Raw genomic sequence first — 144,179 nt, 5'->3', positions numbered from 1 at the left:
AAAGAATATAATCAATCTGATTTTGGTGTTGACCATCTGGTGATGTCCATGTGTAGAGTCTTCTCTTGTGTTGTTGGAAGAAGGTTTTTGCTGTTATCATTGTGGTCTCTTGGCAAAACTCTGTTAGCCTTTGTCCTGCTTCATTTTGTATTTCAAGGCCAAACTTTCCTGTTACTTCAGGTATCTCTTGACTTCCTACTTATACCTGATGAAATATGGGCGGAGGTTCACGACATTATATGGAGACAGAGATCAAGACCATCCCTATGGAAAAGAAATGCAAAAAAGCAAAATGGCTGTCTGGGAAGGCCTTACAAATAGCTGTGAAAAGAAGAGAAGTTAAAAGCAAAGGAGAAAAGGAAAGATATACCCATTTGAAGGCAGAGTTCCAAAGAAGAGTAAGGAGAGATAAGAAAGCCTTCCTCAGTGATCAGTGCAAAGAAATAGAGGACAAAATAGAATGGGAAAGACTAGAGATCTCTTCAAGAAAATTAGAGATACCAAGGGAATACTTCATGCAAAGATGGGCTCGATAAAAGACAAAAATGGTATGGACCTAACAGAAACAGAAGATATTAAGATGAGGTGGCAAGAATACACAGAAGAACTGTACAAAAAAGATCTGCATGACAAAAATAATCACGATGGTGTGATCACTCACCTAGAGCCAGACATCCTGGAATGTGAAGTCAAGTGGGCCTTAGAAAGCATCACTACGAACAAAGCTAGTGGAGGTGATGGAATTCCAGTTGAGCTATTTCAAATCCTGAAAGATGATGCTGTGAAAGTGCTGCACTCAATATGCCAGCAAATTTGGAAAACTCAGCAGTGGCCACAAGACTGGAAAAGGTCAGTTTTCATTCCTATCCCAAAGAAAGACAATGTCAAAAAATGCTCAGACTACCACACAATTGTACTCATCTCACACGCTAGTAAAGTAATACTCAAAATTCTCCAAGCCAGGCTTCAGCAATACATGAACTGTGAACTTCCAGATGTTTCAGCTCGCCTTAGAAAAGGCAGAGGAACCAAAGATCAAATTGCTAACATCCACTGGATCATTGAAAAAGGAAGAAAATTCCAGAAAAACATCTATTTCTGCTTTATTGACTATGCCAAAGTCTTTAATTGTGTAGGTCACAATAAACTGTGGAAAATTTTGAAAGACATGGGCATACCAGATCACCTGACCTTCCTCTTGAGAAACTTGTTTGCAGGTCAGGAAGCAACAGTTAGAACTGGTCACAGAAAAACAGACTGGTTCCAAATAGGAAAAGGTGTATGTCAAAGCTGTATATTGTCACCCTGTTTATTTAACTTATATGCAGAGTACATTATGAGAAACGCTGGGCTGGAAGAAGCACAAGCTGGAATCAAGATGACCGGGAGAAATATCAATAACCTCAGATATGCAGATGATACCACCCTTATGGAAGAAAGTGAAGAAGAAAAGAGTCTCTTGATGAAAGTGAAAGTGGAGAGTGAAAAAGTTGGCTTAAAGCTCAACATTCAGAAAATGAAGATCATGGCATCTGGTCCCATCACTTCATGGGAAATAGATGGAGAAACAGTAGAAACCTTGTCAGACTTTATTTTTTTTTGGGGGGGGGAGGCTCCAAAATCACTGCAGATTGTGACTGCAGCCATGAAATTAAAAAAGACACTTACTCCTTGGAAGAAAAGTTTGACCAGCCTAGATAACGTATTAAAAAGCAGGAATATTATTTTGTCCACAAAGGTCCGTCTAGTCAATGCTATGATTTTTTAAGTGGCCATGTATGGATGTAAGAGTTGGACTGTGAACAAAGCTGAGTGCTGAAGAATTGAAGCTTTTGAAATGTGGTGTTGTAGAAGACTCTTGAGAGTCCCTTGGACTGCAAGGAGATCCAACCAGTCCATTCTAAAGGAGATCACCCCTGGGATTTCTTTGGAAGGAATGATGCTAAAGCTGAAACTCCAGTACTTTGGCCACCTCATGAGAAGAGTTGACTCATTGGAAAAGACTCTGATGCTGGGAGGGATTGGGGCATGAGGAGAAGGGGATGACAGAGGATGAGATGGCTGGATGGCATCACCAACTCAATGGACATGACTTTGAGTGAACTTCGGGAGTTGGTGATGGATAGCTGGCATGCTACAATTCATGGGGTTGCAAAGAGTCGGACAGGACTGAGCAACTGAACTGAACTCTACTGAACTGATGATATAGGATGGTTTGCCTTCAAAACGAACATAGACCATTCTATCGTTTTTGATACGTACCCAAGTACTGCATTTCAGACTCTTGAGTATGAGGACTACTCCATTTCTACTAAGTGAATCTTGCCCACAATAATAGCTGTAATGGTCATCTGAATTAAATTCACCTGCTGCTGCTGCTGCTAAGTTGCTTCATTCATGTCCGAATTTACCTACAAAGAGTTAAAAATGATTCTATTTTTTCCATATCCTCACCAACATTAATCACTTGTTTTTATGATGATAGTTGTTCTATCAAGCATAATGTGATATCTCATTGTGTTTGATTTGCAAGCGCAGGCAGCTGCTACGGCTCATAAGCATGGCATACAGGAGCTACCCCGCATCCGAGGTCATGGGCGGTGGCTGAGAGTGCCAGGCTGTGACAGTGCAGGAGCAGTCGAGAGGAGTTACCCCATGTCCAAGGTCAGGGATGGTAGTCAGGAGGAGCTATCCTACGCCTAAAGTCAGGGGCAGGGGCCGCGAAGAGCAACCCCAAGTCCAAGGAGTGGTGGCTGTGCGGGTGCAGGAGGGCCTAGAGGAGCTACGCCAAGTTCAAGGTCAGGAGGGGCGGTGGTGAAGAGATACCCCTTCGTCCAAGGTAAGGAGCAGCAGCTATGTTTTGCTGGAGCAGCCATGAAGAGACACCTCACATCCAAGGTAAGAGAAACCCAAGTAAGACAGTAGTTGTTGCAGGAGGGCATCAAAGGGCAGACACACTAAAACCATAATCAGAGTAAACTAGTCAGTCTAATCACACTAGGACCACAGCCTTGTCTAACTCAGTGAAGCTAAGCTATGCCCTGTGGAGCCACCCAAGATGGGCGGGTCATGGTGGAGCGGTCTGACAGAATATGGTCCACTGGAGAAGGGAATGGCAAACCACTTCAGTATTCTTACCTTGAGAGCCCCATGAACAGTATGAAAAGGCAAAATGATAGGATACTGAAAGAGGAACTCCCCAGGGCAGTAGGTGCCCAATATGCTACTGGAGATCAGTGGAGAAATAACTCTAGAAAGAATGAAGGGATGGAGCCAAAGCAAAAACAATACCCAGCTGTGGATGTGACTGGTGATAGAAGCAAGGTCCAATGCTGTAAAGAACAATATTGCTTAGGAACCTAGAATGTCAGGTCCATGAATTGGAAGTGGTCAAACAGGAGATGGCAAGAGTGAAGGTCGACATTCTAGGAATCAGTGAACTAAGATGGACTGGAATGGGTGAATTTAACTCAGATGACCATTGTATCACTACTGTGGGCAGGAATCCCTTAGGAGACATGGAATAGCCATCATGATCAACAAAAGAATCCAAAATGCAGTACTTGGATGCAATCTCAAAAATGACAGAATGATCTCTGTTCATTTCCAAGGCAAAACATTCAATATCACAGTAATCCAAGCCTATGCCCTAACCAGTAACTCTGAAGAAGCTGAAGTTGAACAGTTCTATGAAGACCTACAAGACCTTTTAGAACTAACACCCAGAAAAAATGTCCTTTTCTTTATAGGGGACTGGAATACAAAAGTAGGAAGTCAAGAAACACCTGGAGTAACAGGCAAATTTGGCCTTGGAATATGGAATGAAGCAGGACAAAGGCTAAGAGAATTTTGCCAAGAGAAAGCACTGGTCATAGCAAACACCCTCTTCCAACAACACAAGAGAAGACTCTACACATGGACATCACCAGATTGTCAACACCGAAATCAGATTGATTATATTCTTTGCAGCCAAAGATGGAGAAGCTCTATACAGTCAACAAAATCAAGACCAGGAGCTGACTGTGGCTCAGATCATGAGCTCCTTATTGCCAAATTCAGACTTAAATTGAAGAAAGTAGGGAAAACAACTAGACTATTCAGGTATGACCAAAATCAAATCCCTTATGATTATACAATGGAAGTGAAGAATAGATTTAAGGGCCTAGATCTGATAGATAGAGTGCCTGATGAACTCTGGATGGAGGTTCGAGACACTGTACAGGAGGCAGGGATCAAGACCATCCCCATGGAAAATAAATGAAAAAAAGCAAAATGGCTGTCTGGGGAGGCCTTACAAATAGCTGTGAAAAGAAGAGAAGTTAAAAGCAAAGGAGAAAAGGAAAGATATACCCATTTGAAGGCAGAGTTCCAAAGAAGAGTAAGGAGAGATAAGAAAGCCTTCCTCGTTGATCAGTGCAAAGAAATGGAAAACAACAGAATGGGAAAGACTAGAGATCTCTTCAAGAAAATTAGAGATACCAAGGAAACATTTCATGCAAAGATGGGCTTGATAAAGGACAGAAATGATATGGACCTAACAGAAGCAGAAGGTATTAAGACGAGGTGGCAAGAATATACAGAAGAACTGTACAGAAAAGATCTTCATGACAAAAATAATCACAATGGTGTGATCACTCACCTAGAGCCAGACATCCTGGATGTGAAGTCAAGTGGGCCTTAGGAAGCATCACTACAAACAAAGCTAGTGGAGGTCATGGAATTCCAGTTGAGCTATTTCAAATCCTGAAAGATGATGCTGTGAAAGTGCTGCACTCAATATGCCAGCAAATTTGGACAACTCAGCAGTGGCCACAGGACTGGAAAAGGTCAGTTTCATTTCTATACCAAGGAAACGCAATGTCAAAAAATGCTCAAACTACCGCACAATTGCACTCATCTCATATGCTAGTAAAGTAATGCTCAAAATTCTGCAAGCCAGGCTTTGGCAATATGTGAACTGTGAACTTCCAGATGTTTAAGCTGGTTTTAGAAAAGGCAAGGAACCAGAGATAAAATTGCCAACATCCACTGGATCATTGAAAAAGCAAGAGAGTTCCAGAAAAACATCTATTTCTGCTTTATTGACTATGCCAAAGCCTTTGACTGTGTGGATCACATAAACTATGGAAAATTCTGAAAGACATGGGCATACCAGACCACCTGACCTGTCTCTTGAAAAACCTATATGCAGGTCAGGAAGCAACAGTTAGAATTGGACATGGAACAACAGACTGGTTCCAAATAGGAAAAGGAGTACTTCAAGGCTGTATGTTGTCACCCTGCTTATTTAACTTATATGCAGAGTACATCATGAGACACACTAGGCTGGAAGAAGCACAAGCTGGAATCAAGATTGCCAGGAGAAATATCAATAACCTCAGATATGCAGATGACACCACCCTTTTGGCAGAAAGTGAAGAGGAACTAAAAAGCCTCTTGATGAAAATGAAAGAGGAGAGTAAAAAAGTTTGCTTCAAGTTCAACATTCAGAAAATGAAGATCATGGCATCTGGTCCCATCATTTCGTGGGAAATAGATGAGGAAACATTGGAAACAGTGTCAGACTTTATTTTTTGGGGCTCTAAAATCACTGCAGATGGTGACTGTAGCCATGAAATTAAAAGATGCCTACCCCTTGGAAGAAAAGTTATGACCAACCTAGATAGCATATTCAAAAGCAGAGACATTACTTGGCCAACAAAGATCCGTCTAATCAAGGCGATGGTTTTTCCTGAGGTCATGTATGGATGTGAGAATTGGAATGTGAAGAATGCTGAGCACCGAAAAATTTATGCTTTTGAACTGTGGTGTTGGAGAAGACTCTTGAGAGTCCCTTGGAGTGCACTTAGATCCAACCAGTCCATTCTAAAGGAGATCATTACTGGGTGTTCTTTGGAAGGAATGATGCTAAAGCTGAAACTCCAGTAGTTTGGCCACCTCATGTGAAGAGTTGACTCATTGGAAAAGACTCTGTTGCTGGGAGGGATTGGGGGCAGAAGGAAAAGGGGACTACAGAGGATGAGATGGCTGGATGGCATCACTGACTCAATGGACATGAGTTTGAGTGAACTCCAAGAGATGGTGATGAACAGCGAGGCCTGGCATGCTGTGATTCATGGGGTCACAAATAGTTGGACACAACTGAGCGACTGAACTGCAAATGATTAGCCAGCAATATTGAGCATCTTTTCATGTACCTGTTGGCCATTTGGGATAACATTTATTCTTTTTTTTTTCATATTTTGATTGTATTTTTTTTTACTCTTCAGTTTTATGACTCTATATATTTTTAATATGAACCCCTTATCAGTATATGACTCCCAGCCCTAAGGTAGGCTTCTTATTTGGTTTATTATTTCCATTGCTCTGTGAGGCTCTTTAGCTTGAGGTAGTCCTGCTGATTAATTTTTACTTTTATTGTGTTTTAGCACAATACCCAAAAAAACATTGCCAAGATCTGTGGCATAAAACTTTTCCCCTACATGTGTTTTATTTAGATTATAGTTGCTTTATAGTGCTATACTAGTCTTTTGTTCTACAGCAAAGGAAATCAGCCATACATATAAATATATACCCTCATTTCGGCTTTCCTTCCTGTCTTCATCACCACACAGCACAAAGTGAAGTTTCCTATGCTATACAGTAGGTTCTCATTAGTTATCTATTTTATACATAGTAGTGTGTGTGTGTGTGAATGTGTGTGTGTGTGTGTGTGTGTGTGTAGTTCCCTGGAAGCTAAGCTGTTAAAGAATCTGCTTGCAATTCAGGAGACCCTGGTTCAATTCCTGGGTTGAGAATATTCCCTGAAGGATGGCATGGCAACCCACTCCAGTATTCTTGCCTGGAGAATCCCTATGGACAGAGGAGTCTGACAGGCTGCAGTTCATGGGGTCATAAAGAGTCAGACACGACTGAGACTAAGCACAGCATATAAATATATATATATATATATATATATATATATATATATATACACACAGATATATGTCAATCAATCTCCAATTTCATCCCATCTCTGTTGGTATCTATAGGTCCATATGTTTGTTCTCTATGTCTGTGTGTCTATCTCTCCTTTGCAAATAAGATCCTTTATATAATTTTTTTGATTCTACATATATGTCTTAATATATGGTTTTTTTATGACTTCATTCTGTATGACAGTCTCTAGGTCCATCAATGTCTCTGCAACTTGCACAACTTTGTTCCTTTTAATGGCTGAGTAATACTCCATTATATTTGTGTGTATAACCACATCTTCTTTATCTATTCCTGTGTTTACGGACTGTAAGATTGCTGTCATGTCCTGTCTATTGTAATTAGTGCTGTGATGAACTTGAGGTACATGTATCTTTTTGAATTATCTTTTCTCCTAGATTTGAGGTTTAAATTCTTACATTTAAGTCTTTAATGCATTTTTAGCTAATTTCTGAGACTGGCATATGACATGAGTACAGTGCCTATCCAGTTTTCCCAGAACTCTTTAGTAGACTATCCTTTCCCCTTCAAGTAATCTTGGCTCCCTTGTCAGGAGAGAGTTTACTGTGGGTTTTCAGTCCTGCTCCGTTAGTCAAAGTCTCTTTTTTATATCAGTTATCACACTGATTTTGTAATCAGGAAATGTGTTGCCTTCAGTTTCATACTTCTGTCTCATTATTGCCTTGGCAGTTCAGGGTCTTTTTTGACGCCATACAAATTGTAGGATTGTTTTCTCTGTTTATACAAAAAAATACTATTGGAGTTTTGATAGGGGTTGCATTAAATCTATAGATATCTTTAGGGAGTATGGGCATTTTAACACAATTCTTATTCATGAACATTTTCCATTGTTTGTATTTTCTTCAATTTCTTTCACCAATTCTTGTTTTCAGTGTACAGATATTTCACTTCCTTGGTCAAATTTATTCTTAAATATGTGTTATTTTGTGTGCTAATATGAATCTGTTCAGTTCAGTACAGTTGCTCAGTCATATCCGGCTCTTTGTGACCCCATGAACTGCAGCATGCCAGGTCTCCCTGTCCATCACCAACTGCAGGAGTTTACTCAAACCCATGTCCATTGGCATGGTGATGCCATCCAACCATCTCATCCTCTGCTGTCCCCTTCTCCTCCTGCCCTCAATCTTTTCCAGCATCAGGGTCTTTTCAAATGAGTTAGTTCTTTGTATCAGGTGGCCAAAGTATTGGAGTTTCAGCTTAACATCAGTCTTTCCAAAGAACACCCAGGACTTTAGGATGGACTGGTTGTATCTCCTTGCAGTTCAAGGGACTCTCAAGAGTCTTCTCCAACACCAAAATTCAGAAGCATCAATACTTCGGCACTCAGCTTTCTTTATAGTCCAACTCTCACATCCATACATGACTACCAGAAAAACCATAGCCTTGAATAGATGGACCTTTGTTGACAAACTAATGTCTCTGCTTTTTAATATGCTGTCTAGGTTGGTCATAATTTTCCTTCCAAGGAGTAAGAGTCTTTTAATTTCATGGCTGCAATCAATTCAAGGCCTTAAAAACAGTTTCAGAGTCCCATATTTGAAAAATCTATGTCCACAAATCTCATTCTAAGAGTTTTATCCATTTTTTGATACTAGGGATAAGAAGAAATTTTGCTTTCAGACCAGTTTGTCTTTCTAATTTCTAATTATTTCTAGTTCTGATAATAAACTCAGCATTATTTTAGCTGGTATCTCCTTTTTCATATCTTATCAAAGAAAAGAAAAGAAACTGAATCATATTTTGAACATTCTGTCTGGAAATTGTCTTGGCAGGGTTTGCTGGATAATTCTGCTAGGTGTTTTGATGTCATAGTATCCCGAAGTAATTTTTTCCTCTGCTGTATCAATCTTCATTAATAAACTTCATCTATCATTTTTCAGACCTCAACCAACAGCTAGCCAATCATGAGAGGCAAAGCTATCTAGCAAATAATGTCATCTATCTAGAGATATGAATGAGCCCAGCTAAGAACAGCAGAGGAACTTCATAGCAAAGTCCAGTCAAAATTGCAGATACACAATTTTATGAGCTAAACAGTTTTTTTAATTAATAATTTTTTACTGAAGGATTGTTGCTTTACAGAATTTTGCTTTTTTCTGTCAAACTTCAACATGAATCAGCCATAGGTATACATATTCCCCCTCCCTTTTAAACATTAAGTTTTGTAGTGAGTTTTTACTTAGATAGTGAAAATATTTTTCTAATTACACTATTTTCACTTCAACATTCTAGCTCTAATGCATTGTCTATTAATTTTGCTTATACTTTCTTTTCTATGGCATGACATAAGTCTCTGAAATCATGTAGATTTGTTTTTGAAGGTTGGTTCTATCAGTTATTAGCTATGGGCAATAGGACATGTTAATTAACTTTTTGGATTTTCAATATTCTTAACCATAAAATAGGGATGCTCCTTCCCACATAGAGTTTATATTATGATTAGTAAATGAAGATATGTAAAATACCTGAAATATAGTAACCACTTAATAAATATTAGTCTCTCTTATTCTTTCAGCCTTAAATAAGTGTTATAGTAGATGAAAAAGTAGCCACAGTTTTTTAAGGGTGTATGCACACCCTTTTACAATATGACTTTGCTGTTCCTCTCAGAAAATGATAGGGTATGATTCTTCACTTTCTTGAATTTAGTCAAACTTTTTGACTTATGGTGCTTCCCTGATAGCTCAGTTGGTAAAGAATCTGCCTGCAATGCAGGAGACCCTAGTTCAATTCTGGGGTCGGGAAGATCTCCTGGAGAAGAGATAGGCTAATATATTGTAGAAGTGATGTTGTAGAGTTTCAATGACAAGCTTTAGGAAACCTAGCATTCTCACACTGTTAGAAACCAGTCATCAGTCCAAGTTGGCCTTGAAAGAAAACTGCACTGGCCTTGTTGATAGCTTGAGCCAACTTCCAGACATATAAGTGAGGCCATCCGGGACCAACCAGCCCCCAACCAGCCTGCTCCCTGACCACAAATGCATGAGTGATCCCAGATGACACCACATGAAGCAAATATGAGATGGCCCAGCTGAGCCTTACCCTAATTACGTACTTACAGAATCATCAGCACATACATTTTTTTGTTGTTTGTTTTACCACTGACTTTAAGAGTATTTTTCCATACACCAAAAGCTAATTGAAATATATTTACAGTATGCATTGTTAATATATCTGGTATCATATTTTTAACAATTAGACAAGTGTGATAACCTTATGTTTAAAAAGGGAATGTCACACATTCAACTCTTTGAACTGTTAAAAAGATGCAAAATGATAATATATGGAAAAGTACTTTATAGACTACAAATGTATTCAACTATTTATCAATTTCCAACCACTTTTTAATGCACATTTCATGCAATTGTTCTATGCTTATTTATATCATTGCTTGTTGGTAGTTTATATTATTTATATCATTGCTGAACGTTACAATATTCAGTAAGAAACTTGGTACCAAGAAAAAGCTTCAGCAGTAGTAGTAGACACAGACAAGTAACGAGTAAATGAAAATGTTATAGGACAAATTCTCAAGTATAGTACTGTTGCCTGCAAGCAGGAGAGGTGTCTAAACTAGTGTTATAGGGATAGCAAAAAAAATTCATCATGGTGGTAAAAATTATCAAAAACCTATAAAGCAGAATCGTTCTTATTTGTGAGGAAAAGATTACACAGTGGAGGTACGGACATTATGAACACACTGCTGCTGCTGCTGCTGCTGCTGCTGCTAAGTCGCTTCAGTCTGTGCAACCCCATAGACGGCAGCCCACCAGGCTCCCCCATCCCCGGGATTCTCCAGGCGAGAACACTGGAGTGGGCTGCCATTTCCTTCTCCAAAGCATGAAAGTGAAAAGTGAAAGTGAAGTCGCTCAGTCGTGTCCGACTCCTAGCAACCCCATGGACTGCAGCCTACCAGGCTCCTCCGTCCATGGGATTTGCCAGGCAAGAGTACTGGAGTGGGGTGCCATTGCCTTCTCCGATGCACACACTACAATGGAACATATCCGATCTATAAGATATTAAGTAGAATAAGTGGTCATAATTGTGCAGTATTCAATGGGGATAAGTTAATACTATGTTTTTCTTCTCCTTTCCAAATCAGGGTCCATAAATTGATAGCTATAAGATGATGCAGCCTGAAACAACAGTTTATTATGAAAGAAGCTGGATTGAAGATACGATTTAAAAACTTGATCAAATGTTTAAAATCTCCACTATCTTACGCAGTGTCTACTGCAATCACAGGCAAAACTAAGGCAATTATGGTTTCTCTCACAGATATAGACCTTTCCTCACTAAGATTAATGCAAGACAAGAGAGCAAAAACAAATTTGTGTCACACGAGAAGAGGAGTAGGGAAGGGGTTGGTAGAGGTATGCTCAATTTCTTCCCCCCAAGCTTACCCTTCAGTTAAGTCATTTTTGCCATGGAGAGAAGTGAATGACAATTATGGAGAAAAGTCAGAAATGTTATTCAAGATGAAAACTCTTCCATCTATAAACATGAAACTCAAGAAATCAAGATAAGTTGTTAATAATAAATACATGGATATCTCAAGTGAGATTAGGCAAAATAATTCACAAAATTAAAGAAGGAAATGTTAGCAATAAAAATAAAATTTAGCTTAATGGAAATGTTCAATTGAAGATAACTATCACAAGTGTAAGTTTCAGTGAATAGCTGTGCTTGGAATTTTCAAGATCCCCTCTCATTTGTTCTGATCTGCCTAGCTTAGATTCAATTCAGTTCAGTCACTCAGTCGTGTCCGATTCTTTGTGATCTCGTTGACTGCAGCCTGCCAGGCCTCCCTGTCCCTCACCAACTCCCGGACTTTAGTCAGACTCATGTTCATTGAGTCTGTGATGCCATCCAACCAGCTCATCCTATGTTGTCCCCTTCTACTCCCGCCTTCAATCTTTCCCAGCATCAGGGTCTTTTCAAATGAGTCAGTTCTTCAAATCAGGTGGCCAAAGTATTGGCGTTTCAGTTTCAACATCAGTCCTTCCAATGAATATTCAGGACTGATTTCCTTTAGGATGGACTGGTTGGATCTCCTTGCAGTCCACGGGACAGTCAAGAGTCTTCTCCAACACCACAGTTCAAAAGCATCAATTCTTCGGTGCTCAGCTTTCTTTGTAGTCCAACTCTAACATCCATACATGACTACTGGAAAAACCATAGCCTTGATTAGATAGACCTTTGTTGGCAAAGTAATGTCTCTGCTTTTTAATATACTGTCTAGGTTGGTTATAACTTTTCTTCCAAGGAGTTAAGTATCTTTTAATTTCATGGCTACAGTCACCATCTGCAGTGATTTTGGAACCCAAGAAAATAAAGCTTAGGTAGTCATAGTCATAGTGTTAGTCACTCAGTCAATGTTTGACTCTTTGCAAACCCATGGAATGTAGCCCACCAGCCTCCTCTGTCCATGGGATTCTCCAGGCAAGAATACTGGAGTGGATTGCCATTCCCTTATCCAGAGGATCTTCCCAACCCAGAGACTGAACCTAGGTCTCCTGCACCACAGGCAGATTCTTTACTGTCTGAGCTACAGAGAAATCCCTGGCTTAGAAAAGGGTGATGCAGTCCTCTGTTAGGATTAAGTAATTAGCTTACTCGAGAACCTGGGTAGCAATCAGCTCTGCCCAATCACAAGCTCCAAGAAGTAGATCCAAGTGTTACTACCTGAAGGGAAAAATGGATGCTAAATGGTTTGAAGAAAATGTGTCTTGTTCTTGTTGAATTCTTAAGTTGGGTCTGACTCTTGTGACTGCATGGACTATAGCCCAGCAGGCTACTCTGTTCATGGGATTTCCCAAGCAAGAATACTGGAGTGGATTGCCATTTTCTCTCCAGGGGAACTTTCTGACCCAGGGATTGAACCCACATCTTCTGCATAGGCAGGTGGGTTTTTTGTCACCAAGCCAACAGAGAATACCATGAATTCATGTCTACTATAACATTTTTCATGAGAAGCCAACTAATAGAAAACATAATAAAAGTGGAATTGCAAATATAGTAAAGAGTGGAAAATATAGTCTTTGTAATAATCTATATCACAAAACTATGATATTTTATGTTTTAATATTAAGATGCATGCTGCTGCTGCTGCTGCTGCTAAGTTGCTTCAGTCGTGACAGACTCTGGGTGACCCCATAGACGGCAGCCCACCAGGTTCCCCCATCCCTGGGATTCTCCAGGCAAGAACACTGGAGTGGGTTGCCATCTCCTTCTCCAATGCACGAAAGCGAGAAGCAAAAGTGAAGTCGCTCAGTTGTGTCCGACTCATAGTGACCCCATGGACTGCAGCCCACCAGGCTCCTCTGTCCATGGGATTTTCCAGGCAAGAGTACTGGAGTGGGGTGCCATTGCCTTCTCTGATTAAGATGCATAGTTCTAGAATATATTCTTTCAAGAAAACAAATTATTTTTACCTTAAATATATTTACATATAGGTATATATGTACATATATAGAGAAATATAATCTCATATATGTTCAGAAACAATTTGGTGTTAAAGGTTTAAGAGCCTCAAACTTAAGTGCATTTACATAATTTAAATGAATACTATGATTTTTTAAATTGACCCACATTTAGATATCAATGTGTATGTGTGTAGAGCATTTAAGTTATTGTTTGAAAAATAGGCTGACTATAAAGGATAAGTATTGAAGTCAAAATGAATCCTAAAGAATTGACTTCATTGAAAATATTACTTTCTCAAAGTTTCCATTCTGCCTTGCTATAAAGGTATATCATTAAAGATGTGTCACAGACTTAGTTTCACTGATGAGTGACTCACAATTATATACTTAAAAGAGGAGAGGCACACTCATCACATGCTAACTCCACCTCTACATTTTACATGAAATAGTAATGTATAAAACCCCTTGTAACGAATAGTTCTTTGATATAGATGACTCATAACCAACACTGTTAACTAAAATACCACTTACAAGTTGAGCAGTGTGAATCAGGAGGTGAAAGTTTCATATGTGAAATTTCCTCTATAAATTAAGAATAGCATATTCTCAGGTAGAGAACAGGTCATATTTCCCTAACGGATGTTGTAAAATTTTAATATCAGAAAATACTGTGTGATTCATGTCAGAAATATTTAGTTTCATTTCATTAAAAATACGTGTGTTGTAAGGTCTTAAGGTGTTTCTAGAAATGCATATTATTTACACTAAATTAGATATAGCTTATCAACTGGATTTTTAAAATCTTCTCAATCATTTAAGTGCTCCAAACAGTCATTTTGATTAAGCAATTAAAAGTCTTAATTAAAAGAAAAAATATATGGAATACATAGAAACCTAATTCTACAATGATACACAAATGGTTTATTTAATTAACATTAATTAGCATATAGTTCCATTAGTACATATTTTTTTAAAGAAATATAGCTCCTCAAAGTGAAAAAAAAAAGAAATATATGTCTTGCAAATAATGATAGCAAGAGAAAATTATCATTTTAAGACACCACTTTTTGAACACTATATCAAACTTTTACTACTTTACATCTCAGCTCTATTTCATAAATTTTATGTCTTAGGAAATAGCTACACTTTATACTCCAAGGTGAAAATAGGTGTGATAAGCTACAATGTCCTTTCATTTTTGTTTTTCCTATTTCTGTGGTTACCTCAGTAGCTCCTATACCTAGTAGGACTCTTTCATATACATACCTAGATCCATTCACCTTTCTCTTCTTTACATAATTTTGCTCTTCATCCAACTCATATCTTTAATTTTTAATCTTTTTCTTCCTTATAACTTATTTCAAATAGTTAACATGCTCAAAACTCTTCCTACTGAAAAATCAAAATCTAATAAATTTTTATTAACCTAACCTTTTTTTTAATTACAGTCTCTCCTGTGTCCCTTACTTTCTTTGTAATCAAAGTTATTGAAGGCATCCAGAATCAGTCTTGAGGCTAGCTTGAGACCCAGTTAGTCTCAAGCAATAGCAGCTTAGATTAAAGGTCTCAACCTACAGCAACCACCTATATACCACATTGCTCATCCCATGGCCTTGAGCAACTGTTACTTGCGCTATCCTTGGACAGGCTGGCTCTCAAAACAGAAAGAAAATGGAAAAACAGAGCAAAGCTTGCTAATCCTGATCACAAACTTGTCAAATAACCCAATCTCAGGAAACATTCCTGAGAAATTGTGAAAAGCCAGAGATGTTCCACTACTGGAGCAACTTTCATGAGGAGGGTATGAACAGGGAAGCTAAACATCCCCTCCCACTCAAAACAGTGCTCTAATTTGTTCTCCTAAACCACTGGGCTTCTCTGCATAAACTATGGTCAACTTGAGTTTGTGGCTCTTAGGAAAAGGTTTTTATGTCCATATTAGAATGCCCAACCCCTCCAACTCCACCACTATTTCCACCTCCATCTCCATCTCCATTTCCATCTCTAACTCAACCTCCACCTCCATCTCCTGGTTGCCTTCACAGAATGCTTTATATTGTTTTGTGATTCCAGGTCTTTGAATACTTTATTCTGCTGTTTCAGCATCCTTCTTTCCCCTTTTTCACTTGCCACCTTCTTCAAGCACACTGCAAAGATATTGATGGCTTGGTTCTAGACCATGGCACTAAAATGAATATCGCAATAAAGTGAGTCACACAAAATTTTTGGTTTGCCAGTGCGTGTGATAATTATGTACACATGATACTAGTTTACTAAGTATGCAATAGCTTAATGTCTTAAAAAACAATGTCATATTCCTTATTAAAACTTATTACAAAAATTGGTAACCATCATCATATTCTTCAGCAAGTCATAACTATTTATGAGTGGAGGATCTTGCCTCAGTGTTGATGGCTGCTGACTGATCAGGGTCATGGCTGCTGAAGATTGGGGTGGCTGTGACGACTTCTTAAAATAAGACAATAATAAAATTTCCTACATCAATTGACACTTTTAACATGAGTGGTTTCTCTGTGACATGTAATGTTGTTTGATAGCACTTTACCCACCATAGAACTTATTTGAAAATTGTAGTCAATCCTCTCAAACTCTGCTGGCTACTTTACTGGCTAAATTCATTTAATGTTGTGTGTGTGCACTAAGTTGCATCAGTTTTCTCTGACTTTTTGCGACTCTATGGACTATAGTCCACCAAGCTTCCCTGTCCATGGATTTCTCCAGGCAAGAATCCTGGAGTGGGTGGTCATGCCCTCCTCAGTGTAGTAATAGGGAAGAAGAAATCCAACTCCATGTTAGATCTGTTCCATTTACTTTAACCTTTATGTTTTGTTGCCTGTGCTTACTCATGCTGTACCTTTTTAAAAAGAATGTTGCCTATAACTTGGATTACATAGGAACATTGTGACCTGACAGTAACCTAACCTAAACAGAAAACAGCATTTGTCTTGTTGGAGGTTTACAGGAACAGCTTGACCTGATCGACATGGACAGCAGCAAGAACAAAACATCTGACACCAAGAAGTTTGCAACAACTAATCACAGTCCACTGTCACTTTGCTTTTTGAAGGGCTTTGCTGAAAGCTTTCAAACAGTTCAGGATTTTTAAGTCATGAGCCACTTGTCTCCTGGCACGGCACTGCAAAAAGAGTTTGGCATGGCCCCAAACTCTGATGTTTCAGTATTGTTTGGCCTCACTGAGCATCAGGCACAAAGACTTGCATTCAGTAGCAATATCCTAAATCTTTTGTTGTTACTTCAACAGTTTTCACAGCATTTCAACCAGCATTTTATGCTCATCAATGAGAAGTGGCTCTTAATCTCTTAAAGATTTATCATGAAATTGTAGTAATTCAGTCAGATCTTCAAGTTTCACTTTCAATTCTAATTATGTTGCTATTTTCACTACATTGGGGTTTTTCATTTCAGTGAAGTCTTAAGCTCCACATGTCCATCCATAGGGTTGTAATTACAAACTCCCATTAATTTTGATATTTTGACCTTTTCCCATGAATCATAAATGTTCTCAATGGCATCTAGAAGAGAGAATTTTTCTCCAGAAGGTTTTCAAATTACTTTACACACCTCCAACAGAGATCACTATCTATAGCAGCTTTAGTTTTACTAAGTGTATTATTACACAATAAGGGGCTTCCCTGATAGCTTCCAATACTTTGGCCACCTGATGGGAAGAACTGACTCATTGGAAAAGACCCTGATGCTGGGAAAGATTGAAGGCAGGAAGAGAAGGGGACACAGGAGATGAGATGGCAGGATGGCATCACCAACTCAATGAACACGATTTTGAGCAAGCTCTGGGAGGGGTGATGGACAAGGAAGCCTGGAATGCTGCAGTCCATGGGATCACAAAGAGTTGGACATGACTGAGTGACTGAACTGGACTGAATTGGTAGTTTAGCTGGTAAAGAATCCGGCTGCAATGCAGGAGACCCCGGTTTAATTCCTGGGTTGGGATGCACTGGAGAAGGGATGGACTACCCACTCTAGTATTCTTGGGCTTCCTTGGTGGCTCAGCTGGTAAAGAATCCACCTGAGATATGGGACTCGAAAGTCATAATTAATCCTTGAACCAGAATGGGCTGCAGAATGGATGTTGTGTTAACAGTCATGACAAGAACACTAATCTCATTGTAAATCTTCATTAGATTTCTTGGGAAATAAAGCACATTGTCAATGAGCAATAATATTTTGAAAGGAATATTTCTTTCTTTCTTTCTTTCTTTCTGTTTCTGAACACTAAGTCTCAACAGAGGGCTTAAAATATTTAGTAAACCATGTTGTAAAAAGTTATGCTATCATTCAGCCTTTGTTGTTTCATTTATAGAACACAGAGTAGATTTAGTATAATTCTCTTCTCCTAACTGTTTCAACTACATTGAAAATCTGTTGTTTAGTATAGGTGCCTTCATTAACGGTCTTACTGAGATCTTCGGGATAACTTACTGTCACTTTTATGTCAGCACTTGTTGTTTCACCTTGTACTTTGACGTTATGGAGATGGCTTCTTTTCGTTAAACTTCTAGGGCTAAACTTTTTAACTTCAAACTTCCTTTTTGCAGTTTCCTCACCTCTCAGCCTACATAGAATTGAAGAGTTAAGACTTTGCTCTGAATTAAGCTGTGGTTTAAGGTAATATTGTGGCGGGTTTGATCTTCTATCCAGACCACTAAAACATTCTCTAAATCAGCAGTAAGACAGCTTTCTTATCTTCCATGTGTTCACTGGAGTAGCATTTTATTTTCCTTCTAAAACTTTTATTTTGCATTCACAATCTAGATAATCTTCAGCACAAGAGGCCTAGCTCTTGGCCTATCTCAGCTTTCAACATGCTTTCTCACTAAGTTTAATCACTTCTAGCTTTTTATTTAAAGTGAGAGACAATTGCCACTTTCACTTAAACACTCAAGGGATGTTTTAGGGCTATTAATTAGACTAATTTCAGTATTGTTGTGTTTCAAGGAATAGGGAGGACTGAGGAGAGGGAGAGAGACAGAATGACTGGTGGTTTGAGCAGCTAAAACACACAACATTCATCCTTAAGCTCACTTGTCTCACATGAGTGGGATTCATGGCTTTCCCCAAACAATGACAACAAACATCAAAGATCACTGATCATCATAACAAATATAATAATAATTTTATTTATTTTTTTTATAATAATAATTTTAAAGACTTGAAACATTGTGAGAATTACCAAGCGTGATATAGAGGCATAAAACAAGCAAAGGCTGTTAAAAACAAAGTGTATAGACGGACTTAGTAAATGCAAGGTTGGTACAAACTTTTAATTTGGAAAAAATTGCAATATCTGTAAAGTTCAGTAAAGCAGAGCACAATAAAACAGGAAAACTAGGTATGCCTGTATTTAATCTTTAGTTTGCATCTGTGCAGGAAAGCTTTTCTTTAACCCAATCCTTCAATGCGTCACACTTATTTTAACTCTCCTGTGTCTCTCCTATGTCATGAGCTGTTTGTAGTAGAGAACTGAGGATTATATTTGTTGATTAGGTGGTTTTATATTCAGTACAATCCCTGGGCTGGGAAGATCCTCTGGAGAAGGGAGTGACCGCTCCAGCATTCTCGCCGGGAGAATCCCATGGACAGAGCAGTCTGGAGGACTACAGTCCATGGGGTCACAAAAAGTCAAGACGGAAGCAACTAATGCTACACAACTTTACTACAATTTAAATGTATATTGTGACTTTCAAAATGTTCAGTGCGATTAGATCCAAGTAAAAGTTATTTTCCTAAGATAATAAGTGCTAATGCCTGTTTTTATATTTATCTTTCCAATATTCACAAAAGTTTATATATTTACATTTGCTTATTAGATGTAAAATGAAGTTGTATAAGTTTGGCATTAATTTTTAGAGAAAAAATAAAGAACTCTGATTTAAAAGACATTTATAGATGCCAATTGTTTAATATTCATGTTCATTTAAATATGATCAATATATAAATTCTGGCTAAACTCATTTAAATAACATTTATATTCTACATCTAAATCTTCTTTTATTAAAATGCATTTTATATTAATTATGTTCTCTTTTCTTCAAGTTAATCTTATTTTAGTCAAAAATCACATTCTTTTTGACAATAAGTAGTTTCTCATTGATGCTTTCAATGTGGAAATCATGAAACATAAAATTTTAAATGCTTAGTCTGTGTTAATGATTCAACAGAATATTCATTGGGGCAAAATGGCTTTAAAAGTCATTTCTGGAGAATTATCTCATTTACAAAATATGGATCCATGACTGAAGACAATCCATGATTCTCAAAGGGAAGTGGAAAGAAAATGTGATAGCAGTGGCTTGGAAAGAAAGAAATTCCTCAAGGAAAAAAGAAATAGTCATAGTACTAAAGAATTGTTTTGTTGGTTGTTTCTCTTGTGTCCATTGTCATTTCTATAAGAACACTGTGTGTTTCTATTCAATCTTCAGAAAACACACATATGCATTTTTAGTTTTTAAAAAATAAACCATATATAGACACTAATTCCTTTTTTGTATGTGTAGCCTAATTGCAAAAAGAAACAAAAAAAAACCAATGAGATACAAAATAATCACAGTTTTATCCAGTGGTGAGAAAATTTTGTCCAAGCAAGGTAAATCTATTTTGCAAAGGTTAGTATCTGCCACTAAAGCCAGGTAAAAACTCTAAAATCTATCTATTTGATCAGCCAACTCCCACAAAGTGTATCAGCATTTCATTTGGTTTGGAATGGGCCTGAACAATCCCTTTGATTTTGTGGGAATGGCTATTTGCAAAAAAGTTTTTCTACACAAAAATAAATAGAACACAAAATTCTTATAGTTACCCATTTCAAAATGACACACTGTCAAGAAATGTTTCTCAGGCAGTATCAAAGAATGTATAATGATAGCTACAAACATCATAGACTTGTGTTTAAAAAAAAAAAAAGGTCTGTACATTTTAATCAGCTGCCTACCTCATCTTCTTTATGACTGGGATGGACAGTAAAATTAATTAGAAAAAAAAACACTTTTAATGTCATACAATGTAAGTGTCAGATGGTAAATCATATTGCTCAAGCTAGAATAGGTAAGTAAAGGTTAAACTGACACAACTAGACAAAAAACCACAACAGCTGTGAATGAAACATTATTCACACATCTGAGGCTCTGTCATTCATTCTTCAACAATGTGAAGTTTTCCACTTGTGTAAGCTTGTTTTGTTGGTGTTTTTATCCAGGAGACAATTTGATTCACTGATGAAATATTCTAGCTATGCAAAACCCTCCTCATAGGCCGGCTGTTAGAAACGTTAGCATATCCAACTAAAAGAAACTGAGGTCCATTGGTAGATTGATGATGAACTTTAGGGGAAATATGAATAACTGTCCACAGCTGGGAAAAATTAAACTGCATGAGGTGTTATCCTACAGAGCAAATCAGTAATAGAGTGCAAAATTTCCAATAGATGTGTTCTATAATTACAGTTTTTCTTACACTGGAGATTGCAGGACTGTATAAAATAAGCTATAAAAAGTCATAAAGAGAAGGAAAATCACTTAAAAAAATATTTTAGAGTTAGACCATTGCTTAAAGTGTTCTGGTTTTAGGCTTACATACTGGTTTTAAACTTCTTCTATTAATACCTATGATCCTTAAAATATAAAATTTGATTTACCAATAGATCTATTATTAGTATTGCTGTCCTTAAATTCTCAAATTATGATAAACCTTTGACTCATCACATAAGAAAAAATTTAAAACTATGATTTACTCAGTGATATCAAGTAATCAAAAGGAGTCATCAAAAAACCTTATGATTCCTCTAGAATCTTAGTATATTTATTTCAGCCAATTGATTAGCAATACACTGACTTCCAGTAGATTGTTAGAAAGATTATTTAAAATCTTAGTTTCAAAACTGATACCTGTGACCATGGATGGATATATTGCCTCCCTTCTGTTACACACTTTGATATATTCAGCAGCAAAAAAATGCTCTACTCTTAATGTGTGTTCCACAAACCCATTTGGGAAGACTATTAGCTTCTAGTCAGTCATTTAAAGCTGTGGAGTGAGATATGACTTGGCACCAAGCTTCTTGCCATTTGTGCTCATTCCTTACCTCCATTCCTACACCTTACTTCCCTTCACCAATCAACTCTTTCTGTTGCTTTGTGCTTTCCCATTATATTCTGTGGCTTCTCCAATGACTCAGATGGTAAAGAATCTTCCTGCAATGCAGGAGACCCAGGTTCAATCCCTGGGTTGAAAAGGTCTCCTGAAGAAGGAAATGGCAACCCACTCCAGTATCCTAGACTGGAGAATTTATGGACAGAGGAACCTAGCAGGCTACAGTCCATAGAGTCGCAAAGAATTGGACATGACTGAGTGACTAATACACATTTTTCATTCTTTATCAGTGTCTTAAGTCTGCCATAAAGACATACCATAATATGAGTGGCTTAAAAGAACAGGAATTTATTTTCTCATGGTTCTGGAGGCCAGAAGCCTGAAATCAAGATATTGGCAAGGTCATATTCATTCCAAAAGCTGCAAGGATGAACCCTTCCTTGACTCTTCCAGGTTCATGTGGGTCCTAACATTCCTTGGCTTGTAGTAACATAACTTTAATCTCTGCCTCTATCTCTGTACAGTCTTAATCCTGAATGTTTCTGTGTCTTGTCTTCATCTTATAAGATCACCTGTCTTTGGATTTGGGGCTCAAGCTCAGTCTAGATTAATTTCATATCAAGATCCGTAATTCAATTTGAAAAGATTTTGTTTTCCTAATAAGACCATATGGGGTTCTGGTAGACTTGAATTTGGGAGGGTGGGTATTCAACTCTTCAGCATGTTATTAATCCCTTCCTTCTCAGTTATTTAGAATTAATTCAGTAGAATTCTCAGACACCACTGAGTAGTTCTTTGTGAAAAAAATCAACAATCCATCTTTGGCAAAGGACTGTACAGAAGTACCAATTTCACTTTTCCACTTATCAGGAGAAATAAAATGAACACTTTTATTTATGCCACCCACACCACTGTTGGGATATTAAGCTATCCCTGTGGCTAGTATTTGGATTTCACATCCTGAGAATTCTTATTGCATGATGGAATGTGCCAGTTGGCAGGCCTGCAGGATTGTAGCTCCTAGTGCAACAGCTGCATTTTGAAGTGTTCCCCTAATTGGAAGAAGTGCTCAAGAGCAATTCTTAACTGCTTCCAAGGGAGGAACATAGTTGGACACAAACATCTGCTGCTGCTGACATCAGAGAAATGAGCATATGACTTGGAAGGGCCTTTGTGCCTGTGCAGTGGTAGAAGGGTTATGAGTTAAAGCACCCTTAACAAATAAAGCCTGAAGCAGTTTATGTTGAAACACTTTAGGAAGGGGTGCAATTTTATGTCACAAAAGTAGAAGGGGGAAAAAAATATGTTACTGAACTGGCCACATGACACACAGCTGTTTGCTAAGTGCTGTTCAGTTGGTGGAGAAGGTATTGGAGATATTTCCCCAAAGATGACTCTTTGAGGGTTAGGGAGAATGTGAGTAAATGTGAAGAAATAGTATGTTGGTGCCTCCATTTCTCCTGACTCTCAGCGATCATATTTTATCCCCAAAGCCTGAAACCCCAACACTGTTGCACTGTGCACCTAGTCCCCCTGACAGTAACTGGGGAGGCTGCAGAGAACTCAGGAAGCTTTGCACAGAGTATTGGAGTTCTTACAGCTTCCACCACAATAGGTAAGAATGATGCAGTGCTTCTGTCTAGCCCATTTCACAAGGAGGTTGAGATAGGCTCATCTATGAGATGAGGCACAGACACTCACGAGACTATGCGGAACAAGTAGAAGAGATCTGGCACAAGCTGGGTTGACCAGATACCTTAGGAAATAACACATGGAGATGTGTACCACACAGGGAGGGGACATGTGTATGCCTATGACTGATTCATGTTGATCTGTAACTGAAGCGAGCACAATATTGTAGTTATCCTCCAAATAAAAATACTTAAACTAAAAGAAAAATAATAAATAAAATCAGCTCACCTGTGACAGCCCATATACCACTATTCCCTGATTTTCAGAGGCACTTACCTTGAAATCATTTAACAACTTTTAAATTCATTTTTATTTTGAGTAATTTACATAAATTACTTCTTGATCTTTGAATTTTATACACCATTGACTTCGTACTGTGCAGAAGAGACTCCCACCACACACATTCCTTATCTATCTTCCATTCACTCAAGATAATCAAAACATAATTTTTATTAGATTAAGGTTCATTTTTCAGATGTATACCAGGTATACCATGATTGCCTTTTCTATATATTTTACAGTCTCTATTGTTAATATACATCTTACTTTATATGTTTTGTTTCCTTACAAGGTTAATTATTAATCAATTTCTATTTTCCCACACATCATTTAAATCTTCTCTAAATTAATTCAAAAATTTTTAGGTACTCAAATTTATTTTCTAGAAAAAGTTTTTTATGATAGCCTGTTGATAAGTTTCAATAAAGACCAATTATTCTTTCATATTTGTCCTGTAAATTCCTCTTGCCTCTGTCTTACTGAATGTCACTCCTGGATCCTGTGTTTTCTGACTCCTTGTTTATCCCTTTATTTTAGACACATACTTAACCAATATCTGAAGAGAAATACAAGTGCTAAAATGTGGAGGGCCTCTTGTGTGTCTTAATTCTACTTTGAGATTGATCCCAAACTAATCACTGGAGTGGGTTGAAATTTCCTTCTCCAGACGCTCTTCCCCACCCAGGGATCGAACCTGGGTCTCCTGCATTGCAGGCAGATGACTGACTCCAACTGAGCCACCAGGGAAGTTGATCAAACTACTACAGTTAGCTTTTCTACAGGCGCATCACTGTATGGGACAGATTTAAAAACAAGCTTCCAAGAAAGTATTCACAAACTTCTTGACTCAAGTATCTCTGCCATTAAATTTAACTGATAACAGAGAAGTCCCAATAAATTTTTATACTATTAAAGAATGCCTGCATGAGTTTCATTCCAATAGTTCAGATAAACAAGCCTACTTACAGAGAGAGAAAAAAAAATATTCAAAAAACTTAAATTATTCATTAGTTTAGCAGAGCATTAGATGATTAGATAGATAGCATCACTCTTCCAGTGGACATGAATTTGAGCAAATTCTGGGGGATAATGAAAGACAGGGTAGTCTGGCATGCTGCAGTCCATGGGGCTCACAACCTCTGATCTCAGAGAGCTTACGGCCCAGCAGGGGAAGGTGGCTCCGGTGGTGGGAGGAGGTCAACATTCAACAAATCAGTTTTTCAATATATATGATAAGAATTAGAAGGAGAAACACAGGAAGTTGTTAGATTGAGGAGAGTGAAGTGATCAGAAAAAGAATTCACTGAGGAAATGATATTTAAATTAGGAACCTATGGGTGAGAAGGAGCAGAGAGGATGCAGGAGGGAGAAGAGAATCCAGGCAGAAAACAACAGATGTTTAGATTTGAAAGTGAGAATGAGTTTGGTGGTTAAAAGAATTATATATGTTTTAAAAGTGAAACAAAAGTAATGTGGCTAGAATAAACACAGAGGAGGCTGATGAAAGATGTCGCTGGGGAACCAATCCAAGTGTGGAACATATGGAGCCCTCATTGTTGTTGTTTTCCAGTTGCTAAGTTGTGTCTGACTCTTGCAACCCCATGGACTGCAGCACATCAGGCTTCCCTGTCCTTTACTGTCTCCCAAGTTTGCTCAAACTCATGTCCATTGAGTAGGTGATGCCATCCAACCATCTCATCCTCTGCTGCCTCCTTTTCCTTTTGCACTCAATCTTTCCAAGCACTGGGTATTTTCCAATGAGTCAGCTCTTCTCATTAGGTGGCCAAAGTATTGGACCTTCAGCATCAGTATCAGTCCTTCCAATGAATATTTAGTGTTAATTTAATTTACGATTGACTGGTTTGACCTCCATATTGTCCAAGGTGTTCTCAAGAGTTTTCATCAGCACCACAGTTGGAAAGCATCAACTCTTTAGTGCTCAGCCTTCGTTAAGGCCCAATACTCAAATCCATACATGACTACTGGAAGCCACAGCTCTGACAATACAGACTTTTGTTGGCAAGGTGATGTCTCTACTTTTTATACTCTGTCTAGGTTTGTCATAGTTTTTCTTCCAAGGAGCAAATGTCTCTGAATTTTGTGACTGCAGTTACCATCCGCAGTGATTTCAGAGCTCAGGAAAATAAAATCCGTCACTGTTTCCATTTTTTTTCACATTTATTTATCATGAAGTGATAGGAGAGGATGCCATGATCTTAGTTTTCTTAATGTTGAGTTTTAAGCCAACTTTTTCACTCTTCTCTTTTACCCTCATCAAGAGGCTCTTTAGTACCTCTTTACTTTCTGCCATTTGAAGGGTATCATCTGCGTATCTAAGGTTGTTGATATTTCTCCTGGCAATCTTGATTCCAGCTTGCAAGTCACGCAGCCTGAAATTATACATGGTGTATTCTGCATATAAATTAAATAAGCTGATTAAATAAGCCTTTTTGTACACCTTTCCCAATTTTGAACCAGTTCATTTTAACTGTTGCTTCTTGACCTGCATTCAGGTTTCCCAAGACACATGTAAGGTGGTCTGGAATTCCCATCTCTTTCAGAATTTTCCAGTTTGTTGTCATCCACAGCACCAAAGGCTTATTCAGCATAGTCAATGAAGCAGAAATATCTGTTTTTCTGTTTTTAATTTCTTTGCTTTTTTGTAATCAAATGGGTGTCAGCAATTTGATCTCTGGTTCCTCTGCCTTTTCTAAATCCAGCTTCTACATCTGGAAGCTCTTGATTCATGTCCTGTCAAAGTCCAGCTTTAATTACCTTGCTAACATGTGAAATGAGCACATTTGTGTGGTGGTTTAACCATCTTTGCACTCCCTTTCTTTGAGATTGGAATGAAAACTGACCTTTACCAGTCTTGTGGGCACTGCTGAGTTTTCCAAATTTGCTGACATAATGAGTGCAGCACTTTAACTGCATCATCTTTTAGGATTTGAAATATCTAAGATTGAACTTTGTCACTTCCACAAGTTGTTTTTTTTTTGTGTGTGTGTGTGTGTAGTAATGCTTTCTAAGGCCCACTTGACTTCACACTCCAGAATATTTGGCCCTAGAATAATTGCACTCATCTCACATGCTAATAAAGTAATGCTGAAAATTCTCCAAGCCAGGCTTCAGCAATATGTGAACCGTGAACTTCCTGATGTTCAAACTGGTTTTACAAAAGGCAGAGGAACCAGAGATCAAATTGCCAACATCTGCTGGATCATCGAAAAAGCAAGAGAGTTCCAGAAAAACATCTATTTCTGCTTTATTGACTGTGCCAAAGCCTTTGACTGTGTGGATCACAATAAACTGTGGAACATTCTGAAAGAGATGGGAATACCAGACCACCGGACCTGTCTCAAGAGAAATCTGTATGCAGGTCAGGAAGCAACAGTTAGAACTGTACATGGAACAACAGACTGGTTCCAAATAGGAAAAGGAGAATGTCAAGGCTGTATATTGTCACCCTGTTTATTTAACTTCTATGCAGAGTACATCATGAGAAATGCTGGGCTGGAAGAAACACAAGCTGGAATCAAGATTGCTGGGAGAAATATCAATAACCTCAGATATGCAGATGACACCACCCTTATGGCAGAAAGTGAAGAGGAATTAAAAAGCCTCTTGATGAAAGTGAAATAGGAGAGTGAAAAAGTTGGCTTAAAGTTTAACATTCAGAAAATGAAGATCATGGCATCCGGTCCCATCACTTCATGGGAAATAGATGGGGAAACAGTGAAAACAGTGTCAGACTTTATTTTTTGGGGCTCCAAAATCACTGCAGAGGGTGACTGCAGCCATGAAATTAGAAGACGCTTACTCCTGGGAAGAAAAGTGATGTCCAACCTAGATAGCATATTCAATAGCAGAGACATTACTTTGCTGACTAAGGTCCATCTAGTCAAGACTATGGTTTTTCCTGTGATCATGTATGGATGTGAAAGTTGAACTGTGAAGAAGGCTGAGCACTGAAGAATTGATGCTTTTGAACTGTGGTGTTGGAGAAGACTCTTGAGAGTCCCTTGGACTGCAAGGAGATCCAACCAATCCATTCTGAAGATCAGCCCTGGGATTTCTTTGGAAGGAATGATGCTAAAGCTGAAACTCCAGTACTTTGGCCACCTAATGCGAAGAGTTGACTCATCAGAAAAGACTTTGATGCTGGGAGGGATTGGGGGCAGGAGGAGAAGGCGATGACAGAGGATGAGATGGCTGGATGGCATCACTGACTCGATGGAGGTGAATCTGAGTGAACTCCGGGAGTTGGTGATGGACAGGGAGGCCTGGCATGCTGCGATTCATGGCATCGCAGAGAGTTGGACACGACTGAGCGATGAATTGAACTGAACTGAGTGACCATACCACTGGGGTTATCTGAGTCATTAAGGACTTTTTGTCCAGTTCTTCTGTGCATTCTTGCCAACTCTTTTAAAATCTTCCATTCCTGTTGGGTCTTTGCCATTTCTCTCCATTATTGTGCTCATCTTTGAATGAAATATTCCCTTGGTATCTGCAATTTTCTTCAAGAGCTCTCTGCTGCTGCTGGTGCTAAGTCACTTCAGTCGTGTCTGACTCCGTGTGACCCCATAGACAGTAGCCCACCAGGCTCCCCAGTCTCTGGGATACTCCAGGCAAGAACACTGGAGTGGGTTGCCATTTCCTTCTCCAGTGCATGAAAGTGAAAAGTGAATTTGAAGTCGCTCAGTCGTGTCCGACCCTCAGCGACCCCATGAGCTCTCTAGTTCTCCCCATTCTATTATTTTCCTCTATTTCTTTGCATTGATCACTTAGGAAGGCTCTCTTGTCTCTCTTTGCTATTCTCTGGAACTCTGCATTCAGTTGGGTATATCTTTCCCTTTCTCCTTTGCCTTCAGCTTCTCTTCTTTTCTCAGCTATTTGTAAGACCTCCTCAGACAAGCACTTTGCCTTCTTGCATTTCCTTTTTTGGGGCATGGTTTTGGTAACCATCTCCTGCACAATCTTAAAAACCTGTGTCCATAGTTCTTCAGGTAATCTATCTATCAGACTTAATTGGCTTAATCAATGAATCATACCCACTGTATAATGAAAAGATATTTGATTTTGGTCATACCTGAATTACCTCATGATTTTCCCTACTTTCTTCAGTTTAGGCCTCAATTGTGCAGTAAGAAGCTCATGATCTGAGCCACAGTCAGCTCCCGGTCTTGTCTTTGTTGACTGTATAGAACTTCTCTATCTTCAGCTGCAAAGAATATAATCAGTCTGGTTTTGGTATTGACCATCTGGTGATGCTCATGTTTAAAATCATTTCTTGTGGTGTTAGAAAAGGATTTTTATTCTGACCAGTGCATTCTCTCTGCAAAATTCTGTTGTCCTTTGCCCTGTTTCACTTTGTATTCCAAGGCCAAACTTGCCTGTTATTCCAGGTTATCTCTTGAGTTCCTACTTTTGCATTCTATCCCCTATGATGAAAAGGACATCTTTCTTGGTGTTAGTTCTAGAAGGTCTTGTGGGTCTTCATAGAACCATTTGACTTAAGCTTCTTCAGTGTTAGTGGTTGGCACATAGTCTTGTATCACTGTGATATTGAATAGATTGCCTTGGAAATGAACTGAGATCATTCTGTCCTTTTTGAGATTGAACACAATTATTGCATTTCAGACTCTTGCTGACTATGAGGGCTACTCCATTTCTCTAATGATTCTTACCCATAGTAGTAGATATAATGATCATGTGAATAAATTCACCCATTCTCAGTTTTCCCAATAGCCAGTCCCTCCCACTATGAAGCTTACAAAAGCCTCTCATTCCCATCCATCAGAGGGCAGACAGAAGGTGTAAGAACTTTAATCTCACAGAATGAAACCACAATCAGAAAGCCAACCAAAATGATCATATGGATCATTGCATTGTGTAACTCTGACACTCTGTGACATGCTGTGCAGGGCCACCCAAAATGGATGGGTCATGGTGGAAAGTTGTGACAAAACGTGGTCCACTGAAGAAGGTAATGGTAAACCACTTCAGTATTCTTGCCTCGAGAACCCCATGAACAGTATGAAAAGATTAAAAAAACATGACAGCAGAAGATGAGCCCCCCCATGTTGGTAGTTGTCTCATATACTACTGGGAAAGAGTGGAGAAGTAGCTCCAGATAGAATGAAGAGACTAGGCCAAAGCAGAAATGACCCTTAGTTGTGGATGTGCCTGGTGGTGAAGTAAAGTTCAATGCTGTAAAGAACAATATTGCATAGAAACCTGGAATGCTAGGTCCATGAATCAAGGTAAATTGGATGTGGTCAAGCAAGAGATGAAATAGTGAACATCGACATTTTAGAAATTAGTGAACAGAGCCTAGAGGGCTCATTAAAAGCTATCCATTTTAGTTAGAGATAATTAGAATTAGCTGCAGGTTTTGTTTGTTTGTTTGTTTATGAAAGCCATTCATTCAGATTTTGCTCCAATCCTCAAATCTCACTGCAAAGAGGCCTGTACTGCCTCCTCTATTTAATACAGTAATCTATCCTTACCCTTACTCCAATTCTCTCAAATGACCTAAATCCATTGCATTTTTTTTTCTACCTCCCACCAATCAAATTACTTATCCTGTTTGTGGTCAGTGGTGAGCCCCTGGTCACTAATACAGGACCCACAGAGCAGAGAGCTGTTTTGGTGTTTGCTGCTGTATTAAAAATAGCTTCATAGGAGCACTTAGTATATGGGAGAAAATCTACTTGATAATTATTTACTCAGGACATGAATTTCCCTCTTGGCTGAATCGCTTACTAAACTTTTAACCTTTCTCACAAATTCACACTAGACAGCTTAAACTTAATTGAATAGTGCATAAAATAAGCTGTTTCTTTTTTCCTTCCTTTAGATTTTTTTGCAGTGAAAAATCTTAGTATTTTTTTTAAGCTTTGTAGCAGACTTGGTCACATTCTCAGCAGAGAGGTCATGGACCAAATATTTTCATCCAAGAAGATATTTTCTTTAGATCAGACTCAAGAGGTACAATATTGGCAAGTCAGCATATGCAATATTTTTCTGGGCCTGTTCTCACATATATCCATTTCTGTTCACAGTCCACAGCATTAACTTCACATTAATGGGAGGTACTTTTTAAGTTCACATTGAGACCCTTCATATATGTACTCAAACTCAACTTGCTTAAAGATTCTGCAGCAGAAACTCAACTATTTTTTAACTCCTAAAATATCAGAGCTGCCATTGACCAGAAAATGACAGACTTGCATTTTTAAAAGGACACTGGCCTTTTTTCCATAGGGTCTGAAGTCTTGACCAGTAGAGGGCAGCTGCAACTCTTGAAAACTGGCTACATGTCCTGACCATCAGGAAACACATACTTCACTCATCATTTATACAGAAGTTATGATTGCTTTCAGTATATGTAAATCTTGCAATATTATTGATTTTTATACATGAGTAATACAAGTAAACAGATTAGTAAAAAGAGAAAAAGAAAATCACTGATATCACCCTGAGATAACATAACAGCTATTAATATTGATTGATGTACTCATATATTCATATATATTTCATTGATTTTCCAAAAATAGAATCCTAGAGTGAACACTAATATCTTTTAAAAATAGAATAAATATGCACATTGATGGGGTGATGTCAAAGAGATAGAGGAACCAACTGAGAGAGCTCTCAGTGTTCAAAGCTGAACCATTTTGGGCAGTAAAATGAAGTAGTATTGGACTACAATCCAAGGTATGAAATAAACATCAGAGTCTACATATTGATATCAACATTGATTAACTAATGAATGTAGAAAAGAGACAAATCTTTGTAGAAGAATCCTAAAAGTTGGGAATAATTTCTCACTTAATTGTAGGCTATGCATGACTTTCTTTTAATGAGTACAGTGTAAGAAGAAAGGAAAAATCTGACATACTATGTTAGATAGGTATCAAGGTAAAAAATAAAAAAGAATGTTGATAGTATGTAACCTTGATATGTTTGATGCACTTTACCTCTGTGGTGGTCCTTCTAGAACTTAATAACCTAGAAGAAATGGAGATTTGGAAAGACCAAAGACAAATTTTAAATTGCCTGTATTTATTTACCAATTAAGTATTGGAGAGAAGGCTAAGGCAGTTGAAATATCTCAAAAGAAAGTTGACAATGGACATCTGGATAAAAGTAGATCTACTCTATCAACTTGTGAACAAAATGCATAATCAATTGCACACAAATGTTGGCTGTAATATATACAAATACCAGATGCCTTTGGAAATGATACTGACCCCACCTTATGGACAGAGTATTGGAGTGTTCTAAGAGATCACCTGAGGGATACAAGAACAATAATCTTGCTGTAAAAGATACATGCTGCTGCTGCTAAGTCACCTTTTAAAGGAGAAGGCAATGGCATCCCACTCCAGTACTCTTGCCTGGAGAATGCCATGTACGGAGGAGCCTGGTGGGCTGCAGCCCATGGGGTCACTAAGAGTCAGACACGACTGAGTGACTTCACTTTCACTTTTCACTTTCACGCATTGGAGAAGGAAGTGGCAACCCACTCCAGTATTCTTGCCTGGAGAATCCCAGGGACAGAGGAGCCTGTTTGGGCTGCTGTCTATGGGGTCGCACACAGTCAGACACGACTGACGCATCTTAGCAGCAGCAGCACCTTTTAAAACTTTTTAAAATATAAAATATAAATGGAATATCATGGAGAAAATCTTGGGGTCAAAATCCAACTCTGCTGTTGTAACTTTGGGGCAAGAAAGGGATTACACAAAGTGGAATAATACCTAAATTTCACAGTTGTTATGAGACTTGATGAAATTATATAAAGAGCTATAAGAAATCAGATTCCCCTTTAAAAATTGGAGCCAGAGAAGAAATCATAATTATTATTAGCTGTCAAGAATGACAGAGGAGTATATTTCTGGTTACTTTTAAAATGGGATGATGACAGATAATCTGCATCTCCACACCACCCTTCTGCTATAGGTGATATTTTTATGTTGATCTTAAATTTAATAACCCTACTTTTAACTCTCTGGTTACTAAAATAACCATTCTATCATAAAAAATAATTAAGAATTCAGAGAGTATAAACATTAGTCTTCTGACCCTTATGCCAAAGAACAGAAAATATATATATATATATCCTTCTAAGTTTTGAAGGATTAAAAAAAAAAGAAGAAAAAGACCATCTTTTATTTAGCTAATACAAGAAACCCAAGTCAAGTAAGCAAACAGTTTCTATAACCATATCAGATAATTTAAAATCACATGGAACTTTTGGTCATTATGCCAAAGTATACATTCACAGGTAGAAGATAAAGTCTCATCTTAACTAAATTGGCAGCAGGAATATGAACCTATATGAATAGGTTAGCTTGCACAACCAAAGGTTGTAAGAGGAAGAAACCTTGAGAAAAAATCTTGATGGGAAATACCCAATCATGTTACTTCTTGAGTAGGGAGATATCCTTAAACTAATGCAAACTTTCTAGTTGCTGTAGTAGAATTCAATCTGTGTAGCTTATATTCTAGTTATTCTATTTCTATAAGTCTGAGGACAGTTGATGTGATACTATATATGATGGGGAATGGCATCTATATCCTCAGTTAATCTGGGAATTTATTGGAGTCAATAATGATTCCCAAATCATATTGGAAGAAACATGTCCATAAGAGACATTAGAATACTCTGGGGAAAATATAATACAGAGACAAAAAGCAGGTCAATGGTGGCAGAGTTTGGAGAAATGTGGGAGGGCTTAATTATACAAAGGCATTCCAAAAAGATTTTAAGGATGATGGAATTCTTCTGAATGTAATTATAGAGGCAAATACATTACTGTATGCATTTGTTAAAACAAACAAGACTATAAACCACAAAGATAGTTATTATTGTACATAAATATTAAAAATACCAGTCAGCATATGGAGGAAAGGTGAAATGACAAATAAATCTAACTGTATCACAAATGAATCATATAACTACATTAAAATGGATGGGGAAGAAAGGGTAACTTTGGAAAATAATATTTTGATTGAATGTCACATTACTGAAGACAAAATAAACTACAGAAGCACTGTATTCTAGTTTATAATGGATTAGCAATTAAGTTATATTACATGTATAAAATTGTTGAAAAATAAGTAAATATACTATTAATATAAATACGATGTTGACAGCCAGGTTTATCAAGAAGTTATCAATTAAATAGCAGGAAGTTTAGAATTAATTTTGTGGTGTGGAAATGAATTATGTGTGTGCATATGTGTGTGGAAATGTATGTATTTTACATGCATGCATATATTTCCTGTCTGTATCCACTAAGAGCTATTAAAAACAGTGACACCCAACTAGCAATGAGCACACTTAATTGCTCAGTTTGCCATTTCTAATAGCATTTCTTAACAAAAGGGATTAGAACTTCCTGGAGACATGGATGAATTTAGGGCTTGTGTAGGGAAATTATAAAATGATCCTGGAGTATCTTGTGGTGCTATATATCTAAGAAGGGCCTAAAACAAGCAAACAAGAAAACAAAAAAAAAGGTGGAATAATGTCAAAATGACATGTGAGCCACACTGAAAGACCAACTGCATAGAAGTTCTGTTGCTCAAGTTGAACAACATTAATGACAACAACAAAATGAAAAATAGTCCAAAGAATAAAGCAATCATACATGATTCTGTGCTGATAAACAGAAAATTGAATAAATACATAAATAATAAAAGAGAAGGAACATCTCTTTCTTACAAAATAATTTCAACAGTACATGTAGGAGAAATTGGATAAAACAGAAAGCCACTATTAAAACACCGTTCTTGCAGACAACATTCACCGATAGATAAGGAAATTAGTGGACAAAAGTTTAAGTGAGAAGAAAATACCTGCATAGATTCAAATAATTTTTCCCTAAATATTTAGTAAGTACAAAGGGATGCATAATGATTTTAATTATAGAACCTTAGCAAATATCATTTTAACCAAGTAACTGAAGTTAACATCTCTATAATACATGTTGGCATCATGTACCCACTGATGTGATGCAGAAAGATGGGCATATTACCTCCATAGTATCTTTGTCAATAATACATGACCTCAGTATAATGATGAGGATATATAAGGGAGGTGCAAACCGATAGATGTAAAATAACTGAGCAGTAATAATCAAGTGTGTCAAAGAAAAATAAAAGTGTGTCAAGATCAGGAAAGAAAAGGAAGCACCAAGAGAGTGACACACGCTGAAAACACTTAGGAGACATAAATGAATACAATACTAACAGGAGTCAAGAACAAAAATGAGTTATTAGTGGGAGATAATCTGTAGTCTGCCTTGACTCATGGACCTAACATTCCAGGTTCCTATGCAATATTGTTATTTACAGCATCGAACCTTGCTTCTGTCACCAGTCCCGTTCACAACTGGGTGTTGTTTTTCCTTTGGCTCCATCCTTTCATTCTTTCTGGAGTTATTTCTCCACTGATCTCCAGTAGCATATTGGGCACCTACTGACACAGGGAGTTCATCTCTCAGGGTCCTATCTTTTTGCTTTTTAATACTGTTCATGGGGTTCTCAAGGCAAGAATACTGAAGTGGTGTGCCATTCCCTTCTCCAGTGAACCACATTCTGTCAAACCTTCCACCATTACCCATCCATCTTAGATGGCCCAATGTGGCAAGGCTTAGTTTCATTGAGTTAGACAAGTCTGTGGTCCATGTGATTAGACTGGCTAGTTGTCTGTGATTGTAGTTTCAGTCTCTCTGCCTTCTGATCCCCTCTCTCAGTGCCTACCATCTTACTTGGTAAATAAAAAAAGCAAAATGGCTGTCTGAGGAGGCCTTACAAATAACTGTGAAAAGAAAGGAAGGAAAAAGCAAAGGAGAAAAGGAAAGATAAACCCATTTGAATGCAGGGTTCCAAAGAATAGCAAGGAGACATAAGAAAGCCTTCCTCAGTGATCAGTGCAAAGAAATAGAGGAAAATAATAGAATGGAAAAGACTAGAGATATCTTCAAGAAAATTAGAGATATCAAGGGAACATTTCATGCAAAGATAGGCTCAACAAAGGACAGAAATAGTAGGGACCTAAGAGAAGCAGAAGATATTGAGAAAAGGTGGCAAGAATACACAGAAGAACTGTGCAAAAAAGATCTTCATGACCAAGATAATCACGATGGTGTGATCCCTCACCTAGAGCCAGACATCCTGGAATGTGAAGTCAAGTGGGCCTTAGGAAGCATCAATACGAACAAAGCTAGTGGAGGTGATGGCATTCCAGTTGAGCTATTTCAAATCCTGAAAGATGATGCTGTGAAAGTGCCACACTAAATACACCAGCAAACTTGGAAAACTCAGCAGTGGCCACAGGACTGGAAAAGTTTTCATTTCAATCTCAAAGAAAGGCAATGCCAAAGAATGCTCAAACTACTGTACAATTACACTCATTTCACACGCTAGTAAAGTAGTGCTCAAAATTCTCCAAGCCAGGCTTCAGCAATACGTGAAACAGATGTTCATGTTCAACCAGATGTTCCAGATGTTCAAGGTGGTTTTAGAAAAGGCAGAGGAACAAGAGATCAAATTGCCAATATCTGCTGGATCATGGAAAAAGCAAGAGAGTTCCAGAAAAACATCTATTTCTGCTTTATTGACTGTGCCAAAGCCTTTGACTGTGGATCACAATAAACTGTGGAAAATTCTGAAAGAGATGGGAATACCAGACCACCTGACCTGCCTCATGAGAAACCTATATGCAGGTCAGGAAGCAACAGTTAGAACTGGACATGGACCAACAGACTAGTTCCCAATAGGAGAAGGAGTATGTCAAAGCTGTATATTGTCACCCTACTTATTTAACTTATATGCAGAGTACATCATGAGAAATGCTGGGCTGGAAGAAGCACAAGCTGAAATCAAGATTGCCGGGAGAAATATCAATAACCTCAGATATGCAGATGACACCACCCTTATGGCAGAAAGTGAAGAGGAACTAAAAAGCCTCTTGATGAAAGTGAAATAGGAGAGTGAAAAAGTTGGCTTAAAGCTCAACATTCAGAAAACAAAGATCATGGCATCCAGTCCCATCACTTCATGGCAAATAGATGCAGAAACAGTGGAAACCACAGCTGACTTTATTTTAGGGGTTTCCAAAATCACCACAGATGGTGATTGCAGCCATGAAATTAAAAGACAGTTACTTTTTGGAAGGAAAATTATGACCAACTTAGTCAGTATATTTCATGCCAGTCAGAACGGCTGCTATCCAAAAGTCTACAAACAATAAATGCTGGAGAGGGCGTGGAGAAAAGGGAAACCTCTTACACTGTTGGTGGGAATACAAACTAGTACAGCCACTATGGAGAACAGTGTGGAGAGTCCTTAAAAAACTGGAAATAGAACTGCCTTATGACCCAGCAATCCCACTGCTGGGTGTACACACCAAGGAAACCAGAATTGAAAGAGACACGTGTACCCTAATGTCCATCACAGCACTGTTTATAATAGCCAGGACATGGAAGCAACCTAGATGTCCATCAGCAGATGAATGGATAAGAAAGCTGTGGTACATATACTCAATGGAGTATTACTCAGCCATTAAAAAGAATACATTTGAGTCAGTTCTAATGAGGTGGATGAAACTGGAGCTGATTATACAGAGTGAAGTAAGCCAGAAAGAAAAACACCAACACAGTATACTAATACATATATATGGAATTTAGAAAGATGGTAATGAAAACCCTGTATGCGAGACAGCAAAAAAGACACAGATGTATAGAAAAGTCTGTTGGACTCTGTGGAAGAGGGAGAGGGTGGGATGATTAGGGAGAATGGCATTGAAACATGTATAATATCATATATGAAATGAATCACCAGTCCAGGTTCGATGCAGGATACATGATGCTTGAGACTGGTGCACTGGGATGACCCAGAGAGATGGTAAGGGGAGGGAGGTGGGAGGGGGTTCAGGATAGGGAACACATGTACACCTGTGGCAGATTCATGTTGATGTATGGCAAAACCAATACAATAATATAAAGTAATTAACCTCCAATTAAAATAAATAAATTTATATTAAAAATAAATAAAAACAGATACATTACCAACAAAGGTCTGTCTAGTCAAGGCTATGGTTTATCCAGGGGTCATGTATGGATGTGAGAGTTGGACTATAAAGAAAACTGAATGCCGAAGATTTGATGCTTTTGAACTGTGGTGTTGGAGACTCTTGAGAGTCTCTTGGACTGCAAGGAGATCCAACCAGTCCATCCTAAAGGAGATCAGTCCTGGGTGTTCATTGGAAGGACTGATGTTGAAGCTGAAACACCAATACTTTGGCCACCTGATGAGAAGAGCTGACTCATTTGAAAAGACCCTGATGCTGCAAAAGATTGAGGGCAGGAGGAGAAGGGGAGGACAGAGGATGAAATGGTTGGATGGCATCACCGACTCAATAGACATGACTTTGTGTGGACTCCAGGAGTTGGTTTTGGACAGGGAGGCCTGGCGTGCTGCGGTTCATGGGGTCGGAAACAACTGGACACGACTGAGTGACTGAACTGAACTGAACTGATTCTGCAGTTTAGTCACTGTAAATGTATCAACGTTATGTTCTTTGTTTTAGCAATCGTTTCGGTCATGTAAGAAGTTAACATAAGGGGAAAAAATATTACAAGAATATCAGATTTTTTTGTACTGGGTTTTGTAACTCTTTTGCAAATCTAAAATTATCTTTAAAAAAATTTAAAAATGTTTAAGTCAAAATTATTGGCATTTTAGTTATTATTTTAAGAAGATAATATAAAAATCTCTGTAATAATTATGGGAGGCTTAGTAGAATATTTTGGCCACTCCTCTGAGCATGAACTAGGTTTAAAATAAATTCCTTAAAAATATATTTTTTAAATTTATTTTCCCAATATCTTGTTTAAAGAGGACAAAAATAAGAATAAAGCTATAAAAGGGTAACGGCAATTAATAATAAAGCAATATTGGTAACATTCAAGTGAGTTTGAAAATTATATTCAATAAAGTTTTTTATGGATTTTGTACTTATAAACAATAGGAATATTTGAAATCACAGCACCTTGAACCTTTGGGTAATGTTGAATAGCGGGGAGGGGGAGAAACAGTTCATTTTTAAAGTGTTTAATAAAAAAAGCTTACCTGTGAATTATGTCTGATTTTGTTCTGAGATAAGACAGTTATGAGCTCATTGAAATGATTGGAATTATAATTTTCTTATAAATATGTACTGTAAAATAGAAAGTTATTTTAGAAAGAAATAGTATACTATTGCAGACATATTTAACAAAGCTCCATGAAAGTATATTTTCTTAGAGTGCTGCCCTATTAAAGAACTGTTTTAGGATGTATCTAGATTACTATTCTATTAGTCTTTGCCCTGCTTCATTCTGCATCCCAAGGCCAAATTTGCCTGTTATTCCAGGTATTTCTTGACTTCCTACTTTTGCATTCCAGTCCCCTATGATGAAAAGGATATCTTTTTTGGGTGTTAGTTCTAAAAGGTCTTGTAGGTCTTCATAGAACCATTCAACTTCAGCTTCTTCAGCATTATTGGTTGGGGCATAGACTTGGATTACTGTGATATTGAATGGTTTGCCTTGGAAACAAACAGAGATCATTCTGTCATTTTTGAGGCTGCATCCAAGTACTGCATTTCAGACTCTTGTTGACCATGATGGCTACTCCATTTCTTCTAAGGGATTCCTGCCCACAGTAGTAGATATAATGGTCATCTGAGTTAAATTCACCCATTCCAGTCCATTTTAGTTCACTGATTCTTAGAATGTCAATGTTCACTCTTGCCATCTCTTGTTTGACCACTTCCAATTTGTCTTGATTCATGGACCTGACATTCTAGGTTCCTATGCAATATTGCTCTTTACAGCATCGGACCTTGCTTCTATCACCAGTCACATCCACAGCTGGGTACTGTTTTTGCTTTGGCTCCATCCCTTCATTCTTTCTGGAGCTATTTCTCCACTGATCTCCAGTAACATATTGGGAACCTACTGACCTGGGGAGTTCCTCTTTCAGTATCCTATCATTTTGCCTTTTCATACTGTTCATGGGGTTCTCAAGGCAAGAATACTGAAGTGGCTTGCCATTCCCTTCTCCAGTGGACCACGTTCTGTCAGATCTCTCCACCATGACCCGCCCGTCTTGGGTTGCCCCGCAGGCATGGCTTGGTTTCACTGAGTTAAAAAAGGCTGTGGTCCTAGTGTGATTAGATTGAATAGTTTTCTGTGAGTATGGTTTCAGTGTGTCTGCCCTCTGATGCCCTTTTGCAACACCTACCATCTTACATGGGTTTCTCTTACCCTGGGCATGGGGTATCTCTTTATGGTTGTTCCAGCAAAGCACAGCCACTGCTCCTTACCTAAATGCAAAAAAGCAAAATGGCTGCCTGGGGAGGCCTTACAAATAGCTGTGAAAAGAAGAGAAGTGAAAAGCAAAGGAGAAAAGGAAAGATATAAGCATCTGAATGCAGAGTTCTAAAGAATAGCAAGAAGAAATAAGAAAGACTTCTTCAGTGATCAATGCAAAGAAATAGAGGAAACCAACAGAATGGGAACGACTAGAGATCTCTTCAAGAAAATTAGAGATACCGAGGGAACATTTCATGCAAAGATGGGCTCAATAAAGGACAGAAATGGTATGGACCTAACAGAAGCAGAAGATATTAAGAAGAGGTGGTAAGAATACGCAGACAAACTGTACAAAAAAGATCTTCACGACCCAGATAATCACGATGGTATGATCACTCATCTAGAGCCAGACATTCTGGAATGTGAAGTCAAGTGGGCCTTAGAAAGCATCACTACAAACAAAGCTAGAGGAGGTGATGGAATTCCAGTTGAGCTGTTTCAAACCCTAAAAGATGATGTTGTGAAAGTGCTGCACTCAATATGCCAGCAAATTTGGAAAACTCAGCAGTGGCCACAGGACTGGAAAAGGTCAGTTTTCATTCCAATTCCAAAGAAAGGCAATGCCAAAGAATGCTCAAACTACCACACAATTGCACTCATCTCACATGCTAGTAAAGTAACGCTCAAAATTCTCCAAGCCAGGCTTCAGCAATACATGAACCATGAACTTCCTGATGTTCAAGCTGATTTTAGAAAAGGCAGAGGAACCAGAGATCAAATTGCCAACATCCACTGGATCATGGAAAGAGCAAGAGAGTTTCAGAAAAACATCTATTTCTGCTTTATTGACTGTGCCAAAGCCTTTGACTGTGTGGATCACAATAAACTGGAAAATTCTGAAAGTGTTGGGAATACCAGACCACCTGATCTGCCTCTTGAGAAATCTGTATGCAGGTCAGGAAACAACAGTTAGAACTGGACATGGAACAACAGACTGGTTCCAAATAGGAAAAGGAGTATGTCAAAGCTGTATATTGTCACCCTGCTTATTTAACTTCTATGCAGAGTACATCATGAGAAATGCTGGGCTGGAAGAAGCACAAGCTGGAATCAAGATTGCTGGGAGAAATATCAATAACCTCAGATATGCAGATGACACCACCCTTATGGCAGAAAGTGAAGAGGAACTAAAAAACCTCTTGATGAAAGTGAAAGTGGAGATTGAAAAAGTTGGCTTAAAGCTCAACATTCAGAAAACGAAGATCATGGCATCTGGTCCCATGACTTCATGGGAAATAGATGGGGAAGCAGTGGAAACAGTGTCAGACTTTATTTTGGGGGGCTCCAAAATCACTGCAGATGGTGACTGCTGCAATGAAATTAAAAGATGCTTACTCCTTGGAAGAAAAGTTATGACCAACCTAGGTAGCATATTCAAAAGCAGAGACATTACTTTGCCGACTTAGGTCCGTCTAGTCAAGGCTATGGTTTTTCTAGTGGTCATGTATGGATGTGAGAGTTGGACTGTGAAGAAGACTGAGCACTGAAGAATGATGCTTTTGAACTGTGGTGTTGGAGAAGACTCTTGAGAGTCCCTTGGACTGCAAGGAGATCCAACCAGTCCATTCTGAAGGAGATCAGCCTTGGGATTTCTTTGGAAGGAATGACTCTGAAGCTGAAACTCCAGTACTTTGGCCACCTAATGTGAAGAGTTGACTCATCAGAAAAGACTTTGATGCTGGGAGGGATTTGGGGCAGGAGGAGAAGGGGACAAAAGAGGATGAGATGGCTGGATGGCATCACTGACTCGATGGAGATGAATCTGAGTGAACTCTGGGAGCTGGTGATGGACAGGGAGGCCTGGTGTGCTGTTATTCTTGGGGTCACAAAGAGTCGGACATGACTGAGTGATTGAACTGAACTGAGATGACAATTAAAACAATTAAAACTGGACTTTTCATTTCAAACATTCAGAATATATGCCTAATGCACAAGAAACTGCACTAGGAAGGTAGGGGGGAAAGTACAAGAATAGAAAGCAGCCAACTAACAGAATAGGATAAAACACAGCAGTAATTTTTTGCTTTGGATTGGTCAAAATCCATTTAAGATTCTGGTCGAGAATACAGATCAAACCAATTTCTCTACCTCCACTTACAAAATATACACAAGTTCATCCCATCAAAATTTTTCCAGCTTTAAAGAGTTCAGAAACACCTTGAGTCCCATCCATGGAATTAGGTTGAAAAATTCTTGGTATAAGGAAAGTTAGTATCTCATTCAGTTCAGTCACTCAGTCTTGTCTGACTCTTTGCGACCCCATGGACTGCAGCATGCCAAGGCTTCACTGTCCATCATCACTCCTGGAGCTTGCTCAAACTCATGTCCATCATGTCGACAATGCCATCCAACCATCTCGTCCTCTGTCTCCCCCCTTCTTCTCCCGCCTTCCATCTTTCCGAGGATCAGGGTCTTTTCCAATGAGTCAGTCCTTCGCATCTGGTGGCCAAAGTATTGGAGTTTCAGTTTCAGTTTCAGTCCTTCCAATGAACATTCAGGACTGATTTCCTTTATTGACTGGATGGATCTCCTTGCAGTCCAAGGGACTCTCAAATTTTTTTCCAACACCACAGTTCAAAAGCATCAGTTCCTCAGCACTCAACTTTCTTTATAGTCCAACTCGCACATCCATATGTAAACGGAAGAATGAAGTAGCTCAGTAGTGTCTGAGTCTTTGCAACCACAGGGACTGTAGCCTACCACGCTTCTCCACCCATGGGATTTTCCAGGCAAGAGTTCTGGAATGGGTTGCCATTTCCTTCTCCAGAGGATCTAGATCCATGTATGGACCTTAGTTGACAAAGTGATGGCTCTGCTTTTAAATATGCTGTCTAGGCCGGTTATAGCTTTTCTTCCAAGGAGTAAGCATCTTTTAATTTCATGGCTTCAGTCATCATTTGCTGTAATTTTGGAACTCAAGATAATAAAGTCTGTCACTGTTTCCATTGTTTCCCTATCTATTTGCCATGAAGTGATGGGACCAGATGCTGTGATCTTAGTTTTCTGAATGTTGAATTTTAAGCCAGCTTTTTCACTCTCCTCTTTCACTGTAAAACTCTTAAGTTCCTCTTTGCTTTCTGCCATAAGGGTGGTGTCATCTGCATATCTGAGGTTATTGACATTTGCCCCAGCATCTTGATTCTAGCTTGTGCTTCATGCAGCCTGGCATTTTGCATGATGTACTCTGCATATTATTTAAGCAAGTAGGGTGACAATATACAGCCTTGACGTACTCCTTTCCCAATTTGGAACCAGTCCATTGTTCCATGTCCAGTTCTAACTGTAGCTTCTTGACCTGAATACAGATTTCTCAGGAGGCAGGTAAGAATTTTTCACAGTATGTCATTGATACTTTGTAATCTCACTGTTTTGTGAACATAGAAGGGATGGCAATGTTGTCCATTGAATTTAGAGTTGTGAATGCTATAATATTTAAATGTGTTACTTTAATTCATCTAAAAGGTTGATTCAGTTTGTTTGGCTGGCAAGATGGCTGCTTCACCTTCATAATTCTTCTCATTGTCAAATTGATGGTTGACATAGAGAACAGCCATCCATAAAAGAATAGAATTGGTCTTGGACAAAGACATATGTGTTCTTTTGTTCTCTATCTCCCACAGAAATCTTGAAGTTTTTGATGTTTCTAAAATTTTTCCCATGACATGTGAACACAGTGGACATTTTAACTTCAAGACTGAGATCACAGATAATATGCATATTATGGACTTTTCGGATGTTTCCTCATCATTAAAAGGAGGACACTTTTCTCACTGACCTCCAGTATTACTAAGTATTAAACAGGGCTTAAGTGTTAATGTCTGCTTTGTGATTGGTGATATTATTTTTATTATAGTTAGCAAGCTCAATGACACTTGATTACATTTTTTTTTTTGTATAATAAATACGTGCCCTATAGCTAGACAAGGCTTAAAGCCAGGATTTTTGATATTATGAAGCTTTACTTGTTGAGATTTGACTTAACATACACAGTTAAAACAATCAAACATTTGGTAAATGTTCTAATATCCAAATATAGCAGATATTTCGGTGTAATTTGATTTATGATCAAATTTTCTTTACACAAGGGACACAGCAAGAATTTTCTGTTTTACTTTATGACCTAAAGAAGACAGCTGTTAAATATGGGCTGTTTCCCCATAGAAGCCAAGGAGATTTTTTAGTATGAATATTGCAAACAAAGTAGGCTAGAAAAAAAACAAATATTTCTCTTTCCTCTTATGTAATGTTAAATCACTGTAGTGTATCACCATTCTAAAATGTTACATTTTTATTGGAGCCTGACTTAAAACTTAAGCAAGTTTAAAACTCAACATTCAAAACACAAAGGTCATGGCATCTAGTCCCATCACTTCACAGTGAACAGATAGGGAAAAAATGGCAACAGTGACAGACTTTATTTTGGGGGTCTCCAGAATCACTCCAAATGGTGACTAATGCCATGGAATTAAAAGATGCTTACTCCTTGGAAGAAAAGCTATCACCAACCTAGACAGCATATTAAAAAGCAGAGACATCACTTTGCTAACAAAGGTCCATCTAATCGAAACTACAGTTTTTCCAGTAGCCATGTATTGATGTGAGAGTTGGACCATAAAGAAGGTTGATTACTGAAGAACTGATGCTTTGACATTGTGGTGCTAGAGAAGACTTGTGAGAGTCCCTTGGGCAACAAGGAGATCAAATCAGCTAATTCTAAAGGAAATCAACCTTGAATATCCATTGAAAGGACTCATGCTGAAGCTGAAGCTCCAATGCTTTGGCCACCTGATGCGAAGTGCGGACTCCCTGGGAAAGACCCTGATGCTGGGAAAGATTGAAGGTGGGAGGAGAAGGGGACAACAGAGGATGAGATGGATGAATGGTGTCCAATTCAATGGACATGAGTTTGTTCAAACTCTGGGCAATAGTGAAGGACAGGGAAGCCTGGTGTGCTGCAGTCCATGGGGTCACAAAGAGCTGAACACAACTGAGTGACAGAGTAACAATATTGAAACAACAGCAATGGATGATGAAGGTAAAGTGCTCTTTAATATGAGTAAATCACACTAATTATTAAATCTTTATCAGAAACAAGATGAATGACATTATCATCCAACAGTCTAATGAACAACTTCTAAATATAAAGTGGCATGAAGATTAATAAAATAAGATTATTCAAAGAGGCAAAATATATGATGTTCATTTCAACCATGAGTTTGTCATTTTAAACAATTTAAAATGGCATAATCTCTTTTTTTCCAAAGTGCAACAACATTTGTATTGAGTGAATTTTTTGTTGTTATCAGAGGACTTTCATATATTCAAGATACGTTAGAGAGCATAGTTAATTACCATGAATACATTCATTTATCTTTTGAAATTAATGCTAAATATTAAATATAATAAAATATTATTCCTTTAATTGGTTATTTATCTGTTTTTAATAATACAATTTTTGGTGTGCAGTAGAAGGGTTTTTATTGTGTTGTACATTATTTTTCATAATGGAGGAACACCACAAAGAGATGGCCATAATTGCTTCAAGGCATTCCTGAACTGAACAAGTTAAAAAGAAAAACAAACTGGCAATCAAAGACTAAGTAAAGTGATACTTAAAAGACAATGCCAGATGTCCTGATGGGGGTTGTTTTATCTAAATGTACTAGAAAATGGGAACCCTGCAAATATCCAGGAATAAAAACCAACCAGGGCAGAGCTGATATCACATGTAAACATTTTAGCTCATAAATCAGGACAGCCACTGTATATGAGTGGGACTAAGTTGTTATACAGTCTTAATCTAAACATCATAAGCTTTGTTCTTGGCACTTTGCTAATACACATTTCTCCCACTTACAGGGGTCTTTGCAGTTTTCACCACAGCACTACAGGATTTTCTCAGAGGTAATCTGATATAGAAAGACCTAAATGAGATAAAAACTCAGAAAGCATCCAAAATAAACCTCATAAATAACAGTAATTCCCTTATTCTGATTTCATATTTGACCAGATGGGTGAAATTTAGAAGTAAGATAAAGAAAGTAAAAAATATTTTATAAATCTGGATGGATTCTGGATTAATATTTCATTATGCCTTTAAACCTTTTCAGTTGAATATGTTATGTTCAGAATCTGGAAAGAAACATGATTTTACAGTACAAACTCTGTCATGTCATTCATAAACATTTGGCTAAAATGACAAAAATGTCAGTCTGTGGTCTCCTTCACCTACACTCACTTCTTTCCTCCTCTTTTGTCTCCTTCTTCCTTCTCTTTACTGTCTTCCTTACTCTGAAAATAGCAGACATTGCTTTCAACTTTGGGATCTCACCCTCAATGGTGGGCTTCCCAAAGCTCTGCCTAACTTGCTTATTTAATCATAATGCTCCTAAAATCTACATTGCTATAAAGGTCAGAAATTTTTTGTTCTTCTGGAACACATAAGTACATATGAGAGAGAGAAAATTCCTTTAATGTCTGCTCTGTCCATCCAGCCCAGGTCTGAACTTCAAACTTCTAATCTTACAGGATTAAAGAGGTGGGATATGAAAGAAAATTTCAATCACCTGACATATGCTTATTACTAGTATCCAGTGTCTCCCATGCTCACTCATGATACCAATAAACTTTAGGGTGAATATAGGTGGTTTAATTCACCAAGTCCTGACCCAAAGTAAAGATTTAATCATTTAACACAAGTGGAGGACATAAGATAAGAGACCAGACAGAATAGAAGGCTGGTCAAAGATATTTAGAAGACTGAAAGACAGAAAAATGAACAAGGACTACACAAACATGTACTGTTTTATCTCTCATCCTGATTATGACTGTAATGAAATTATATCATAGTTTCTTTCTGACAGTACTTAAAAATTGAATCTAACATTATTTATTCACATCAAAACAGATGAGCATGTTAAAATGCTTAGACTCTCTAAAAATATTTGGAGTTTCTTAAAATTTGACCAGATTTTGAAATTTCTAAACTCAATGCAATGCAAACAAATCTTGCTTCACTTTTTTCTCCCTTAATTAATCCCCATGCATTCTCATTCTCGTGTCCAACTCTATGAGACCCCATGGACTGTAGCTTGCCAGGCTCCTCTGTCCATGGGATTTCCTAGGCAACAATACTGGAGAGTGTTACCATTTCCTTCTTCAGGGGATCCTCCTGACCCAGAAATCAAATCGATTCTTGCTGCATTGCAGGTGGATTCTTTACCACTGAACCACCAAGGAAGCCCCCAATTTTTGTGGTTTTATATTAAATCTCTTTTCTTGGTAACTAGATGAGAAGAACACAGGAGAGTTTCCGTGTTTAAGGTAACATTCAGTTGCAAATATAATTTTTTTTATAATTGCAATTTTCTTCAGGGATTTAAATTTCAAATCTAAACCAAAACATCAAGCATAGCTAACTCAAGGCGTCCTCTCTCCTGTAGTTGAAGTCTAATCCTTAGCTAGTGAACTCACACTGGAGGAAGTGTTAAAACCCTGGGTTTTGTTTGTCAGTTTTGTTGTCTTCTCCTCCTTTGATATTCTGGATCCTTGCAAACTGAAAGAAAAAGAGAATGTCAGAGGAAAAGGGCAAAATTCTTTACATCTAAGTTGGATTATTTGCAAATTTTCTTTCATTGTCAGTGCCGACAAATGCAGCAAGCACCCAAATGCTCTGTCTTCCAAGAGCAGTGTTAATAGATTCTACAAAATTTTCCCTGTGAATATGCATATACTGTAACTGCCTAATATTCACTCTCTGGTGACCTCTGGTAACTCACCTTTAGTTTTGACCTTTGGAAATCTCCCTCTAGACAGGCAGCTCAGGCAGCCAGCCCTCACTGGTGAGATCACATCGAATGATGCCAGTTAAATGTCGTGGCATTTGCTTGACCCAGAAGAAAGGCATGGGTTCTTGCCTGAGTGCATTTACTTTATAGTTTATGCGATTAGCTGTGCACTGAACAAGTTAAGTGAATGACCATATTGTAACAGGGTACTGCTGCTTGGCACAACTATCCCTGGGAACGTCGGCAACTTCCTGTCACTTCCAGGAAGTTCCAGAAAATCTTCCACCTTGAGCCGTCAGAGAACTAAGAATAAATACTGCTGTTCATATTTAATCTAGAACTCTCTTCTATGGGATGAGGGAAGGTGTTAGGTTGCTTTTTAGTCAACTTAAGTCAAGGTGTTTAAGTTCTGCATATTAGAGGCTAGCTGTACATTTCTTTAGAATATCGGAGAGCTTTTCAAAACTATGGTTTTTCCAGTAATCATGTATGGATGTGAGAGTTGGATTATAAAGAAAGCTGAGCACTGAAGAATTGATGTTTCTGAACTATGATGTTGGTGAAAACTCTTGAGAGTCCCTTGAACTGCAAGGAGATCCAACCAGTCCATCCTAAAGGAAAATAGTCCTGAATATTCATTGGAAGGACTGATGCTGAAGCTGAAACGCCAATACTTTGGCCACCTGAGGTGAAGAACAGACTCATCTGAAAAGACCCTGATGCTGGGAAAGATTGAGGGCAAGAGGAGAAGGGGACGACAGAGAATGAGATGGTTGGATGACATCACTGACTTGATGGACGTGAGTTTGAGCAAGCTTCAGGCATTGGTGATGGTCAGCCAAGCCTGGCATGCTGCAGTCCATGGGGTCGCAGAGAATTGGACACAACTGAGTGACTGAACTGACTGAACTTCTCTAATATTCTTGTTCTTTTGGGACTTTCAGAGCCAAAACGTTGAGGAAAATGGTAAATACCCCACTCAGCACCCATTAAAGTTTATAAATTAATATTATAAATTTGGCATAGTCCAGTGTTGTTGTATATATTATGTTTTGCTTAAATCTATTTTAAACAAATGACTTAAAAGCTAATGCCTCAAATAGTCTGCCACTAATTATGCTTGCTTCAAGATTTAAAAAGTTTCATTTGAATTCTACTTTGTATTTATTTTATTATAAAAATGTGTTTTTAAAAAAACTTCTTTGCTGCATCTATTGAAATGACCACTTGTGTTTCAACGATTAGGTCTATTAATGTGGTGAATAACATTTATTTATGTTAAAGATATATCAGTTAGGAGTGCTGTCATTTGCAAATAATCACAAAACTAAACTAACAACAAGATAAGCAAATTTTTGCCCACATAAGTCAAGAGATGGCTAGTAGACAAAATTAATAATTCATTACTTAAACATGGAGTCTTGGATCCAGGCTTTTATCATCTTTTCACTGTGCCATTCTTAGCTTATTATATTTAATTCTCATAATTTTACCTAATAGTTCCAGGGTAGCTACTAGAGCCTCGGACATCATGTCATCATTCAATAAATAAAGAGATGGAAAAAGGTGACTTTAAATCACTGTCACTTTTGTTGAGAGAGAAAAGAAAAGTATTCTACTCAAATGTTCTGGTAGATTTAATAGTATTTCATTGGATACAACTGTGTCAAATGGCATCTTTGCAAAGTATGAAAGTGAAATTTAAAGGAGAAATTACTTACAGGGTAAATACAGTTTTTATTAGCAAGCAAGAAGAAAAGAATAGATATTCGGTAGGTGTATAATTTGTCTGGGCTTCCCTGTTGGGTCGGACTGTAAAGAATCTGTCTGCAATGCAGGAGACACAAGTTCAATCCCTGGATTGAGAAAATCCCCTGGAGAAAGGAATGGCTACCTACTCCAGTATTCTTGCCTGGAGAATTCCATGGACAGAGGAGCCTGGTGGGCTACACTTCATGGGGTTGCAAAGAGTCAAACACAACTAGGCGACTAACATAAAGACACACAAGTTTTGTCTACAAAGCTGTCCTTGCATTTCTAGGTTAGAGTGAAATTGACTAGGATGAGGATTTTTATGTTAATATTGTTAATTTTTTTCATGTATGGAATATTTAATTATTTTTCAGAAGTGAGATTAACCTACATTTTTTTCTTTCTGACTTGGGTATCAAGATTACACTAAATTTATAAAACAATTTTAGGAGTATTCCTTTATTTCTATAGTCTCAAAGGCTTTATGTAGTCCTGAAATTTTACCTTAAATTAAGTTAGCCTGAAATACACTATATCTCAGGGATAAACATAATGCATCCAACCTTTTATGGGCTTTTCCCCTTTTTTAAAACTGTTTAGTTGGTTCCCTAAAAATAAAAATGCATTTGTCTAACCTTCCATTTTTATAATATGTTCCTAGGTATTTGTTCATTTGCCTTTCAGAAAATTGGCTTTCTTGAATGGTTAGATAGAAAGCTCCTCAATGAAGCAAAATGTTTGGTTTGGTTTGGTTTTCTTAAAAAAAAGAAAAGAAAACTCCACATATCTCTTCTTCACAAGGCTAGAATCATACAGTGACAAACAGTTCAAGACCATTTACTCATGCTCTTTGTACTTTTCCACCTCTTTATGTCAACTAGTCAGGTAAATACACCTTCAGTAGACCAGTCAAGAATTACACTAAACAAAAAAAAAAAAAAAAAAAGAATTACACTAAACATAGTACAGAAGCTAAGGACAGCTGATTGTAGAAGGAGAAACAAAAAAGGATACCTGAGAATTTGTTTGTCATATGATCATAGATGTGTTTCATGTGTCATTAATTAACAGACAAAGATATCTAAAGTATATACAAGACCAAAACACCAGAGGCAAATTGCTGTCCCAATGTCATCAGATTCTTTAATCTAAAAGCATACATTTTCACCTCAAGCTAACAAGGAACATGTCTCTCCACTTAATTCAAACACCAGTGTTTTTAAATTGTTCCCATTTTATCTCTTTAGGAAGAAGTATATTTCTCCTATGGGGTGTAAGAACTGAGCACCTATATCACTTTTTTATTGAATATTGATTGGAGGGAAAATATAAACAGAGCTACTGCTATTCTTGGTCATATTTGGCATTATATTCATGATTGCAAAATAACTGCAAAGGCTCCTATTTTTATGCTTTGTGCCTTAGCATCTTGTAGGTCAGAGTATTCTCTGAAGTTTTAAAAATTTTTGTTACATTATTATTTGTATTTTGGTCATACCACAGGGCACTCATGATCCTAGTTTCCTGACCAGGGATTAAACTGTGCCTTCTGCAGAGAAACCATAGACTCTTAACCATTGGACTGCCAAGTAAGTTTCCCTGACTGCATTTTTAGCTTTCTCACCTGCTATGCAACGTTTGTCAAAATAGATGCTTCAACCTTTCCTTAGATGTGTGTTGACTTTTCACCTTTGCTTATTCATTTCCTTGAGGCCTAATTATTTTTAATTTTTATATTTGTAGACAATTTAAATTGTATGCAATTTTAAAGAGCAAATTCAATGTTGTATCTATTCAAAAGAGTCTTTTCCTGTTGCCCTCTCTATGCTTATACTCCTATGTGTGTTTGTATTAGTCACTCAGTCACGTCCCCATCTTAGTGATCCCATAGACTGTAGCCCACCAGACTTCTCCATCCATGGGATTCTCCAGGCAGGAATATTTTAGTGAGTAGCCATTCCCTTCACCATGGGATCTTCCCAGTTCAGGGATGGAACCTGGGTCTCCTACATTGCAGGCAGATTCTTTCCCATTTAAGCCACCAGATAAGCCTGTATGATTCTATGGGGCCTATTATAACCTAAGGTTTTTTCCAACCTGGGCTCTAGACTTAAAGCAGAAAAGATCAGTCTTGCCTAGGCATTCAATATTCCCTGGAATTCTACAACACTATGACTCTTTGTAAAACCTCAGTGATGCTCTCTGGATCTCACATTTTGTCATTAAGGATTCAACTGTCCTCAGTTCTTCATTATTCTTCTGCAAGATATTAAGGCAACTTGTTCCTTCCACACCTTCAAAATAACTAGATCACTATATCAGACAGGGAGTTCTCTGTCCCTGGGAATATTCTCCAAAGGTATATTTCAGCATATTTTATAGAACTGGAAAAAATTTTCCAAGTTTTCAAGCTGGAAGATGAGCCATTCATTTGCCCAAAAATTCCTTATAGTCTGTCTGATCACTTTTGCTTCCAACAGTGTTAATGCACATCTTCTAGGAAGCAGACCCCAAGATGAAATAAGAAGTGGAAGAGATTTATCAGAGAGGTGTTTATAAAAAAAAAAGTCTAAGGGAGAAGGAGCAAGAATGAACAGAAGGTTCCCTGTTTTATTTATTATATGTCAATCCCAATCTCCCAATTTATTCCACTCTTATCCTCTAGAAAAATAATCTTTAAAAGAGTGCATATATGACTGTGTATAACTGATCCACTTTGCAGTACACCTGAAATTAACACAACATTTCAAATCAATCATACCCTAATTAAAAAAAAAAATTGGTTTACAATATTCTGGTGGCTCAGATGGTAAGGGATCTGCCTGCAATGCTCAAGACCCATGTTTGATCCCTGGTTTGGGAAGACCTCCTGAAATGGTTACCCATTCCAGTATTCTTGCCTGGAGAATTCCACAGACAGAGGATCCTGAAGGGGTACAGTCCATGAGGTCACAAAGAGTTAGACATGACTGGGTGACTAAGACTTTCACTTCACTTTCCAAAATAATTTTTTTTTTAAAAGTAAGATTAAATAATAAATGAAAGAGAGAGAAAAAAAGAATAAGCAGAGATATGCCTTAAGTCATGATGTAGGCCTGAGACTTGAGACAGAAGAAAGAAAGAAAAAAATCAAAGATTAGGTATTGAGAGTCTCAGATGGCCAGGTAGTTCTGGGGAAATCTTGGGTGGGCTGCTGGGAAGCCCCAGAGCAAGTAAAGTCCACTTCAGGAATCCTTAGTTGGATATAAATGGACAGGTTCTTGTATCCCACTGTGGATACATTGGCTAGTGGCAACTTGGGCACTGTGTGGTCTCAGTTGAATGCTGCAGGAAATCCAAAGGCAATCAATTAATTACATTCTTAAGAGTGTGGTTTTCTGTTGAAAATCTGAGAAGCACACTTTCATAGCTTCTTCGATTCCTTACACAAGAGTGAATGCAACCAAAGGAACAGATCTGTGAATAATAATTAAAATAATAATAATAATAATAATAATGCCTACAAAACAACCAGTTGAAGAACTGAACTTTGTCAGCATCTTAGAAATCTCTTGTGTCCCCAAACAAGCATGACCCTTTTATTCCTCCTCATTAATTTCACTTCCAATACCATGCATTTTTATCAGCTATTATGGGACATCATACATAAAGTACTTTCTCCTGTGTTGGCTGATTTCATTTAACATTACTTTTTTAGATTCGTATACATTGCTATATGCAGTTATCAAGGATAAAATTGTTATGAAAAATCATGCCAGTGACTTGAGTTCCTCATCCCAAATTTTCCCTTGGAGCTCTTCATTAGAACTGTTGTGTCTTAAGGATTATCTATCTTCAACTTCAGTGGCTAATGTTAAAATATTTTCCAAAGGGGCTGTGTCAATTATCCTTTCTTGGCAGGATGTAAGAGAACAGTTGCTCAGTATCTTTAACCACTTCAAGAATGTGTAGTGGTGTCTCTTTGTGGTTTTAAATAATATCTTTAAGCTGGTTATCTTTATACATTCAAATCTTTTAGTCATTTCCTTATGAATAATTCAACATATTTAGACTTTTGTTTAATGGCCCTCTATATGAAAATCAAATATAAATATGTTCTTTTAATTCAAACAGTTATTGCTATTTTATTTTGATTTCTTTATTTTTCCTACAGTTTGCTTACTACAGAGAAATATTCTGAAATTTTCTCTAGAGTAACTAGCCAATTTTACCATATTGCTTATGAAAATATAATTTAATCTCCTTCAAATTGTGTTGTCTCAATTATTTTGTTAAAATTTATGTAGGCTTCATAAAGTTTCAGGACTATTTCTTCTATTTCAGTGATACATCCATGATTGAGGCCATATAAGTTTATTTATCGTGATTTTAATATATTCTTTATTATTTAATTATTCAAGCAATATGTTTATATAGTTATATCAGCTGTTCTTATTTTATTCCCACTTAAAAATAATTATCAGCTCTTTCTCTTTTTCATTATTTTATACAAATTTTGTGTTTAAAAAGTGTGGATGTCATTTTGAATTACATTAAATATATTTGGGAAAATGTGTTTAATATAATATCCTCCAATCCAAGAAAATAGCAGTTTTACCAATATTCTCAAGTTTTTCTCTCAATTCAAGACTATAATTATTGCTTTTTGTTTTGCTTTTAATGCATATATCAAATTATTGTTGGATGATTTCTTATTTGTATATAATAGTGGATTTCTACTGCCTGCTGCTGCTGCTGCTGCTAAGTCACTTCAGTTGTGTCCGACTCTGTGTGACCCCATAGATGGCAGCCCACCAGGCTCCCCTGTCCCTGGGATTCTCCAGGCAAGAACACTGGAGTGGGTTGCCATTTCCTTCTCCGATGCATGAAAGTGAAAAGTGAAAGTGAAGTTGCTCAGTTGTGTCCGACTCTTAGTGACCCCATGGACTACAGCCTACCAGGCTCCTCCATCCATGGGATTTTCCAGGCAAGAGTACTGCAGTGGGGTGCCATTGCCTTCTCCATTCTACTGCCTGCTGTCCTTTAATTTCTTTTATTGAGATCCCAGCTGATCTCCAGATGTTTTCTTGGCAAATGTTTAACATGGACAAACTAAGTAGGTCATCACAACTCAGTCTTTTATTGCTGCAGAATTACTTTATGTGATTCTCTCAAGGGAAAAAAAATATCACTGCAATAAATTCTAATCATAGGTAAAACCCAAGTGATTACTGTGTACTAGACACTACACTAACTGATCTACATCTAATAACTCATTAATTGATTTATTATTGTGAAATTTACTGTTACCAGCTCCATTTTACAGATGAGAGAAATGAAGCACAGAAAAATTAACCTTTCCTTTTTCATACAGCTTATAAGTTATGACAGATTTTAAAGCTATATTGACATGTGCTGCTTGTGCACTTCTGATCAGCACACTGTATGTTATTTTTGGGTTTAAAAACATATACAGCACACAAATTTTGTAACCTTAAAATTAGACAGAGAAGGATAAATTTAAACACAAGAGAAAGCATGTCTGAAATGGTATAGATTTCACTGAAAGAGGAAATAATGGTAACAAAATAAGGAATAATAAGAAATTAGTCATTCTGTAATTTGGAAAACTCAGGATGGTAATAAAAAAAAAGTAAATAGTGATGAAATATCATAGTCAGAAGATAATGTTCAGTCTGACCATGTCAGCTTTGAAATAAGGTAGATGAAACCATGGATAGATCTTGATTAATTATTTAGGAAAAAACATAAACATATGCATAATTTCTGTAATAGATATAAATAAAATTATTCTTTAAAAAAATACAGTTTTATAGATGAAAATAAAATCAGAAAAATCAGAAAATTTAATAGGGTAAGATTTAGAAAGTACTGGGTTTCACACCTAGACCAGAATCCACTATATAAAAAAAATCCATTTTACATTCTGATACGTGTCAACAACAGCAAAATAATGCAGGAGAAAATAATGCAAATAAAAAAGACGTGTATCTGGGTTATTAATAATAGGAATTCAGGAGGCACAGATGTGGATAACCCCAGTGTTTTCAGGATGAGAAAGAGTCAGGGGCTTATAAAGACAAAACACCATGAGATTATTAAAACTTGCCCAGCAACAATTGTGATTGATCCTGATGTGAGTTGAAAAATACTTGTCCTTAAGGAAACATGAGTTATTTCAGAGTAGGGGTTCAATAAGGAGATGAGCTGTCACTAGTTTCTGGCAGATGTTCTAAATGACTTCATTAGGTCAAAAGGTCAGATTCCATCCAGGCTGAAACGTGCAAAATTACACTCCCTTAATGGCTCTCTTGGCTTAATTTTAGAAAACTCTCTCAACAATACTGACTTCTTTTTTATTTTTCTTTTATATTTTTCCCTTTTGATTAAGATCTTTCTTTAGAAAACACTGATGATCAACCATTGTGTTATTTGGCACCAGTATCAACTCCCTTGGCACTGGGAAGTCTCATTCTTAGAGTCATGTCTCAAGGAAGAGAAAAAGAAGTGGTTGGGAGAGAAATACACTTTTAGAGAGTTTATGTTAACATTGGAACAACAAGGAATCATTTGGAAATGAGTCTTAGACAGTATCTAAAATGGCAGAAATGTATTGATCTACATTAGGAGGGATTATTTAAGGGTAGTCAATCATCTCCAGACATCAAACTATGATTCTTCTTGTGGAGGATGTCAGCCTATAGCAGCAGTATAGTAACAGGTGATACAAAGTTTGACCAGTTTAAAAACAACAGAGAGTAGAAATTAAAACAATAATTAGCTTAAATAATTGCAACCTGGATCACAATAAAGTCACCAAATCCAGAGGAGAGTCCAGCTAAAGATATTTAGATGTCAGGGCTGAACCCTATTTTGACATTTGAAATGTTTCTCATGACGTCATCAAGCATTTAGTTAAAGGATAGTTTTAATTCTCAATGATTCCAAATTAAAAGGTTGAAATGAAAACTGGAAACGTTAGTTTGGAGATTAATAGCCATATATCGAAGAAAACTAGAAAAATTCAGGATCAGTTTCATTTGCAGAAGAAATAACAAAATTTCAAAAAAAAAAAAAAAAAACCATTTAAACCTAATATCCAGAAAGGCATTTAATACTAAAATGCAGACCAAGAAGCAACAGTTAGAACCAGACATGCAGCAAAGGACTGGTTCCAAACCAGGAAAGGAGTACATCAAAGATGTATATGCTCACCTAATTTATTTAACTTTATGCAGAGTACATCATGCAAAATGCTGGGCTGGATGAATCACAAGCTGAAATCAAGATTGTCTGGAGAAATATCAAAACCTCAGATATGCAGATGACATCACATTAATGGCAGAAAGTAAGAGGAACCAAAGAGTCTCTTGAAGAGGGTGAAAAAACAAAGTGAAAAAACTGGCTTAAAACACAACATTCAACAAAAGAAGATTATGGCATCTAGTTCCATCACTTCATGGCAGATAGATGGGGAAAAGGAGAAACAGTGTTAGATTTTATTTTCTTGGGCTCCAAAATCATTGCAGATAGTGACTGCAACCATGAAATTAAAAGACACTTGCTCCTTGGAAGGAAAACTATGATGAACCTAGACAGCATATTAAAAAGCAAAGATATCACTTTTTAATGAAGGTCTGTCTAGTCAAAGCTATGGTTTTTCCAATAGTCATGTACAGATGTGAGAGTTGGACCATAAAGAAGGCTAAGTGTCAAAGAAATGTTGCCTTTGAAATGTGGTATTGGAAAAGACTCTTGAGAATTTTTTGGACAGCAAGGAGATCAAATCAGTCAAATGGAAACTCAGCATAAATCTCACCCTATATGAAGCTTACACAAACAACTGGACCAACCAAAAGGAAGAAATAATTCAGTCTTGAAGCCTGGGAAAAGGAAACCTCAAACACAATAAGTTAAAAAAAAAAATTGAAAAGGCAGAGAAATACTACACAAATGAAGGAACAAACAAGAAACACAGAAGTGCAAATAAATGATGAGGAAATAGGCAAACTCCCTGAAAAAGAATTCAGAATAATGATAGTAAAGATGATCAAAAACCTTGAAAACAAAATGAAGAAAATTCAAGATCAACTAACAGATATCTAGAAGAAATAAAGAATAAACACACAGAGACAACACAATTACTGAAACTAAAAACACTCTAGAAGAAATCTAGAACTGTTGTGCTGGAGAAGACTCTTGAAAGTCCCTTGGACTTCAAAGAGATCAAACCAGTATATCCTGAAGGAAATCAATCCTGAATATTCATTAGAAGGACTCCAATACTTTGGCCACCTGATGCCTGATGACCACCTGAAGGCTCCTTGGAAAAGACCCTGATGCTGGGAAAGATTGAAGGAAGGAGGAGAAAGGGATGACAGAGGAAGAGATGACTGGATGGCATCACCAACTGGATGGACACGAGTTTGATCAAGCTGAAGGAGTTGGAGAAGGACAGGGAAGCCTGGCATGCTGCAATCCATGGGGTTGCAAAGAGTCAGACACGACTGAGTGACTGAACTGAACTGAGATTCTTATTGAACTTATATAGATAACTATATTGTCACGAAAATAATACTAAGAATTTCCAAATTCTGGATGGTAAAGTAGAGATGAATATAAACATTTAATCTGTGTTTGCAAAAGTTTACTTATCAAATCACTGTTTTATAGAATGTGTTTCCATAAATCAGGAAAAGCAAAATGTAAAAGAACAATATTTCAATTAAAATGTCATTAAAATTATAATCATTCTTACCAGTTCATTCATTCCCATGTAATTAATTCTTGATCTTAATCATTTATTAGCTGGTTATAAAGCTATCAGTTTCTTCATTAGATTTCTGTAATTTTTACCTAGTTCAATGATATGATATAAAAATTATTAGTAACCTGCATTTAATGGTGTCAGAGTCCTTTGCATGAATTTTTCTAAAAATGAAATGTAGTTATAATTGTTTCAAACTAAAACAATTCATTTTGTCTATAAATGGCAAAGACTTAAAACAACAAGGTTAAAGACTGTATTACAATGTAATTGACACGAAAATTAAGTTCTTTATGTGTCATGTTTTTGTAGTTTAGTCGATATGTGAATACCAACTCTTTGCAACCGCATAGAGAGGCCAGCACAACAAGCTTCTCTATTGTTCACTATCTCCCAGAATTTGCTCAAATTTTTTTTCCAATTGAGTCAGTGACGCTATATAACCATTGGCTCCTCAGCCAACCTCTTCTTCTTTTGCCTCAATCTTTCCCAGCATCATGGTTTTGCATATGAATCAGCTCTTTGCATCAACTGGGCAAAGTATTGGAGCTTCTTCTTGAGCATCAGTCCTTCCAGTGAATATTCGTGGTCAATTTTCTTTAGGATTAACTGGTTTGATCTCCTGTCAGTCCAAGTGACTCTCAGGAGTCTTCTCTAGCACCATAGTTCAAAAGCATCAATTTCTTTGAACACAGCCTTCTTTATAGTCCAACTCTCATATCTGTACATAACTACTGGAAAACCATAGATTTGACTATATGGACCATTGCCATAAAAGTGGTATCTCTGCTTTTTAATATACTGTCTAGCTTTGTCATAACTTTTCATCCAAGGAGCAAGCATATTTTAGTTTCACAGCTGCAGTCATCATCTGCAGTGATTTTGGAACTCAAGAAAATAAAATCCACCACTGTTTCTGCTTTTCCCCCATCTATATGCCATGAAGTGATGAAACAATATGCTGTGATCTAATTTTTGAATGTTGAATTTTAAGCCATCTTTTTCACTCTCTTCCACCCTCATCAACAGGCTCTTTAGTTCCTGTTCACTTTCTGCCATTAAAGTGGTATCATCTATATATCTAAAGTTATGATATTTCTTCCAGAAAGCTTGATTCCAGCTTTTTATTAATCCAGCCTGGCATTTTGCATGATGTACTCTGCATGTAAGTTAAATAAGCAGGTTGACAATATACAGCTTTTCCCAATTTTGAACCAGTCCATTGTTCCATGTATGGTTCTAACTATTGCCCCACATACAGGTTTCTCAGGAGACAGGTAAATTTGAGAATATTCCACAGTTCTGATCCACACAGCAAAGGTTTTTATATAGTCAATGAAGCAGAAGTAGTTGATTTTCTAGAATGTCCTTGATTTCTCTATGATCCATGGAATGCAGACAATTTGATCTCTGGTTCCTCTGCCTTTTCTGAACTCAGATTGTACATCTGGAAGCTCTTGGTTCATGTACTGCTGAAGCCTAGCTTGAAGGATTTTGACAATACCCTTACTTGTATATTAAATGAGATCATTTGTACTGTAGTTTGAACATTCTTTGGCATTGCCTTTCTTTGGGATTGGATCGAAACTGACTTTTTCTGGTCCTGTGGCCACTGTTGAGTTTTCCAAATTTGCTGACATATTGAGTGTAAGTTTCACAGCATCATCTTTTTAGATTTGAAATAGCTCCGCTAACATTTTATCACCTCTACTAGCTTGGTTCATAGTAATGCTTCCTAAGCTTCACACTTCAGAATGTCTGACTCTAGGTGAGTGACCACACCACCTTGTTTTTCCCAATCATTAGTTTTTTTTTTTTTTTTTGTATAGTTCTTCTGTGTATTCTTGCAACTTCTAATCTCTCCTGCCTCTGTTTTGTTTTTACCATTTTTGTCTTTATTGTACCCATTCTTGAATTAAATGTTTTTTTGGTATCTCTAATTTTATTGAGGAGACCTCTATTCTTTCTTATGCTATTGTTTTCTTCTTATCTCTCATTGCTGTTCCCTGGAACTCTGCATTCAGTTGGGTGTATCTTTCCTTTTCTCTATTGCTTCTCACATCTCTTCTTTCTTCAGCTATTTATAAAGCCTCCTGAGACAATCACTTTGCCTTCTTGCATTTCTTTTTCTTAGTGATGGTTTAGGCACTGCCTCTTGCACAATGTTACAAACTTCTGGTCATAGTTCTTTAGGGACTCTATCTACAAGATCTGATCCCTTGAATCTATTCATCACCTCCACTATATAATCATAAGGGATTTGCTTTAGGTCATACCTCAATGATCTAAGGTTTTCCTTTCTGTCTTCAACATAAGCCTGAATTTTGCAATAAGGAGCCCATGATCTGAGCCACAGTCAATTTCAGGTCTTGTTTTGCTGACTGGATAGAGATTCTCTATTGTCATCTGAAAAGACTATAATCAAACTGATTTTAGAATTGACCATTTTGTGATGTCCACGTGTAAAGTCATCTCTTGCACTATTGGAAAAGGGTATTTACTATGACCAGTTTGCTAAACCAGAGTTTTTCTTGACAAAACACTGTTAGCTTTTGCCCTGCTTCACTTTGTCCTCCAAAGCCAAACTTGCCTTCACTCTAGGTGTCTCTTGACTTCCTACTTTTGTATTCATATCTCCTATGATGAAAAAGACATTTTGATGTTGTTGTTAGTTCTAGAAGGTCTTGTAGATCTTCATAGAATGGGTAAACCATCTTCTTTGGCATCAGAGGTTGCGGCATAGACTTGGATAACTGTGATGTTGAATGGCTTGCCTTGGAAACAAACTAAGATCATTCTGTCACTTTTGAGGTTGTGCCCAAATACAGCATTTCAAACTCTTTTGTTGACTATGTAAGCTACTACATTTCTGCTAAAGAATCTTGCCCACAGTAGTAGATATAATGTGTATGTTAGTCGCTCAGTCATGTCCAACTCTTTGAGACCCATGAATTATAGCCTGCCAGGCTCCTCTGTCCATGGGATTTTCCAGGCAAGAATACTAGAGTGGGTTGCCATTCCCTTCTCCAGGGGACCTTCCCCACCCAGGGATCGAACCCAGGTCTACCACATTCCTGGCAGATTCTTTACCATTGAACCACCACGGAAGCCCCTGTAGATATAATGGTCATCTGAATTATATTCGCCCATTCCCTTCTATTTTAGTTCACTAATTCTTAAGATATTGATGTTCACTCTTTCCATCTCCTGTCTGACCATGTTCAATTTACCTTAATTGGTAACATCCCAGGTTCCTGTGTAATATTGTTCTTTACAGCATCAGACTTTACTTTCACCACCAGACACATCCACAACTAAGCATCATTTCCACTTTTAGCACAGCCACTTCATTCTTTCTGGAACTCTTAGTAATCATCCTCCACTCTTCCCTAGTAGCATATTGGACACCTTCAGACATGGAGGAGCTCATCTTCTGCTGTCATATCTTTTTGTTTTTTCATACTGTATCATAGAACATTTAAAATAGCTAGACTTATGACTGATAACGTTATACTAGGACATATCAGATTTCCAGAAATTTCACATCATTTTTGAAATACTTCTGACGTATGGTGGTGGTTTAGTCGTTAAGTTGTGCCTGACTCTTGAGACTCCATGGACTGTAGGCCATTAGGCTCCTCTGTTCATGGAATTTACCAAGAATAATACTGGAGTGGGGTACCATTTCCTTCTCCAGAAGATATTCTCAACCAAGGGATCGAACCAGTTGTCTCCTGCATTGCAGGCAGATTTTCTACTAACTCAGCTACTTATAGCATATACCTATACAGATATAATAACAACCAAAAAAAGGCAATTATTACCTCTTATTTGACAATGCTTCTTATGTAATTTAACATATCAAGTAACCCTGATTAATTTGTTAATAAAGACAGAGAGTAAATCCTTGAGATATTTCAGGGGTCCTCTGAAACATCCTCTATTTCATAATTAGCTCTAAGTCAAAAAGACCGTTTAGAATTTGATTTTGGAAAGTTTTTCTAAATATAATAAGATTTTCTTCTTTTTAATGCTTAGTTAAATAAGATCACAATTCATTATAAATCAATGCTTAATTTCCCATTTTACCATAGTAACATTTGAAGGCTTCATAGGGCAAATATGAAAGGTTTTGTAGTTGTAAAAACCCTGGGTGCACAATATAAAATCTTTGTCTTTCTAGACAAATTTCATTAAAAATAAACAAAAACAAAAGAAAATACTTTCTTTATAATTTCTCATTAAGACCAGAAGAATAATTAAGGAAACTGTCTTTTTAACAGAGAGAAAAATAAAAGCCAATGTTTAATTTTTCAATAGCTTACTTTTCATGTTAAAACCCATCTACTTAGCTAAATTTATTCCAGTCTTTGCCAACCTGACAACATATAAGTTCCTTTCTAAAGACTTCTTTTTCTCACAAACCTTTTACAACTTTCTATCCCATGTTAGTGCATCCTTTGGTTTCCTTCCCATTTAAGAAAGCCAGTTTTAGGATAACATCACTTTTTTTTCCATTAACAAAATGTGTTTCCTTTTTTGTACTTAAAAAATTTCTTTCAGTATGAAGATGCTTTTCTTTTAGTAGTTTCAATGATGTATATTAATCTACCCTTTAGAAACTTCAATATCTAGTGAAAACTAGGAAGGAAGCAATTTTGAACATTTACTTTAGCAATCTATAGACTGGCAAACTTATGAATACATTCTATAATTTCATGCTTTCTTGTAGACAGGTTTTTAGTAAGGCACTGAACACATTTACCAATATTCCCAACTTTCTTTAGTTTTCTGTAAAAGAAAGCCTGGAAGTTGAAGGGATTAGCTGCTCAGTCGTATCCCACTCTTTGGGACCCCATGGACTAGAGCCTGCCAGGCTCCTTTGTCCATGGAATTCTCAAAGCAAGAATACTTGAATGGGTTGACATTCCCTTCTCCAGGGAATCTTCCTGGCATAGCGATCAAACCTGGGTTTCCTGCTTTGCAGGTGGGTTCTTTACTGTTTGAGCCACCAGGGAAGCCCATGTCTCTTGGGTCTCCTGCTTTCACAGGTAGGGGCTTTACCACTAGCACCATCTAGAAAGCCCAAAAGAAGCTTAAGTTTTAGTAGTTAATCTCTCAGTATTTAATTTCACTTGAGAATGATCTCTGGCTTTCCTAGTGGTTCAGATGATAAGGAATCTGCCTGCAATGCTGGAGACTTGGGTTCGATCCCTGGGTCAGGAAGATCCCCTGGAGAAGGGCATGACAGTCCACTCAAATATTCTTGCCTGGAGAATCCCATGGACAGAGGAGCCTGGAAGGCTATGGTCCATAGGGTCACAAAGAGTTCGACGTGACTGAAGCGACTTAGCATGCAGCATGAGAATGATCTAGACATGTTGCAGGAAGGGGGAACTTTTCCAGGGCCTGAGAATGGGTTCTTGTCTAACACTCAGAAATAAATTGTCCAAGGAGATGTGTGTGTTGCAAAACAAAAGGCTTTATTGATAAGGGGTGCCTGGGCAGAGAGCAGCAGGGTAAGGAAACCCAACAAAACTGCTTTGCTATGTGGCTCACAGTCTAGGAGTTTATGAGAAAGGTGTTAGTTTCCAGGTTGTCTCTGGTCAATCATTCTGACTCAAAGTCCTTTCTGGCGGCGTACTCGTCACTTAGCCAGGACAGGGTCCGGTGAGAAGGATTCTGGGAGGTTGGTAGGACATATGGGTTGACATTGTCTTTCTCTTTTTCATCTTTCCCAAAGTCTTCTAGCTAGTGGTAGATTGTTCTGCATTCCTTACAAAGATCTCTTATTGTAAAATGACTCAGGCAAGTGGTTACTATTGAGCCTGGCCAGCAATATTGGTTTTGGTTAGCAGTGCTTATTCACTATTTAATATATTTTTATCATTTAAGTTATAGCAAAACTATAAATTTTTAATTTACAAAAATATTAGGGGCAATTATTTTTAAGTAGAAATACTATAAATGATGACTTTTAAAGAGTTCACTTAAAAACTTGTTACATTTATATTTACTTAATCAATTTACATTTATTTATTTATGAAATATCTTACCAAGTTATTTTTCATGCTGATAAATTTTATAACAGACATAACACAAACTTGATATTTAGTAAATCTAAGTACAATAAAACTATTCTACTTAATATTACTGCTTCTAAAGACATGCTTGTATTATTTAAAATATTTCCTAATACAGGTGAACATGAAAGTCATTTTAATTAGGTTGCCTTGTATTTCTGGCAGAGGAACCAGAGATCAAATTGCCAACATCTGCTGGATCATCGAAAAAGGAAGAGAGTTCCAGAAAAACATCTATTTCTGCTTTCTTGACTATGAGAAAGCCTTTGACTGTGTGGATCACAATAAACTGTGGAAAATTCTGAAAGAGATGGGAATACCAGACCATTGACCTGCCTCTTGAGAAACCTATATACAGGTCAGATAGCAACGGTTAGAACTGGACATGGAACAACAGACTGGTTCCAAATAGGAAAAGGAGAACGTCAAGGCTGTATATTGTCACCCTGCTTATTTAACTTCTATGCAGAGTACATCATGAGAAACGCTGGGCTGGAAGAAACACAAGCTGGAATCAAGATTGCGGGAGAAATATCAACAACCTCAGATATGCAGATGACACCACCATTATGGCAGAAAGTGAAGAGGAACTAAAGAGCCTCTTGATGAAAGTGAAAGTGGAGAGTGAAAAAGTTGGCTTAAAGCTCAACATTCAGAAAATGAAGATCATGCCATCTGGTCCCATCATTTCATGGGAAATAGATGGGGAAACAGTGGAAACTGTGTCAGACTGTATTTTGGGGATCCCAAAATCCCTGCATATGGTGACTGTAGCCATGAAATTAAAAGACACTTACTCCTTGGAAGAAAAGTTATGACCAACCTAGATAGCATATTCAAAAGCAGAGACATTACTTTGCCAACAAAGGTTTGTCTAGCCAAGGCTATGGTTTTTCCTGTGGTCATGTATGGATGTGAGAGTTGGACTGTGAAGAAAGCTGAGCGCCAAAGAATTGTTGCTGTTGAACTGTGGTGTTGGAGAAGACTCTTGAGAGTCCCTTGGACTGCAAGAAGATTCAACCAGTCCACTCGGAAGGAGATCAACCCTGGGATTTCTTTGGAAGGAATGATGCTGAAGCTGAAACTCCAGTACTTTGGCCAACTCATGCAAAGAGTTGACTCATTGGAAAAGACTCTGATGCTGGGAGGGATTGGGGGCAGGAGGAGAAGGGGAGGACAGAGGATGAGATGGCTGGATGGCATCACTGACTGGATGGATGTGAATCTGAGTTAATTCTGGGGCTTGGTGATGGACAGGGAGGCCTGGGGTGCTGCAATTCATGGGGTCGCAAAGAATTGGACACAACTGAGTGACTAAACTGAACTGAACTGTATTTCTGAGAATTTATATAAGAATTTAGTTTTTAAGCCAGTTACATAGAGCTCTTTACACATTAACTTTGCTAATACAATATGAAAGTAGAAACATATCATATACAATGCACATACACACATATAGATAGATACAGACAGAAATTTCATATTTTGATTTATTTTGAAGCTTTAGTTATATATCAGATACAACATAAAATTCACTACTTTATAAATAGCATCTGGAATAAATTAAATCTACTTCTCAGGTGGCTGTACTCTTTTCTTATTTATGGAAAAGATTTTAAGATTTGTATTTGCCTTTAACAAGCAATTTTAAGGAGGCAGTTTGGGCAAGAGTGTTCATTGAGAAAGTTTAGTTTAAACGTCTTCTTTCCCCTTTTATTTTATTTTTAAAATAAGTTTTATTTTTAATTGAAAGACAATTGCTTCACCACACGGTGATGGTCTCTGCCATACTCTCAATCATGACTATCAACATGAGTCAGCCATAGGTATACACATGTCCCCTCCATCTTGAATCTCTCTCTCAACTCCCACCTCTTCCCACTCCTCTAGGTTGTTACAGGGCCTCATTTGAGTTCCCTGGGCCATACAGCAAATTCCCATTGATTATCTATTTTACATATGGTAGTATATATGCTTCCATGTTACTGTCTTCATTCCTCTTTCATTTTTTACAGTGTTAGGAATTGGAGATGATATAGGCAAGAATTCTCAGAGAAGACTGAGCAGAACATATATGTCTCAAAGGCACAGAGAGAAAAGCAAAGTCCTTCTCAAAGGACCTTTGTATCCTTAGGGTCAGAAATTTGGAAAAAAAAAAAAAAAATATATATATATATATATATAGTGTCTTCAGAATGTTTATCATAATCACAATGGATATCAAATCATATCATATCAGACTTTCCATCATCATTAAATATATTGTTATCTTCTGTGGGAGATCAATTTTACTGTTGTACAAAGGTGATTGATAGCAAAGAAGAGAGCCTTCAGAAAAACAGGAAACAGAAAAAGAGAGAGAGTTCTCAGAAATCTCAGATTTTTTTTTTTTTAATTTGGAAATCCTTTGAGAAAATTATGACTTTCTCTGGTGGAAACACAAGTCAATTCATAGTTATGCGTGGATACCAATTAAAATATGCTTCCATTGTCTATTTTTTTTTTCTAATTGAATGCTCAGATAAACTAATTTAGAAATGTCAAAGGAGCTCCAAGTCAGAGAGTTCAGTTCAGTTCAGTCGCTCAGTTGTATCTGATTCTTTGCGACCCTGTGGATTGCAGCATGCCAGGCCTCCCTGTCTATCACCAACTCCCAGAGTTTACTCAAACTCACATCCATAGAGTTGGTGATGCCATCCAACCATCTCATCCTCCCCTTCTCCTCCCACCTTCAATCTTTACTAGCATCAGGATCTTTTCAAATGAGTCAGTTCTTTGCATCAGGTAGCCAAAGTTTTGGAGTTTCAGCTTCAATCAGTACTTCCAATGAATATTCAGGACTCATTTCCTTGTCAATTAATTATAAATCATCCAGTAATCATTGTCTGGCAAGACAAATACTTACAAGACTCGGGCCTATAGTTCTTACACATAAAACCAGTGCAAGTTCCAGAATAAGGCAGCTCTGCAGCCTTGTCCCTAGGGAATGAACTCCCATATTTAAAGAGAATTATTCACCAGGAAAAAAAAAAAAAAAAAAAGCAGTACAAAACTAACAAAACAGGAAATGAAATCCTGAAAACAGAAGCTGGCAACAAAAACTAAACAGGAAGCAATGTCTCAAAGGCTACTCATAAAAACTTGAAAGCTAAATCCCAAAAGCTGCTTGAGCAAAATACAAAAACTGGAAAGCAAAATCCAGAAAATCATTCAAACAAAAACAGGAAGTGAACTCCTGAAGGATACTTAAACAAGACAAACAAAACAGGAAGTGAAATCTCAAAGACTATACAAACAAAATGGGAAGTGTAATCCCAGAAGACACCTAAAGAAAACAGACTAACCAAAGGACATTTAAATAAAACAGAAAGCAAGATTCCAGAGCACAACAGCAAGCAACAGAGGATACTCAACCAAACTAGAACCTCTTCCAAGACAGGAGGTTTGAGTACAGGAGGATGCTGATGACACAGTCTGGGACCCTGAGGAGACAATAGAGCACAGTGTATTCTTGCAGGTATCTTACACTCATCTAAGGGGGCAGGTGAGGGCCGGTGCACAGAATGCTCTATATCCCACTTCCAACACTATGTAATGTCAACAACAAAAAAATAAGGCAGGAGGATGCAAATTAAAAAAAAAAAAAAGTGTTTGTAATCTTAAGAAATTCAGTAAAGACTTGAGTCACCCCAAAAGTGTTTCAAAGAGAAAAGGTTAGGGGTTTATCAAGAAAAAAAAAAAAAAACATGAATTGTTAAAAGCTGCCTGGTGAAAATTGTTATTGAATTTGACACAAGTTGGAAACATTTGTCCATAAGGAATCAGAATTGTTTTAAGGTAGGAGCTTGATAAGCACCCAAACTGTCATGAGATTTTGGCAGATGTTTTGAATAACTTCATCACGTTAAAAAGTCAGCTTCCATTCAGGCTGATAAGTGTGTAAGTCACTCTTTCTTAACAACATCTTGGCTCTGTTTTAGAGGGTGATCTTTGCAGTGCTCACTAAATTTTGATTTTCCTTTCATACCCAGTATACCTACAAATACTACACAATAGAACACACATACACACACACACATTTCACAAAGCAATAATAATCTTACCATATGCTGACTACTCTGATTGTTTTGATTCCATTTTATTTTTATGCTAACCACACTCCATTTTGCTGAAATAATGACTTTCTAATAGCTTTAAATGGCAGCATAAAGATATCTAAAGGAAAATGACAGAAATGCAAATAAAAGTGAAAAGGGAGAAAATTAAGTGACATTAAACTAAATAGAATCAAAGGTATACAGAAATTTATACACTTGTTAAAAATCTTATGAGAAGTTTGCAATTAGAGCTGGATTATAGGTCAGACGATATCAAAAGTAGATGATAGGAAGTAGACACATAAATTGCTATATCTTGTACAAAATAATCTGATCAAAGTGATAAAGACAGAATGGTAGATGATGACCTTTGAACTCTGATTTTTACATTTTTATACTTTAAATGTTTGAGGGACAAAACATGCTATTTTTTAATCAATTCAAGAGATTTATTAACTAAGCCAATAATTCTTAAGAATAAAATACATGAAAACTTGGGAAATATGGAGTTGGATAATCTGAATAGAATTTTAGAAAAAAAAATTCCTTTAAGTGATCTTTTAGGCTTTTTAAAGGATGTGTATTTTTTCTCTGATGTCTCTGCCATGAAAGCACCTGAGCAGAAGCTGAAGTTCATTGAGCACAAGGAAGTCAGCCTAGAAGGCAGAGTTTTAATAAGCAAAATGGAACTTCAGCAACTGTTATCTAGAATTTTTGGATATTTTCAGTAATGACAAGATCATTATTCAATAAATGATCCTTGTTTTCTTTTTTAAGAAATCTATATGCCACAAAAATAATCACCAAATTTTTATACCAAGTGAGTTTGACCTGCTATACTTAACTTTCATTTATGTTAACTCTATTTCAGTTAACTTCCTTAATAAGTAGGTTTACATCATTCAAAAGAAATGTAAATACTATGTGGATTTAACTTTATTTTAGCCTCAGTAACCTTTTTAGGTAGTGATTAAATTTTGATTAAATAGTAATCTGTCAATAACAACATCACTTTGAGAAATCAGCCACACTAGATGAGCTCCATCTACTAGCTTACAAACCGAGGGAAAAGGCCAGATCTTATCAAGTAGGAAAATTCTCTGTGATTGTTCTGTGTGTTTATAAAATATATTAATATTTCCTCCGGACCATTCTGAAATTACCCTTCTATGGGTAAAATACATGATTTAATTAGGATACTAACAATAAGAAGTGCTGATTTTGATCAAGTTCTGAAATTCTTCAGACTACAAAATAGATAAATAAATACATAGTCAATGAAATCAAACTTACAATATGGAAGGCAGAGGGAAATTGAGTCTCTAGTGTTATTTTATCACTTAGAAACATATAGTCTTTTAAGTGGGGCTTCCCTTGTGGTTCAGCTGGTAAAGAATCCACCTGCAGTGTGGGAGACCTGGGTTCAATCCCTGGGTTGGGAAGATGCCCTGGAGAAGGGAAAGGCTACCCACTTCAGTATTCTGGCCTGGAGAATTCCATGGACTGTACAGTCCAGGTTCGCAAAGAGTTGGACATGACTGAGTGACTTTTACTTTCACTTTCTCTTAAAAACATGTATTAAATTGCTTAAAGCATTATAAATTAATATCTAAGGAAACTGATGGCTCCTTACTTCCTAGATTACCGATGTCTCAGTTAACTCAAGATAGCAAATCATTGCGCTCAGTTTTATTTTTATAAAAATTGATTCTGAGAGGCAATTGAATTTCTTGGAGCTAGATATTTTATATGGAATGGTACAACCAAATATGTTCACACATCACCGTTACCATTCTCGTGTTTAGAAAAGTCATTGAACCAATGGCTTTCTAACAGTTTGATCTAGAAAATATCTTTGTGAAGTTTTGAAAAAGCCTGAAAATGTTCAGCCAGCAAACAATTTTAGGAAGAGATGAGCATAGCTGCTACATTAACTGTCACTAATTGAGACACTAGATAAGAGTTATCCCAGAGTGAAAAGCATTGCTTTAAATGCTATTGAACATTTACAACAAATGATATACTTGTTTTCATATTTAAATTTTGAATGATAATTTGATTTTATCTTAAATATGATTATAGATGTGGTACACTGAGAAATATAAACTGTTTATAAACACAATGAAGTATAGCTATTATAATAATTCCCCTTATAAGCTTCTGACATTTGAGGTATTAGATCATAAGTGCAGGATTACTTACTTTGGCTGTAAAAGGAAAACCTCTTCCTTTCTTCCCACACCTCTTTCTTATGCAGAATTATCTATGTGCTAAGCAAAAGAGACCACCTTGCAGTCCACGGGGTCACGAAGAGTCTGACACGACTAAGTGACTTCAATTTCACTTTTCACTTTCATGCATTGGGGAGAAGGAAATGGCAACCCACTCCAGTGTTCTTGCTTGGAGAATCCCAGGGACAGGGGAGCCTGGTGGGCTGCCATCTATGGGGTTACACAGAGTTGGACACAACTGAAGCGACTTAGCAGCAGCAGCAGCAGCGGCGGCAGCAGCAGCAGCAGTGATTTCAAAGAATATCCATGTTGAACAATATGTTTTTAATACTTCGTTACTTAGCTCTCCTTGAAAGGAAGGAAGAGAAGTTTCATAGCTCTAATTCTACACTGTTTTATATAATGTCTCTCCATTAAAAAAAAAAATACAATGACTTCTATTTGCCTAGCAAATTAAATGCCTGTCTCACTTCCTCCACTATCATCTTAACATTTAAGGTTCTAAACTACAAATAACCACCAGAGGATGAAATGTGGTGGCAAGTGCTTTACGGTCATCACCACATTTGATCTTCTCACCAATGTTCTGAGGCAGCTACTGTTATTATCCCCATTATTCAGGAATCTGAGGCCCAAATAGGTTAAAAAACTTAGTTAATCATAAACATAGTGAGACACCTGGGCTTCCTAGCTGACACTAATGGTAAAAAACCTGCCTGCCAATGCAGGAGACATAAGAGATGCAGGTTCGATCCCTGGGTCAGGATGATCCCCTGGAAAAGGAAGTGGCAACCCACTCCAGTATTCTTGCCTGGAGAATCCCATGGACAGAGGAGCCTGGTGAGGTCACAAAGAGTCAGATAGGACTGAAACGACTGAGTAGGCATGCATAGGGAGAAACAGAGCCAGTTTGGAATCCGGATTTTAATTTGATTTAGTTTCACCAGTGTAAGCTTCCATGTATTTATTCACACTGTTCTTCCATGGACTAAGATTTAGCAACCTCTCCCATTCCTGATTTTCACAAGTGGATGTTTTCTCTCACTCTTTTTGATTCCACTGAGATAATTTCCCATCTCACTGTATAACACATTAAGATCCAGTTTGTTTTAGTTATACCCAAGATAATTTGTGCTGCAACTAATATACGATATAAGCTTGGTATGAACATTTTATTTGAATATATAGAAACTTGGGTTTGTTAGCAATGCAAAAATGTCAACATGTATCCAGGGTTTTCAGAACTTTGCTCCCTTTCTTAAGGTATTGTTATGTTACTGAGTCCAAGCTTGCCATAGACAGGCCAATGAATCAGAGACGAGGTGTTGGGGCAAGGAATATGATTTTGTTCAGATAATTGGCAGACTGAGAAGGTGGCAAGCTAATGTATCAAAATAATTATCTTATTGGGATCTGGATGCTAGATTAATTTATAGAACAGAGATGGGGGAACTGAGGAAATACAAAAATTATTATTTAGATGCTAAGTTGTATCTGACTGTTTTTGACACCACAGACTATAGCTTGCCAGGCTCCTCTGTCCATGGTATCTTCAGGCAAGAATACTGGAGTGCTTTGTCATTTCCTTTTCCAGGCCCAACCCAGGGATCAAACCCACATCTGCATTGCAGGCAGTCTCCTGCATTGCAGGTGAATTCTTTATCATGAAGCCACCATAAAAGTCCATTAATCTTGCCAGTACCTCCTGGAATGAATGCCCAGCCTTCAGAAGGGGTGTATTTATTTCTTCCTTCCTATAGCCATTCACTGATGGACATGTCCTGAACAAAGAATATTTGGTTTAGCATCAGGTAGAGGACTAGGTTTTTCCAAGGCAGGCCATTATGTATGGACAGTATCCCTTTAGTGAACAAAAGAATCCAAAAGCAAATGTTCAAGTAACAGATCCAACATGGCATCATAATTGGCTCTTCCCTGTAATATTTAATGTCCCTGTACATGGTTTTTAAAAAGCTCCAGAGTTTCTAAGCATGATGTCCTCACAAACCAGAATTTAAACATAGGAAGAAAATGAATTCTTGCATATTTCTTACTTTTCATCAAGGAATCTCCCTTCTCAGACCTCTGAAGTTGTTCTATTGGCATGTATCAATTAGCTTAACTAATTTTACATAGACTTTAGCATGTAATACTTAAGGTCTTATTATAGAAAAACTAAGTATTATTAGCAGTAAAGATTCATTCATTAACAAACAAAAAGGAAACATCTTGCTTTCATGAGGTTTGAATTCCAGTGATAAAGACAGATACTAAACAACAAAATACAAAGATACATCAGGATTAAATAAATAAGAAGGAAAAGCATGTAAACGATAAACTATAATATGTTAGACGCACTGATAATATTCAGACATCAAGTATTACAGGCTTACAATAATTTGTAAACATTGGGAAATTACCTACACCAACAGTGGTGAGAGAGTTTATAAAGAAAAATAAACCCAAATTAGGTTTGAAGAATAAAAGAACTGAGAATTCAAGGAAGCATCCTTGATTCTGCAGTAAAGTGCTTCAAGAGACATTGATGCTATTGATGGGGAAAACTGGAGGTTTTGTCTCTAAAAACAAATTGGAGGAATTCACTGGGAAACACAAAGACAGCTAACTATTGCAGATATTACTGTCCCCAAACAGGCAGCCATCATATGGCACTTGTCCTGCCTATATGCACTCCTGCTTCTCAAAATAAAATGTGAGAGTTGACAAATTTCTGCCATATACTTAGAGCCCTCAGTTCAGTTCAGTCGCTCAGTCGTGTCTGACTCTTCTGCAAACGTATGAATTGCAGCACGCCAGGCCTCCCTGTCCATCACCAACTCCCGGAGTTCACTCAGACTCACGTCCATCGAGTTAGTGATGCCATCCAGCCATCTCATCCTCGGCTGTCCCCTTCTCCTCCTGCCCCCAATCCCTCCCAGCATCCCAGTCTGTTCCAATGAGTCAACTCTTCGCATGAGGTGGCCAAAGTACTGGAGTTTCAGCTTTAGCATCATTCCCTCCAAAGAAATCCCAGGGCTGATCTCCTTCAGAACGGACTGGTTGGATCTCCTTGCAGTCCAAGGGACTCTCAAGAGTCTTCTCCAACACCACAGTTCAACAGCATCAATTTTCTGGAACTCAGCTTTCTTCGCAGTTCAACTCTCACATCCATACACGATCACTGGAAAAACCATAGTCTTGACTAGACGGACCTTTGTTGGCAAAGTAACGTCTCTACTTTTCAATATGCTATCTGCTGCTGCTGCTGCTGAGTCGCTTCAATCATGTCCGACTCTGTGCGACCGCATAGATGGCAGCCCACCGGGCTCCTCCATCCATGGGATTTTCCAGGCAAGAGTACTGGAGTGGGGTGCCATTGCATTCTCCTAGGTTGGTCATAACTTTTCTTCCAAGGAGTAAGTGTCTTTTAATTTCACGGCTGCAGTCACCATCTGCACGGATTTTGGAGCCCCCCAAAATACAGTCTGACACTGTTCCACTGTTTCCCCATCTATTTCCCATGAAGTGATGGGACCAGATACCATGATCTTCGTTTTCTGAATGTTGAGCTTTAAGCCAACTTTTTCACTCTCCACTTTCACTTTCATCAAGAGGCTTTTTAGTTCCTCTTCACTTTCTGCCATAAGGGTGGTGTCATCTGCATATCTGAGGTTATTGATATTTCTCCCGGCGGCTCAGAGGGTAAAGCGTCTGCCTCCAGTGCGGGAGACCTGGGTTCAACCCCTGGGTGGGGAAGATCCTCTGGAGAAGGAAATGGCAACCCACTCCAGTACTCTTGCCTGGAAAATCCCACGGACTGAGGAGCCTGGTAGGCTACAGTCCATGGGGTCCCAAAGAGTCAGACATGACTGAGCGACTTCATTAACTAACTAACTAACCGGCAACTTTGATTCCAGCTTGTGCTTCTTTCAGCCCAGCGTTTCTCATGAGGTACTTTGCATATAAGTTAAATAAGCAGGGTGACAATATACAGCCTTGATGTACTCCTTTTCCTATTTGGAACTAGGTTAGCCTTTATACCATCTCATCATTTAATCTGAGAAGGAAAAAAAAAAATTCTTAGGTATATGTGTGAGACTGTCCTCAGAGACCAAATAATCCTACATGAAAATAATAATCCCAGTGAAAACAAATAAGACAACAGAAAATCTTTCAAAACACTTCCAAGTAATATCCAATAGAGGCTTGTTATGTTCATTTCCTTCTTCCTGGGTAGTGCAGGTGGTAAAGAATCTGTCTGCCAGTGCAGGAGACACAAAAGACATGAGTTTGATTCTCGGATCAAGAAGATCCCTTGGAGGAGGAAATGGCAACCCATTCCAGTATTCTTGCTTTGGAAATCCCATGGACAGAGGAGCCTGGTGGGCTGCAGCTCTTAGGGTTGCAAAGAGTTGAACACTGCTGCTACTGAACACAGTAGCATATTAATTTCTTAAGGCCACCATGACCAATTACCACACACTGAGTGGCTTAAAACAACAGAAATTTATTTCATCACAGTTCAGGAAGCTAAAAGTTCAAGTTATCATTAGGGCATGCTCCCTATGAAGGCTGTAGGGAATAATCCTTCTTTGACTTTCCCTAGCTTCTGGACACTTATGGTAGTCCTTGGTATTTTTTGGCCTATGACTTAATCATTCTAATCTCTGCTTCTGTCTTTATAAGGACATCTTCTATGTGTATTTAACTGTGTGTCCTTTCCACTTCCCATAAGAACACCAGTCACTGGATTTAGAGAAAATTTTAATTCTTGTGACTTAATCTCAATCTAACTAATGATGATAATCTAACTAATGATATCATCAATCTAACTAATGATGTCTGTAACTAATGATATCTGTTCCTAATATATTCTGAACATTCTGAACTTCCAGCTGAACATAAGTTCTCAACTCATTATACTTGTGAAGGTAAATTTGTAACAGAATGAAAAAGAGACTATCAGAGAATAGGAAGGAATACATACATTTAAAAAATATAACTAATTAAAGAAAAAACTAAATCTAAAAGCTGAGATAAGAATATCAGAGTACCTCTGGACATAGAACTAAGAAACAAAGCAGTAAGTCATGAGAAAGAAAATTATTATAATTTACTTTAAAAAATAAGCAATCATTCCTATTTGATTAATGAATAAACATTATTGAAAGATTAATCCAACTAATAAGGCTTTTGGAAGTATCATCTAATACTTTCATATTGTAAACCTGTAATTTTAGAAAGATCAATTAATAGAATAACTATAAAGATTAACTAATAGTTCCAGAAATCCAAATAATAGGAAATATAAAAAGATAAGAGGAAAAAATTGGAAAATTATTAAATGTAGAAAAAAAGAACCTCCTATAGTGCTATGAATCTTCAAACAGAAATATTCTATGATTTATTTTTAGACTCAATAAACAAATTAAGGAAAAATTTCTAAACATTTCTTAGAGCAAAAACAAGTCAACTGCAAAGAAATGAGAAACTGTAAAATTTTTATCATAAAACTGGATGCTATAATTCCACAGACATTTGTCTTCAGATTTCTAAGAGTAAATTTTTTTCAGTTAAAAATTCTATAAACCATCAATCAAGTGCAGGAATGGAATAAGTATATTTCAGACTATTTCAGAAAGCTCCCCCCATGCACTTTCACTGAAAGATGTTTCAAATTATACTACAATAAAGTTTAATTTAAATTAACATAAAAATTTTTATTGAGGCGGTGACACAATGTGACATTTAAGCTAAAATATGAATGACAAGATATTGATCATATAAAAATTCAGGGAAGAACATTCCAGGCTGAGGATATTTAGCTAGTTATGTAAAGAAGTTGTATAGCATGGCCCATTGGTCAGAATTGGTGTGGATAAGGAGTGGAAGTTTCAGAAGAGAGAAAGTACTTAGAATGAGTAAAAAATAAGAAAAAAGTGGATAAATTGGATTCTGAGAACCAGTAAGAGCTCATATGAAATTAATTTGCCACTGAACTGATTTATATAGTCCCACTTCACTGAAAATAAAGATATACTCTACCCAACTGTCAATTTGCTTTTTGCTTTTTCCATTATCCAGCGGATGTTGGCAATTTGATCTCTGGTTCCTTTGCCTTTTCTAAAGCCAGCTTGAACATTAGGGAGTTCACAGTTCACTTATTGCTGAAGCCTGGCTTGGAGAACTTTGAGCATTACTTTACTAGCATGTGAGATGAGTGCAGTTGTGCGGTAGTTTGAGCATTCTTTGGCATTGCCTTTCTTTGGAATTGGAATGAAAACTGACCTTTTCCAGTCCTGTGGCCACTGCTGAGTTTTCCAAATTTGCTGGCATATTGAGTGCAGCACTTTCACAGCATCATCTTTCAGGATTTGAAACAGCTCAACTGGAATTCCATCACCTCCACTAGCTTTGTTCGTAGTGATGCTTTGTTCGTAGTGATGGCCCACTTGATTTCACATTCCAAGATGTCTGGCTCTAGATTAGTGATCACATCATCATGATTATCTTGGTCGTGAAGATCTTTTTTGTACAATTCTTCTGTGTATTCTTGCCACCTCTTCTTAATATCTTCTGCTTCTGTTAGGTCCAGACCATTTCTGTCCTTTATTGAGCCCATCTTTGCATGAAATGTTCCCTTGGTATCTCTAATTTTCTCGAAGAGATCTCTATGTCAAAGCCTTTGACTGTGTGGATCACAATAAACTGTGGAAAAATCTGAAAGAGATGGGAATACCAGACCACCTAACCTGCCTCTTGAGAAATCTGTATGCAGGTCAGGAAGCAACAGTTAGAACTGGACGTGGAACAACAGACTGGTTCCAAATAGGAAAAGGAGCATGTCAAGGCTGTATATTGTCATCGTGTTTATTTAACTTGTATGCAGAGTACATCATGAGAAACGCTGGACTGGAAGAAACACAAGCTGGAATCAAGATTGCCGGGAGAAATATCAATAACCTCAGATATGCAGATGACACCACCTTTATGGCAGAAAGTAAAGAGGAGCTAAAAAGCCTCTTGATGAAAGTGAAAGTGGAGAGTGAGAAAGTTGGCTTAAAGCTCAACATTCAGAAAACGAAGATCATGACATCTGGTCCCATCACTTCATGGGAAATAGATGGGGAAACAGTGGAAACAGTGTCAGACTTTATTTTTTGGGGCTCCAAAATCCCTGCAGATGGTGACTGCAGCCATGAAATTAAAAGACTCTTACTCCTTGGAAGAAAAGTTATGACCAACCTAGATAGCATATTCAAAAGCAGAGACATTACTTTGTCAACTAAGTTCTGTCTAGTCAAGGCTATGGTTTTTCCTGTGGTCATGTATGGATGTGAGAGTTGGACTGTGAAGAAGGCTGAGCGCCAAAGAATAGATGCTTTTGAACTGTGGTGTTGGAGAAGACTCTTGAGAGTCCCTTGGACTGCAAGGAGATCCAACCAGTCCATTCTGAAGGAGATCAACCCAGGGATTTCTTTGGAAGGAATGATGCTAAAGCTGAAACTCCAGAACTTTGGCCACCTCATGCGAAGAGTTGACTCATTGGAAAAGACTGGGATGCTGGGAGGGATTGGGGGCAGGAGGAGAAGGGGACGGCCGAGGATGAGATGGCTGGATGGCATCACTGACTCGATGGACATGAGTCTGAGTGAACTCCGGGAGATGGTGATGGACAGGGAGGCCTGGCGTGCTGCAATTCATGGGGTCGCAAAGAGTTGGACACAACTGAGCAACTGAACTGAATTGAACTGAACTATCAATTTATCCAGTCATTCTCTAATCAGGATTGAATAATGAAAATCATTGTTACAAAAACTGTGTAAAGAAATTACTGCAAGTGATTTCAATAAAAACCTTTATCCTCTTTTTTTTTTTAATCAACAAAACGCTTTAAATTACAGCCTGAAAACACACATGCTTAAGATGCCACAGTGATTAAGAATACAATTTAATTTGATTTAATAAGATATTAGCTGATTCAAAACTTCAGATTCACTATTCCAAAATAACAAAATAAGAAATGAATTTAGTAGATGGGGAGAGAAGATTTCCCATATTACCATGATTTCATAAATACACAACTTTAAAACAAGCTCTAGATAAATGTACATATTCTTCCATATGTTTCAAATTTTAGAATGCCTTTCCCACTCAAAATAAAATGTTGAATCTGAGTAATTTGTCTTTTAAAATCTACCAGCAATCAATTCAACTTTGTACCTGGGCTAGTCTACCATATTTTAGATTTTTCTTGCTTCCAAGATTTCTAATTGATTTTCTTTTTCACACTGGGAGAAGGAATGCCTGTTTTCTTGATCAAATTTTTAATACCATTTCTTTTTCTTAACTACTTATTTTATATTTGAGTAGAGTTGATTAATAATATTTTGTTAATTTCAGGTTTATAACAAAGTGATTCAGTTATTTATTTACATGTACCTATTCTTAGTTGGGAGTTTAGGTTGATAGGTACACACTATTATTTAAAATGGATAATCAACATCTATTGGATCATAGAAAATGCAAGGGAATTCCAGAAAAGTATCTACTTCTGCTTCATTGACTATGCTAAAGCCTTTGACTATGTGAAAGTGAAAGTGAAATTGCTCAGTGTCTGACTCTTTGCAACCCCATGGACTGTAGCCTACCAGTCTCCTCAGTCTATGAAACTTTCCAGGCAAGAATACTGGAGTGGGTTGTCATTTCCTTCTCCAGACCACAGCAAACTGAGGAAAATTCTTAAAAGAGATGGAAATACTAGACCACTTTACATCTCTCCTGGGAAACTTCTATGCAGAACACATCATGCGAAATGCTGGGCTGCATGAAGCTCAAACTGAAATCAGAATTGCTAGGAAAAATATCAATAACCTCAGATATGCAGATGACACGAGCCTCTTGATGAAGGTAAAAGAGAAGAGTGAAAAAGTTGGTTTAAAACTCAACATTCCGAAGACTAAGATCATATCATCCAGTTCCATCACTTCATGGCCAATAGAGGGGGGATAAAAAGGAAACAGTGACAAACTATTTTCTTAGGCTCCAGAATCACTGCAGATGGTGACTGCAGGCATGAAATTAAAAGATGCTTGCTCCTTAGAAGAAAAGCTATGACAAATCTGACAGAGTATTAAAAAGCAGAGACATCACTTTGCCAACAAAGGTTCATCTAGTCAAAGCTATGTTCTGTTTGTTTGTTTGTTTGTTTGTTTTCAGTAGTCATGTATGGATGTGAGAGGTGGACCATAAAGAAAGCTGAGTGCTGAAGAATTGATGATTTAGAAATATGGAGGACTCTTGAGAGTCCCTTGAAATGCAAGGAGATCAAACCAGTGAATTCTAAAGGAAATCAACCCTTAATATTCATTGGAAGGACTGATGCTGAAACGGAAGCTCCAATATTTTGGCCACCTGATACAAAGAACCAACTCATTGGAAAAGACCCAGCTGCTGGGTAAGATTGAAGGGAGAAGAAGAAGGGGACAACAGAGAATTAAATGGTTGGATGGTATCACTGATTCAATGGACATGATTTTGAGCAAACTCTGGGACATATTGAAGGTCAAGGAATCCTGGCATACTGCGGTCCACAGGGTCGCAAACAGTCGAATGTGACTTAGCGACTAACCAACAACAACCAACCAAAAAAATATATAATTTTTACTTTATATATATAGGTAATAAATAACTCAGTCACTCAGTCTTGTCTTACTCTGTTATCCCACCATGCTCCTCTATCTGTGGAATTCTCTAGGCAAGAAAACTGGAGTGGGTGCCCATTCCCTTCTCCAGGGTATTTTCCCCACCCCAGGATCAAACTTGAATCTCCCACAGATTCTTTACCATTGAGCCACCAGAGAAGAGAATATATATATATATTAAAACTCAACATTCAGAAAATTAAGATCATGGCATTTGGTCCTGTCAATTCATGGCAAATAAATGGGGAAACAATGGAAACAGTGACAGAATATACATATGTATTTACACAGAAAAAAAAAAAATATATATATATATGAATATAATATATATATAATAGACTAGAATATATGAATGCATATGTGTATGTATTTTATCCCTTGACCAACATTGAATTTGCTTTCATGTTTGGCTATTGTGAATAATGCTGCAACAAGCATGGAAATGCAGGTACTTCTTCAAGATCGTGGTTTCATTTCCTCATATATATATGCCCAGGAGTAGTATTGCTGTGTCATATGGTAGCTCTATTTTTAATTTTTTGAGGGCCCTCCATATTGTTTTCACAGTGACTGTACCAATTTACATTCTGCCTAATAGTGCATAAGGGTTCTCTTCCTTATATATTCTCACCAGCATTTGTTATCTTTTGACTTTTTGATAATAGCCATTTTAAGAGATGTGAGGTGCTATTTAATTTTGGCTTTGATTTTATTTTCCCTAATGATTAGTGATGTTGAGCACCTTTAAATGCAGATGTTGGCAGTGCATTCTTGAAACAGAATTCCATACGGCAGATCAAGAAGGCTGAAAAATCAGGTACGGTCCCTATGTTGTAGCCTCCAGAGCAAGAACAGTGAACTTACAGATACTCAAGCTGGATTTAGAAAAGGCAGAAAAACCAGAGATCAAATTACCATCTGCTGGATCACTGAAAAAGCAAGAGAGTTCCAGAAAAACATCTACTTTTGCTTTATTGACTATGCCAAAGCCTTTGACTGTGTGGATCACAATAAACTGTGGGAAACTCTTGAAGAGATGGGAATACCAGACTACCTAAACTTCCTCCTTATAAATCTGTATGCAGGTCAAAAAACCAACAGAATAGGACATGGAACATCAAACTGGTTCCAAATCGGGAAAGGATATGTCAAGGCTGTAAATTGTCACCCTGCTTATTTAACTTATATTCAGAATACATCATGTGAAATGTCAGGCTGGATGAAGCACAAGCTGGAATTAAGATGCCAGGAGAAACATCAGTAACCCCAGATATGCAGATAATAACACGCTTGTGGCAGAAAGCAAAGAGGAACTAAAGAACCTCTTAAAAAAAGTGAAAGAGGAGAGTGAAAAAGTTGGCTTAAAACTCAACATTCAGAAAATTAAGATCATGGCATTTGGTCCTGTCACTTCATGGCAAATAGATGGGGAAACAATGGAAACAGTGACAGATTTTATTTTGGGGGGCTCTAAATTCACTGCAGATGGTGACTGCAGCCATGAAATTAAAAGATGCTTGCTTCTTGGAAGAAAAGCTATGACTAACCTAGACAGCATATTAAAAAGCAGAGACATTACTTTACCAACAAATGTCGTCTAGTCAAAACTATGGTTTTTCCAGTAGTCATGTATGGATGTGACAGTTGAACTATAAAGAAAACTGAGTGCTGAAGAATTGATGCTTTTCAACCGTGGTGTTGGAGAAGACTCTTGAGAGTCCCTTGGACTGAAAGGCAATTCAACCAGTCCATCCTAAAGGAAATCAGTCCTGAATATTCATTGGAAGTACTGATGCTGAAGCTGAAACTCCAATAGTTTGGCCACCTGATGTGAAGAACTGACTCATTGGAAAAGACCCTGATGCTGGGAAGGATTGAAGGTGGGAGGAGAAGGGGTTGACAGAGGATGAGATACCTGGGGTCACGACTTAGCCACTGAACAACAATTCCCAGAGCCTACACCACAGAAAATCGACACCTAAAATTCGTCTTATGATATATAATAGGAAAAATACCAAGTTTTTAAATTGAAATGAATACTGAAGTAGAACAAATTTTGTTCTAAACCTCATAAATATTAGCTCCTTTAGTCACCACACACCTCTATAACGTTATAACTACCATTACCCCTTCTTTAAAGATTTGAGGGGGGAGGTTAGTTAATAACTTGCTCAAGATGAAAATAGAGAGCTAGGATTCAAACTCAGTCTTGCTTCAGCTATCATACTGTATTGTCTCTTGGATGATCAAGCCTAAACAATTGTCTCTTAACAGCAGAAGTAAAAATTTAGGAGTTCTCTACCCTTCTCATTAAAGGATATATACACAGATGATATATGAATCTCTATGAGGCTGACTCCATCCATATTGCAGTGTCATTTCCACATGATCAAAAAGTTGAAGCACAAATGGTTGAGCTAAGTCACTGTTCCATCCTTCATATTTTAAATTATTATCAACATTTTAAAATACAAGGATATCCTTAGAATAGACTGGGGAAAAAATAAAACCAAAATGGCAGCCATTGAAGAGTAGCAGAGGGTTCACACTGCATCCATCTCCACTTAAATAGCTTTGGTTGCCCAAATGTTACACTCTTGTTAAAACAAAGTACAATATTTGTCTTTTGTACATTTAAATCATTGTGTTCTTATTGTTTAGAATGAAGATAGACACTTAATTGTGTTTATTTCTTTACTTTAGGGGTGACTGACATTGCCAGCAATCCAATCTGTCCTCCTTCAGAGGAAGTAAAAGTACCTGATGGCTCCATATTTGTCTGCATATAGAGTTCACTTAATATAAAAGTCTCTTGCTTTTCTTTTTTTATACTTGTTCTATTGTGTGCCTGCAGTGTTCTCAATGTCTTTTTCCTGGATCCTCTAAATTTAGATTTTTTAAAATTTCCATTTATTTTCTGGGGGAGCATTTCAACTCACACTGACAATCTAAACTTATGTTTCATTCACTTTGACTAACACAAGATATTTATTTTCTTTACTACTTTAGTTAGCAATTTGCTGACCCCCAAGTTTATAATATCAGAGCTGCTGGCAGGAAATATACACAATGACATCACCCTCAAAATTCACTAGAGCCATATGTTACCTCTTCCAAATTGAAAACACTTCATCATGCCAGATACAAATTGAGTGTATTGTGCTTCCCAAGTTTGCTTTTATATTTTCTGAAAGTCAGGTTCATCTGGTGGTTATATTCTGACAGTAGAGCTTCTTGTATTCCCATGTGGCATTGTATGGACATCATAGATTTACAGTGTGTTGAAATGGATGCAACTGACTCCTTTGTTTTTGTTCAATGATAAAGACAGTACGACTAAAGCAAACTTTTCCAAGTGTTTATAAACTAGTAACACATGGCATGAAGTGGTTCCACTCATTTTCTTGTATCAGCATGTTTTTTAGTACAAGAGGGAAATTAGATAATGAAATATACTAGTCATTGAAGATACACATTTCTTAATTTAAAACATGGTGAAGTTCCTCAGATTTCAGAATGAATCCTAGGAACCAAACAGTAAACAAATAATTAAAAGCCAAATATTCTCTTACTAAAAAGAATGGTGGGTTGATAGTTTAGAATTTAATAAAACATGATGCAGTGTGTAGACTGACCCTAAAGTTTGTTCTGAGTGTATAACTTAATCATATACTCATTGGACATTTCTGTCTGTTACCACTGAGACAATATTTAAAAATTTTTTCTACATAATGTGTGTGCATTTTAGTGAAATATATCTAAAGAACAGATAGAATATCTTTTTTGCCTTAAAAACAAATTCTGATCATTTCTTATGAAGAATCAAATACTATTTAATCGATACTAATTATATGGCTGGGGATTCCCTGGTGGCTCAGATAGAAAAGAATCTGCCTGCAATGCAAGAGACTCAGGTTCAATCCCTGGGTCAGGAAGATCCCCTGGAGAAGGGAATAGCAACCACTCCAGTATTCTTGCCTGGAGAATTCCATGGACAGAGGAGACTGGTGAGCTACTGACTGATCCTGGAAACTTTTAAAAGAATTGTCATAATGGAATGACAAGTAGAACAAATCTTCCTTGAGGGACTCATTTTCTACCTTTTGCCTAAACTCTTTCCTCTTAAATGGCTTTTTATCACCTATTTTTGCAATCTTGCCGTGCCGGGGTCCAGCCCTGGTGGATCCAGGGAATTCGAAGCGGGGACGGCGTTGGTGAGGGAAGACTTATTTATTTATTAATATAAGATTAGATTAGGAAGAAACAGTGTAGTAAGAAAATTAAGTGGAGAGAAGAGGCTGATTAACTTGGGTTACGTGGAAAACCAATAAAGCTCCAGACAAGGAGCTTGCACCGTCTACGTTAGGCCACCGGCGCCCATTTGAATATCGGAGAGCACCCCGTCTTGTGCTCTCTCTCTTACGGATCTTAGAAGCCGGGACAAGTAAGTAGACACAGTGAGCCTCCCCGTTCCAAGGGATCAGCCTGAAAAGGAGAGGCAGGGAGCAAGAGAAAGAATCGACACAGGGGAGGACAGGCTTGTGCAAAAACCCCCTCCAACTTTATTATTTAAAAGGTGTTTATATACCCTAAATTTTACATAATGGAAGATACAGAGTCACGCAAGGGCAGCAGTCCTGACCCCTTCTGTATATCTTTTTCGTATACAAAAGGTCTCAGGTGATTTACATTATCTTCTGGCCAAGAGGCTTGCTAACACTTTTTTAGCTGTCTTTCTTAAAGAATGTTAATCTCATTTCCCCTGAAGTGTTTTTCTTTAATCTGCATCTCCTTAAAGCATTAAAATTACATCTCTATAGAACAAAGGTGCAGTGGGTTATAACAAAGAAAGTACTTAACTCAAAGATCTAATGTTGCTAATACCAGGTCTACTACTTGTTTTTCTATATACCAACTATATCTAAAAATAAAGGACATGAAAATTTGGCAGCAAGTATTGGCTCAACAAATGAAACCTTTAATCAGTCCTATTCTAATGATTTTGACTCTTCGGAAGCCCCTACATTCCTAGGATGTTTTAAGCTTCCTGTGCCTCCTGCGGTCAGGAGGCCTCAAACAATTACATCGCAGCTGTACGAGTCCTGCAGGCAGGCTAGAAAGCCATCAGAGGGGTTTTTGGATTGAAACACTCTTTCAAATGCAGAAGACTAAAGCCCTGAATTGATTTTTTTCCAGAGAATGTCAGAAGAGTGGAAAAGCAGGCAGATTCTTATTTTTGGAGGGTGGATGCTCAGGAAATTCCAGGGGGAAAACCTGAGGTCTGATTAGCCTTGCCATCAGAGCTCTGCCGCATGACCTTGTCATGGGTGGAATTCCTCATGCTGGCTCCCGGCATTGCCGCATGTTCTCTTCATGCAGCCTGAGTGATCTTTATAAAAAAAAAAAAAGAGAGAGAGAGAAATGCCTGATCAAGTGACAATTCTGGCACACTCCATTTGTGGCTTTTCATGGACTTTAGAATAAAAGTTGAAATTCCTGACACTACATACATGTTCTGATTCCTGTAACGTCTCCAACCTCAAATGATCATCTACTTTACCATCATCTCTGAATGTCCAGTGTATTGGCCTCTACCCACATTCATCCACAATTAGCTTGTATTAAACCTTCAAATTTTAGCGCAAATGTCACTTTCCCAAGAAAGTTTTTCTGACCTATTAGATTAGAACAGAGTTCTCAATTTTGTGCCATTCTTTGTGTGTGTGTGATATTAGTTTTTTGTGTGATATTAATCATCATAGTTGTAGGGACATGAAAAAAGTATTGATCAAAAAATTATAGATCAAGAGCCAGTCATCTCGAAAGACTATAGGTCCATGAAGGCAGGTTCTTGGTCTACTTTTCGTGATTTTCTATAGCCCAGGCACAATCATCATACAGGAAGAATATGAACTTTTGGGATTCTAAACCACTCACCCAAGGTTATGTAGGTATAAGTAGTGGAACCAGGAATTATGTCCAAAACTATTTGACAAAATTCCTAAGCTAATAAATGTGTGATTTCACCTCAAACACTAATTGGTCATGATATATTTCTTTTAAACTGCCTTGCTGTAGTCACAGTGATTTTAATCTGTGCTCATTAATTCAAATTTCATTGCTAAAATAGTTAGTTGTCTAACTGGGAGTTCCTAATCTGAAAGTGAAAGTTTCTCAGTCATGCCCAACTCTTTGTAACCCCATGGACTATACAGTCTATGGAACTCTCCAAGCCAGAATACTGGAGTGGGTAGCCCTTCCCTCCTCCAGGGGATCTTCCCAATTGAAGGATCAAACCCATGTCTCCTGAATTGCATGCAGATTCTTTACCAACTGAGCTATCAGGAAACCCCTGAGCTAAGAATGGCCACTTAGTATTAGATCAGAAACCTAACATACCTGAAGCTTCAGCTATCATATTCACATAATACTTCACATTTACATGTAATACATTCACATTGATTAGTAGGTAGCCCATTAAAGAATAGTTTCTATCGTTGGTTAAAAATATAGTCAAGCTATGAATTTTGGTTGAAATATCTTAAAGACACTGTCTAGTCTTCCATGAACTGGGCAGCAAAATCTAGTGATATGTGTAGTGCAACATTAGGGTTATATCTCTAAGTTCTTTTTCTCCCAAATCATTGATGTAGGAGGATTTCTTAATGCTGAATTCAGAGAATAAGAGTAATAAAATACTGCCTCTAGTGAGCTTTTAGTGTAAGGGTATGGATGGAGTCCCAGAGAAGGATAAAGTCTTGTAACTTCATAGAGCTCACAATATAGACATCCTGAACTAGTTTGTGCATTAGTATTTGCATGAGGCAGAGTATGGTCTTCAAACTGCTTTTCTTATAACCTCTAGTGAGGTTTGGTAATCTCTCTCTCATCTCCAAAGTCTTTAGGAAAAATCATTATCTTCCAAATAAAACCCAAGAAATGTGTACAAACAAACAAATTCAGATGAGGATTAACTTACTGTGTCAAAAGCCCTGGGCTAAATGCACAATAGGACAATCAACCAAGATAGATCCTCATAAGGAAAGAACAAATTGGTGGGGGAGATTTAAGGCTTATTGAATTTTAAATCTAATTTAAAAATCTAACTGAGAACATTTGAGTTAGACACATGTACAGAACTAAGACCTAAAGAGCTCTATTCAGAGATTGAAAAATATTAGTAAACAAGAATATATGAAAGCAGCTATACTCTCCAGGGAAACTATTTTTTAATAAGAAAAGATAATGGCCAGAGACCACGAGTCACCAATAAGATGACTGCTTTCCCAGAGTTAAAGGCTATGTCCTCTTTTTAATGGAAGTACTTTAAAAAGTATAAGGCATTTTTCAAAGTACTTAATAAACATTTTTATAAATAAATAAATAAACAGAAAAAATTAAGAGAGGATTATTGGGTCTTTATTACTAAACAGATGGCTTCCCTAATTGCTCAGCTGGTAAAGAATTCACCTGCAATGCAGGAGATCCCAGTTTGATTCCTGGGGTTGGAAGATCCCTGGAGTAGGTAAAGGCTACCTACTTCCGAATTCTTGGATTTCCTTGGTGGTTCAGATGGTAAAAACCTGCCTGCAATGCGGGAGACCTAAGTTTGATCCCTGGATTGGGAAGATCCCATGGAGGAGGGCATGACAACCCATTTCAGTATTCTTGCCTGAAGAATCCCATGAACGGAGGAGCCTGATAGGCTGCACACTCCAACATTCTTGCCTGGAGAATCCCATGGACAAAGGTGCCTGGCAGGCTGTGGTCCATAGGGTTGCAAAGAGTCAGACATGACTGAGCGACTAAGCATACCCACACTAAGCAGAAAAGTCTGATGGAAAAGTCTGTGCAAGAAAGGAGTCATTTGTATGGTATTATATTGCTTTGATTATAAAAGTCTTGATTTTGTATAGCAGTAAACACTTTCAAAACCTTTTCATTTGTATTTGATACTTTAGTTGCACTGTTGAAATATTTCATTTACTGGCTCAAGTGTATTTGGAAGGAATTGTATTTTAAATTGAACAAATGTTTCTCCATCTGCATTTATTATTGTAAGATAGAATTCATGTGAGAAATCACAGTTTAGTTCAGAAATCTTATAAGAAAAAAATCCTATGCACAAATTATTTCACAGTGAAAATTCATTTACTTAAACTGGTGTGTATATTTCTTCCTCAACAGGCATTTTAAGAAATATTATTGATATAATTAAACAGAGTTCTGATCTGGATAATCAGAAATGGAAAAAGGCCAAGGGAAAAAAAAAAACAATATTAAAAGATAAAGTTGTTTTTAAAATTTTCAAATTATTAAAAATAACGTGTTTTAGTGTCCAAACTGCCTCTCTACAGAAAATTATACTTGCATGAGTGTAGGCAAATTATTCATAGCATTAACAGAGTAATAGATCTAGCATACATGTGAAAAAAATCAGTCTCTGTCAATCTGTTATAGACCTAGAAAAAGTATTTAATTATTAGTGTACCAATATACTTCAGTATAAGTCAGTCTCACATAAAAACTTGCTCAATGGCATGGATCTAAATGTTTATATAACTCTGAAAGTCTAAGATAACAGACTAAATTTAGCATGCTCCTTAAGTTATGGAGGACATTGTTATATTATTTTGCTAACCCTCTAGACTGTATGATTTTAAGATCTACACAACTATAAAGAAAATATATTTTTATTTTAATTTTTACCACAGTGTGTGTGTAATCAGTACTGTTATTTGTTCCCATGTTACGGTTTTACTGAGATGTGCCTAGCACCATGCCAGAGGACTGGAGTGAAAAAGTGAATAAAAAGAAATATTTGATCTTTTCCCTCAAGGAACTTACACATGGAAGTATCTTTAGTAGAATGAATTTGGTGTGATTTTAAACCCCAAGCCTGTATATTTGAATTACTTGTACTCAGAAATCCATCTCTGATATTTTCAGTTTTACAGAAGCTTAAAGTGCAAATTGAATTAATCTTTTAATGTCTGATCAAAAGAGAAATTTGATTCTGAACATTGTTGAATTGTTTCCATTTATAGAGAGTTGAACAATAACTCTGGTTATCTATTGCCGTGTAACAAATCACTCCATAACTAAATGGTGTCAACCACAAATTGGCACTTGCTGTGGGTGCTTGCCATCCACCTCTACAAGGATTAAATCATGTGCTGCTGCTGCTACTGACCTTCAACAGCCTCTGAAGGAGCTCAGCTTGGAGAGCAGAAATGAGTCACTCTTCCCAGGTGGCACTAGTGGTAAAGAACCCGTCTGCCAATGCTGGAGACATAAGAGATGCAGGTTCAATCCCTGGGTTGAGAAGATCCCCTGGAGAAGGACACGGCAACCCACTCCAGTGTTCTTGCCTGGAGAATTCCATGGACAGAGGAATCTGGTGGGCTACAGTCCACAGGATCCAAAAGAATTGGACATGACTGAAGCAGCACTTTCACTTTTCTTTTTTAACTAGATTCAGTGGGAGAGGACAGAAACCACACATCTTGATAAAAGGAGGGTCAATTTCTGGCCATGTTGGGAAATATATATATTATTTCTATTTAACACTTTCAGAAGATATTATTTGTGAAAATGGTTAGCCCTTGCAGAGCTGGAATAATATAATTTTTGAATTCTGTGGTGTGTGCTTGTGCTATTCAGTATATAAGCTATGTTTTCTCAAAGTTGAAAAATATTCATTTTATCTTGATATCTATTTGTGCAACAAAAATAGGCAGGTTAATTTCCATAAGGTCGCTTGGCATGAAGGTGTTTGGGAGCTGTCTATAAAGATGGAATAGTCATTGTATAGTAGCTATTTATTTGGGATCAAAGTCTCTGAGTTTAAATATCAGATTGGAAAATAACTTGGAAGAGTTAAATTCTTTGTTTTCCAATTTCCTCATCATTATGTTGGAGGCCAAATTAATACTAAACCTAGGATTTCTGTGAGGATTAAATAAGGTAGCATAACTATAGGCACTTAGCACACAGCCTTGTACTTGGAAAGAGCACAACCACTAGGATCATTTCCTGGGTCAGCAATATGATTTCTTTAGCAAGAGGAATTCTATTAAAGAGCACAGATAATGACAAGGATTCAGCCAATTTTTCACATTCTTCAGATTTGAAAGAAAGATATCTATACAAACAAGAGCCTGCTGAAAATGATTTTCTCACCTTATCTTTGGCTAGACTTTTATTTGAAGCAAAACGAATCCCAACATCACTGAGAACAAACACTGGGTTCATAGAATATCTTAGCTATTGGCTCTGATTTGTACATGTTTACTCTTCATTTATCTCTATGGTTGAGTCTGGCTGGGCCAAATAGGCTCTTAATTTGCATTTCATCTACAGAAGTCAATGGCCAAGCTTTTTCTTTATAGCAGTTAGACTACAATGTTTCATTTCAAATATTCAGTTGGTTGAAGTTTACAGGGTGAATTTAGCAAATGTAGATCAGCCTGATTGAGACTGCATACCTGGTGGGTACAGGTAGAAAAGACTCCAAGACTCAAAAATTTTGGTTCCATAAGGCAGCTCCTAAGCTTGCCAGCAAAGCTTGCCATATGGAGCTGCCTTATGGAACCCAAATTTTTGAAATAGTGAATCACATCTGTAATCAGCAAGTGCCTTACACTATGGTTTGGCATCATTAAAGTCTTTAATGCCATCTGGAAAGGAAAAGAGCAAAAGGTTTCTTAGTAGGTGGTTTATAAACCTCTTAAGATATTTAGTGATCACATGTAATGTTTAAAATATTTAAGGCACATTTAAAGGAGCTATTTGAAGCACTCCAAATGATTACCTCTCCTAATTCACCAAGTACTTGCAAGATTAGGTTTTTAACAGCAAGACTGGTTTTGATTTATGAAGTGCAAAAAAAGAACCTGAAAAAAATATCTACTTGAAATTTTGTTTCTTTTTAAAGAGACCTGAAAGAAGGTTTTGTAAAAAAAAAAAATAATAATAATAATAAAATAACATGAATTCTCTTGAGCTAATATTTTACATGCCAAGTAGGGCCCAAGGCTCATTTTTACAGCTGTTTTATGAGTCTTTAAAATAGCAATTTATAATGGAAAAAGTGACATAATCTTAATTATAACATGATGTACCAGGTATTATAATGAGCAAAGATATTTTCAAACATGTATAGCATTTAACTTCTACTAAAAGGCTAGAAGTATGTTCCTTATGATTATAATTCTCAATTATGCTTAGATCCATTTCTACAGAGTTTCTTTTCTTAATAACTATTATCTTTCCTTTATTTCTCTTTTTCTCAGTGATGAAAATGCTGCAGCAAAATATTCTTGAAAAATGAGACTTCAAGTCTAACTAAATCATAATATAAAAATATTATCAAATAATACAACTTGCAAAATTCAACAAATTACACTATCACCAATTATTTCCTGATTTTATTTTATAACTGCCTATTTTATCTACTGATATTAGGCTCTGAGGTAGCACTAGCATAACCTCTCTAACAATAGGCATTGGTCATCCAGCAGAGAAGTTTGCTGCAGGGGGCATAAATGCTCTGAGAAACCTTGATTCCCCAGGTGCTGAGATACTGAGAAGAGAAGGACAAACAGGAAAGAGACCCTGATTCCTAAAGTAGAAGACAATTCCTATTGATCCATCTACATCCCTGACCCAGGGATCGAACACAAGTCTTCCGCATTGCAGGCAGATTCTTTACCATCTGAGCTATCAGGGAAGCCAGGTAGATAATGAGTTAATGTCATACTAATACACATCCTGCAATGTGTCTTTTTTCCTTTTAAAAGATGATATATTCCCCATTCGTATAATTCCTAAAATACAAATGGTTTTATGGAGAGCTTTGGTGTGAAGATGGTACTCATTTCTTTCTCTAGAAAAAACTGGTGAACTATGATTATATTTATGTAATATGATAATTCTCTTTGTTTGTCATCCCTAAATATAAAATAAAAATATGGTCCAGTTAATAATCTTGTCTTGGATCTTGTGCATGGTCAGTCATGTCCAATTCTTTGCTACCACATGGACTATAACTTGTCAGGCTCCTCTATCCATGGAATTTTCCATGCAAGAATACTGGAGCAGGTTGTCATTCCTTACCCCAAGAAATCTTCTACATCCAAGGATCAAACCCAGGTCTCTTGCATCTTTTGCATTGGAGGGCAGATTCTTTACCACTGTGCCACCTAGACAGCCCTTAATAATAACAAAATGCAAACATTTAACAAAATAGAAGCATACATCTAAGTATAAAACTCAGAGCAATCAGAAGCTTATTCAGAAAAATGGTAAGAATCTCACAGATATTTTCTTGCTCAGTTTGGAAAGCAATATTAATTTACAACAATTGTAACTCTCACAGAATGCCTCAGGTCATTGAGTAGACCATATCTTACTTACTTACCCACATTATTTAAATGTAGCTCAAAGCAATTATAATGGGTTGCATAATAAAAATATTTGTATAATGCAACTTATTGTTACAGCCACCAGCAAAACAATGATCATATTATAGGTAGTCTGAGTAAAGCTGGTTTGCAATGGGAATGCCCCCTAATTTAGTAGTGTTTAGAGAAATGTGGGCAAATCAAATAGTTTTCCTGAACAATCTGTAATTCACTGAGTAGACTTTTAATTACTGATTAAGATCAAGAAATTACAGACTAGTTCAAATCAGGAAAATTTAAGAGAAAAAGCTCACCAATTTATTATAAGTGGTTTGGATAGATACAGTTTGTATTTTTCCATGGTTGTCCTATTTACTAATTTTTTGCACTTTGACTTAAAGCACCAATACACTATAGTGAACTTTTATCATGTTTAAGTAATGCACGTTAAATGTCTAATATGTGTCAATATTGGTGAGAGACAATGGGGACATACAAAGGAAGGAAGAGATCAGGCAAAATTGCTGTCATCAAGAGTTCAGAATACATTGGCATTTCTCTCAAAACAAACTTCAACAGTACTATTTACAATTGCTAAGACATGGAAGCAACCTATGTGTTGATCTGTGGACTAAGGGATTAAGAAGTTGTGATATATATATATATACCACACACTCAATGGAATATCACAGATATATGTGCATGTGTGTATATATATACACACACCACACACACAATGGAATACTATTCAGTCATAAAAAATGTAGTTGCAGCAACATGGATGGATTTGGAGGGCATTGTGTTAAGTGAAACAAATCAGACAGAGAAAGATAAATAAATGTATGTATGGTTATTACATACATGGAATCTAAAACATACAACAAATTAGGGATTATAGCATAAAGAAGCAGATTCACAGATACAGAGAACAACCTAGTGGTTACCAGTGGGGAGGGGGCGAGACAATAGGTGGGTGGAGAGGTGGAAAGTATAGATTATTCAGTGTAAGATAGGCTACAAGGATGTCCTGTGTAACCTTGGTAATATAGCCAGTATTTCGTAATAACTGTAAATGGGGTGTAGTCCTTAAAAACTGTATAAAACTGCTGCAACAAGAGTAACATAAGAATATTAATCATAAGTAGAACTTTAAAATTTTGATTATCAATAAAGTGAAAGTCACCCAGTCATGTTTGACTCTGCGATCCCATGGACTATACAGTTCATGGAATTCGCTTCCAAATATTAAATATGTAGAATCATTAATACAGAATTGGGTTTTTGCCCTTATAATCTAACTTAATACAATGACTTATTTTTTTCTCACACAATCTGTGGGCTGAGTGGACTCAGATGAGTATTTGCTCTTGGATTCTTCATGTGGCTGAAATCAGATGGCATTTGGAATTGGTCTGGTTGTCCAAGATGGCATACTCACTTGACTGCCTGCTGGTTGATGTTGACTTTGCCTGGGAGCTAACTCAGAATACTGACCAGGTTGTCTACACATGCTTTCTCCCCATCTCGTGGACTTCTCACAGTATGACAATTATTTTCCAAGAGCTCATCTACCAACAGTCAGAGCCTACTACTAGAAGCTGCCAGACTGGCCCAGCTTCCCTCCCCTATATTCTGTTAGGGAGCTTCCCAGGTTCAAGGATAGGGGGTGGAGACTTGGCTTGGATCTTTTTGGATTCATCTTGTTTGGAACTCTCTGAGCTTCCTGGATCTTGATGTTTGTTTCCTTCCCCAGGTTAGAAGTTTTCAGCCATTACTTTTTGAAATAAACTTTTGTCCCTTTGTCTCTCTTTTCTTCTGAAAGAAAGTGAAAGTGAAGTTGCTCAGTCCTGTCCAGTTCTTTGCAACCCCATGGACTGTAGCTTGCTAGGCTCCATCCATGGGATTCTCCAGGCAAGAATACTGGAGTGGGTTTCCATTTCCTTCTCCAGGGGATCTTCTCGACACAGGGATCGAACCAGGGTCTCCCACACTGCAGACAAACTCTACCGTTTGAACCACCAGGGGCTCCTCTTTTCTTCTGGGACTCCTATTATTCAAATATTGTTACACTTGATGTCTCATCAGTCTCTTAAGTTATCTTCACTCTTAAAAAATACTTTTTGGGTCAGGGGATGGTCATGTACACACTGCTATATTTAAAACAGATAGCTACCAAGGGCTGTTTTATAGCACATGAAAGTCTGCTCAATGTTACGTGGCAGCCTAAATGGGAGGGGGGTTTGAGGGAGAATGGATGCATATATATGTACAGCTGAGTTCCTTTGCTGTTCACCTGAAACTATTACAACACTGATAACTGGCGACACCCCAATGCAAAATCAAAAAATTCAAAAGAAAAAAAAAATTATGTCTGATAGTTTGTTTGGGTGAGTTCCACTGCTCACTCTCTGTCACTGATCCTTTCTTGTGCTTCATATAATCTGCTGATGAACTCTTCTATTGCATTTTTTTTTTTTCAGTTCAATTATTGCATTCTTCAACTGTTTGACTTCTGTTTGGCCCTTATATTCTCTAATCCCCTTGCTGAAGCTCTCTCTGTGATGATCCATTCTTCTCCTGAGCATCTTAAGTGAGCATCTTTATGATCATTACTTTGAATTCTGTCAGGTAAATTACTAATCTCTGTTTAATTCAGTGTTTTAAAGGCAGCGTATTTTATCATGTTCTTTCATTTGTAACACATTCCTTTATTTCCTCATTTTGATTGATTTTATGTTGTTTTCTACATATTAGGCAAGACAACAGTCTATTCTAATTTTGAAGCAGGGGGCTGGGGCAGGGGGACAGGTCAGTATTTGTCTGCTGTCCATGCAGTGTTCAGGGAGTGATAGCCTGCCAAGGACTCTCTTATTTTTTAAGTGGCATAGGGCTCAGAAATGTAAGTCTTTCTGACCATCAGAGCCAAGCATTTATGGAGCCTCCCTTGCGTGGACTGGGCTTCCCAGGTGGCATATGTAAAGAACCTACCTGCCAGTGCAGGAGCTACAGGAAATGCCAGTTCAATCCCTGGGTTGGGATCATCCCCTGGAGGAGGAAATGGAAGCTCACGCCAGCATTCTTTCCAGGATAATCCCAAGGACAGAGAAGTCTGGCAAGCTATAGTCCATGGGATAGCAAAGAGATGGACCCGATGGAGAACTTTGGGTGGACTATCTTCATCTGTCTGCTTTTGTGGGGCATAGGGATGCACCAGCTGAGGCAGGCCTTATAGCCGGATTCAGTGGAGCAAGGATGCTCAAGAGGGCACCAGCAAGGAAAGCGGCATTAGCAAAGAAGATGAAAACAAATATTGTGCCTGCCAGCAGCAACACTAGCAAGGTAGAAAAAAGGTCCAAAAAATGTAAACTACTTATGCCTTCATCCCCAAAGAGAGTTCCAATAGACAGCTGACGTAAGACCAGAAACTATAAAACTCCTAGAGGAGAACATAGCCAAAACACTCTCTGACATAAATCACAGCAGGATCCTCTATGACCCACCCCCCACAATATTGGAGATAAAAGCAAAAATAAACAAATGGGATCTAATTAAACTTAAAAGCTTCTGCACAACAAATTAAACTATAAGCAAGGTGAAAAGACAGCCTTCAAAATGGGAGAAAATAATAGCTAATGAAGCAACTGACAAACAACTAATCTCAAAAATATACAAGCAACTCCTGCAGCTCAATTCCAGAAAAATAAACGACCCAATCAAAAAAATGGGCCAAAGAACTAAATAGACATTTCTCCAAAGAAGACATACAGATGGCTACAAACACATGAAAAGATAGATGCTCAACATCACTCATTATCAGAGAAATGCAAATCAAGACCACAATGAGGTACCATTTCACACCAGTCAGAATGTCTGTGATCCAAAAGTCTACAAGCAATAAATGCTGGAGAGGGTGTGGAGAAAAGGGAACCCTCCTACACTTTTGGTGGGAATGCAAACTAGTACAGCCACTATGGACAACAGTGTGAAGATTCCTTAAAAAACTGGAAATAGAACTGCCTTATGACCCAGCAATCTCACTGCTGGGCATACATACCAAGGAAACTAGAATTGAAAGAGACACGTGTACCCCAATGTTCATCACAGCACTGTTTATAATAGCCAGGACATGGAAGCAACCTAGATGTGCATCAGCAGATGAATGGATAAGAAAGCTGTGGTACATATACACAATGGAGTATTTCTCAGCCATCGAAAAGGATACATTTGAATCAGTTCTAATGAGGTGGATGAAATTGGAGCCAATTATACAGAGTGACGTAAGCCAGAAAGAAAAACACCAATACAGTATACTAACACATATATATGGAATTTAGAAAGATAGTAATGATAACCCTGTATGCGAGACAGCAAAAGGAACACAGATGTACAGAACAGACCTTTTGACTCTGTGGGAGAGGGAGAGGGAGGGATGATTTGGGAGAATGGCAGTGAAATATGTATAATATCATGTAAGAAACGAATTGCCAGTCTAGGTTCGATGCAGGATACAAGATGCTTGGGGCTGGTGCACTGGGATAACCCAGAGAGATGGTATGGGGAGGGAGGTGGGAGGGTGCCGGGGTCCTGCTCTGGTGGATCCAAGGAATTCGAAGGGTGAACAGCATAGGTGAGAAAAAACTTATTTATTTAGAAATATAAAAGAAATTAAGAAGAAATAGTATAGTAGGAAAATTTAGTGGAGAAAAGATGCTAAATAACTTGGTTTATGTGGAAAGCCAATAAATTTCCAGACAAGGAACTTGCCCCATCTATGTTAGGCCACTGGCGTCCTCTTGAATAGCGGGGGGTGCCCTGCCTTGGGCTCCCTCTCATGTGGATCTTAAAAGCCGGGGCAAGTAAGTAGACATGGCAAGCCTCCACGCCCCAGATGGGAATTCAGCCTGAAAATAGAGTAAAGAGGAGACACGGGGGAAACCAGTCCAGCGACTGGCCCAAACTTCATTGTTGTAAATGCTTTTTATACCTTTTTTTTTTGTACATAGAGATCAATGGATAATATAAAATTATGCAGCGTCAGCAGCCCTGACTCTTATCGAGACCAGGCTTTTTCTCTGCATACTTAGTTGTATACACAAGTCAGGTGATTTACATCATCTTCTGGCCAGAGGGCCAATTAACATTTTACAGCCCTTTTTCTATAAGGGTTTGTCAACCAGAAGACTTATTTGTCTTAGAATGTTGTTCTTCCCAAAGTGCCACTCTCAGAAAGCACTAAATAAAGTTACATTCTTACATATCAAGGACACAAAAGGAGTACAGTGATATATAACAAAGAAAAGTAATTAACTTAAAAGTCTAGTGTTGCTAACATCAAAACTACTATATTCCTATTTCTATATCCCAATTACATTGATTAATATCCTTCAGGTGCCTAAAAGATAAAGAATATGGATGCCTGGCAGCAGTCATGGACTCAACAGTGAAAACCCATCACCAATATAATTTTTAGCTCTTTAGAAAAGGCTCTGTATCTTTAAGATGCTTTAAGCTTTATGCCTCTTGCAGTTGGGGGGCTGTAAACAATTCACAAACTATAAAAAGTCCAGGGGAACCTGTTAGGCAAGTTAGAGAGCCATCAGAGGAGGTTAAGCTGAGACATTCTTTTCATATGTAGGAGACTGAAGCCCTGAATTAACTTTTTTCCAGAGAATGTCAGAAGAGTGAAAAGCATAGTAATAAAGCAGGCAGACTCTGGTTTTGGGGGGTAGATGTTCAGGAAAACTCAGGGGGAACCCCTGAAGCCAGATCACTCCTTTGCATTTTGTCGGGCTTCCTTCCTCATGACCTTTGCCATGGGCAGGATTCCTCACGCTGGCTCCCAGCAGGAGTGGGGTTCAGGAGTGGGAACTTATGGTGGATTCATGTTGATGTATGGGAAAACCAATACAGTATTGTAAAGTAAAAAAATAAAATAAAATAAAATTAGAGAAAAAAAATAAAATAAAATGGGTAGCACAGTGGTAAAGAATCAGCCTGCCAATGCAAAAGACACAGGAGACACAGGTTTGATCCCTGAGTCAGAAAGATTCCCCTGGAGGAGGAAATGGCAACATGCTCCAGAATCCTTGCCTGGAGAATCCCATGGACAGAGGAATCTGTCAGGCTAAAGTCTACGGGGTTGCAAAGAGTCAGACATGATTGTGAGACTGGACACACATGCAATGAATCTCTTTCATATATTGTCCAATCTACTGCTTTCGTATCAGATTGTCAGGTGACTGACTCTGTACACAAGGGTTGTAAGACCAGGATCTTAATTTCCTGCAGACTTTTGGGTCTTCTGGACATAGGCACTTTCAGTTTTCAAATCCAGGTACTTAGGGGCTCATCCCAAGCTTTGAGGGGCCTGGCATGGGGTTCAAACTCCCTATCTCACAGAGATACACTTTGTAACATTCCTCTTGTTTGTGAGTTGCTGAGCTGGAGATTTTGGCAAGACCAACTCTCTGCCTTTCTTACCCATATGATGTGATCTTTTTGGGTTTTTTGCTGTGGAGAAGCTACTCTGCTAGTTTTCAGGTAGAGAGAATTATTCTATATGTAGCTCTAGATTTGGTTTGTCCATGGGAGGAGGTGAATACAGTCTTCCTTTGCCACTAATCTTAAACCTAGATAAACAAATTCTTTGAAAATAATGATTGCATTTTTCAAGATTTGTGTCTATTTATTCATGTTTTACTGAAAATATAATATCCGTATTAAAATGTTAAGTATATAACTCAAAGCAGTTTTACCAAAATGTGATTATTCTTTATTTTACATATATATAATATGTGTGTGTGTATATATATCTGTACACACAAGCATGCATGCTAAGTCACTTCAGTACTGTCTGAGTTTGCAACGCTATAGACTGTAACCCACTAGACTTCTATATACCTATATAGAATATATGTACACTGAATGACTAATTTTGACGTTTATGAACTTGGACTAGTTTAGCTAAAATATTTTAGTTGTATTTCTGATTTCAGCTGCCACTGCTTATATAGCTTGCTGCTACTGCTGCTAAGTCGCTTCAGTTGCGTCCGACTCTGTGCAACTGCATAAACGGCAGCCCACCAGGCTCCCCCGTCCCTGGGATTCTCCAGGCGAGAACACTGGAGTGGGTTGCCATTTCCTTCTCCAATGCATGAAAGTGAAACGTGAAAGTGAAGTCGCTCAGTCGTGCCTGACTCTTAGTGACCCCATGGACTGTAGCCTACCAGGCTCCTTCGTCCATGGGATTTTCCAGGCAAGAGTACTGGAGTGGGTTGCTATTGCCTTCTCCAGCTTATATAGCTTGCCAAATCCTAAAACTTAAAGTGATTTCCAACTAGCACTTTGCTTATTGGCTAATTTCCAGTCTCATCTTCTTCTTCCCCTCTTTCTCTCCTGGAAGCACAAATTTTTCTTTTAATCCTCAAAAGTATTTTTGCTTCCAGCCAATCTCTATTCATTCCTTATTGCCCATTCAGGCACATAATTAAGCTATCTAGTTCACAACATCAGAGGTTTTCTGTCAAATGGGAAGAAATTAAAAATGCTTCAGAAGGAAATAATTTTGTTTCTTAGCAGGCATGGTACATGTGTGTATGTTGTTGTTTAGTTGCTAAGTCATGCCCAACTCTTTGTAACCACTTGGACTGTAGCCCACCAGACTCCTCTGTCCACGGGATTTCCCAGGCAAGAATAGTGGTAGTTTATTTATATTTCACATCTCAAAATATGTGGAGTCCATACCAATTCATTGTTAGAATGAGAACCAGTGGGTTAATTATTCCACAGATGGCACAATGACAGAGGTTCAAGTGCTCCTCTTAACAATAGCTTTCTAAACTTTGAGAAGGTAGGAACAAAAATAAGTCACTGGGTCACCTTCTAGTTTACATAGCACAGTCAAAACAGATAGCAAATCATATTCTCTGAATTTATGCTGTCTTACTTGGGAAAGGCTTAAACTTAGAATATTTCTTCTCCAGCATCAATCTGTTTATTTTGGGACAAAAACATTTCCCTGCCTCTGAGTTTCACCTCAAAATCCCTTTGGAAAGTGATTGGAACAAGATGATGCTTGGTAAATAAAGCAGAGTCCATAGCTAGCATACTTGGGGTTTGGTGTACATCCAAGTTTCAATAGCTGGCTCTTAAGGTAAGTCCACACTCTTTTGTTCAGAGGCTTGGTCTTTTTGGTGGCTAAGGGCAAAGCATTCTGCATAGCTGGCTAATGATTCTGTGTGTAGGTGGTTCTACCTAGAGTTGGCACTCTTTGTCAGGAAGGAAAGGATTCCAGATTTTAAAGGGGTTTTTATTCAGGGTGATCAGGAATAAAAAGAACATAATTATCAGTCCATTCAAAATGATCCCGCTTAAACAAATCTATAGTAAAGAGTCTATCTGGGGGTCACAAATTAACAAGTTTATGTTTAACAAACGGGACTGACTCTAGCACATGCATATAACACTGCAGTTAACTCTGTAGCTTCATCGTAAAGAAGGAAAAATGAAAATATGTCCTTGGGGTTTCAATGTTAAACTTCACTGAATATTTTTATACCTTTTCCTCAACATATGCTTCTGCCTGGGTTGGGAAGATTCCTTAGAGAAGGAAATGACAACCAATTCCAGTAATCTTGCCTGGGAAATCCCACAGACAGAGAAGCCTGGTAGCCTACAGTCCATGGGGGTCACAAGAGTTGGATACAACTCAGCCACTAAATTACCACCTGCCTCTTTTCCTATTTCTAAACCCAAAATGGACTTCCCACAAGGATCCTATCTCTTGACCAGTTACAGAAGTGTTTCTGCTAATGAATCAAAACTAAAATGACCTTAAAAAAAAAAAAAAAAACTAAAATGACTATTCCCTAGGCCAAGTGAAGGGAAAGAAGGCAGATTTTTCTGAATATAAAGATCAGACATATTCCCTTCATATTTATACTCTTATGTTACATATTCTTTTTGAACACTGACTAATGCCAAGCAGTGGTGAGTACGTTACATGCATTAACTTATTTTATGTTCTAATAACTCAGTGAAGTAACTACTGCAGATTTATAGTTGAAGAAATTGAAGCTTAGACATGTTAAGTAATATCACCAAATTACAGTACTGATAAGTGTAGGAGTGGGATTTTGATGCCAAAAGCTGTAAATTTTGCTGCAGAATTTGTGCTGAGCTTCCTTTAAAGTTGTATCACTTAATGAGATGATACAGGTTTGTTTGTTTGTTTGTTTGTTTTTAGCCATCAGTTAAAAAAATATATATGTATAGTTCAGTTTAAGTGGTCAAGGTATATCAAGTGAACTATATTTTGTTGTCCCAATTTTTTTTCTGCATTCAAAAGCATTTTTACAGTGAAAGACTAATATTCTTTGAAATTCATTTTGAAAATTTAATAGCACACTTCAGTTCCTTGAGGCTGTAATAATAAGTTTATTTGTCTGGAGTAAGACAAGTTAAAATAGGTACTTTCATTACTTAAAATGAGTTCAAATAATTGCCACATCTTGAACTCAAAGTAACCATGAAGAAAATAAATCAATATAAATATAACTACTTCAGAATCTACAACTTTATCAAAAATGTCTTAGTGTTAGTCTTCACTTATACTGCTTGAAGCTAAGGGCTTCATTTGGAGGCACACAGATTGTTTGAAAGTTGAACTCTTTAGAATTTTCAATCAACACAATTATTGTAAATTTCATAAATAGTGTCACTAAAATCTAGTGACAAATCTAGAAGACAAAATTTTCATAATATTTTGATTACAGTCACTTACGTGGAAAAGCAGCACAATATTGAAAAATCCTTAATCCTGATCCAAATTCTGTAAAAACAATGATCAATATGTATAATAGTAGACTTCCATGAAAATAATGAGAGATTGAGTTTCACCATATTTATGCATGCTCTTATTGAGTAAATATTTATCTTGCTAGTTTTGTTTGTTTGTTTTTTGCTCCTCTGATTATAATGCATCTCATTAAGCAAGACCTAATACAGGAGTAAACATCAGATGTGCAGAATGGCCTTAAGTTTACAAAACTGAAACTAGCCAGTTAATAATCATTTTGTTAGAACTGAAGATCGGGTGAAGATTATCTTTGATCTAGTATAAAAATTGTGATGGAAGAGCAAGATGCTAAACTAAGTTAAAAACTACTTCACAGGACTTCTCTGGTAGTCCAGTGGCTAAGACTGCTTGTTGTGCAGTGGGCGCAGGTTCCATCCCTGGTCAGGGAATTAGATCCTACATGATGCAAAAAAAAAAAAAGATCTGGCATGCTGGGATACTCCAGAACATATTGGCTTTCCTAGTGTGTCTTCATGGATAATTTGCAGACAATTTGCATTAAAATCAACCACAGTGCTCATTAAAATGACATATTTCCAAACCACACTCTGAAGCCTCTGATTTCCAGTTTCACAGAGTGGGCCTAGAAATATGCATTTTGCAAGTTCTCAAAGAATTCTGACCTGGAGAAGGAAATGGCAACCGACTCCAATATTATTACCTGGAAAATACCATAGAGAGAGAAGCCTGGTAGGCTACAGTCCATGGGGTCATAAAGGGTCAGACATGACTTAGCAACTAAGTAACAATGTGGAATTCTGAACCACAATATCTGAGATCCTCTGGCATAAGTAATATGGTGAAGAGACAGCTCTACCTAATGATACAGAAAAACAGATGTGCCTGCTGCTAATGAACAAAATGTAAATACAACCTTTTTCATTTTAACTTACTTTTTTTTTAACTTTCTTTTTTTTTAATTTTTATTTTTACTTTATTCTGCTTTACAATACTGTATTGATTTTGCCATACATTGACATGAATCAGCCACGGGTGTACATGAGTTCCCAATCCTGAACCCCCCTCCCATCCCCCACCTCATATCATCTCTCTGGATCATCCCCATGCACCAGCCCCAAGCATCCTGTATACTGTATCGAACATAGACTGGCGATTCGTTTCTTACCTGATAGTATACATGTTTCAATGCCATTCTCCCATATCATCCCACCCTCACCCTCTCCCACAGAGACACAGATGTATAGAACGGACTTTTAACTTACTTTCAAAGCATAGCTGCTAATACTCTATCTACATATGTTATTTTGAGTGACCAAGACTATTTCCAAACAGAGCAGAGATTACTTTGAGTTTGCAACATTTTAAATATTGAAAAGATTTCTCAAAGCAATTAAAATCTCCCAGAAGAAAATGTTTTCCACAGGAAAAACAATGTGGGACTCAGTATTTCCAACAATATTAAGAAATGTGTTTAGAAATAGATTATGGATATCCACATAGAATTAAGAAACACATTGTATTAATTAATATAAATTAAAAAGATCATAAATTATATCCTAACTAACTTTATGAACCTAAATAGGAAAAATAGCAAAATTCAACTTCCTACCAAATTGGATAAAGTATATAGGGGAGCAAAATTTGGATTGAATTGATTTAATTTATAAAGTATAATTTGAGTAGTGATTCATCATGAACTTCAGAGGTTTAGAACAAAGTTTTCAGATGAGATAAAATTGATTTAATCTCTTTTCTTTAAAAAATGGAGACAGCACATGAGAAACATCATTTCTAATATAAACACTATAACAGTTCTCTCTGGCTTAAAGTAATTACAGCTGCAAAGCAGAAAATGAACACATTAGCACTTTTGAGACTTTAGTAGAAAACCATTTATTTTGGTGTTATAGGAAGATAAATTGACCCAGATGAAAGGAAGTTGGACTACCACACTATATACAAATTGAGAGAAATTAGGAAGCCAAAGGGACTGTGTGGTCAATTTCAAGCTCACTTTTTCCAAATTAATGTAACCGTTCTTAATCAAGGAGAAGAATGTGATGGACACAAAGTACAATGTACTGTATCCATGAAAATAAGCAACACTCCTTTTTCCCAGGATCTAAGAATAACCTGGGTGGGTTTAACAATCAAGCAACTGGTTTTGTGAAGATGTGACTGAGCTTTCTCTTTAATTCTCTTGAGTTGCTTTTCATGGAAATCTGCATTTATTGGGAAGATTCTAAGCATGTCAAAAGCAGACACACGTGTATGTTTTGAAATTTAGGGATGGGGATGCTAAGGACAGGATTAGATAGAGTGGGCACTAATAAAGACTGTTCTGTGAAAGGCCAGTCCCAATTTAATGACCCACTTAAAACTCATTTGTAGGACTAAGGAAAGCATATCCTTTTCCCACACTTTATCATCTCAGTGTCACATCAGTGGTTTTGGCTTCCTTTCAGGGACATATCAAATCCCTTTGATGTCAAATTTAAGACCCACTCCCTTTTTCTTGATAAGATTAGGTTCTATATTGCTATCAACCCACCTTCTTTTTTCTCACTATCGAATATCCTTCTTTCTTCTATCAAGCATTCAGAGTACCAGACAAGATCAATTTAAATTTTTTCTTTGTAAACTTTTCAAAATTTTTCTTTCATAGGCTATATCAAGATGTGTTAACTATCCATGTCAGTAGCTCAGTATTTTACAAATAATAAGCAGCTAACAGTTGTAATCTTGTTTAAAACTCTAAAATCACATTAAAGTGGATGAATAAAACTACCAATCATGACCAAATATATAGAGACAATATATATGTAGATATGAATATATATGCTTACATTTCATTTTCAATTTTCAAACTCGGGAAAAAAATGCATGAATAATAAAATGGATCATTTTTTACTGAATATATGTAAACATAAATGCCTACTACATTTACCCCCACACACTGGTATTACACACCTATTATCATAAAAATGACATAATAGATTTCAGTTCAGTTCAGTTCAGTCACTTGGTGGTGTCCGACTTTGCAACGCCATGAACCACAGCACACCAGGCCTCCCTTTCTATCACCAACTCCTGGAATCCATGCAAACTCATGTCCATTGAGTCAATGATGCCATCCAACTATCTCATCTTCTGTCCTCCCCTTCTCCTCCTGCCCTCAATCCTTCCAGCATCAGGATCTTTTCAAATGAGCCAGCTCTTCCCATCAGGACGCCAAAGTATTAGAGTTTCAGCTTCAGCATCAGTCCTTCCAATGAACACCCAAGACTGATCTCCTTAAAGAAGGACTGGTTGGATTTCCTTACAGTCCAAGGGACTCTCAAGAGTCTCCTCCAACACCACAGTTCAAAAGCATCAATTCTTCATCACTCAGCTTTCTTCACAGTCCAACTTTCACATCCATACATGACCACTGGAAAAAACATAGCCTTGACTAGATGGAAATTTATTGGCAAGGTAATATCTCTACATTTTAATATGCTGTCTAGATTGGTCATAACTTTTCTTCCAAGGAGCAAGCATCTTTAATTTCATGGCTGCAGTCACCATCTGTAGCTGTATTCCCCGATAAAAAAGTCAGCCACTGTTTGCCCATCTATTTGCCAGGAAGTGATGGAACCGAATGCCATGATCTTAGTTTTCTGAATGTTGAGCTTCAAGCCAACTTTTTCACTCGCCTCTTTCACTTTCATCAAGAGGCTCTTTAGTTCTTCCTCACTTTCTGCGATAAGGGTGGTGTCATCTGCATATCTGAGGTTATAGATATTTCTATGAGTGATCTTGATTCCAGCTTCTGCTTCATCCAGCCCAGTGTTTCTCTTGATGTACTCTGCATATAAGTTAAATAAGCAGGGTGACAATATACAGCCTTGACGTACATCTTTTCCTATTTGGAACGAGTCTGTTGTCCCATTTCCAGTTCTAACTGTTGCTTCCTGACCTGCATACAGGCTTCTCAAGAGGCAGGTCAGGTGGTCTAGTATTCCCATCTCTTTCAGAATATTCCACAGTTTACTGTGATCCACACAGTCAAAGGCTTTGGCATAGTCAATAAAGCAGATAAAATAATTGCTTTTCTGGAACTCTCTTGCATTTTCGATGATCCAGCAGATGTTGGCAATTTGATCTCTGGTTCCTCTGCCTTTTCTAAAACCAGCTTGAATATCTGTAAGTTCACGGTTCACGTATTGCTGAAGCCTGGCTTGGATAATTTTGAGCATTACTTTACTAGCGTGTGAGATGAGTGCAATTGTGCAGTAGTTTGAGCATTCTTTGGCATTGCCTTTCTTTGGGACTGGAATGAAAACTGACCTTTTCCAGTCCTGTGGCCACTGCTGTTTTCCAAATTTGCTGACATATTGAGTGCAGCACTTTCACAGCATCTTTTAGGACTTGAAATAGCTCAACTGGATTCCATCATCTCCAGTAGCTATGTTGGTCATGATACTTCCTAAGGCCCATTTGACTTCACATTCCAGGATGCCTGGCTCTAGGTGAGTGATCACATCATTGTGATTATCTTGGTCGTGAAGATCTTTTTTGTACAGTTCTTCTGTGTATTCTTGCCACCTCTTCTTAATATCTTTTGCTTCTGTTAGGTCCATAACATTTCTGTCCTTTATCAAGCCCATATTTGCATGAAATGTTCCCTTGGTATCTCTAATTTTCTTGAAGAGATCTCTAGTCTTTCTCATTGTACTGTTTTCCTCTATTTCTTTGCATTGGTCTCTGAGGAAGGCTTTCTTATCTCGTCTTGTTATTTTTTGGAACTCTGCATTCAAATGGGTATATCTTTCCTTTTCTCCTTTACTTTTTGTTTCTCTTCTTCTCACAGCTATTTGTAAGGCCTCCCCAGACAGCCATTTTGCTTTTTTGCATTTCTTTTTCTTGGGGATGGTCTTGATCCCTGTCTCTTGTACAATGTCACGAACCTCCGTCCATAGTTCATCAGGCACTCTGCCTATCAGATCTAGTCCCTTAAATCTATTTCTCACTTCCACTGTATAATCATAAGGGATTTGATTTAGCTCATACCTAAATGGTCTAGTGGTTTTCCCCACTTTCTTCAATTTCAGTCTAAATTTGGCAGTAAAGAGTTCAGGATCGAGCCATAGTCAGCTCCCAGTCTTGTTTTTGCTGACTGTATAGAGCTTCTCTGTCTATGGCTGCAAAGGATATAATCAAAGGATATAATAGATTTAGAAGTTAATATATTGCTGGAAATGTTTTTTTTCTTCTGGATTCTTGAACTCTCTGTTTAAGAAATTTAATGAAAAGCTTATTTTTTTTTTTTCTTCTGTTTGGTAATAGTTTCCCCTGCAAAAAGTCATATACCATGTGTTGTCATAAATTTAATATGAAGAAAGTTTCATTTGCTTATGAACAATGTGATTCTGGCAAGTAACATTATGTTTTAATTTTGCAAATGAAACACATGTAATAAAGGCATATTCATGTGTGGTTTCTCTATTCTCCCTAAATAAAATCCATATATATTACAACTATATGTATATGCAGTTCAATACTTACTGTTAGCAATAATTAAACAGGTGTGTACATGCTCAGTCATGTCCAACTCTTTGCGACCCCATGGCCTATAGCCCACCAGGCTTCTCTGTCCATGGGATTTCCCAGGGAAGACCTGGAGTGTGTTGCCATTTCCTTCTCCAGGGCATCTACCCAACTTAGGGATCAAACCTGCATCTCTTGAGTCTCTGCCTTGTCAAGTGGATTATTTCTACTGTGCCACCTGGGAAGCCCCACTGTTAACTATTCACTAATTATTTCTGCCAATTTTAAGGCCAATTATTCAAATTCAAATAAAAATAAATGACATGCTATCATATATTTGAGGATGTATTTGTGAAATCACTCAAGGTCTAAAAATTAGCAAGACTTAAGATACTCGCAGTTGATAAAACATTCACAGAAATTTTAAAAGCAAATAACATATATATCAATTTTGTTATATTTATCCATTTTTAAAACTGATTTTCTTAAGTTTTTATAGTCAGTAAAGTTTCCTAAATGTCAGTGTTGATAAGACAGCTTGTGTTAATATTGCATTACCGTTTGTAAAGACAAGAAACTAGACTGGTTATGCACAACACAGCTCTAGGAGGTCCATTCAAGGAGTGCGCTTGTGCATGCTCACTCACTTCAGTCTTGTCCGACTCTTTATTACCCCATGGACTGGAGCCCACCAGTCTCCTCTGTCCATGGGATTCTCCTGGCAAGAACACTGCAGTGGGGTGTCATGCTCTCTTCCACGTTTTCTTCCTGATCCTGAAATCGAACCTATGGTTTCCTGCATCTCCTGCATTGCAGGCAGATTCTGTACTGCTGAACCATCAGGGCAGCTCATTCAGGGAGTAGCCTATTTGAGTCTAGTCCCAAGAATTATGAAGTGCACAACTTACACACCTGTACATTATGGCTCTGGCAACCCTCACTATTCTCTTAGAGACTTGATTGTTCTTGAAATTCAGTGGCTGTCCCTTTGCATATGTCATATGTAAGGATATTAGTGTTCTTTGTGTTCTCTTTCATCTTTTAACTTACAATGATCAGTTAGTTTGTAATGACTAAGCATTATTTGCTGATTAAAACTATTCAAGTAACACAAAGTAGCACAAGGAAAAATTTAGTCTTTCATTCTTGCACTTCAAGTTCATGTTCCTGAGGTAATGATTCTAGACATTTGCTGTGCATCATCTTAGATCTTGCAATTCATTAGTGCACATTTATTATATAGATTGACCAAAAGCAGATCACATCACACATTCTAATTTGACATTTTTTCCATCATTTTTTTAAAAAATAAAGTACATCCTGGGCATTTCCCTAAGTCATAACAGTATATCGATCTGCTTTATTTTTTACATTGCTGCAATCTGTTAATATCACAGATTGAGAGGAAGCAGGGAAAGAATGAACTTGGAAACAGGCAGTAAAAGTGTAAATTTGTAAAGCCACATGGAACAGTCATTCAGCAACTTTTAATGAAGATGAAAATGCCTAGAATTCTACTACTACAGTAGTAAAAATAAGTAACAATTTTCATGGATGTATTTACTACTAAGAGGTTGAAGGATGGAAAGCAAAGTTGATTGCAAATGTGTCATTAATTTTATAAAATTAAAACTGAGTAGGAAAAAACTTCAGTGCTATTGATTGTTCATGTATACTCATGTGCCCCTACCCACTTCACATGTTCAGTAGCTAAGTGATTCAAAAATTTAAATTGGCAAATGAATTTTACATCAATACATCAAACAAAAAAGTTTTAAGTAGATACATATTAAGAATAAATATTTACCAAGCTACTCTTCAATTTATATTAATGAAATATTCCATTTCAGAAATGGAATCTACATATTTTCTTGTTTATTTTTTATGAGTAAGAAAAGATAGTTTGCTTTCAGAGAAAGAGGAAAATAACATTTTTCCTCCTCTATTGACAAATATAATACATTTAAAGAAAGGTAAATGAAACCTATAGCAACTATAAAACAATTTATAGTATCAAGAAATCAGTCTTTCAGTATTTCTTCTCTGTACGTAAACAAAGTAATTCAACACAGGATCTTTCTGCCAAAAATAACATCAGAAAAGACAAATAAACATCTTAAATAGCTTTCATGCAAACACTATAGTAAATGAAATGTACCTAAAGCACTTTTAAAAGCCATTTTTAATTTATTTACTTCCTCACTTCTTACTTATGCTTGCTTTGAAAATATGGAACTTTTAAACAAGTGTATCATTGAACATGTATAACGGATGTTTGTACAAGTGTAAATGTTTTTCTTACAATTGTATCTAGGCTCTTTCTTTCTTGTTTGAAAAATAAAAAAAAAAATGTGTGTGTGTATATATACATATCAGTTCCATTCACTTGCTCAGTCATGTGTGATTCTTTGTGACCACATGAACTGTAGCTCATCAGGCTTCCCTGTCCATCACCAACTCCCAGAGCTTGGTCAAACTCACGTCCATCGAGTTGGTGATGCCATCCAACCATCTCATCCTCTGTCATCCCATTCTCATCTTGCCTTCAATCCTTCCAAGAATCAGGGTCTTTCCAGTGAATCAGTTCTTCTCATCAAGTGGCCAAAGTACTGGAGATTCTGCTTCAACAACAGTCCTTCCAATAAACACCCAGGACTGATCTCCTTTAAGATGGACTGGTTGGATCTCCTTGCAGTCCAAAGGACTCTCAAGAATCTTCTCCAACACCACAGTTCAAAAGCATGAATTTTTCGGTGCTCAGCTTTAATATACATATATATTAATCCCATATATATATAATACATATTCATTCTGTACTAATCATGGTTGTCACAAGCAAACAACAACAACAACAAAAAAAAACCCTGCTTTCTTTTAACAAGGCTTGAATGTCACTCATTGGAAGGATAAAAGCAAACGAGTTCTGAGGTAAGGTTTCAGTTCAGTTCAGTTCAGTTGCTCAGTTGTGTCCGACTATTTGTGATACCATGGACTGCAGCATGCCAGCCTTCCCTGTCCATCACCAACTTCTGGAGCTTACTCAAACTCATGTCCATTGAGTCAGTGATGCCATCCAACCATCTTATCCTCTGTTTTCCCCTTCTCCTCCTGCCTTCAATCTTTCCCAGCTTCAGGGTCTTTCCAAATGAGTCAGTTCCTCATATCAGATGACCAAAGTATTGGAGTTTCAGCTTCAGCATCAGCCCTTCTGATGCTGAGGTAAGGTTTATGATAGTTTAAATTGAATATTTTCTTGAACATGCTATGACTATTACTGCCAGAATAAATGTGTACAGATATGCTTGTATCAGGGATTTAGGAGTGTCCTCCTGCAGACTAGGGTAAAGAAAGGAGCTCTGAATTATTTTAAAAAAGCATACTGGAAGATTTGCTAAGAGACTGTATTTTCCCTGTAGGAATTCACATGAAACAAGCTAAGATTTTTTTACTTTCCCTCTTTCACTGATGCTAGTGTAAATCCAGTCAGTCAATCATTTCATTCCTAAGCATGCCAGTAAAGGACATATAATGGAATGCTGTTGATAAACATCAGGAAACAAAATGCCATGCATAACTATCTGCTCAAGAAGTAAAGTATGAAAGCTTTCTTCCAAAATATTTGTCAACACAACTTAAGCCAGTACATATATCAGAGTTAAAAGTCAAAGATTAAGTATAATTTTTCATTGGCAGTTCTAACATAGTTGTGACATATTTCAAGTCATCTTTAGCTGAATGGGAACCAGATGATACTATATAGATGATTAAGAAAAACTACGTGTGAACAGCAATAGATTAGAGAACATATATTAAAATTTGGGACATGATGGTCATTTTCCAATGAAAATAAACACCAGTGCACTCTCTGCTCTTTCTAAATTACACTTCATTGCTCAATTCAAATAGTCAGTCTAAAGTCATAAACTTACCCTATGGGTAAAAAACTTTTAAATTAGAGTTTGGATCCACATGGACCTTGTGAATGGAAAATCAAGTTTTCCAGTTAACTACAATGAAGTTAATATATGCACACACACATTTTGGTGATGGCTCTTTGCCAATCATTTTATCCTCTTCACCATTTATGTCCACAACTATAGAGTCTACATGCCCTCACTGAAAATTGCCATCTCATATACATTGCTTTCTAACTTAAAGAGAAGAAAAGGAAACAGGTGTATGAACATACATGAGTGGATTTTGCATGTGTTCATAGGTTTTGGGACTCAAACTCTAGAGAAAAACACATTCTCAGCATGACAGCAAAGCTTCTCTCAATCATAGAGAAATAGCCAAGAGTTCCCTTCCCCTCAACCATTTGCCTCTAAAGGCTCTGGGAAGACCTGCACATGAGGAACACTCAAAGCTACTAGATCAGAAACTTTTGAGTTAGAGCTCAGAAATACGCCTTTTAGTAAGAACTCTACATGTTTCTGGCCTGTGCTAAAGTTTGGAAATGACTGTAAATTTCCCCTATTGAATTATCAACCGTTTTCTAAAATCACAGAACCACCATACCAGTTTTAGGGGCATTGCAGTACTAGCTGTTCCTGTACATCAAACAACATGATTTTGCCTGAGCTATGGGAAGCCAATGTTCAGTTTTACCCATTTATCATCTACCTCTTCAGGAATAGAACTCTGCCTACTTTTTTACCAAGATATCCTCTGTGTGTGTGTGTGTGTGTGTGTATTCTCAGTCATTTCCCACTCTTTGTGGCTACAATAAGAGTCGACCTCTAGGCTTCTCTGTCCATGGGATTTCCCAGGCAAGAATATTGGAATGAGTTGTCATTTCCTACTCCAGGAGATCTTTCTGACCCAGGGATTGAATCCTTGTCTCTTGAGTCTCCTGCATTGAAAGGTATTCTTTACCACTAGCCCCACCTGGGAAGCCCCGGATACTTGTTTAAACTTCCCCCCAAGACCATCATTTTACTTCTTAGGAAAAAGTTTCATGGTGTTAGGAAGTGTTCTGATTTCATTCTCTTACATGTGGCTGTCCAGTTTTTCCAGCACTAATTACTGAAGAAGCTGTCTTTTGGCCATTGTATATTCCTGCCTCCTTTGTCAAAGATAAGATGCCCATACATGTGTGGGTTTATCTCTGGGCTTTCTATCTTTTTCCATTGGTCTGTATTTCTGTTTTTGTGCCAGTATCATACTACCTTGGTGACTATAGCTTTGTGTATAGTCTGAAGTCAGTCAGGTTAATTCCTCCAACTCCATTCCTCTTTCTCAGTATTGCTTTGGCTATTTGGGGTCTTTTGTGTTTGCATACTATTTGTGAAACTTTGTTTTAGTTCTGTGAAAAATATACAAAGATAAACTCAAGATGGATTATAAACCTAAATGTAAGACCAGAAACTATAGAACTCCTAGAGGAAAACATAGGCATAAAACTCATCAACATAAATCACAGCAAGATCCTCTATGATCTACCTTCTATAATATTGGAAATGAAAACAAAAATAAACAAATGGAACCTAATTAAATTTAAAAGCTTTTGCACAGTGAAGGAAGCTATAAACAAAGTGAAAAAAACAACCCTCAGAATGGGAGAATATAATAGCAAATGAAACAACTGACAAAAGATTAATCTCCAAAATGTACAACAAACTCATTCAGCTCAATACCAGAGAAACAACCCAGTCAAAAAGTGAGAAGAAGACATAAACAGAACTTTCTTCAAAGAAGAGATATACATGGTTAACAAACACATTAAAAATGCTCAACATTGCTCATTAGTAGAGAAATGCAAATCAAAATTACAGTGAGGTATCACCTCATACCAATCTGAATGGCCACCATAAAAATCCACAAACAGTAAATGCTAGAAAGGGTATGCAGAAAAGGGAAACTTCTTGCACTGTTGGTGGGAATGGAAACTGATACAGCCATTGTGGAGAAAAGTATGGAGATTCTTTAAAAAAAAAAAAAAAACTAGGAATAAAACTATTATATGACCCAACAATCCCACTGCGGGGCATATTCCCTGAGGAAAGCATAATTGAAAAGTGTACCTCATTTTTCATTGCAGCACTATTTACTATAACTAGGACATGGAAGCAACCTAGATGTCCACTGACAGATGAATGGATAAAGAAACAGTGGTACATATACACAATGGAATATTATTCAGCCATAAAAAGATCACATTTGACTCAATTCTAAGGTAGATAAACCTAGAGGCTATTATACCGGGTGAAGTAAGTCAGAAAGAGAAAGATAAATATCATATATCACATATTTATACATATATGTGGAATCTAGAAGAATGGTACTAATGAACCTATGCAGGGCAGCAACAGAGATGCATACATAGAAAACAGGCTTGCGGACACAGAGGAGAAAGGAGAGGGTGAGTTACATTACCATGAGAGCTAGTGGAAATTTACTGCATGACTCAGGGAGCTCAACTTTGGTGCTCTGTGATAACCTAGAGGGCTGAGATGGAGTGGGAGGTGGAAGAGAGGCTCAGGAGGAAAAGACTATACGTATGCCTAGGGCTTATTCATGTTGATATATGGAAGAGCCAACACAATATTGTAAAGCAACCATCCTTCAATCAAAAATAATTTTTAAGCTGTGGTACATGTGCACAATGGAATATTATTCAGCCATAAAAAGACCACAGCATTCCAAGAGCATGCTGGTGGAAGAAAATAGTTTTTATTTTTAATTGGAATTTTTCCAAGAGATTGCATGGGAAATGACACATTTCTATACAAAGTGGGGGAAAGCCCTCCCATAAATTTTCTGTCATTCAAAGACAGAGACACAAGGAGTAGCCAAAGTCAGATGGAAGGTATTGCTGTATCAAGGAGATGTACAAAACTTGAGAAGTAATCATTATCATCTCACATTTTCAGAATGTTTGGAGTGAAGTAGTCTTAGTATTGTCTTACAGTCGATGAAGACTCCAATTGAGCAACTGAAGACTTATTTCAGTGACTGAGAATGTCAGCTACTTTAATGGCTCAAATATTAAGAAAAAACACTTCACATCAAGGACATGATACATAGGATGGGCCTGATTACTGGTCTACCAGGTTTTTATTTTGTGGGTGATATACACAGATCATAATCTGAGGTAGAATCACTTAACCTCATCTGAAAATTGCATATTTTTTTTCCTCAAGTGTGTGCTAATTTGCTTCACTCATGCCCTACTCTTTGTGACCCCATGAACTGTAACCTGCCAGGCTTTTATGTCCCTGGGATTCTCCTGACAAAAATACTGGAGTAAGCTATTTTTCTCAAGTATCCTTCCTTGAAACTTTTTTTCTTCAAGATCAGTAATACTCCATCATTAGTGAAATTATTTATTTTCTACTGTGTTTTCTAGGAACTGGGTGGAGGGAGGTGCAAAGGAAGAAAGGGAGGGCCATTTAGGGACAATATGCTTCTTCACCAAAATGAAGGAGCTCTCTGAAAATGGAGGGGAATGTACCTACTTTGCTAGTGGATATAATGCTGACACTGATACAAGGATAGAAGGTGCAGAGCATGAGTGGTAAATTATTGTTTTACTTAATATTTTAATATTGATTGATTCAGTCTAAGCCACATTATTTCCCTCAGCACAAAAATGAGTTGCCAGTTACATATTGCCATTTGTGGGATTATTTCAACCCACAAAATAACTATTATAAAACAGAACATAGACTGCCTTTAGAAAAGTAGTGAGTAAAATAGCTAAGGCCTTTGGCCTATAAATATAAGGTGCTATGGATTGAATGAGATGTTCATACCATATCAAATGCAGTCACATATCAGGGAACTGAAAAGTCCTCTCAAAATTGGGGTAGGAGATTTATAAGGGAAAACTTCATAGAAATTATAACATTTAACATTTGAGATATGTCTAAAGGGGTAGGGGAATTTGAACATTTGGTAATAAGGAGAAGATTCAATGTAAAAAAGTAACATGGAAATTTGTGATGCTTAATTAGAAATACTCAAATCTGGGCTCATCCAAGAATGACAGATCCATAATATGTGGGGCTTGATATAGACACATATGTTTTCAAAAACTCCACAATTAAATTTAAGATAAATCCAGTGTTAGTAATTATGACTCAAAAAGAGATATGACAGTATTTGAAGACTGATGCTAGGAAAAGTGAACCAATTTGTCTGAATGATGTTTGCATGGTAAGTCGAGTGCCTTAGGCTACCTCAAAATGTCCTACTTAATTATATATACACAGGTTACTTGAAAGTCTGGCTCCTGATTGCCATTGAAGGCATTTATTGGGATGAACAGTGGTCTGGGGAGAAATGTAGGATGACTTGCCAGGGTAAGGCATGTGAGGTAGAGAGAGGAGACTGAAGCTCACCTTTATAAATGACGGGTTGTGACCCATGGATATTTAAGATTAAACGGTGACAGCAGGAGAAATGGAACAATTATTTGAATGTTTGAACATAGATATAATAGGACCTAACTAATGTTTTGGAGAAGGCAATGGCACCCCACTCCAGTACTCTTGTCTAGAAAATCCCATGGGCAGAGGAGCCTGGTAGGCTGCAGTCCATGGGGTCGCTAAGAGTCAGACATGAATGAGCAACTTCACTTTCACTTTTCACTTTCATGCATTGGAGGAGGAAATGGCAACCCACTCCACTGTTCTTGCCGGGAGAATCCCAGGGACAGAAGAGCCTGGTGGGCTGCCGTCTCTGGGGTCGCACAGAGTCGGACACGACTGATGTGCCTTAGCAGCAACTAATGTTTAGATTTAGAGGATAACAATAATAAAAGGAAAAGCCAGACATCCTGTCAAGGAGAAAACATAATAATACACATGTGTGCTCAGTAGTGTCCAACTATTTGCGGCCCCAAAGACTAGCCTGCCAGGCTCCTCTGTCAATGGGATTTCCCAATCAAGAACTCTGGAGTGGGTTGCTGTTTACTTCTCCAGGGGATCTTTCCAACCAAGGGATCGAACCCATGTCTCTTGTGTCTCGGGTATTGGCAGGTGGATTCTTTTACCATTGAGCCATTTAAGAAGTCCCAGACTGTAATAATATTGGAGAAAGCAATCATATGAGTGGAAAGGTGAGAAATTCAGTTTTGCCATAGTGTTAAAAAAAATCTCAGAGTTGTTGGTTACCTGATTATTGTTTCTGAAGAAATTAAACATTGCTTTATATCCATAATTTATTAATTATATCAATAATTATTTTCACATTTATGATATGTCTTCTCTACTATATCAGTTTTTCTAACACACGTAGGTAATTGGAATAAGCAATATACATAATGGATAGTTGGCTTGCAAATGGATAAAAGTTAAGCAAATTGCCAGAGTTGAAACTTTGACTAGGAAAATTGACTTAAAATTTTTCTCTGTAGACATTCATAAACCAAAAAGTACCCAGAAGTCTGTGTTTTGTTTTTCAGTTTTCCAGATGGATTCCAGACATTGGAGAAACCGTGATTGAAAAACATGTGCCCAAACTAAATAAGGTCTAGCAAAAAAAAAAGAATAAATAGATTTATCAATTTACAGACAGAAATGTAAGGAATGATAAACAAGATTTGAGTATTTTTATTTAACAGTGAAAAATGATGTATTCTGCACTTTGTCTGTTGGCAGATATATCTATAAATTGAAACATCCAATTGAAAATAATATTAAGAATCAGTTATTTCTTTACCGTTTGATTCATATTTTTTAATGGCATGACTGATGCTAGTCCACCTTTCATTCAGATTACTGGTCGGTCCATCCCATCTTCATACGTGCGTGCCTGGTTGCTCAGTCATGTCCGACTTCTTGCTACCCAATGGACTGGAGCCAACCAGGTCCCTCCATCCATGGGGATTCTCCAGGCAAGAATACTGGAGTGGCTTGCCATGCCTTCCTCCAGGGGTTCTTCCTAGCCCAAGGATCAAACCCAGGTTTCCTGCATTGCAGGTGGATTCTTTAGCATCTGAGCCAAGAGGGCAGCCCATTTCATCTTCATGCCCTCCACTAATTTTTACAACTTTCTAGAAACTAGTAGAGCTCAGAAATTACATTAGGTTGTATTTAGCTTTATGGAAGATATTTTCAAAATTTGTGTTTTTTACATAATGGGTTCTTTCCAACAGATAGTTGACTCTTTATGTGAATGGAAATCAGTAATATTATGTTTTATTCACTTCTATATTTTCATTGCTTTTTTTCCCAAATATTTTTCTTGACAGTATTCTACTACTAAATGTTTATGCCATGAATCTCTAAGTGTATTTTTTCTTCTCCATTTCAATTCTCCAACACTGTATACAGAAAAGTATCCTAAGATTTATCTTCCAGAGCATTAATTTATTACATAATTAGATGGTTGTTTATTCTTGATTTTTTTCTTTTCTTCTATTAATTTTCTTCTGAAGACATACACTCTTTGATGGTTCTTAATTATGAATGAACATCCAGGCTGGTCACTATCATAAATGCTATATTTTTTTTTCTTTTATTTTCCCATTGGTGCAGGTCTATTAACTCTTAAGTGGACAGAAACATGAAGCCACAGAATCATTTTAGGGGTGAAAGTGAGGAGTAGCAATGTGGGTAGATATCCATTGTTGGGACAGAAGTAGAGCAATATTTTATTCTGGGCATGAATTGCTTTAGATTTTCATTCCAAGTTGGATAATTCAATTTTATCTCTCAGCCATTTTGAAGCGTTCATCATTACCTTATGTTTTCCTTTGCTTATCTTTCACGTCCCTTCATCCATATTAGGTTCTCCCCAGAGATGATCTTTCTATTATTATCATTTACTACTACTACTGCTGCTGCTGCTGCTAGTGTTATTATTATTAATTCAATGGGAAAATTACCCAAGGGTAAATGTTTCTGGTAGCCTCTGCTTATGTTAGGGAAGGGCCAGTGCATCAACAGGTTCAGAGACAGATCTTTGATAATGATGACTTTCCCTGAATCCACTTCTACATTTCATATCATCTCACTCTGAGATTTCAGCTGCTCTGGGGAATAGTGTTACTGCTGCAAGAGTAAACTGATTGTGTTCTGAGTTTTATCTATATATTTAAATGAATATTTATTTAATCTATGTGTTTCAACATGAAGAATCTTGCACTATATATGGGCTTCAATTGTGGCTAAGCTGGTAAGGAATCCGCCTGCAATGCAGGAGACCTGGATTAGATACCAGAGTTGGGAAGATACCTTGGAGAAGGGAAAGGCTTCACTTCAATATTCTAGTGTGGACAATTCCATGGGCAGTGTACTATATATTTCTATTCCTTCTATTATCTTACATAGTCTATATAAAAGGTATAAATAGAACTATACAGTTACCTTTTAATTGAATTATCTTGAAATATACCCTGGGTATTATTACATGTCAATATCTAAAAATATTTATGGTATTTTACTGAATGTAGTACTGTGTGATTTATTTGCATAAAACAGAAATCAGCTTGCAATATTTTAAATAAAAAGGAGTACATTTTTAATACTTAAATAGAGCAAAATTAGGTGTCTTTCTTTCATGTCTAGCACTCTTCCTTTGAGTAAATGACCAAATTCCTGCCATGACTGGTGAAAGAAAAGCAGTGCCAGGTAAACAGAAAAATTGTTAAGCACTTCAACAATATTCTTTCAAAATGTTTAGAAATAACAAATTATATGAATACTCTATTAAGGAGCACTTAGTTGTGTTTCTTTCCCTAAAAATAGTCACTGGTTTAAACAATGTTTCAAATAAAGATACATAAATATATCTTTGTATGTGCATCCAACTTTTCCTTTGGAAAATTCCTCAAATTGAAATTGTTAAAAAAAAAAAAGTGCATCGATAAATTAAAAATTTAATTATTGACTGGTTCTACTGGAAAATATCATAAGGGTGGTGTCATCTGCATATCTGAGGTTATTGATGTTTCTCCCAACAATCTTGATTCCAGCTTGTGCTTCCTCCAGCCCAGCGTTTCTCATGATGTGCTCTGCATAGAAGTTAAATAAGCAGGGTGACAATACACAGCCTTGAAGTACTCCTTTTCCTATTTGGAACCAGTCTGTTGTTCCATGTCCAGTTCTAACTGTTGCTTCCTGACCTGCATATAGGTTTCTCAAGAGGCAAGTCAGATGCTCTGGTATTCCCATCTCTTTCAGAATTTTCCACAGTTTATTGTGATCCACACAGTCAAAGGCTTTGGCATAGTCAATCAAGCAGAAATAGATGTTTTTCTGGAACTCTGTTGCTTTTTCCATGATCCAGCAGATGTTGGCAATTTGATCTCTGGTTCCTCTGCCTTTTCTAAAACCAGCTTGAACATCTGGAAGTTCACGGTTCATGTATTGCTGAAGCCTGGCTTGGAAACTTTTGAGCAGTACTTTACTAGCGTGTGAGATAAGTGCAATTGTGCGGTAGTTTGAGCATTATTTGGCATTGCCTTTCTTTGGGATTGGAATGAAAACTGACCTTTTCCAGTCCTGTGGCCACTGCTGAGTTTTCCAAATTTGCTGGCATATTGAGTGCAGCACTTTCATAGCATCATCTTTCAGGATTTGAAAGAGCTCACCTGGAATTCCATCACCTCCACTAGCTTTGTTCGTAGTGACGCTTTATAAGGCCCACTTGACTTCACATTCCAGGATGTCTGGCTCTAGGTGAGTGATCACATCATCATGATTATCTGGGTCATGGAGATCTTTTTTGTACAGTATTTGCCAGAATACACAGAATACACCCTTATGGCAGAAAGTGAAGAGGAACTAAAAAGCCTCTTGATGAAAGTGAAAGAGGAGAGTGGAAAAAGTTGGCTTAAAGCTCAACATTCAGAAAATGAAGATCATGGCATCTTGTCCCATCACTTCATGGGAAATAGGGAAATACTAGAAACAATGTCAGACTTTATTTTGGGGGGCTCCAAAATCACAGCAGATGGCAACTGCAGCCATGAAATTAACAGATGCTTACTTCTTTGAAGGAAAGTTATGACCAACCAGATAGCATATTCAAAAGCAGAGCTATTACTTTGCCAACAAAGGTCCACTTAGTCAAGGCTATGGTTTTTCCAGTGATCAGATATGAATGTGAGAGTTGGACTCTGAAGAAGGCTCAGCATCAAAGAATTGATGATTTTGAACTGTGGTCCTGGAGAAGACTCTTGAGAGTCCCTTGGACTGCAAGGAGATCCAACCAGTCCATCCTAAAGGAGACCAGCCCTGGGTGTTAATTGGAAGGACTGATGCTGAGGCTGAAACTCTAATACTTTGGCCACATCATGCAAAGTATTGACTCACTGGAAAAGACTCTGATGCTGGGAGGGGTTGGGGGCAGGAGGAAAAGGGGACGACAGAGGATGAGATGGCTGGATGGCCTCTCCAACTTGATACACATGAGTTTGAGTGAACTCTGGAAGTTGGTGATGGACAGGGAGGCCTGGCGTGCTGCGATTTATGAGGTCGCAGAGTCGGACGCGACTGAACGATTGAACTGAACTGGAAAATGAAAATAATTTATTCCATTATTAACATCAATCTCACACACTAGCAAAGTAACGCTCAAAATTCTCCAAGCCAGGCTTCAACAGTGTGTGAACCGTGAATTTTCAGATGTTCAAGTTGGATTTAGAAAAAGCAGAGGAATCAGAGATCCAATTAACATTTGTTGGATCATCAAAAAGGCCAGAAAGTTACAGAAAAACACCTGCTTCTGCTTTACTCACTATGCCAAAGCCTTTGATTGTGTGGATCGTGACAAACTGTGGAACATTCCTAAAAGAGGTGGGAATACCAGATCACCTGACCTGCCTCCTGAGAAATCTGTATGCAGGTCAGAAAGCAACAGTCAGAACTGGACATGGAACAATAGACTGGTTCCAAATAGGGAAAGGAATACATCAAGGCTGTATATTGTCACCTTGCTTATTTAACTTACATGCAGAGTACATCATGTGATTGCCAAGCTGGATAAAGCACAAGCTGGAGTCAAGACTGCCAGGAGAAATATCAATAATCTCAGATATGTAGATGATACCACCCTTATGGAAGAAAGCAAAGAGGAACTGAAGAGCCTCTTGATGAGAGTGAAAGAGGGGAGTGAAAAAGTTGGCTTAAAACTCAACATTCAAAAAACTAAAATCAGGACATCTGGTCCCATGACTTCATGACTAATAGATGGTAAACAATGGAAACAGTGACAGACTTTATTTTCTTGGGCTCCAAAATCACTGCAGATGGTGACAATAGCCATGAAATTAAAAGACACTTACTCCTTGGAAGAAGAGCTGTCACCAACATCGACAGCATATTAAAAAACAAAGACATTACTTTGCCAACAAAGATCCGTCTAGTCAAAGCCATGGTTTTTCCAGTAGTCATGTATGGATGTGAGAGTTGGATTATAAAGAAAGCTGAGTGCCAAAAAATCGATGCTTTTGAACTGTGGTGTTGGAGAAGACTCTTGAGAGTCCCTTGAACTGCAAGGACATCCAACCAGTCCACCGTAAAGGAGATCAGTCCTGGGTATTCATTGGAAGGACTGATGCTGAAGCTGAAGCTCCAATACTTTTGTCACCTGATGCGAAGAACTGACTCATTGGTAAAGACCCTGATGCTGGGAAAGGAAGGTGGGAGGAGAAGGGGATGACAGAGGATGAGACAGTTAGATGGCATCACCAACTCAATGGACATGAGTTTGAGCAAGCTCCGGGGGTTGGTGATGGACAGGGAGGCCTAGCATGCTGTAGTCCATGGGATTGCAAAGAGTCTAGTCTTTGCGCAAAGTGTTGCAAAGACACTACTAAGCAAATGAACTGAGCATTAATCTTGGGTACAACTTATTCTTCACTCTTAACAACAGAAAATTCCCCCTTTTAAAGATCCTCTTGATCTCATTGTTGAAAAGCAATTCATTACATGAAATCCTTGGGATATTCACAATGTTGATGAACTATAAGAATATCTTTAATATTTCTCTCCTTTCCTCTGCAATTTACTGCTTCATGGGTATTACTCATTGGATTATTTTCACTTTAATTAATAATATATAAATGTATTTTGTATGTTAAAGATACTAAGCATTTGTTTGTATACCTTACAAAATCTTTCCCATTCTTAAGTTTTGCCTTTGATTTGATTTGATATGCTTTAAAAGCAGAAAGCTTTTTTTTTTTTTTATAATGGAGCATAGTTGATTAACAATGTTGTATTAGTTCAGGTTACAGCAAAGTGATTCAGCTGTATATACACATCTATCTATTATTTTTTCAAATTTATTCCCATTTAGGTTATTACAGAATATTTAGGAGAGTTCCCTGTGCTAAACAGTAGGCCTTTTTTGGGTATTTATTTTCAATATTGCAGTGTGTACGTGTCCATCCCAAACTCCCAATCTTTTCCTCCCCCTCACCCTTCCGCTTGACAACCATAAACTCATTTTCTGTCTACGAGTCTGTTTCTGTTTTGTAATGAAGTTCATTTGCACAATTTTCTTTTTTAGAGTCTGCATATAAATGATATTATGTGATATTTGTCTTTCTCTGTCTGATTTGCTTCTCTTAGTGTGATTATTTTCAAGCCCATCAATGTTGCTGCAAATGGCATTATTTCATTCTTTTTTCCCCTCTCTCTTCACTATTCTTCTACATTTTGGGCTATTTCTCACTCAGATTTCTTTTCAGATTTAATGCAGATCACTTTTTCATGCAACCTTCATGCAGTAAGTCTGGAAATCCTGTTGACCTTGACATCACTTGTTGCCATCACTGATCATCTCACTATGACCACCCTATTCAAACCACTATCATCCTCACCTGGAGATTTCCATTAGCTCTCTGACTGGACCTACAAGCAGAAGTTTTAAAGATTTAAATCTGTTGAACTGCAATTCCTCTTCAGTTTGGTCTTTGATATCACATTAGGCAAAGCTTACTAGTTTGCATATGGTTTCAGTTTTTATGTTTAGATCTTTAGTCCTCTTGAAATTTACTTTTTGTAAAAGTTGTGAAACAGGGCTAGAATTTCCTGCTGTTTCATTCCAAGTGTACAGCTAATTTTCACCACCTCATTTATTGAACAATCCATGTTCTCTTCATTTTTGAAATGCCACTTGAATAATTCATTTATTCAGATCTATGGAGTTGTGCTTTTCTGAATCCTTAATTGAATTATTTTGAGCTATTATTCATTTGTGTCTCAATGCCACATTGTGTTCAGTATTTCCATTGGATCTGGTAAGAATTGTACCCCACTAGCAGACACAATTTTAATAAATATTTGAAACCCATCTCTATACAAGCCATTATGATAAGGAGTAAATTTTACATGGCTACTGTGTATTAAGAATTGTGTACATTTCACAAAGTTTTTCCCTGTTAGATTTTACACATGTATGGTGGACTATCATATCTTTATACTACATTTAAGAATAACATAACAGTTTCTCTTTAATAATTTTATAGACCCTTCTACAGGTTTTAAAAGATTCTTTCAATAAGAGAGTCCTTCTTGTTAAAAGCAAAGTATCACTTATTGCTTTTTTTCCTTAGCTAATACCTAATGACCTAAGAGTAAAATAAGCTGTCTTTTGTAAGCAACAAGATCAGCCACTAGAGGAAGTAAGTGCTTTGCAGTTCTGGGCAGCAACACAGTAACTGATTTATGAAAGAAAGTCACTGTCAAGATTCCTTTCTGCCTTGAAGAATGTCCAGAAGCTCTAGAAAATAGAATCTGAACCATAATTTGGTAGGAAAGTAAGTGTATATAAGCACATGTTTTAAAATAACTACATTTGACTCAAGGCAGTTATTAGAAAGTCCCTCGTGGTATAGGAAAGGAACAAACATCTTGTCCTCTTGACAAGATCACACATATTCAATTATTTAACTCATAAAAAGCATTCAAAACTCTCTATTTTCCTATCAATAAAATGTAATGTTTTTAATTGGATTTTTCTACCAGATGACTATAATTACTAAGAAGAGAAAAACAAAACTCAAAGTAATTTGCTTAAATGAAAGTTAGAAGTAGTTGATTTGCAAGAGAATGAACAGTGGGATCACAGCCTCACTACTCAGAAAACATTGTTAACCAAGGAAGCATAAAAACAACCAATGTCCTTCTGATATTCAATCTGGATGTGCAGCATCTACAGCAAATAACATTAAAAAAAAGAAAGGAAGAATAGATAGAAAGGGAAGGGAAAGGAAACAAACCTACCAAATCTCAAACCTGAGAAATTACCATTAACTTAACAACACAGTACTGAAGAATTTGGTAGTAAAAAATTTTATATTTCCTTAAAAGAAGGTCTTCTAGAGCATTTCTTCAAATTCAAAAGCTAAAAAAAAAAAAATTGAGAAGGAAGCAATTATATTATCTTAAAAGAGTTGACACCTGTCTGGTAAATGACAATCAGTCTTTTGACCAAACACAATGAAAACTGGTGACTTTTTACATTTTCTTCTTGGGAGCTCTACAAGAGACTGCAAGGGAATCTGGGATGAGAAATACTTAGGTGTCCTGGGTGCCAGAGGCCCCTTATGCCTATTAAAATATATGACAATTAAAATGGAATTGTATGAAAAACTAACAATGAGGAAAATGACTTTCACTACAAAAGTCACATAAATATGTTGCCAGGAATTGAAGTACTAAGTTTATTTATCTAAGGCTTCCCTGGTGGATCAGATGGTAAAGAATTCACCTGCAATGCAGGAGACCTAGGTCCAAACTCTGGGTCAGGAAGATCATCTGGGAGAAGGCAATGGCTATACACTCCACTATTTTTGCCTGGAGAATTCCCTGCACAGAGGAACCACACGGGCTACAGCCCACAGAGAGTTAGACATGACTGAGTGACAACACTCACTTATTATATACTTACCTGAAAGCATTTAAATATGGATCAGGACATACAGACTTTGGACTGCTGCAAACTAAGAGGAACTGAAGAAATACATGCTTCTCATGTGTGTTTGTCTTTATTTACAAAATGAGAATTATACTACAAGCTAAATAATTATTTATTAAATGATAATTGCATACAATCTTTAGTGGGCTGTCATGAGTAATGTAAATTGTGTTTATTCATTAACAAAAACTTATTTAGTGACATTTAGAGTCTCCTACATGCCAGCCATGATGTTGATTATTTGACTTCTGGTCCAAGAATATTCAAGCTTTATTTGTCCACATATTTATTATGACTATATGGTATACTGGATACTGCAATTGTTCTCTGCCCGTGGAGACACTTTTCCTAATTACTAGGTATTGAGCAAGTGATTTTTTTTTTTGCCTGACATGATCCTCCCCCCTTCAATCACTTTGATTGATTGGTAACTCATTTATTCTTTGGGTTAAAATTTCAGTATCTCTTCTAAGAAAATGTCCCTTATGTAGCAAACTTAGTTGAAATTCCCCTTATGATAGCACCCTCATGTCCGAATCATGGCATATGATATTATGATGGCCTGTGTAATCTTTTACAGCTTCCCAGTAGATTGTAAATTTCAAGAGAGCATCATTCAGTCAAAAATGTTTATTGAGCATATTAAAAGTTCCAGTTACCAGCCTAGCTGCTGGGAATATAAAAATAGAAATATAGTAATTAAATTAAAGCATATATTTATCCTGTTTAATAGAGCATAAAAGACTAATGCAGTATCTCTCCCATTGTATAAATGAGTCACAGGCAACAGCATCTCCTAGAGTAGTTAATAAAAAGACACCTTTCTGGATGACTCCCCAAGATTATCCCAAGCTTGTAGGTCAGATTATCTGATAGTATATCTCAGAAATCTACATCTTTGTAAAGTGCCCCAAATGGTCATTATGCATGCTGAGGCTAGAAAACCCTTGGACAACTTTCCCTTGGATAGTAAAGAGATCAAACCAGTCAAATCTAAAGGAAATCAACCCTGAATATTCATTGGAAGGACTGATGCTGAAGCTGAAGCTCCAATACTTTGGCCACCTGATGTGAAGAGCTGACTCAGAAAAGACCCTGATGTTGGAAAAGATCGAAGACTAAAGGAGAAGGAAGTGGCAGAGGATGCGATGGTTAGATAGAATCACTGACTCAATGGACATGAATTTGAGCAAACTCTGGGAGACAGTGAAGGACAAGGAAGCCTGGCATGCTGCAGTCCATGGGGTTGCAAAGAGTTGGACAAAACTTAGCACCTGAAGTGCGGGAGACTGCCCGTACTGGGTTAAGTCTTGGGAGCTGCTTGGCATGTTTGCTAAGCCCTAAGGCCTGTTCCTTAAGCGCCCTGACCCGCCTCTCCTAAGAATGTCATTATGACCTTATGGCTCCAGGGAGTGTAACATCTGCCATTCTTCTAAAACAAGTATTGTTTACCGGTATACAATGAAGAGGGTCTGGTGATCCTATTGATTGTTTTAAAGACTACTTGAGGAATGTCATATGTCACGTAGGCTGCACTATATATACAGCTACTAAAATAAAGGAGGTCATCAGCCATTTTGGTCTGATCCTCTCAACCCCATCTTTCTGTCTCAGTCTCTTTCTTTTCTCAGCGATCGAGCTCCGTTTCCCGTGTCTCCCGGGTAGGGGAAAAACCTTGCAGTGCTGGCCGCGGCACTGAAGAGCAAAAACGGAGAGATCATGTTCTATTTCATATACTCTTGTATCCTCAGCATGGAGTAGAGTACCTGACACAAAGTGGGCTCTTGTTAATTGTGTTAGGTGAATAAATGAGTTGCTGACAGCCTTAAGTATCACTAGTTTATATAACCCACACGCCGCAGAGAGCACATCACATTTTAAAGATGCACATAGAAGGATGTGACTAACTCTTTAGGAAGGTCAGATGACTTTCCTAGCAATATGTGATTTATACTATGAAGGGCAAGAAGTCTGGGAGACAGAAAGATCAGAGAAATAGTATTCCCAACAGAAAGGAGATAAGAGCTAAGGCAAGAGGATAAAGAGCTTGGGGTGTTCAGGAAATGTTGTGTCTGTGTGTGTTGAGTGACACATGTGGACACAAGAAAAGATGAGTGAAAACCCTACTAGGCATCTGGCCTCTACTGTATGAATAGTAAGACACTGAATTCAACAAATATGTTCCTAGACAAATGAACCTTGGCGATACTGTTGAGAATAGATTGTCTACTAGGAAGGCTATAAGAAAAAGTGTGAAGATAAATGGTCATCAGTTATATAAGACGGGGGGGGTGTCATAGAAGGGACAAGAAGGACAGCATTGAGAGATATTTATGAAATAGAATCTATCAGATGTGATTACTGTTGTGGTGATACAGCAAGTGTAATTGATGTCAATATTTATGAAAAAATACTGATAATTGCTACAATAAAGTTGGAAATTTTAAGAAATTCCTTATGACTAACATTTAAATAAGAAAGAGTTCAATAGTTAAAGTTGAATAAATTTTCCAGTTTTTTTGGCTCTAATACATTTTTTTGCTCACATTACTAGTAACTTACTGAATTGGATACAACACAGTTATCAATATAAGTACAATGTCCCCCTAAAGTTTTACTTCATTTTTTCTACAATTCTATTGTGTGAATATTGCTGATTTCAGACTTCCCTGGTGGCTCAGAAGGTAAAGCATCTGCTTACAATGTTGGAGACCCGGGTTCAATCCCTGGGTCGGGAAGATCCCCTGGAGAAGGAAATGGCAACCCACTCCAGTACTCTTGCCTGGAAAATCCCATGGAGGGAGGATCCTGGTAGGCTCATTGACTAACCATTTCATTGAAATGGTATGTTAAAAGACCAGCATCCTGATCTCAACTAATAGCTTTAAAAACAGAATTAAATATAGACCTTTAAGAAAATTTCTTCTTTTTTTAAAAAATCTTCTAAAAATTGCCCTTGTAAGCTACATGACTACCTTGATAAAATATTGTTACAGAGGATGAAAAGTCAGAAATGTTCAGGTGAAATTTTACCTCTGGTTTCTCTGGATGGAATAGATTGTCTAAATAATGTTCTTTTATTGTCCTCTTTGGGAGACAGAATTTATGTATTCTTGACTAGGAAAGAAGTCATAATCATATTTAACCACCAACAAAAATGAAAGCCCAATTATTGTCACCACCCCTTTCTGTTGCTTTGGCAAAGGTGTTTGTTTATTTCACTTTGGAATGCAGAAGGTGATGAGGGCAAACAAGAGGATAAACCACTTTAAGATCAAGTCAAAGAGACAAGTTTAGCTTTTACTTTCCTTGACATTTCATCAAGAAAAATTGAAAGTCTCGCTTGCAATGATTTTCTTTCAGTTCTTCATTATGAAAAAGCAGTTTTAAATTATGGCTTTCAAATCTCAAGGAAGAAAAAAAAAAAAACAAAACTACTGGCTCTACAGTCTAGCCTAATACTGAAGAAAAACCCGAGTTCTAAAGAGAAATGTGGATTGAGAGTGCTCTCTTTCTCTCTCTTTATAATGCACATACACATATATGCATATCTTAAATAGCCGGGGTCCAGCCCTGGTGGATCCAGGGTGATTCGAAGGTGGGGGGATGGCGTTGGCGTCTTTGGAAAAATACATATTTAATTACAGATATAGAGAGAGATTAGAAACAGATAGTGTAGTAGGAGAATTAGTGGAGAAAAGAGGCTGAATTCAGCCAGAGAAACGGGAGCAAGAAAGAAGCGACATGGTGGAATCAGTCTTTCCTGAAACTGATCCGATTTCTTTATTTTTGGGTTTGCTTATATACCTTTTGTTACACATAGGGATGAATACAGAGTCATGCGGGGGTCAGCAGTCCTGACCTTTATCAAAATCAGGTGCTTCACATAAATGTATAACGAAAAAAGGTCTTATCATCTTCTGGCCATGAGTGAGACCTGCTGACATTCTATGGTCCTTTCTTTCTGATAACCAAAAACCTTATTTCTTAAACCAGACACCACCCTCCAGATAAAGTTGCATTCCTATAGGGTGAGGGTGTAGTGAGTTATAATCAAGAAAGGAATTTATTCAACCCAAGGTTAACAGGATTAATCTTAAAGGTTAATACTTATTTCTCCTATATGTTTAAAGGTTAATACTTATTTCTCCTATATGTTAGTTATATTCATTATACGGACAGGGAATATGGAGATTTAGCAGCAAATATCTGCCCAACAAATGAAAATCCTTTTACCAATGTTCCCCTTAAAATCTATTTAGTCTTAAGATAGCGGTAAAGTTACATTTTTACATAACAAAGACACAGTGATTTATAACAAAGCACAGCATCTATTCCAAAAGAGAAAATCCATTAACTCAAAAAGTCTAGTATTGCTAACATCAAAAACTACTATACTTCCTTTTCTATATTCCAAATACATTGAATATATTCCCAGGTGCCTAAGGATATGGAGGCCTGGCGGCAATCATTGATTCAATGATAAGAAAAGCCCTATGCTAATTAAGACTCTCAAAATACTCCAAAACTCTCTGTGCTGTTTATGGTTGCAGCAGAAAGGTTTGACCTGAGACATCCTTGTCCCATCCAAAGCAGGGAATTAGCAGCAATCATTGACACAACAAATGAAAAACCCTTCACCGATATAATTCCTAACCAACCCATTATACTGATAATTTCTAACTCCCAAAAGAATTTGCCTTTAGTAAGTCTAAAACATCTCATGCCTCTCAGATTGGGAGGCTGTAAACAATTACATGTGGCCGGACCAACCTATACAGGCGGGCTAGATAACCTTCAGAGGAGTCCGTAAGCTGAAACACTCTTGTCACGCCCAGGAATTTGTATTGCCTTGGAGCTGCACGTTTACTCCTCTGAGAGAAACGGTTATGGGGGAGAGCCCCCCGTAAAGTCAGAGGTGTAGGCGAGAGCATAAAACAGACTCTGGTTTTGGGGTAGATGCTCAGGAACAGGGGGTTTCCTGAGGCTTGATCACACCTTTGCGTATGCCAAGCCTCCTTCCTCATGACCTTTGCCATGGGCAGAGTTCCTCACGCTGGCCCCCAACATTAAATGTTAATGAAATTGCCCTAAAACACTGAGTGAAATTGGAGACATTTGACTTAGTGGAATGACTTCAGTGACTTCAGAACAGAGACTGAAAAGAAGATAAGAAAGCATAATATTAATTGTTCTTCTATCATCTCTACCAGGGCTGTGAAGTTTCATAGTGACGCGCTGAAAGAAAGACTGTTCTCTCTTGCTTTAGATAACTGGTGCTTAGAACTGAAACACCCAAAGCACGTGGAATTAAAATTGTTTAAAATACACAATAAAGATATTCAGACCTCTTATATACTCTGTCCTTCTCTTATCTGAACATACAGTTTGAAATAAATATTTTCAACTGTGATATAAAGATGTGCCATGTTAGTAGTTAAGAATTTTAAATTCAGTTTTCTTCATTGGATGAAGACAAAATGAGGTATAAGAAAATGAATTAGGTAAAAGTTTTCTTTCTTTTCAAAGAATATGTAAAGTGAAATAAAAATATGCTTGCCTACACACTTTTTCTCTTCCACTCCTTTTAACTTTCCCAGTGGTTTTTTTCCACCACTATTAAAGACCATTCATTTGGAATTTAGTTAAGATTGCCTAGTGTTCTGATAAATGGAGCAATATTGGAAATCCTAATTTATATAAACAGCTATTAAGTAATTTAAGAGAAGCTTCCTAACGTTAATTAGAAACACTTTGTGTTCACGGCATAAGATCCATTCTCCTTGCTTCGGTACTGCATCAGATCCTCTTAGCCTTGCTTGTGTACAGGGACCTTTGTCACATGGTACCCCGGCCACCATTGACCCATGACTTCCTTCCTTTCTTCCCATCTTCATAGAGACACATGTCACAGTGAGCTGCCCCTGCCTGTACTGTATGTATCTCTATTCATTATCTACCACAAAGTTTCCCTGGTACAGGTAAAGTTTTTATATGTGTATGGTATGAGATGGCTTCCCAGGTGACTCAGTAGTAAAGAATCTGCCTGACAATGGAGAAGATGCAGGAGACCTGGGTTCCATCCCTGGGTCTGGAAAATCCCCTGGAGAAAGGAACGGCAACCCACTCCAGTATCCTTATCTCTGAAATCCCACGGACAGAGGAGCCTGGAGAGCTATAGTCCACGGGGTCACAAAGAGTCAGACACGATGGAATATACACTCACACAAGGTATGAGATACCCTGGAACATTTAAGATCCTACACAGGAGCAGTCCAGGTGTACCCTATTAAAGCTACCCTATTAAAACACCATAGCGTATAACTTTCACAAATGACACTCTCTACTAACAGAGGAATACTTTCCCTTTGTCTTTCAATGATGCCTTGTGCTCTACTCTCTTAGAAAATGGTGCTGGGAAACCAAGTATTTTGATGTTGGTCTGATCACAAATGGTACCCAGATCAGAACAAGTCTTTTTATTCACTTGCCCTCCTTCCCTGCTTCACTCTCCTCCTCATTAAACATGCGTCCCTGGAATTATTCTCACTAATAAAGTGTTAGAAAGTATGATTTGCCAGAGACCTACTTTCTTCAATTCCATGCTGAGGAATTATATAAATTAGGGTCTGTAGCTTAAATTTTCAGTTCAGTCCAGTTCAGTTCAGTTCAGTCACTCAGTTGTGTCCAACTCTTTGCAACTCCTGGGACTGTAGTATGCCAGACTTCCCTGTCCATCACAAACCCCCTCAGCTTGCTCAAACTCAAGACCATCCACTCAGTGATGCCATCCAACCGTATCATCCTCTGTCGTCCCCTATTCCTCCCGCCTTCAATCTTGCCCAGCATTAGGGGCTTTTCCAATGAGTCAGTTCTTCACAGCAAGTGACCAAAGTATTAGAGTTTCAGCTTCAGTATCAGTCCTTCCAATAAATATTCAGAACTGATTTTCTTTAGGATTGACTGGTTGGATCTCTTTGCTGTCCAAGGGACTCTCAAGAGTCTTCTCCAACACCACAATTCAAAAGCATCAGTTCTTCAGCGCTCAGCTTTCTTTATAGTCCAACTCTCACATCCATACATGACTACTGGAAAAACCAAAGCTCTGACCAGACAGACCTTTGTTGGCAAAGTAATGTCTCTGCTTTTTAATATGCTGTCAAGGTTGGTCATAGCTTTTCTTCCAAGGAGCAAGTGTCTTTTAATTTCATGGCTGCAGCCACCATCTGCAGTGATTTTGGAGCCCAAGAAAATAAAGTCCGTCACTGTTTCCATGGGAATACCAAACCACCTGACCTGCCTCCTGAGAAATCTGTATGCAGGTCAAAAAGCAACAGTCAGAACTGGACATGGAACACCAGACTGGTTCCAAATCAAGAAAGGAGTATGTTGAGGCTGTATATTGTCACCCTGCTTATTTAATTTACATGCAGAGTACATCATGTGAAATGCTGGACTGGATGAAGCACAAGCTGGAATCAAGGTTGCTGGGAGAAATAGCAATAGCCTCACGTATTCAAATGACATCACACTTATGGCAGAAAGCAAAGAAGAACTAAAGAGCTTCTTGATGAAAGTGAAAAAGGAAAGTGAAAAAGTTGTCTTAAAACTCAACATTCAGAAAACAGATCATGGCATCTGGCCCCATCACTTCATGGCAAGTAGATACAGAAGCAATAGAAACAGCTTAAATTCTACCCAATGAAGAATCTCACTGTCTGCATTATCCAAAAGTGCACCCCCTTCTGATGACTACCCACTTGTCCCTGTCACTGCATATATTATATAATGCTTTGTTGCAATTGCCTGTCTCCTCCCCCTAGAATATGGAGTGTCTATTCCCAGTAGAATAGACAATGGAGACAGATCCTTTTGTTCATTTAGCAATCGATGTGTTAAGTTTTGCATGAAAGTCACTTCTGTGAGACCTACCCAGACCTTTCCATTTGAAACTGCAATCCACTCTCTGCCCCTCTGCCTTCTACCCAATAACCTTGGTCATTTTTGTTTTTGCACCATTAATTAAAAACTATGTGTGTTCCTAGAGTAAGATCAGTACCCTTCTCTTGTGTGTTAGTTCCTCTCAGCTTTAACTCTCTGTAGGAACCCAGCCTACATAGTCCCCCAGCCACTCCTGATGCCACTGACCTCATGGGTTTTCCTCCCACCCACACAGGGATACAGTCCAGAGCCTCAAGTCTGTGCTCTGTGTGTCTCTACTTACCATCTACCTCAAAGCTTCCTTGGATAAGTTTTTAAAAGTTACTATATAATATACTTTTGTAGGTTTTTAGTTTACTGTGACCATCTCTCACTGGGCTTCCCTGGTGGCTCAGATGGTAAAGAATCTGCCTGCAATGCAGGAGATCTGGGTTCAATCCATGTTTTGGGAAGATCCCCTGGAGAAGGGAATGGCAACCCACTCCAGTACTCTTGGCTGGAAAATTCCATGCACAGAGGAGCCTTGCAGGTTATGGTCTATGGGGTTGCGAAGAGTCTAAAACACCCACCCACCCACGCCCACCACACACACACACCCCTCACTAGCATGAAAGCTTTATAAAGTCAAGTTCATTTTGTTCTGTTTTCCATGCATCCCAAGTGCCTAAAATAGTGCCTGACACATAATAGGCCTTCTGTTGAATGAATAAGGAGGAGTCTTTAACCTCAGAGGTATGAAAAGAAGTTATTGTTCATAGTTTCCACTGAACCAGAGAATCTGTGAGGTTTGTTCATATGCACTGATTTGTCTGCACTAGACTCATACAGAAAGTTCAACTGAATTTAAGCGAACTGACTCAGTACGTGCTATAAAAATACAACAAAATTTAATCTTATTATCACCACCATCCCTCGCCCCATTATTCTTCAAGAATTTTCTTTGACTGCATGTTTCCTTCTTCTCACCTCTTGCCTATGTTTGGTTCTAGTGTTTCAGTTCCTTCTATAAAATGTCATACAATGAAGATAAAACAAACTTAATCAGTATTGTTTTCATTTATGTAGAGACTCTAAGCTGTTTTCTTCTTTCACCTTGATTTGTAAGTTGGAATAGATATTTTTAATGGCAGTGCAAGTCACAGCTTCAACCCATACAACCTAGAAGTCTCCCTCCAAACATTTTGATTATATCAGGCACAGTATAAGCATAAAGACTTTATAAGAACATAACTGGGAAAAAAAAAAAAAAATCCCCAGGCATTACACCTTCAATAGTCTGCTTCTTTGCTCATCAACTACTAACATCCTTTAGTTTCTGTTCTACTTCAATCCATACTCTGGATTTCAAACACTACATAGTTACATGTTTCTCCATCTTTGCTTGTTCTACTCACCCAAGCAGATGCTGGATGAAGATGGCAAACAGTAACCCAACCATGGGCAGGAACTCTGAAAGCACCAAACTTATCCCCCCAGTTTGTTACCAAGTCTGTTGCTCTAGAACCATATTCCTGTCCCTCCCTCAAATAAAAAGTAATTTCCTATCTAAGTTTCAGGAGGAAGCTGCAAAGACAACAAAAGAACCGATTAGAACCAGCTGGACCCAAGACGATAGAAAATTTGGCTTCCACTATACCTGAATCCTCATTATGATGAAAATGCAGCATTAGCATGTTAAATGACACACCCACCAGCTCCGTGACAGTTGACAGTTGCCATAACAATAATTGGGAAAACCCACATTGGAACTGTAAAGGAGAATTGTATCAGCTTTAGGTCTAAACCACATCCCCATTCTTGAATAACTCATAACTAGTACCCCCACTCTCCAAATCTCTCAGATTTATCTCAACTCTCCCACATATTTGGTGTCTCTCCACCCAAAAAGGACTGCAAAGTTGATTTTTGAAGTAGAAACCTGCTTCTCCTTTTTTTTTTTTTTTTTTTTTTTACCACTGAATAAAGTTTATACTGTTCCATTTTCAGCATTGGTTCCCAAATTGGGGTTGAGAATCTGATTGGGAATAGAAATCTCCATGTCCAAAACAGGTGGCATCTCAGCCTGGACTGGGACCCCAGAGGAAGTCAGGTCAATCAATTTGGTAACATCACTTGCCTTACATATAAATACCTCTATCAGTGCCAACATCCATTTTGAATCCTTCTCTAATTAATCTTTGAGCACTGGCAACCTTAACTACCTTGGTCCCTGTGTATTTCTGCTCTAGTGCACATATGAAAATATGGTTTCATACTTTGACTTCTCGTATCATTTTCTCTGTTCTCCTAATGCCATGAGAGCAGCTCCCAGTTTTGAAACTACCTTCTCCTTATCACAAGAAGTCAACTAGACAATCTAATCTCTGTGTTCAGTTTAAATTAGTTTGCCTTCCTGTCTCTTTAACTGAAATTTTTGTGTCTCAAAACTGAAGCCCAAAATTGCATCCTACTTCTTAACCTCCCACTCCCAACTCAGATGGAGTGTTCTACATACATTGTGGGTATCAGCGAGAAGTGTTGAAAATTTATTTCTAAGAATGATTTCAAATAATAGGGGATTTTATATATATTTGTGTCAAGATTAAATATCTATTGATAACCCAAAGAGAGGAGTGTTAGTAATGATATCTTAGCTGAGGAATGTGATAAAACTTTGGGTTAAGGAGTAGTATCACTTGTGTTAACAGCAAACCCAGAAAGAGTTCAGGAAAGGTGAGCAGTAGTTATAACAGTTAGCCAATATGAGACAATTCACCTCCAAAATAGTTCAGATGAACACAACCTGGACAGCTCAAGGAGATCAAGGTGAAGATTGATGTGTGGAGACTTTAGAAGTGTACTATTGGTTCCGTCCTTGGAAATAAAGGGCTTTGACAAAAGTAGTGACAATTTTGTATCAATACCACCTTTGTTAAGTGGAATTTTATATTATTAAGTAGAGAAAAAGGAAATCTGAAAAATGTACAGATTTAGAGAATCGATATTTTTATTTGAGATTGTTGGATAGCTGCAAGCATACTACTACGTGTATTTACACCAATTTTGTTATTTTAAATTTCAGGTATATTTATTTATCTTGAAAGGTAAAATTTATATTTTACAAATACACTTAAAACAATTATGAAGATACATTTGACTCTCTTAGAATTCTCATGTGAAAATCAAGAACCAGATAATTTAGGAGTCATTGTGGAATAAATTAAGACTAAGTCTCATGTATCTAAAGCAGTCTTTATAAGTGTTGAGATGCATTTATATATATTGAGTTAATTCAGAAATCAATACTCTCTTGAATTTAAGGTTAGGAAGGAAAATCTGATTTTTTGAAAGAAAAAATCAAAAGCCCAGTACAATTATCTCTAGTGAGGACCATGAAGGCTATATCATTATGGGTATACCCTTGTCATTAAATCATTGGTGATGCTTGATTCCACTATCAGTCACAAAATTTATCAAAAATTAATTATCAATAGCAGAGATATACTTGAAATCTGTCTCATAGAACAATAGATCAAGAAAGAGCCTCTTTTGGTCTAACATATATTTTTCAATATTCAAGCAAATTTATCACTAGTAGTATATTGGCAGTACTTTAACTTTTATGTTATGAATAATTAATTGAAAAGTATAATATAAAATTGGGGATCTTTAGGATTCCCATCATAATTATTAAGATTATCTTATTTTACTGGGCTTCCTGGGTGGCTCAAGTGGAAAAGAATCTGCCTGAAATTCCTGAAATCTAGGCTCAATCCTTGGGTTGGGAAGATCCCCTAGAGAAGGAAATGGCAACCCACTCCAGTATTCTTGCCTGGGAAACCGCATGGACAGAGGAGCCTAGTGAACTATAGTCATGGAGTCTCAAAGTCGGACACAGCTGAGCAACTAACACTTTCTTTCTCTTCTAAATCTCTCTAACTTTAAAATGGCATTGCTGAGCATTTACTATGTTCCAGGAACTGTACTATGTGCTTTAAGTACTAGATTAATTATGTAGTTTAACAACTTGTATAAGTTAACAAATCTTTGAATATTACTATCTTCATCTTATAGATATTGAAAGTGAAGCTTATGGAGATTAAACAAACTGTCCAAAGTCATACAGGTGTAATGTGGCTGAGCTAGAGATGTATATAGAGGTGTGCATCTTAAAGGAAATCAGTCCTTAATATTCATTGGAAGGACTGATGCTGAAGCTGAAACTCCAATACTTTGGCCACCTGATGGGAAGAACTGACTCATTTGAAAAGACCCCGATGCTGGGACAGATTGAGGGCAGGAGGAGAAGAGGATGAGAGACAACAAGAGACAACAAATTAGGCAGTAGATAGAAAATCTGTGTTACTGATCTCACCAGCAGCTACTCTACTAAGCAGTCTTTAAGATAAGGAGAGACAAAAACTGAGATGACTCATAGAAGAGCTTCTAGAAGAGTGAAGTGATAGTATAGGTCACATACAGAACAATGAATAGAACTTGGGAAGTTGTGTCTGGGAAAAAAATGTCTTAGACAGCAGTACAGGGCACAATATACATTTCTTAAGACTTCTAACAAGTCCTGTCTTGCTTCTAGAAAACAGACAACTAACGAAATTAAAGAAAAGCAGAATTTGGGTGAACTTAAAATAGTTCTGTAACAGCTAAAACTGGTCTGAGCCCTATAAAGAGGCAGTTAGTTTCTCATACCTGAAATACTAAACTTGAATAACACTTAAAAGGGACGGTGTATAGAAGGTTCAAACCTCACAATAGGGTTACAAGTAGATGACCTTTATATCCTAATTTAAAAATAAAATCCTAATTTTAAATTCTAATTTTCCCTAAGTTATAATTGTCAATTAAGAGAATGAGCTACTCAATAAATAGGAATTTATATGTTACTGTCAAAGTAATAGTGCAGTTTGTATTAGAGACATATTTTCAGGGATATAGGATATAATTTATGCAAAGCATTTGACACATTCCCTAACATATAGTAAGTGCTCAAAAATATTGGCTGTTACTACACTTTTTATTAACTCAGTCGTTCAGTTCAGTCTGTCAGTCATGTCTGACTCTTTGAGACTCCATGGACTGCAGCACGGCAGGCTTCCCTGTCCATCACCAACTCCTGGAGTTTACTCAAACTCATGTCCATCAAGTTGGTGATGCCATCCAACCATCTCATCCTCTATCATCCCCTTCTCCTCCCACTGACAATCTTTTCCAGCATCAGATTTTCCAAATAGTCAGTTCTTCTCCTCAGGTGGCCAAAGTATTGGAGTTTCAGCTTCAGCATCAGTCCTTCCAATGAATATTCAGGACTGATTTCCTTTAGGATGGACTGGTTGGATCTCCTTGCAGTCCGAGGGACTCTCAAGAGTCTTCTCCAACACCACAGTTCAAAAGCATCAATTCTTTGGCACTCAGCTTTCTTTATAGTCCAACTTTCACGTCCATACATGACTATTGGAAAAAAATAGCTTTGACTAGACAGACCTTTATTGGCAAAGTAATTTCTCTGCATTTTAATATGCTGTCTAGGTTGGTCATAACTTTTCTTCCAAGGAGCAAGAGTCTTTTAATTTCACACTGTCACCTTCTGCAGTGATTTTGGAGCCCCCCAAAATAAAATCTGTCACTGTTTCTTCAGTGAGCGCTGAAGAATTGATGCTTTTCAACTGTGGTGTTGGAGAAAACTCTTGAGAGTCCCTTGGACAGCAAGGAGATTCAACCAGTCAATACTAAAGGAAATCAGTCCTGAATATTCATTGGAAGGGCTGATGCTGAAACTGAAACTCCAATGCTTTGGCCACCTGATGAAAAGAACTGACTCATCAGAAAAGATGCTGATGCTGGGAAAGATTGACAGTGGGAGGAGAAGGGGACAATTGAAGATCAGATGGTTGGAGGGCATCACTGACTCGATGGACGTGAGTTTGAGTAAACTCCAGGAGATGGTGATGGACAGGGAGGCCTGGTGTGCTGCAGTCTGTGGGGTCGCAAAGAGTTGGATATGACTGAATGGCTGAATTGAACTGAATTGATGTGCTAATCAGATACAAAATGAATAATACAAAGCCTGACCTCAAGGAATTTACACTCTGGGACACATAGCAGTCAGAGAAAAATTGTGAAGAGACCAATATCTGGGAAAAGGCACACTAGACTGCTTGTGAATTTGAAGGAACAATTCTAAAAATAAAATAAAATAATATCTGGGAAACTAGTAGAGGAACAATTGTAGACTCTCAATTGTCTAGGGCCAAGAGGAAGTAGCAGTGAGATTAGAAGAATATCACATATCTTATATCTAACTTTGTTATGGAATGCTGAAAACATTCTCTGTGAGGAAATCAGAAGCAAAGTCATTTATAAATGCCTCAAAAAATTGTATGTATGAATCCAGGTGTAAATGTGTTCTATCGTTTATATGACATCAACATTAAGAATTATTGGCTTAAGGACCAAATTCTAATATTGAGTATTAGTACTAACCAACCTTATTCAGGTAGGTATTTTCAGAACACCGTGACTGCACTGCATACCTAATCATGACAGAAGTAAGGTGAAAAATGGAGGTTTAGTAATTAGTACGTCTTACCGAGTGAGAAGACAGAAGATAAATTTCCAAGTTAGAATGTAGGAGTTTAGCAATAATATTAGCCCTACAATATCGGAGGATGAGATGGTTAGATAGCATCACCAATTCTGTGGACATGAATCTGAGCAAATTTGGGGAGATAGTGAAGGACAGGGGAGCCGGGCATGCTATAGTCCATGGGGTTGCAAAGAGCTGGACACAACTTAGTGACTGAACAATGAATAACAGCAAAACCTATTATTTATTGGGTACTACTTTATCTAGCACTGGGCTAAATATAAAGGTATTTATAGTTTTAGTCAATCTTCAACAATTTTATAAGGCCTATCTCTTATAATAATGTCCATCTGAGGGTTAATTAACTTGCCCTAGTCAGCAAGGACAATTGCTTACATATGAGTAAAGGTATTTGAACCCCAAAGTTCATACTCATATCATACAAGGAAGGTATTAAGTTGAACCACATGAAATTGTCAAATTAATGTTGACCTAAAAATAATGGCAATTTGATATGGTATAAACTAATCAAAGCAACTGTCAGAATAGTCAGTAATGTCTTGAAAGGCTATCTACACTCTAAGATAATTTATAATGGGTAATTCAGAGTTATCTAGTCTGTCTCACTCCTAGAATGGAATTTTCTTGGATGATAAAAAATCTCAGACTAGTTCAGGCAAGTTCTCACTAGGCAAAGAGAGACACTCTTAATTCCTCCAGGAACATTTGGAATATTGGAAGAGCATGGTCTGTGGCTGAAATTGCAGATCTATTATTGCCCTGTCATGGATTGATTCTGGTTGGTTTATTTGCTATTTATTTTAAATCACGATATGAATTGACTTAACTATGTTTTCCATTTACACTTGAAATTTTTTATGTCTAGTTATGGAAAACAAAACTTTGCTACACACACACACATACACTATATACACATACAAGATTAGTTACTAGCAAATTAAAAAAAAAAAATACAAAAATCCAGGAGAGAGATTGATGAAATCTTCTTCTTTGGCTGCTAAGGTTATAGGTTTGGGTAAGGCTACTGATGATGTTAAGCAACATGGAATCCTTTATTTCCCAATACATAAAAGAACCAGAAAGGATGGTTTATTGATCACTCAGTCTAGACAAATTTGTGGTGTGATAGGGAAGATTATACTCATGATGAAGTTGGAAGATCTAAGTCTTATTTCTCTGTGACTTAGGCTCAGGAAAATTGAGTAATTTACCATGAGTCTCTTTAAAATTAAATTAGGACTGGTAGTAATAATACCTCCATTTTATTAAAGTTGTGAGGTTCAATGGAAATGTATAATGAAGATATATCTTCAATGTGACTGTAGTCTAGATCAACTGATGTCCATTATGTATATATTAAAACAATAGGATATGTTCAATTTCTTTTAGAATATTTATAATATGCTATGTTTCATTGAAAATTCAACTGTGTTACATTTTTATATATTTAAATTGATCTGTTTAGGAAACATGCATCAAAGAATAGACTTTTTTAGATAGTTTCCTAAATGGATAGTATTTCATTTAAAACAAACAAACTTAAAGATGGGTAACTACTGAACTTCTAAATTCTCATCTTCTAATCTGACTGTGATTGAAATTCAACCTATAATAATTTGTGCATACACCTTAAGGTTCACATCTTTATTATAAATTCCAGATACATTTCTTCTCATGATAAGTTTCTTTAGAAATTATTTATTACATCATTTTGGTGTGGCTTTAATAAACATCCTTTGAAATCTCTGCCAAGTGAACTTTATTTTCTATCACCTGAATCATCTGAGTAATATACTGATTAAGAATGAGTGTTGTCTGAATTCAGACTTTCAGTCCCAGCCCTAAATTAAATCAGTCTCTTGTACCTAAGGTAAAGACATTTCAAAATAGCTCTATCTTTTCCTATAATAATCTAAAGAAATTAAATTAAATCAAAAATTCATTGTCTGTTTCCAGTCTCACTTGTGAAACTGAGTCTTTTAGGGTGTAAAAAGTCTGAGTCACCAAGATCATTAAGCAGAATGCAAATTCATTACCAGAACTATTAATACTAAGTTGCACCCATTTTATTGTGTGAGTAACAAGTTTACTCCCTCCAGATGCTTTTCCTGATAGTACAAGTAGATATTTGTTGTACATAATCTGATAATTGTGTCTTGTGTCATGACTGTTTATGTATTGATCTATTTCCCTAACAGATATGAAAATCTTTGAAAACAAATTAAGTGTATGTCTCAATTTTGAGTTCCACAAAGAAAGTATTTAAATAATATTTGTGATTGCTAAGTCACTTCAGTCGTGTCCGACTCTATGCGACCCCATAGATGGCAGCCCACCAGGCTCCCCCATCCCTGGGATTCTCCAGGCAAGAACACTGGAGTGGGTTGCCATTTCCTTCTCCAATGTATGAAAGTGAAGTCGCTCAGTCATGTAGATATTTGTGATTAGGAAACTAATTATGATATTCAAACAGCAAGGATAATTAACTTATTAATAATTTAAATAAGTGAACTTTTATCCAATTAAGCATTTACATTTGCTATAAGTGACAAAGAATAATATAAATTAACAAGAAATATATTCACTAATATTGAGAGAAGGTGAAAAAATATACCATATTGAATTATTTGCCACTTCTTAGTTAGTTCTATGTTAATTGTAGTTTGTTTACTGAATTGAAATAAGGGATAATTTTCAGAAATCCTCAATTCCATCCTTCTGGTCAATTCCTTAGACTTTGTTTAACAAATTAACGACACTGTTTTCAGTGTCTGGTCTTGGAACCACTGTGGATCTTTCAGTAGATCTATGTGGACACAATTCTTTGTTAAAATAATGCTAAGACATAATTGGTCTCTTTCGTGCCTCTTTCATGCTCATCTTTTTAAAAGACCCAGAGAGATTGTATGGGGAGGGAGGTGGGAGGGGGGTTCGAGATTAGGAACACGTGTACACCCGTGGTGGATTCATGTTGATGTATGGCAAAACCAATACAGTATTATAAAGTAAAATAAAGTAAAATTTAAAAAAAAAAATTAAAAAAAGAGTATAGTGGAATTTTCCAGAAGCTGTGACACATGATGATGACATCCATTTGGCTGATATGGGTGGTAATAATTATTTTTGTATTTTAGAGTATAAAGGGGTCTTCAGAATAAAAGGCATAAAAACCTACTACTGTGGATAGTATTCAGTGAGAAATATTATAATAGGAAGTTAATACAACTATGTTACTTGATATTTACTTCTTACTTCTTAAGAGGCAAGATCCTGGTCTTCCAAAATCACAAAAGGTGCTTTTTGAGAATAACTGAGAGTTGCCAGGTGATTCTAATCAAAATGGTAGACATGCCTGATAAAAATTTGTTTGCCAAAAGAGAAATTCATGTACTAAGGGAAAATTATTTTTCTTACATTTAGTACAGATTACAAAATTTTTAATTTCAATGGCTCATCTTTTGTTCTCAAACAGATGAAAGACACATTTGTCATCTTGTCAATCCCAAACCAATAGAAGTTGAACCCCCTACCCCAGACCCAATATTCGTTTAACCATAGATGTGCCATACAGACATTGAAGTAAAATATTAATTTATTTTAAAAACAAATCTGTAAC

This window comes from Oryx dammah, unplaced genomic scaffold (genome assembly GCF_014754425.2).
Source record: "Oryx dammah isolate SB20612 unplaced genomic scaffold, SCBI_Odam_1.1 HiC_scaffold_2, whole genome shotgun sequence".
NCBI classification, from domain to species: domain Eukaryota; kingdom Metazoa; phylum Chordata; class Mammalia; order Artiodactyla; family Bovidae; genus Oryx; species Oryx dammah.
This window is presented reverse-complemented; position numbering follows the sequence as displayed.